At 39.7% G+C, this 144,179-nt stretch overlaps 1 protein-coding gene and 3 non-coding genes across 8 annotated transcripts; 2 read left to right on the forward strand and 2 right to left on the reverse strand.

The window, feature by feature from the left end:
- The first annotated feature begins 6,533 nt into the window (after nt 1-6,533).
- On the forward strand, nt 6,534-90,667 carry HIPK3 (homeodomain interacting protein kinase 3). Of its 5 annotated transcripts, none has more exons than XM_061151590.1 (17): nt 6,534-6,923; nt 32,355-33,453; nt 63,234-63,357; nt 73,315-73,434; nt 74,034-74,120; nt 74,606-74,790; nt 75,539-75,698; nt 76,210-76,333; nt 82,270-82,391; nt 82,628-82,755; nt 82,847-83,008; nt 83,167-83,229; nt 83,523-83,822; nt 84,533-84,673; nt 86,428-86,663; nt 86,946-87,073; nt 87,436-90,667. In XM_061151590.1, exons 2-17 carry the CDS (start codon nt 32,357-32,359, stop codon nt 87,910-87,912), a joined length of 3,654 nt encoding a protein of 1,217 aa, XP_061007573.1. In that variant the 5' UTR covers nt 6,534-6,923; nt 32,355-32,356; the 3' UTR covers nt 87,913-90,667. The 5 variants fall into 5 exon arrangements, with proteins under 5 accessions (XP_061007573.1, XP_061007591.1, XP_061007599.1 ...); XM_061151608.1 differs by having other exon boundaries at nt 82,631-82,755; XM_061151599.1 differs by lacking the exon at nt 6,534-6,923 and adding an exon at nt 7,672-7,803.
- Nucleotides 35,288-35,359, reverse strand: LOC133064923 (small nucleolar RNA U2-30). The gene has a single exon (XR_009694772.1). It is a non-coding gene; the product is annotated as a small nucleolar RNA U2-30 (small nucleolar RNA).
- On the reverse strand, nt 35,507-35,586 carry LOC133064928 (small nucleolar RNA U2-19). The gene has a single exon (XR_009694773.1). It is a non-coding gene; the product is annotated as a small nucleolar RNA U2-19 (small nucleolar RNA).
- Nucleotides 90,668-99,226: 8,559 nt separating the features above from the next.
- Nucleotides 99,227-99,299, forward strand: TRNAG-CCC (transfer RNA glycine (anticodon CCC)). Its single transcript has one exon. It is a non-coding gene; the product is annotated as a tRNA-Gly (tRNA).
- Nucleotides 99,300-144,179: the final 44,880 nt, after the last annotated feature.

The raw sequence follows: 144,179 nt of genomic DNA on the forward strand, positions 1-144,179 counted from the left end.
GTGTTTCACCTCTTAGAGCACTTAAGAATATTAATGACGATTATAAACTGTAGGCTTTTCCAGTTTCATCTTAAGATGGAGTCCAGGAATCATTGTTTGTTACAGCTCTTCTGTTAAATCTCGAATTTCTTCCTCCAGGATGAGGGACGCACCCATTCACCTGACACCAAAATGGCATCTACTTGATTGAAGAATCCTTAAAATCCATGGCACGTTATTTTCACAGGTTTTGCCATTATACATGAGGGCCAATTTTTATAATTTTCAAGGATGAATTTTATGAGATTTTTGTGCTGACTGTAGTACCAAACTCCTGAGTTAAGGTGAGATTTGTGAATTTCCAGATTAAGATAAGATTATTTTGATCTATAGTTAGTGGGAACCTTTTTTTTTTTTTTTTAAAGAAAGGAAACAGATCTCTAGGCTACAAAGAGTTACTCGAGTGCGCCCTTCAGTCAAGCAAATATAGGTAGTATTGAGACACTCCTGAACATTTTTTTCATCCCACCCACCCCTCCCTGAGGCCCAGGTGCACAAAGCTGATATCTAGAGGGAAAGCAGATTATTTGCATAAAGTGGCTGGGAGCTCCCGGGAGGGAGGAGACAGAGGCTCCCTGCTGCTGAACCTCTCTGCTCAGAGTCTACTTTCTGGTGGACTAAGTGCTCCTCCCCCGACATCCCACCAAGGCAGGACTGGAAACCTAGGGTCTGGAGGAAGTCAACAATAACAGCAACAAATCTCCAATTTCTTTGAGGAAGGGAATGTGGGTTGATGACCCCGGCTCTGACAGAATTCCAAGATTTTTCTTTTGGAGAAGTGTCAGCCTCATTCCCTAAGGCTGTTGGATTTCTCCATTTTGAAACCTAAAGGAGGTAAGTGAGGAAAAAGGGCAGTGATGAGCACAAGGTAAGTGGGAGGAGGACTGTTCTTTGTGTGTATGTTCGACTCTTTGGGACCCCATGGACTGTAGCCCACCAGGCTCCTCTGTCCATAGAGTTTTCCATGCAAGAATACTGGAGTGGGTTGCCATTTCCTCTTCCTGAGGCTCTTCCCCACCCAGGGATCGAAGCCATGTCTCCTGTGTCTCCTGCATTGCAGGCAGATTCTTTCTTTTTTTTTTTAATTTTTATTTTTTTGGCATGTGGGATCTTAGTTCCCTGACCAGGGATTGAACCTGTGCCCTCGGCGCTGGGAGCACCGAGTTCTAACCACCTGACTACCAGGGACGTCCCTGCAGGCAGATTCTTTATCCAATGCTGTGCCACCTGGGAAGGTTGTTCTTTTGATGAGTAATTTTGGGGTCTGGGGGTTGGGTAAAGACCTAAGATATAGAAAGAGAAAGGTCTTGGATTTCACATTTGGGTGTTTTGAACAACTGTGACAGCTGGCAGACTGAGTTTATGGAGCGTTTCATACTGCTTACATAGAAAACTCATTTGTTCATTTTACAGGTATCGATTGCATTACTTTTGTACGCCAGACAATGATCTAGGCTCTGGGAACAATGCAGCCAACAAAACAAACAAAAATTCTTGCCCTCAGGAAGCTTCCTGTCTAGATTGAGGTTCAGGGGGTGGGAGGTGGGAAGAGGCAGAAACCCTACAAAATAGTATCTTAGATGATGCTGAGACCTAAGGATAAAAATAAGGATAAAAATGGGGGGGGGGGGTATGTGTATAGATAGGTGGTTATTGTTGAGGGAGGTTTCACAGACAATGTAAATTTGACTAAGGATCTGAAAAGGAGGTGCGTGGTTAGACAGGGAGTGTTTTAGGCACAGAGAGTGATCCAGATAGCTGAGGAGGTACAGTGACTGGAGTCTTTGAGAAACGGGCTGGAGAGAGAGAAAGTGGGAGGTGAATTCCTTGTGAGCTTTATAGACCATTTTAGGTCCACTGCAAGGCTTTTTAGCTTTTAATCTGAATGAGACTGAAAGGAAAATTAGAAAAACACAGAAAAAAGCAAAGAAGTGAATGAAACAGATGGATTTGACATGGAGAGCCAATGGCTTCTTTGATCATGCTGAAAGTGAAAGTCACTCAGTCGTGTCTGACTCTTTGTGACCCCATGACCTATACAGTCCAGGGAATTCTCCAGGCCAGAACACTGGAGTGGGTAGCCTTTCCCTTCTCCAGGGGATCTTACCAACCCCAGGGATTGAACCCAGCTCTCCCGCATTGCAGGCAGATTCTTTACCAGCTGAGACACCAGGGAAGCCCAAGAATACTGGAGTGGGTAGCCTACCCCTTCTCCAGGGGATCTTCCCAGCCCAGGAATCGAACCGGGGTCCCCTGCATTGCAGGTGGATTCTTTACCAACCAAGTTTTCAGGGAAGGCCTTGGTGCTGAGCATACAATGGAGTATCAGAAAAAGATGTCCTCCCTACTTTTGCAGAGCTTTCATACTGGTGGAAGAGGTAGACATTAATCAAACAAATCAGAAAATAAACATAAAATAGCAATTGAGAAAAAAGCTACAGAGGAAGATATATGGAAATTTGGGTTAGTCAGAGAAGCCAGGAGATTCCCCGAGGAAGTAAGTATTTAGCTGAGTCCTGTGTGTTCAGTAACTCAGTTGTGCCTGACTCTTTGTAGCCTCATGGACTGTAGCCTGCGAGCCAGGCTCCTCTGTCCATGGAATCTTCCATGGCAAGAATACTGGGGTAGGTTGCCATTTCCTACTCCAGATCTTCCCTACCCAGGGATTGAACTCACATTTCTTGGGTCTCCTGCATGGGCTGGCAGATTCTTTAGCAACAGTGCCACTAAGTCCTGGAGGATAAGAAATGAACCAGACTTTCCATGGCTTCCCCCCTTCCCTACATTTGATTAGGTTCCTGTTCTGTCCCCTCTTTGTGCCCTGTACTTTTTGACTGCTAATACTAATTATTAGTATGATAGCCAACTTTATAGGGAGAATATAAGCTCATAAGATGTCTCATTTTTCACACTGTATTCTCAGATACAGTATATTCTCACTGTATTCTCAGCACAGCTCAGTCACTCAGTTGTGTTTGACTGTGACCCCACGGACTGCAGCACGCCAGGCTTCTCTGTCCTTCACTATATCCCAGAGTTTGCTCAAACTCATGTCCATTGAGTCGATGATGTCATCGAACCATCTCACTCTCCATCACCCCCCTTCTCCTCATGCCCTCAATCCTTCCCAGCATCAGGGTCTTTTCCGAGGAGTTGGCTCTTCGAGTGAGGTAGCCAAAGTATTGGAGCTTCAGCTTTAGTGTTAGTCCTTCCAATGAATATTCAGGACTGATTTCCTTTAGGATGGACTGGTTTAATCTCCTTGCTACACAAGGGACTCTCAAGAGTCTTCTCCAACACCACAATTCAAAAGTATCGATTCTTTGGTGATCAGCCTTTTTTATTGTCCAGCTTTCATATCTGTACATGACGGCTGGAAAAACCACAGCTTTGACTATATGACTGAGCAACTATCACTTGACTATACAGACCTTTGAAGGCAGAGTAACGTCTCTGCTTTTAAATATGCAGTCTAGGTTTGTCATTGCCTTTCTTCCAAGTAGCAAGCATCTTTTAATTTTATGGCTGCAGTCACCGTCCACAGTGATTTTGGAGCCCAAGAAAATAAAGCTTGTCACTATTTCCATTGTTTCCCCATCTATTTACCATAAAGTAATGGGACCTGATGCCATGATCTTCGTTTTTTGAATGTTGAGTTTTAGGCCATTTTTTTCACTCTCTTTCACCTTCTTCAAGAGGCTCTTCAGTTCCTCTTTGCTTTCTGCCTTAAGGGTGGTGTCATCTGCATATCTGAGCTTCTTGATATTTCTCCCTGCAATCTTGATTCCAACTTGTGCTTCATTCAGCCCAGCATTTCACATGATGTACTCTGCACAGAAGTTAAAGCAGCATACGGCCTTGACTTCTTTTCCAATTTTGAACCAGTCTGTTGTTCCATGTCCAGTTCTACTGTTGCTTCTTGTCCTGCATACAGGTTTCTCAGGAGGCAGGTAAGGTAGTCTGGTATTTCCATCTCTTTAAGAATAGCTGTGACTACATGGACCCTTGTTGGTAAATTGATGTCTCTGCTTTTTAATACGTTGTCTAGGTTTGTCACAGCTTATCTTCCAAAGAGCAAGCAATGTTTTTGAATGAAAATTTTTGGCAATATTTTTGAAAAAAAGATTATTTTTTGGCTATAAACTTTTTATGTATAAACTTTTTCATGTAGAATTTAGTAGTCTGCATTTTAAAAAGAACTTTAATTCTATGAGACATTTTCCATTTTCTAAAACAAATTTTATGAACTGGCTAAATCAGGGGCTTTGAAGAATTATCTGGAGGTTGGTGTTCTGAATGCATAAGAGAGGGAGTGACTGGAGGTAAAGAGATTAAGTTAAGAGACAATACATATAAACTAAGTGTTCATTTACTTATTCACCTACATTTATTAAGGACTTATTATAAATGGGCTTATAAAAAAGGGCTTCCCTGGTGGCTCAGAGGGTAAAGCGTTTGCCTACAATGTGGGAAACCCGGGTTCAATCCCTGGGTAGGGAAGATCCCCTGGAGAAGGAAATGGCAACCCACTCCAGTACTCTTGCCTGGAAAATCCCATGGACGGAGAAGCCTGCTAGGTTACAGTCCATGGGGTTGCAAAGGGTCGGACACGACTGAGTGACTTCTTTATTATAAATGAGCTAGTGTAACAGGCATTCACAAAACAGTCATTTTTTCTTTTTTAAATGACAGGATCCACTCCTTGAACTTACAGTGTACTGAGTATCAGCGACAGGGCTAGAAAGGAAAAAAAAAATCCTTCCCCTTTTCAGCTTCCTTCATAGATGTAGCAATGCTGTAATAGAATAGAAGCCTCCCATTAGCAGTGGCCCAGAGAAATGTTTGCAAGAATTCTGAAAGTTTGAAGTTCTAGTGGAATATTTTTCTTGTTTCACTGATAGATTTTTTCTATTATTGTAACTTTCTCCTTTGAGTCATGCTTTTATCCTTTTTTGGTTCTTTTGACTACTGCTTTTTTAAAAAAATCAAAAGTAACTAAATACTAAGTAAAAAGGAATGGCTAATATGCTGCTATCTGAGAGACGGTCAGTGTTTTGTTTTTCTATTTTGGAAACCTTTGCAACTGGTTATCCTCCCTAACTTGAAGAAAACTCTTTCCAAAACGTTATTTCCTACTGCCTCAGGGCATACTATCCTTTTCTCTTTTAAAGGCATCCTTCAACATACTCTTCTCCCAGTTGGAAAAGCAGCAGGGAGTCAAGGTTTGGAGTTAAATAGACAGCAAGTTGCCACTCCCCTTGCCCTGCCTCAGTTATTGCAAGTGTACACGTCTGGGGATAAATCCTTGTGTGGTAGAGTCAATCCTCGTAGTGAAGATTATGAAGGGAACAAAGAGAGGCCCCTTGCATGCCTCAGAGAAAGGTGTTCTCATAAAAAACTAATTCAGGATAAAAAGAAACAGAGGAAATGAATATTTAAAAAGATTAACTCTGAATGATACCTATAAGGTCAGTTGTTCAATAAAGAAAAGAGAGAGCGAGGGAGTACAGACCAGGATAATCTTGGGTAGGTCACCTAGACTTCTTTGAATCCCTGCCGTACTTAAAAAGAGTTTGGACCAAGGATCTCTTAAGGTTCTTTCATCTCTAAAATTCTATGGTTCTAGGATGGAACCATCCTAGAACGGCCATTCTGTTGATTTCCTAGTCTCCAAGAGGGAGATAACTAGTTTCTGGGAGAGGAACTGACAGCCTTGATGGAGAATTATCAACGCAGAGGTGGGTGAACTTCTTATTTACGGGGGACCGTAAATGCTCTTGGAGAATTTCCACGAGGGCCTTTTCATCGTTCTTTAAGCTGATTTTACAATTCTCTTGATGCTCTGGGATGGCCAAGCGGGAAGAACCTGGGATTCAGACTGGGATTGTTCACTTTAAGCATTTCCCCTTTCCTTATTATTAGATGTTTAAAAAAAAAAAAAAAAAAAAACAAACCAAAAACCCTCCAAGAAACAGATCCGAAAGGGGTGGCAGGGGAAACTTATGATTATGGGATGTCGAAAGGCCTGTAAAATGCGCTTCCGCATTTTCATCTTTTCTTTGGCATTAGGACCTTTTTAAGAAATAGATTTTTGGCGGAGTGGGCCCAGGAATGAGGTTCAGAACAGTAGAGGGGGTGCTGGCGTGGGGCAGCTCCGGATCGGACTCTAGCCGGCCGCCAGGCGGGCTAAAAGCTACAAGGGCGCGGCCGCGGGCGGGCGGGCCCCGGGGAGGGGCTTTGCGGAGGCGCCGCGGCCCGAGCCGAGCGGGGCCGCCGGGGCTCCGCGCGCAGAGCGGCCGGGCGGGCGGTGGCGCTGCGGAGGCGGCGACCGAGGCCGGCGGGCGCGGAGGAGGGGCCCGAGACTGGGGCGGCCGGCGGCAGCCGCCTCGGTGACGACTCCCGGCAGCGCGGCGACCAGAGGAGACCGAGCCGCGGGCCCCGCCGTCGCCGCCGCTCCGGGCTGTCTTCCGTCTCCTCCAGTCTCGGCGGGGGCGTCAGGAATGGGCCCCAACCGCCGCGGGCCCCGCACGCTGCGCCGTCCGTAGGCCCCCCAGCAATCGGAGGTCGGCCGGCCGGCCTCTCACCACCCCTCACCCCAGCCGAACCGTCCCCACCCCAAATCCCCGGGAAGGAAGATGAGGGAAACGGGCCCGGCGCTCAGCAGCCAGAGCAGCAGCAGCAGCGGTCGGGGGAGGGTGTTTCGCCGTTTCCTCTCAGCCGCCAGGACAAGATGGCAGCGGCCGCGGAGAGGGCCTGAGCCCGGGCTGGGTGGTGCCGCCTGCTGAAGCGCCTGGCTCCCTGTCCCCGGCGCGGCCCCGCACCCGCCCCGGACATGCTCAGGGCTGCGGCCGCCCGAAGAGGGGAGAGCGCAGGCCTCTAGGAAGGTAAGGGACTAGGGTAAGGGGGCGCCCCCACCCCGGGGCGGGGGTTGGCAGCGCGGGGTGGTGGTGGTGGTGGGGGGGGGGAAACGGCTCCACCGGCCGCGCCTGCGTTCGGAAGGCCAGCGGGCCCCTCCTCCAGACCCTCGCTGGGCCCGACGCCCCCTGAGCGGTCCGCACCCGTCGCGCGTTCCGCACCGGGGTCCGCATCTCCTGTGCGCTCGTGCTCCGCCTTTCCGCCTGGCCCCCTTGGGGTGGCGGATCCAGGCGTCTCCCTCGAGGCCGAGGCGCCCCAGGCCCGAGGCCGCCGAACGCGGGGGGCCGCGCGTGGTTCCTGCGCGCGGTGGCGCAGCCTCCGGGAAGCCGCGCTGGGGCTGGGCCGGGCGGCCCCCGCCGCCCCCTGCCAGGGTTGCGCAACGGCTCTTCCCAGCAACCGAAGTTGTGTTTAGTCCACTGGCGGGGCGGCGAGGGGGGGCTCTTCCCTCCCCGCAGCCTGGGCCGTCACTACGGAGACCGCTTGTCTTTCATTAAGGGGAACAAACACAAACACACGCACGCACGCAACTTGAGCGCCGCGGCCGATGGCTGCGTCCCTGGCTTTGTGGCCCCGTCCCCAGCGTCGTCGAGCGGCGGGTCCAGAGGGTGTCAACTCGAGGGACGTGAGTGCGTGTGATTGTTGGGGAGGAGAAATGTGAGCCGCCGCTCCGCGTCCCCCGCCGCGGCCGGAGGAAGGCGTGGCGGCCGCGCGGCGGGTCTGTTGCCGGCGTCTCTCGTTTCGGTGGCGGCCGCCCGCTTCCCTTCGCGGCGCTGGGAGAACTCGCGGAGAGGCTTAGGAGGAGAGAAATGTCTGTTTTCCTGTCAGGAGGGAGACGGCTGTTTTAACATGGTATGTAGCTCTCGGCGAAGCCTGTTGTTTCCCAATCTTATCTCTGCTTAAGGAATTGCGCTGAAGGGTGTGTGCGTAAATTACCTTGGACCTGTTACAGAGCAGTCACAACACGTTCAGTCCTTGAACCGTGTTTTCACAACCTCTTGCTGCCCTGTTAGAATTTATTTTTCCACCTGTCGGTCGCTGCTTCTCATTAAAAGGAGCTTCTGTTAGCAGCAGTTTTTCAGATTATCGTCCACTTTACAGGCAAAGCTCATGGTTGATTCCATTGTCAACTTTGATGTCTCTCTGGTCTAGGGCCAGAAAAGTTAGATGGTAAACCAGCTTGTGCCTCTGTTTAGTAGTTTGGTGATTATTATTATTTGTTTTTTCTATTTTAGGTATTTGCTTGTTAGCTGTAGCTTCTGAAGATGAAGGATTTATATTTAAACCGTTTCCGTTTATTTCCAAGTTTTAATTACTGGGCGCTTTAAAATTTTAAGAGGTTCTCTTAATCAGATTTTTGATGAGAACTTTTAAGCAGGATCGGTGAGTTTTGTTACCCAACTAAAAACATTTTAATCCTGCATTCTCAATTTTTCAGCAGCTAGGCAAGCCTCACCATATGTTTGATAAGTCTAAATTCTGCTTATGCTTGCAAGTACGGTGCTAATTTTATACAATGAGCCATGATAAGATTTTGATAGGTCATGATTAAACTTAGGATTTAAGTAAACAAAATAAGACTGACCCTTTTTGTTTTCTTTAAAAAAATAGTTTTTATAGTTTTGTTGGTTACCTCATGCCTTCATGCCACTTAAGAGTAATTGAGATGTACCAGCCAGGTAAATTAAAGTTCCGTACTTTTTAATCAACAAGCTATTCCTTGGTATATTTATGAGTGTATTAGTGAAGTATAGGGTACTCTTATTTATGAAATACAATGGTTGAGTTTTTCAGATTTTTGAAACGTTTTTAATTTGTGTAAAGGTAAAGATGTGCTGATATGTTTGATATTTTGGCTATTTCATTGTGTGCGGTTCTTTTTTTGTATTTATGGGGAAAATGGAATAATTTGTCCCTTAATTTTTTATACTCTAGGGACTATATTTAAAAAATTTTTGTGGAGAACCTTAGCTTAAAACTATGTTTTAGAAAGATAAAATGAGCTTGAACTCTAGAACAGAGCCAGCCATTAAATGTTTCAGATTTATATTTGGACTCTGCTGACTATAGTAGCTAAACATACATATTAGGCAAGCAGATCATAACCTGGTGAGCCAGTCTTAGTTTATTGTCATAATACCTTTTCCATTGAACTTGTCATTATCTTGATTATAAACCAGTCATTGGCTTCTGGGCATGGAGTTTTAGAGTCACATAAAAGTGGATGATTTTTATGGAATAATTCCTCATGTAAACATGCTTGAAAAGAAGCTTCAGATCATACTATTTTAATTTTTTGGATGTTCTGTCATGGGTATCATAAAACAAGGTGCAAATTACAGAGGTGGGTTTCTGTAGCTAGTAAGGCAGGGCACATAAGTATTTGTTGAATGCTGATTATTGAAAGCCCCACCCCCTTTTTTTTTCCCTTGCAACTTAAAATAGCAGCAGCTGTCAAGTGAACTTTTTCATTGAGCTTTGTTTTAAATATTTGATATATCAACATTGAGGGCATCTCTATGGAAGGGCAGATGAAGAAAATGTAAATTTCAGAGTGCTAAAATGCTGTTTCCCAATCCTGTGTCACATCCATTGAATGGAATACTTGTTTGAGTGTTAGTTTCCATTTGAATGTTAGAATGATTTATTCTGGTAACTTTCGAAGTTAATTTTCTTAGTATGATGATATGGTAGATTAGAATTGCATTATTGGTGGTTAGTTAATTCAAAGTCTTTAGAAAAATATAGTTTCCATTGTAACTTTACTTATGTTTGAATTTGGAGATGAAAATATCATGGCATTATTTAGATTTAAGGGTGTTTTAAGGACCTTTGAATTTTCCCACATTTAAAGTATCTGTCCAGAATTATTCTTGTTTCTTAACTATTAAAGGACATAAGATGATTTGTTGCATGATTATATTGTTGGTACCAAAAGAAATCTTCATGTGAAATTTCTGTGTTTGCAGCTGTCCTAGTTTCCTAAAGTCTGAAATTGAGACTCCCAGTGTGATATGTTCAACTTGGAAGTTACTTTTGATGACAAACCCTAGAACTTTGTAAAAATCAAGGAACCTATCAGTGTATTTTATTTTAAAAGAGCCCCTCCCTGCTCCCTCGTGCCCCCCCTCCCCTTCCACTTGCTGAAAGCTTTGTGGTGGGTATAACCTTTTCTGTGTAATATGAATGTAAGTCTAAATAAGTTATTTGAAATGTCCTTTCTGATTCTGGATTCAGCTGCTTAAAAAATTAATATACATACATACACATGCATATATATATATATATATATATTGTCTAATACATTAAAGCATACAATATAAGTTGAATATAGGGCTATAGATTTGGAATAGAAGTTTTGAATTAGTGGAGGATTTTAGGGTTAGCCAAAGTCCACCCCTTTTAGTTGGATTGGTATAATTAAGAGTGATTTGGGGAGGAACAGTTTAATATTAGTGTGCTGCTTCTGTAGCTTTGTCACAGCTGTCCTTTTTTTTTTTGAACTCTTAATCACTGTCAAGACAGAACAGATATTTGGAGGATGTATGTTACACATTTTACCCAAATATTTGTCAAATTAGACCTTGACCAATTTAGCCGATCAGGCTGTTCTCCACAGTTGCAACTTGGGCCATGTGTCACTACACAAAGGCAACATGTTGTCTGGATTCTGAAGCATGCCACTGAATGCTAGGGCGTTAGAGCTGCTGCTCTCACCGCTCCTGTGGAAATTGAAAGAACTGGATAAGTATTGGAAATACTGTATTTTTAGGGTGGCATTTATAGTTTGTGGACAGTTAAGACATTAAGCTGATTTACTTTGTCTTTCATATTTAGTAGTTAATGGCAAGAAAGCTGTCTTTTTTTTCTTTGAATGATGTCTTTTTCTAATGCAAAAGTTTTTAAAATGAAACAAACCAAGATAATATTTTTTTTACCTTAAGTGTATTTTATTTTGATCCAAGCAATTTGCCTAATTTTCTGAGTGAGCATTTTTCACTCCTAAGGGGGACTGAGTGGAAGGGAAGGTAGAGGGCAGATGCTTCAGAGAAAGCTGGGCTGTGGTGAGGGTTATGGTGAGGCGTAGGTTTCATTGGATTTGGGAGACTTAAGAAATCTGTTTTAAATGTTCAAGTTTCTAGAAACCAGAGTTCTCTTAGTTGTAAAATCAATGAAATATTGTGGTAGCTTGGAGGAAAGATTATGAATATGGCATTGACACCTGCTGAATGATCATTCTTGTGAAATAATATGTTTATCATCCTTGACCAGTTTTTAAATCCTCCCCAGCCCCTAATTTATTTTCCTTAAAGTATAATTTAGGGAAGATAAACTTTTTATACAATTAAAAAAAAAAAGAACATGTTACAGGCCTATCTTGAAATTAGAGGTGTGACGAGAACAGAACATATTGCCATTATGATGAGTTTGATTTATGGGAATAATACTTTTAGTTTTTGGAGATCCTTAAAAATAAAACTGAAGTGCACTTAATACGCGAATCTAGGTTTTTCAAAACACAGGCTTCTTTGTCACACAGTTCATTTTTACATTCTGAGAGGAACATCTCTTTTAAAGATTAGATTTCCAGATACTTTCTGCTGTTGCATTTTCTTTCTTGCTTTGTCTTTTTTTCTTTTTTAAATGAAAAGGTGGTTACACCTAAAAGAAGCAGAGGTTTGTGGAATAGGGAAAAATAGTACTTGGCTCCTCTGAACTGTACCTTTTCCTTGATCTAAGTGAAGTGAAGTCGCTCAGTCGTGTCTGATTCTGCGACGTCATGAACTGTACTCTGCCAGTCTCCTCCATCCATTGGATTTTCCAGGCAAGAATACTGGAGTGGGTTGCCATTTCCTTCTTCAGAGGGAATCGAACCTGGGTCTCCCGAAATGCAGGCAGTCTCTTTACCGTCTGAGCCACTAGGGAAGTGAGGATCTAAGTTGTGAAAAACTGGTTATTTAGTATAACTCTTTGGTCACGTTGAAAATAAGGGATTGCCAGGGGTGGTCAGATTTAGTTCTTTCTCGTGTAATTATTAATGCTGGAGTACCTTTCCTAATTGGAAAAAAAATTGTTTGAAGTTTGATAGATATTGAAATAATCAAATCAGCAGACTGAGTCACTCTCTCCTTCCTTTAAAATTTTGTAATCATTTATTATAAATTATATTTGGTTACATATGGATTACCAAGAAAATTGTCTTTAGGATTTGATAGAAAATATAAAGCTTGGCTGTATTTGACCAGCCAATTCATTTTAGAAATTTTAAAAAGTATTTGATTTACTAAAAAAAAAATTTATATTAACTTCAAACACTTCAACTTCCTGCTTTGTTGCATATTGTTCATAAATTAAAATGTGTTACAGTTTTTGAAAAACAGAATGTAAACTTTGCAGAAAGTAACTTGTTTAAAAAATGTTTCCTCCCCTATAAAGCAATTATTTTAAAGGCATAAAATTTCATTACCATATATATTGACTGTGTGTTATCTGTTTAATAATACATCAAGAGTCTTGTAGGTCTGGTAAACTATATTACTTTAGATAAATAATGCTCAGTCTTACATAGTTAATAAGTTAGATGGACTGATAACATTGAAAATTGAACCCGACTTTCTAGAGACTTTTTTTTTAAAGAGTATAATACTTCTGAGGACTTTAAATCTGTAACTTATTGTAACTTTTAATGAGATTAGATAGGGTTCAGTGACATAAAACCACCATGAAAATTAGAGGTTATGTGCTAGATAGCCTATAGCTCTGATGCTGTGTTTCACTACGTTCTCAAAACAAAGCATGTTCTGGGCCAGTTTCAGTGTGATAGTACAGGTATCTCTATAGTATATTAGCTATAGTTTTGTATTTTAAGTAGATAAGAGTAGTATTTGGTTCAAAAGTATTGGGTTTTTAATCCGGTTAGTATGCTTTAAATATTTTTTTGTAGCTGGATCATTGACTCTGACCACAAATAAATGAAATTTTATTATGATAGGTGAAACAAAGATAAATAAGTATATGAAAGTTATCTCGTACATTTGAGTGCCCATTAACTGCAAATTACTGTCTATGGATGAAGAATAAAACATGATAATCTCTGCTTTGAGGAAGTAGATTCTATGAATTTTATTTTTGTGATAATCTTTCCATCAAGTCTAGCCAATTTAGTAGTGTAATAGCCTTATATTTCCTAATAGAGATGTGTTGTGTTATTTAGTCACTAAGTCGTGTCCAACTATTTTGTGACCCCTGAACTGTAGCCTACCAGGTTTCTCTGTCCATGGATTTTCCAGGCAAGAATACAGGAGTGGGTTGTCATTTCCTTATTCAGGGAATCTTCCCAACCTAGGTATTAAACCTGCATCTCCTGCCTTGGCAGGGGGATTGTTTATCACTGAGCCACCGGGGAAGTGGCTGAGTAGTGTAATTGCCTTTATTGCCTTATGGAGATATACATATGTTAATTTAAATGAAGGAGAGGGTCATTTCTCAGATACGGTTAATCTCATTTGCTTATTTTCTAGTGTTTCCTTCTGGACTTGCCCAATTCTTGTATTGCCTGAGAAAGTTATTCTAGGATTGCCTCTTCTAATTATATTATTACTTTCTCAGTTTGGAGTTGCTGCTGCTGCTAAGTCGTTTCAGTCGTGTCTGACTCTGAGACCCCATAAACGGCAGCCCACCAGGCTCCCCCGTCCCTGGGATTCTCCAGGCAAGAACAGTGGAGTGGCTTGCCATTTCCATCTCCAAAGCGTGAAAGTGAAAAGTGAAAGTGAAATTGCTCAGTTGTGCCCGATTCTTAGCGACCCCATGGACTGCAGCCTACCAGGCTCCTCCGTCCATGGGATTTTCCAGGCAAGAGTACTGAAGTGAGCTGCCATTGCCTTCTCCGTAGGGCTCTCCAAATCTCATTCTTATGCCATCTGTGGGAAGAAAACAGGTGAAAACTGGGTATAGATAGAATTTCATTTTAAGGTGCTTTTAAAAAATATTGAAATTTCTGGCTATAACTCATTTTGAAACCACTCTTCAGAAGGGATATTATTTGTGTACTTAATTTGTGTAAATCAAGTCTGTCTTATGTTGAGGTCCTTAAAACAGTCATGCAAAAGGCCAGTGTTGTGTTTCTCCTATTACAATTGTGTATGATAAATTCTTAATGAACTTTGACAGTTTGGTAACATTTTGATATTTTATACATGTGTATTTAAAATGGAATTCTTTTTCTTTTTGTACTGTACATCTTGCAGGATCTTAGTTCCCCAATCAGGGATTGAACCCAGGCCCCAGCAGTGAAAGTTGGTAGTCCTAACCCCTGAACCACCAGGGAATTTCCTAAAATTGTATTCTGCATGGAAACCTACTCAGAGTGTTAGGGACTATAACATAATTGGTTTCCTAATAGCTTTTGAGTAGAAAATAGTTGGAATGCTTGCCTTGTCAGTTGCCCTAAGCCTAGTGTGACAGTGCTGGAAGTATTTCTAGTGGCTGCTTTGAAACTTGCAAAATCACTTTTAAAATATCTCATATCTGAATGTATATCTAGCCTGAAATTGTTTCCTATTAATCTGATTGGAGGAAAATGAAATACCTCAATTGGACATGGAACAACAGACTGGTTCCAAATAGAAAAAGGAGTACACCAAGGCTGTATATTGTCACCCTGCTTATTTAACTTATATGCAGAGTACATCATGAGAAACGCTGGGCTGGAGGAAGCTCAAGTTGGAATCAACATTGCCAGGAGAAATATCAATAACCTCAGATATGCAGATGACACCACCCTTATGGCAGAAAGTGAAGAACTAAAGAGCCTCTTGATGAAAGTGAAAGAGGAGAGTGAAAAAGTTGGCTTAAGGCTCAACATTCAGAAAACTAAGATCATGGCATCCGGTCCCATCACTTCATGGCAAATAGATGGGGAAACAGTGGAAACAGTGTCAGACTTTATTTTTTGGGGCTGCAAAATCACTGCAGATGGTGATTGCAGCCATGAAATTAAAAGATGCTTACTCCTTGGAAGAGAGGTTATGATCAACCTAGATAGCACATTGAAAAGCAGAGACATGCCTTTTCCAACAAAGGTCCATCTAGTCAAGGCTATGGTTTTTCCAGTGGTCAGGTATGAATGTGAGAGTTGGACTGTGAAGAAAGCTGAGTGCTGAAAATTGATGCTTTTGAACTGTGGTGTTGGAGAAGGCTCTTGAGAGTCCCTTGGACTGCAAGGACATCCAACCAGTCCATCCTAAAGGAGATCAGTCCTGGATGTTCCTTGGAAAGACTTACGCTGAGGCTGAAACTCCAATACTTTGGCCACCTCATGCGAAGAGTTGACTCATTGGAAAAGACTCTGATGCTAGGAGGGATTGGGGGCAGGAGGAGAAGGGGACAACAGAGGATGAGATGGCTGGATGGCATCACCGACTCAATGGACATGAGTTTGAGTAAGCTCCGGAGTTGGTGATGGACAGGGAGGCCTGGCGTGCTGCAATTCATGGGGTCGCAGAGTCGGACACGACTGAGCGACTAAACTGACTGACTGATAACCTAGTTTTATAAAATAACAATATATTCCATTGTAGGGCAAAGGTTACATTAAAAAAGTATAAAATCATATCTAAACTGTTCCTTGTTTGGTCAGAGACTATGTCTCAAAGTGGCCTGCTTGACATTGGGGAATCAAATATAATTATCACTGATAGTGTGATGGTGAAGTCGCTCAGTCATCTCTTGACTCTTTGCGACCCCATGGACTGTAGCCTACCAGGCTCCTCCATCCATGGGATTTTTCCAGGCAACAGTACTGGGATGGGTTGCCATTTCCTTCTCCAATAAAAGTAGTTATAAATCATAAAAGTACTCAAATACTGGCATACTTTATTGAGTAGCTTGATTGATACCTGACCAAGCAATTGTGAATGTATCAAAGACCCATTTGACTGCTCAAAACACTACTTTTCCCCTCACCTCCTTAATTCTAGCAAATGAGTCTGTTTCTTAGGTAGAGGTCAACTGATACCAACTTCCTCCAGATTTCCAACCCTTTTCTTCTGAGTATAACTTCTACCATTACCCATTTTGTGTTTCCACTACTCTCTCAAGAAAAGAAATACCTCTTTTCCTCCAAGACTACTCCCTATTCTCTTTTGTGGATTTTATCCTAAAATGTTTGTCAGCATCTTGAACCTATCCAGTAACTTCAGTTTCCCTCGTTTTCTTGACCCCTTTTCTTCAGCCTTAAACAGGCATCTTTTAATTGTGCCTCTGCAGGTCTGTGGACCTATCTTCCCTACTCTATTCCTTCCACATTTCTTCGTGTGTACTTTAGCCTTTACTTGACAATGCAGCAGCTCTCTGTCCATGCCACTCTAGTGATGTTACTCCCACTAAGCTCTCCAGTATTCTTTTATTCATGGTTTGTGTATTCCTCCAGGTGATTGAATCCAGTCACTATTCAGTTCTGAGCTGCTTCTAGCTCATCTTCTGAACTGTCTCCTGAACTCCCTATTTTTCCAGTGCAGGTAGCTCAAACTGAATTGATAATCTTACTTCCAAATTTGTTCCTTTTTCTGCATTTCCTTTTTGGTATTCTTATTCATTTTCTTTTGTGGTTTTAATGTTTGAAACTTTAAATCTTAAACTATTTTTTTTTTTCTGATGAGTGCATTAAAAAAATAATACTAAAAACAAGACAAACAGCCACAACTGTGCTTTGCAGAACAAAATCTTTCAGTTTTTATCAAGTCTCCTTTTTGGAGATCCATATTAAGAAAATAAAGTATGTATAAAAACTATATGAAAATATTATTTACAGCTTTATAAATGTGAAAAAACTGGGAAAAAAGCAGTTTAGCAACTTAGGATATGCATATGTGGTAGAATATTATGCTGCTGTTTAAAATAAGAGTAAAGATATCCTGTAAGAGAACAAACTGACATCAGGTTATACGTGTATTCTAAGCATGTGATAAAACATACATTAGAATGACTGAAGGAAATATTTTTGTGCAAAATGTTAAATTTCACAGATTAGTCCACTCATTCTAGCCATCTGATTTCAAGTAACGATAAGGCTTAGTGATAATTTTTACTCTTTGAATTTGCAAGGCTTCTATGAATAAATAACATTTAAGTCATAATGTTGTAATATGACCATTTTGGCATATTCATCATGTATAGTTAATATGTAATCATTAGTTTTACATCTGAGATTCTATCTAGCCTCTTCCTCAGTTGCCTGGAAAATGGCATGAGGTCAGTTTTGGCCAATGAGAACTTTTTAGCTATTATCTGGAGGATAAATTTCTCATCGGTAAGCTGTAACTACTTTGTGGCCATTTTCAGATGATTCAGTGTGTTTTTGTTTTATGCCGTGAAATCAGTAGCTAGCCTTAATTTTGAACTTAAAAATTAGGGGCTTTCCTGATGGCTCAGTGGTAAAGAATTCGTGCACCAATACAGGAGACTCAAGTTTGATCCCTGATCCAGGAAGATCCCACATGCAGCAGAGCAGCTCAGCCCCTTGGCCACAACTATTGAGCCTGTGCTCTCGAGCTTGGGAAACGCAACTTTTGAGCCCATGTGCTGCAGCCATGGAAGCCAGCTTTCCTTAAGCCTGTACTCCGCAGCAAAAGCCACTGCAAATAAGCCTGCCCAATGCAAAGGATAGCCCCTGCTGGCTTCAACACAGCCAAAAACAAATAAATAAATAAAATAAATTATTTAGGAAAAAATGTGTAGGATATTACAGGCAACTTCATTCTGAATGACTTTCTTTTTTAAAAACTTATTTTATTGAAGTATAGTTGATTAACAGTGTTGTGTTAATTTCTGATGTATAGCAAAATGATTTGTTTATACATATATATGCATATGGATATCATTTTTTCATATTTTCCATTATTATTTATTATATTGAATATAGATATTGAATATACTATATTCCCTGTGGTATATAGTAGGAGGACCTTTCTGTTTACCAATTCTATGTATAATAGTTTGCACTGCAGTCCCCACTCTCAATTCATTGCCCCTGCCCCCTTAACAACCACAAGTCTGTTATATTTGTGAGTCTGTTTCTTTGAATTAAACTTTCTTAATCATGTTTTTATCTTTTCATGCGTTGCTGTTGTTAAGAAAACTCTGAGTTTTTCTTTTTCCAAATGAACATGGGTTTATCTCAAGAAGCAAAAGGATAAACATGGTAAACAAAATAGTCTGAGCCTAAAGATCTTTCTTCACGGCTGCCGTTCATGGTGTCCTTATAAATAGCAGGTGAACAGATAAGATGCGACTTGGGCTTTATAATCAAAAGAAATACAAAATTTTCAGTTCTAGTGAATCTGGTTAATTCACATAACCATTAAAAGAGTGAGTTACAAACCCTTATCCAGTTATCAATTTAAGAAACAGTATTTTTGAATGAAGGAAGACTGGACTAACTTAAGCAAGGATAATCTAGTCAAATAGATAATTACTATGATTATCCCTCTAACCCTGCCCTAAATTGATCTGCATCTGTTGTTCCAAGTAACAGTGTGAATCATAAAGGAAGATATGGAGATTATGGACTTATTAGACACTTCTATGGTAAGTTTGCAAACCTAACATCGTCTGTTACTTACTTGGTTTAGTTACTAAGTCGTGTCCAACTCTTGTGATACCATGGACTGTAGCCCATCAGACTCCTCTGTCCATGGGATTTTCCAGGCAAGAATACTGGAGTGGGTTGCCATTTCCTTTTCCAGATGAGTTTTTCTTATCATCATAATTCTGATACATATAATTGTATGGTATCCTATATGACACTGTGGCTTTTTATACTGATATAACAGATTTTTTTCAATGTTTCTGTGAGCTTGATGTGGAAGAAATAAACGTTTATGTGACCCTTGCTGAATGGATATAAATCTGCAGTTTTAGCTCACAGCTTATTACATACAACCCAACAATGTGTCACTTTAAGAAGTTAATGGCTAGAGGTAGTCAGAGCCAAACAAGCAGTTGTAATAGTTTCTAAGAATTCAGCAGTCCTCTAAGTACTTTTTAGAAGCTGTTTGTTTTTCCTCTTTAGGGCTTTATGAATTGCTTTGTTCTTTAGTTTTCTTCTGGCTTTCTTAAGGATATCCATTTTAAATTTCTGCCCTGTCCTCTTCCTCAAATTTGTCATGAGAATAAGAGTGAGATCTTTGTTTTTCTTAATATAGTCTCATTTCTGTTCCTTCTATTGTTTCTCACTTGATACCATAGAGATTCCAGAAGCACAGGATTTCCTGATGCCATTGTGAAAGATCATCTTCACAAGATGTATATGACATTTGAAATTTGAAAGTAAAGTTTCTTTACTTAGAAAGGTTTTTGAAGGTACTTCACTAAATATCTCAAAAAAGACTTTTTGATAAAATGGCATATCTGGCAACCAGCTCTGAAGAGAGAGAACATAATTGTAGGGAGAAAAAAGACTATGAATTTAGCAGTGTAGGTCACATAAGGAACATACAGGGTCTTAACATAATTTGGAAAGAACAAGGAATTGACTTTTTTGTTCCAGTTTATTTTTTCAAGCCCTAAAATGTCTTTCATAAAGATTTTTCAAAACTAGAAGTACTAAAATCAAGCTTATGCCACTGTAAATATTTGTCTCTTCAGCTCTTAGAAATGCAAAGCTGTTATTAGTGTGTGCCCAAGTGGTGGTGGGCAGCTACTGCTTTCACTTGGCGCTAGTGTTTAGACTTTGAACTCTTGTAGTATGTGTGACTCTGGAGTCGTAGTACTCTTAGTTATGAATGAAGAACACTGTATAGAAGGAGAATCTTAAAATTGTTTATTTAGCATAGCCCATAATTTAGAAAATTTTTGTAGAACTTGACCTTTAATTCTATAAATGTTCATTTAGAACTTTGAACTCTTACCTCTTATAAAAATCTTGTCAGCATTTTTTTTTTCTTTATATTGCTTGATCAGCAGTAGATGTTTGATCAAATTATTAATCTATGATTCAGCTTCCTCTGAATTGTTTCAGAGGTGTTTTAGGTTAGGAGATATTCATGCTTTAACAGTTGGTTACATGGATTTTCATTTTAATAAGAAAAGTTTTGTAGTGATTCTTTTGGGACAGACTTTTCCTACAAAGTAGAAGGCAATTCATTTGGCTTTCTAGAAGGGAGTTATTCATAACCTAAAGATGTAAGGCTGTTTAATTTTTCTAATAATCCATTGGTAGGTTCTGGCATTGGTAGATACTGTGTGATGAATTTAAGGAAATTTTCTTTTGTACTTGTTTTATAAACTAGATTTGAATTATGAATCTTAAAGTTTATTTCAATAAAAAGAGTGCTTCAGAGGAACTTTTCATTTTTAGTCAACTTTTCAGTCAATATTTCCATTTCTGAGTTTTGATTTTTACATAGCTTCAAAAAAATCTAGGGAATTATATGCTTTAGGAAATGTAGTTCTTAAATACTGTTTTTCATTAACTCTCTTCTAGCCTTTCTAAAGACTTGTATTGGCAGGGTGGATTCTAGCAGCTTTAAAATGTCCAGCGGATCACTTTCTGTTCCAAAAGCTGGAATGCTTTGCTAAGTCAGATGAAGCTTGTATTTAACATGCTGATTTGTGTTACAGTCAACACATTCCCTAGATGCTTTGTTCACAATACTGCTGGAAAATACCCAAGACTTTAGTGTTTTCAAATAAATGTTTTGTAGGTACCAGAGACAGCAGGTTTATTTTATGAAGCTTTACAGTTTGAAGTGGTTCATGCATATGCGGTTTCTTACATGAAATATTTTCGTGTCAGTAATTTCCTGGATATAATAATTGATACAGTGACCTGTTTAATAATATAGTTATTAAAAATGGCCAGTGAAGACTTAAACTTACTATTCACACTAAAAACTTAACTTTCTGGCATACCCTGTCTTATTTCTAAGAAGACTTGCTGTTTTGTTTTTGTATAAATATGTACTTTAAACAAAGTAATTGAAAAATGAAAGCATGACTAGATACTACTTTTTATTGACTAAATATTGCTAATCATACAGTTTCATTTTCTAATTCCTGTTGTAGAACCTTGTTTAGACTAGTACTAGGGTTCTCTGTCTTTCAAGAATAAAAAGACTCTTTTATCGTCAATTTATTGGATCACATAGTGAAATACTAGTTTTAGTCTCTATTGATTGAAGAAATTACATAATGACCCAAAGCTTCAAAAGCAAGTGTGAATTAAATAATATATTTTAAGGAAAAGATTTCCTGTCATTGCTTATGAATACTTTTTTATTAATGGGGGCACATGATCCCAGGGACTTGCTCTGTGCCTGACAATTCTAGATTTAGGTGATCTAGGCCATACCTAAGATATTCAGCAGTTCATTCTCAAAGGAGTAATGCTTGAAGAGCAGCCTTGTGCAAGAAAAACATTTGTCACTTGACAAAAATTCAGACCTACAGAAAATTTGCAAGAATAGTACAAAGAACTCCTATGTATTTTTCACCTGGATGCTTCAAATGTTAACACTTTTACCCCATTTGCATTTACCTTTTCCTCTCTATATCTGTGTTTTCTTTCCTGAACTTTTTGAGAGTATGTTGCAGACTTGATGTCCATATGCCCCTGATTTCTCTTCCATAAAAGCGAAGGCTGTTTTGTTTTGTGTCTCTGTTTTCTGTAATCTGGAAGGTTTCTCAGTCTTTGTGTTGTTTCCTGATACTGACATTGTGACGAATACTGCTAGCTGTTTTACAGAATGGCCGTCAACTCGGATGTTTGTTTTCTTGTGCTCAGAAGCAGCAGAGTGAAATATATTCCTCTCAATAAGCATACCAGGAGTCACATGATAGCAATCTATCCCATTGCTAGAGAGTTTAACATTGATCACCCGGTTAATGTGACGTGTGCCCATGTCTTTTTTTTTTTTGATTAACATGTATCTTGTGGGAATGTACTTTGAAAATGTGTAATTGTCAAGAACTATGAAAGGTCTTGCAAACTAACAGATTATGAATGGCTGCTGCAGAAGACAGACTCTGAGGTAAGAGATAAAGGACTTCATTTCTTACTGAGCAACGGTAGTAGTCAGCGGGTCAGTGTTTCCTCTCTTTTCCCGGCTCAGTTCCCACAGGATGATGCAAACAGGGCCGGGTGCCTCACGCACTAGAGGAGCGGCACTGCAGGAGCAGCAGCCCAGGTTTGGAAAACGCAAATCCTTTGTAAGGGGCAGTGAGCCTGCCTGACATGCGCCCAGGAGGGAGTCATTATCTTTGTTATCCTGGGCATGAAGTAACCTGCCCTCTGCTCAGGAAGACGCTCTCTCTTCAGTATACAAATATCCTTGAGAAGAGACTCCAAAACAAAGGCATTCAGTGTCTCTGCTTGCAAGACACGGAGAAGCATGAGAGAGCCATGCCGTGGTGAATTGTCTCCCAACAATAATATCCTATTATTCTTGAAACTTTCACCGTTAAAAAAAATTTTTTTTATTGGAGTATAGTTGATTTACAACATGTGTTAGTTTAAGGTATACAGCACAGTGATTCAGTTATTCTTATATTCATTCTTTTTCTTACCCACTAGTTTTTGCACCCATTGATAATTCTTGTTGAGTCAGTTATTATGGTTGTTGCCAAGTAGTTTAATTTTTAATTCCATCATTCCTTTACATTTATTGCTTTTCCCTCTTTCCTGACTGTTATCCCACGTCACTTACTTGCGGCCCGTGGGATCGCTTCCTAAGTAAACTCCTCAAGTGAATGCGGGCCTTTTGTAAGAATCTGCGTTTAATAGGGCTCAGTTACAAGGTACCTCAAACTCAGCGTATCTAAAATTGAGTTCAATTTTTCCTCTCTCATTTCTACTTTAAAATAATTTTTTTGTTCACATTTGGTTATCATTTTTTCAAGTCAGAAGCATGATTGTGACCCTTCCTTCCTTCATTCCTCACCAAGTTCTGTGGCTCTATCGCCTAGTTACCTCTCACTGTTGGTAATCAGTACTCTCTCATTCCATTATTTCTGCCTTTGCTCAAGAGTCTGATCAGCTATTACCTGGATTATTAGGGTAGTCTTTCAACTGTTTCCATTGTTGTCTCTTTCTAGTTTATTGTTCACAAATTTTCCTGAGTTATCTTTCTAAAATACAAATAAGGTAAAAAAAAAAAAAAAACCACAAATATGATTATATTGATTTCCTATTTAAAACATTTCAGAGACACCTCATCGCCCATAGCTTCTTAGTATGGAAGATGAAGTTCTTTGTGATCTTTCTTTTTAAAGTTGTCTTTTTTCTTCTCAAGAGAATCTTTCTCTCCAGCTGCCCCTGGCAGTAAGTATGTTCTAGAGCAGAGGTTGGCAAATTTTCTTAAAGGGCTTGGTGGGAAATATTTTAGGCTTTGTAAGTGGCATATGATCCCTGTTGCGTACATTTCTTCTTTTTTTTTAAACCTTTAAAAATATAAAAGACATTCTTAGCTTGTGGGCCATACAAAAATAGTCGGGGTTGAATTTGGCTAACTGTAATTTGTGGGCCCCTGTTGTAGCCACACAAAGCCAATGTGTCATGTTTTTCATTAGTCTCTTTTCTTATACATGCTATTGGTTTGTGCTATTAGAATATCCTTCCTAAGTAGCAGACTTCTTTCCATCATCCTTCAAAATTTAGCTCACGTTAACTTCTTAGTGAATCCTGTGTTCTTTCAGGCATATGTTAATCATCCCCCTTTTTTTGCTATCTGTGTGCACCGTATATCCTTGTTACTGCCCTCATTAGAAATGTAGTTATATGTATATATGTGTTTGCCGTTTCCTAGAAGGAGCTCGTTGATGAAAAAACATGCTTCATTGATAAATCTTCCTCCTCCTAAATATTTTTACTTGATCTGAATTGAAAGAAAAATTTAAAAATTGAAAGAATGGGATGAAATAATAGTATGGCTGACTGAATAAGCTAATAAAATATATCTAAAATGGTTATATGTTTTCTAGCTCTTAAAATTAAAGAGGATATCCTCTTCTCTGGTATATTTTTTTCCTTCTATATTTAAAAATTAATGTAAATTTAGGCTATGAAAGTATAGAGAGTAAAAGAACCGGCTCCTTTGCAGCTGCCACCCTGGGTACAAAATAGTCCCTGTGGTTGAAGTCTCTTTCTCCCTTTCTTCTTGGCATGTTTATAATTTCTGTGCATGATTTTATGCTTTTGCCACATACTTAATGTATCTAAAAACACAATATAGGTTTATTGCTGTTGACTTTTAATAAATAATACATGTTCTTCTGTAACATGTTTCTTGTTTTACATTGTTCTGAGATTTAACCATGTTGATATGTATAATTTACATTAATTCACTTTGTTGCATGTCTTTAATTCTAACATGCACAATTTTCCCCATGTTTTAACATCTTTGAAATTGTGATAATATCTGAATTAGTGTCTTAACCTTATAATTGTTTTCTTTTTGTAGTACAGAAATATGTGATGATTGTGCTATAAGCCACAGTTGTGTGTTGTATGAAAAAGTCAAAACAACTGTATCCATTCCTTTTCTGACAATTAGGTTGCTTCAAAAGTTTGTTCCTGTGCAGCTGTGAACATTATTTTACCTGTTTTTTTTTGGTTTGTTTTTTTGGTTAGTGCTTTTACCTTCTTATTTTTTATTTTTTTAAAACACCAAGAATACTTTGTATTGGGGTATAGCTAGTTAACAATGTTGTGATAGTTTCAGGTGAACACTGAAGGATCTCAGCCATACATAGTCATGTGTCCATTCTCCCCCAGACTCCCTTCCCATCCAGGTTGGCACATAACATTGAGCAGAGTTCCATGCGCTAAACAATAGGTTTTTGTTGGTTATCCACTTTAAATGTAGCAGTGTGTACAGGACCTTCCCAGAGTCCTTAACTACCCCTTCCCACTGGCACCCATGAGTTACTTTCCTGTGAGTCTCTTTCTGTCTTGTAAGTAAGTTCATTTGTATCATTTCTTCTTAGATTCCACATACAAGGGATGAGATGTGATGTTTTTCCTTCTCTGTATGACTTATTCACTCAGTATGACACTCTCTGGATCCATCTGTGTTGCTGCAAATGGCCTTATTTCATTCTTTTTAATGACTGAGTAGTATTCCATTGTGTGTGTACGTATGTGTGTGCATATATGTACACCACGTCTTCTCTATCCATTCCTGTAAATGGATATTTAGCTTGTTTCCGTGTCTTGGCCATTGTAAACAGTGCTGCAATGAACACTGGGGTGCGTGTGTCTTTTTGGGCCATATTTTTCTCTGGATATATGTGAATTAATGAATCTATGTGAGTTTTTTAGACATTAAAAAACTCTCATAGATTATTAACTCATTTGTCATTTGAAATATATGTTGACAATTAGGTCAGTTAACAGGAATTCAAACTTCCACCCACATAATACAGTGTTTGGAAAAGGTTTTCATTTGTGGTATCATCATAATTATTTCAAGGGGTGATGTTTTAGAAAATCTATACAATAAACTAATATTAATTTTAAAGTTATGTTTATGAGCTAATCCAAGATACAATGGTTAAAGTGGCATTACAATAATAAATAGTTGTGCAGTTAATAACTTTTTTCAATCACTCTAAGTCAAGTAGTGTGGTACTTGTTTTTAGCATTCTTCTTGTCCTTCAGCTTTAAAGCTCTTAAGAATGTCCTTTTATCCCTCAATAAAATGATGGCAAATTCTCAGTCGAAATGGAAATGAAGTTCTGATATTGATTGCATGGTGTCCAGTTACAAATATCATAAAAATGATTCTGAATGAAACTTTATTGATGTCTTAATATTCTTTATGCCCCAAAATATTCATGTACCTGAAAAATATTTTAAAAATGGAAAAAAAATGGAAACCCTTTTTAAGTATATTTATGAAAACAAAATCTTTAAGTCTGTGGATAAACCAAACTGGAACAATTTATTATTTACATGAAACTAGATTAGAGATGGTAGATTGAAGACTTCTGTCTCCTTTGATCTGTCAGACCTTATGAATCAGTCATTTATACAAAAATTAGAGTTGTGATAAAACTATTGTTTGCAATATCATATAAAAAAATAAGTGAAAATATTTGACACTGTAGAACAGCTTGAGTCTTTATTTGTTTAACTCTGTGCTGGACTTTGTGAAGAATGCAGAAGTAGTTTGAGACTTTGATAACAAAGTCTTGCAGAGATGTTTGTACATCTGTGTTCACAGCAGCATTATTCACAGTAGTTGAAAGGTAGAAGCAACCCATGTATCTTTAGATGACTGAATGGATAAAAATATGGCATAAACATTCAGTGGGATCTTACTTAGCTTTAAAAAGAAAATTCTGACACATGCTGCAACGTGGATTAACCTCGAGGACATTATGCTAAGTAGAATAAGCCAGTCATAAAAGGATAAATGTATAACTAAACTTATATGAGGTACTTGGGGTAGTCAGAATTGTAGATGCAGAGTATAGAATGCTGGTTGCCAGGGGCTAGTGAGAGGGGACAATAGACAGTTGTTTAATGGGTAGAATTTTAGTTCAGAAGAGGGAAAAAAGTTCTGGATATGGACAATGGTGATGGTTGCACAATAGTAGGAATAACTTTAATGCCACTGGGCTGTACACTTAAAAATGGTAAAATTTATGTTATGTATGTATGTTTTACCACAGTTTAAGGAAATAAAAATTAAAATGAAGTTTGAACAAGTAGAAGAAAGTTGAGTAAGGAGAATGCAAGTCATTATTATCTTTATTAAATATATTTTTGGTATCACAGAATATTTTAAATAAGAACCTGATTACATAGTACCATGTTTAAGTTTGGCAGAAAATGATCCAGAATTTTCACATTGGCTCAGTGGGTAAAAATCCACCTGCAATGCAGGAGGCTCAGGAGACGTGCATTTGATTCCTGGGTCGGGAAGATCCCCTGGAGGAGGACATGGCAACCCACTCCAGTATTCTTACCTGGAGAATCCCATGGACAGAGGAGCCTAACGGGTACAGTCCATTGAGCTGTGAAGAGTCAGACATGACTGAAGTGGCATGAGCATGCAAAATAGTCAAAGTATTTCTATCTCTGCTCCCTCCCTCCCTTTTCAGAAGGTCCGATATTATATAAGAATCTTATTATTATATCATAATGTATTATTATAAGAAAAAAGAAACCATCTCTTTATGGTTAGTGGTGGTTTGGTTATCAACATTGGTTACATTGCTGTTTCAGTAATTGTAAAAGGATGTGAAGAATTTAGATAGAAATCAGATGAGTCTTAAAATTTTTTTTAGAGGAGTGGGAAAATAAGGCCTGTTAAAGTACCTGAGATTGTTAAACCTGAGGAATGGAAGCTTAATGGTTGCTCTACCAGGGGGCTTGACTGTCCTCGGAGTGACGGTACAGGTAGCTTTAGCTTTCAAATGGGTAGTATTTCAAAACTTCATTTCTTAGTTAGATGGTGAGAACAGATGACAGAGTTATGAAATACAGCTGCAGAGGTGTAACAGTATGTATTGCAATGAAAAATAATAGGAAATATATAGTAGTGAACTAAATCAGTGTTTGGAACTTAAGCAGCTTCTGGGAGTAACGACTATACTCAGTAAAATTCATGAACACCAAGGATAAGAGACTCCTCTCAGGTTATGAGTTAATGTGATGGTGGATGGGAGAAGGGAAAGACTTAATACCTGTGGCAGATAGTTACAGTAGCCAGTTTGATTAGTAATTTAGAGTTCCTTTCTTGTGGTCTGTTATAACAACTATCTCCAGCGTTACCCCCTCCCCCCTTTTTCTTATGTGCTGTGTAAATTATGTGACATTTCTACCTTGTGTTTTAGAAAGAATTCTCTAAAATTCTTTTTGAGATTGGTACCCCAGAGCACAGTGGTTGGTGAGAGGTAATTACTTTTTCTAAACTTTCTTTAGTTGGCCCTTGGATTAAGCTGATTGTTTGCCTTCTGGCTTGGCATGTTGGAAAAGGTAAAGTAGTGACAGCTGGATTCAGAAATTGCATTAGCTTCTTTAATATCTCCAGGTGATTTATCTGGCTTTCAGCTTTTGTCTGTGTTCAGTTCAGTTCAGTCGCTCAGTCGTGTCCAACTATTTGCGACCCCATGGACTGCAACACGCCAGGCTTCCCTGCTTCCCTGTCCATCACCAGCTCCCGGAGTTTGCTCAAACTCCATCGAGTCCACCGAGTCGGTGATGCCATCCAACCATCTCATCCTCTGTCGTCCCCTTCTCCTCCTGCCTTCAATCTTTCCCAGCATCAGGGTCTTTTCCAATGAGTCAGTTCTTCACATCAGGTGGCCAAAGTATTGGAGTTTCAGCTTCATCATCAGTCCTTCCAATGAGTATTCAGGACTGATTTCTTTTAGGATTGACTAGTTTGATCTCCTTGCAGTCCAAGGGATTCTCAAGAGTCTTCTCCAACACCACAGTTCAAAAGCATCAATTCTTTGGCGCTCAGCTTTTTTATAGTCCACCTCTCACATCCATAGATGACTACTGGAAAAATGACAACTTTGACTAGACAGACCTTTGTTGGCAAAGTAATATCTCTGCTTTTTAATATGCTGTCTTGGTTGGTCATAACTTTTCTTCCAAGGAGCAAGCGTCTTTTAATTTCATGGCTGCAGTAACCATCTGCAGTGATTTTGGAGCCCCCAAAAATAAAGTCTGTCACTGTTTCCATTGTTTCCCCATCTGTTTGCCATGAAGTGATGGGACTGGATGCCATGAGCTTAGTTTTCTGAATGTTGAGCGTTAAGCCAACTTTTTCACTCTCCTCTTTCACTTTCTTCAAAGAGGCTCTTTGGTTCTTCTTGGCTTTGCTCATCTCACATGTTAGCAAAGTAATGCTCAAAATTCTCCAAGCCAGACTTCAACAGTACGTGAACCGTGAACTTCCAGATGTTCAAGCTGGATTTAGAAAAGCCAGAGAAACCATAGATCAAATTGCCAACATCCGGTTGGATCATAGAAAAAGCAAGAGAGTTCCAGAGTTCCAAAGTTCTTCTTTATTGACTATGCCAAAGCCTTTGACTGTGTGGATCACAACAAACTGTGGAAAATTCTTAAAGAGATGGGAATACCAGACCACTTGACCTGCATCCTGAGAAATCTGTGTGCAGGTCAAGAAGCAACAGTTAGAACCGGACATGGAACAACAGACTGGTTCCAAATAGGAAAAGGAGTATGTCAAGGCTGTATATTGTCACCCTGCTTATTTAACTTACATGCAGAGTACATCATGAGAAACGCTAGGCTGGATGAAGCACAAGCTGGAATCAAGATTTCTGGGAGAACTATCAATAACCTCAGATATGCAGATGACACCACTCTTACGGCATAAAGTTGTCCATGTAACACCTTGGTTTAACATGGCATGGATTGGCCTAGGAGGGTATACCTTTTATTATCTAGAACTTCAACCTGATGTTTCAGACTTGAGGGCCCTGAATTGGTCAGACTTGAATTTGCCTAGGGTTTTGTACAGACTAGATCATTGAGTCTCAGATGTTAGTGTGAATCTAAATGGCCTTGGGAACTTGTACACATATAGATATTTGAACCTCATTGCAGACTTACTGAACAAGAATCTTTCTGGAATTTTAAAAATATTTTTATTGAAGTTGGTATTAAGGAAAAATGTAAGCATTCAAAAGGAGACAGGATAGTATGATGAACCCCTTTTTACTTACAATCAAACTCCTATGATAATTTATGGCTAATCTCATTTAATCTATATCCCCATCCACTTTCTCTTTATTGAAGCATATCCCAAGTATATTATTTCATGTTGAAATTTTTTATGTATATGTTTTATTAGGTTTCCAGATGATTAAAAAACTTTTTTGAACAGTTGATACATGTACAAAGTAAAAAATAAGGTGGTTAAAAGAGCATATAAAGTAAATCTTTCTCATTGCCCCCAGTAGTCTTACTATTCTCTAAGGCAAAGCAGCCTACAGCTTATTTATGTATGTACAGATACTAATATATGTGCAAAAATATAGATATATAATTCCCCCTTTAATTAAACATATATGGTAATATCTATTGTAAAGTACACGTTTTCCTAAATTTTGCCTTTTTCATATTACAATATTGGGAATCAGGTTGTAGCAGGTTAAATAGGTGGTTTTCATTCTTTTTCAAAAAGATTCTAGTTGGTCTGTGTATCAGAGCGTATCTAACTCGTGCCTTTTGCGTGGATGTTTTGGTTGTTTCCAGTGCTGTATCTCTTTGCACACAGTGCTCCATGAGTACCGTGTACCATATCTGAATTGTCTGAGTCTTGATCAGAGAACATGCATGTATGTGTGCTAAATCACTTCAGTCATGTCAGAGTCTTTGTGACCCAATGGACTGTAGCCCACCAGGCTCCTCTGGTCCATGGGATTAACCAGGCTCACTAGTTCCATTTTAAGAATTATTTTCATGTCTCTCCTGTTTGTTCATGCTGTTCTTTAGATCTATTAGTATATTTACAATTGCTATTTTAGGAATTTTGTTTATTGACTGCCGTTCTGTGTATATCTGGGATTGTGGGTTACAGAAGGGATTTGAAATAAGAATGGTCATGTTAAGTTATTGAAGATGAGGTTGGGGAGCTTCACAGTGTTAAGCAAGCTGGATATGTTTAAAAGGAGTTATTGATGTGGCTTTGCATCATTAAAAAGATGATAAATTGGTGGAGTTTGAAAAACTCCCCTGAGTAACAGCATAGAATAGATGCCAACAAGATTTTAAGAAAATGGATAAAAAGGTTTAGATAATAATCATAACTTAGGTAATAAGTTTTTGTAGCTGATTTCTTACCAAAGCCAGGTCAACTTAGGAAAGTGGTAGTTAGTAACAAACAAGAATTGTTTAGGAAGTTGAAAGAGGCATAAATTTATGCCTTTTACCTGAAGGGACAGTGTATCTTCCTATTCATTTTACTTCACCTTAGGTACATGACCTTGAATCAACTAACTCGTCCCTTTGGTCTTCCCAGGTGGCAATAGTGGTAAAGAACCCGCCTGCCGATGCGGGAGACATAAGAGATGTAGGTTCGATCCCTGTGTTGGGAGGATTCCCTGGAGGAGGGCATGGCAGCCCACTCCAGTATTTTTGCCTGGAGAATCCCATGGATAGAGGAGCTTGGTGGGCTACAGTCTGTAGGGTCGCAGAGAGTTGGACATGACTGAAGCAACTTAGCATGCATGCATTGAGCTTTAATTTTCTTAACAGCAAACTTGGAGTACATAAAATACTGCAAATAAAGCATTTGTCAAACTGTTGCATAGTAGGTGGTAGCTCTTATTATTTTAAGTATTGCATATATTACATATTGTAATGGCAATCTGTTGGTTATTTTATTTATTTATTTGACTGTGCTGGGTCTTAGTTGCCGCATACAGGATCTAGTTCTCCAACCAGGAGCCAACCCCACATCCCCTGCATTGGGAGCAAGGAGTCCTAACCACTGGACCACCAGGAAAGTCCCATTTTTTAGAAGAATGGAAATATTTTGAAATCAAACCCCAAACAACATTTATTAAAAACCAACTTTATATTCTGAGTACTTTGTTTTAGATCTAGTGAGAAAAAGACTGTTTTATACAGTGACTATTATAACCTAATGTCAGTCATGTCATATCATGCCTGGAGCATGAGCAGTGAGTGTATGTGTTCTAGGACAGGCTTCATCAGGAAGGTATTGTATTAGGAATTCCCTGGTGGTCCAGTGGTTAGGGCTCACTGGTTTCACTGTTTCACTGCTGAGGACTGGACCAAAAGAAGAAAAAGAAGGACAACCACTGTATCACTTTGAATGTAAAGGAATTTACTGTTAATACGTGTTCAGGGATGATGTGAAAAGGACTTCAAAGAGGACATCATGAAAATGACTCACATACTTATTTTTACAATTGATTTTTTCCCCCAAGGTAGTTCTTGAGCTTTAAGTTTAAGGAATATGACAACATTTGTGTAATATATATTTTCTGGTTTGATCATTGGTTCATAAATGATATATTGGTAATAGAATGCTTACTTTTGCCAGATGTATACAGCTTAAGGATCTGTACATTTTCTTTGGAGGGAAAATAGTTGGTACAGTTCCTTGGGCATATCTTAGCCATTGTGGCTTGTTAATAAATATTGATTGATTGAAGGTTCTCAACTATTTAGTCCCAACCTTTCATGCAGTGCACAAAGTATCTGAAACACTAATTAACTAAAATGGAGACCATGAAAATGTTTATCTTCTCCAAGGTGAAGAAAATCTTCGTGGAACTTAACTGTTTTTATAAATTATGGACTTGATTCGTTAAAAGTTTTCTTGGCAAGAGTTAAAAAATTGAACTTTTGTAGCTAATGTGATCCTTTTTTGTTTGTTGGTTTGTTTTTGTAGGTATGGCCTCACAAGTCTTGGTCTACCCACCGTATATTTATCAAACCCAGTCAAGTGCCTTTTGTAGTGTGAAGAAACTCAAAGTAGAGCCAAGCAGTTGTGTATTCCAGGAAAGAAACTATCCACGGACCTATGTGAATGGTAGAAACGTTGGAAATTCTCATCCTCCCACGAAGGGTAGTGCTTTTCAGACAAAGATACCATTTAACAGACCTCGGGGACACAACCTTTCATTGCAGACAAGTGCTGTTGTTATAAAAAACACTGCGGGTGCTACAAAGGTTATAGCAGCTCAGGCGCCGCAAACTCAAGTGGAGGCACCTCAGATTGGGGCGTGGCGGCACAGGTTCAGTTTCCTCGAAGGCCCCCAGCGATGTGGATTGAAGCGCAAGAGTGAGGAGCTGGATAATCATAGCAGCGCAATGCAGATTGTCGATGAGGTGTCCATACTTCCTGCAATGTTGCAAACCAACATGGGGAACCCAGTGACAGTTGTGACAGCCACCACAGGAACCAAGCAGAACTGTACCACTGGGGAAGGTGACTATCAGTTAGTACAACATGAAGTCTTGTGCTCCATGAAAAATACTTACGAAGTCCTTGATTTCCTTGGTCGAGGCACTTTTGGCCAGGTAGTCAAATGCTGGAAAAGAGGGACAAATGAAATTGTAGCAATCAAAATTTTGAAGAACCACCCTTCGTATGCACGTCAAGGTCAGATAGAAGTGAGCATATTAGCAAGGCTCAGTACTGAAAATGCTGATGAATATAACTTTGTACGCGCTTACGAATGCTTTCAGCACCGTAACCATACTTGTTTAGTCTTTGAGATGCTGGAACAAAACTTATATGACTTTCTGAAACAGAATAAGTTCAGTCCCCTGCCACTAAAAGTCATTCGACCCATTCTTCAGCAAGTGGCTACTGCACTGAAAAAACTGAAAAGTCTTGGATTAATTCACGCAGACCTCAAACCAGAGAATATTATGTTGGTGGATCCTGTTCGACAGCCATACAGGGTTAAAGTAATAGACTTTGGGTCAGCCAGTCACGTGTCAAAGACTGTTTGTTCAACATATCTGCAATCTCGGTACTACAGGTAGGTGATAATTATTTTTTGGTTATTTGATAAGTGTTGAATTTTTGCTGAACAAAATAATTTTGTGTGTGTATGTGGTAAAAAAGACTGCTTTGGATACATAGAGATCAAGATAAGTTCAATTTAGGTTTGAGGCTTTAAAAATTTAGGCATAAAATCTGCTCAAGCAGAATAGAAATTTCTACTGCAAATTTCTGTGCTTAAGACATCTGGTTATTTTTATTGTTAATGGAAGACCTGAAGGATTGATAGGTGGTTAATGATGATTAAATGGAAGTCTAAATATTGAGAAAGGGTTTATAGTAAATTTTGTACATTTCTTTGGGCATTTTTTTGGAGAAGGAAATGGCAACCCACTCCAGTAATCTTGCCTGGAGAATTCCATGGACAGAGGAGCCTGGTAGGCTACAGTCCATGGGGTTGCAAAGAGTCAGGCATGACTGAGCAGTAGTCACTTACTTGGGCATTTTTCAGTGCTTAAGAAAACTAGCTTTTTAAAGACACATCTGATATAACTGAACATTTAGAAAAGTTTTAAGAATATAGAAAGTCACTTTGATTAGTAATTTTAAGATTTAAACTCACTTCCATGGCTACCACAAATGTTCAAGCTGCTTTTTCGTAACAAGTTTGGTTATGTTCTTTACATACATGTTTTAGGTAATGCTATTTTGATGTTCGTACTATGGGTGGAATTTAAAGAAGAAAATAATTTCCGTGTACTGCAATGGCATGATTAATATAATGCTAGCCTGGAGTACAATAAATGGTCTTGAGGGTAGCTAATCATGACCAAGATTCAGAATATCTTAAGTTTGTAAATGTTTTAAAATTCATAGTCTTAACTGAGAAATTCTTTTCATTTCAGCTTAAATGAGTTTTATGGTCTTGGTGTATTCTGGAGCCCCACAAACCCCAACACAGTGGGCAAATAAAAGATCTGACAATATTGGCCATTATTAATAAGTTCGTAAATAGACAAAAACATGAAGTTTATTGTTGGAAATTGTTAGAACAGGAGGAAAGAAACCCACGTTATGTCACTTGGTTGATAATTAAGTTTACTAAAATATATATTAGAAATTAGAAGTATAGCCTAAATTACCCTTTATATTCCTAATGTTATAATTTTTAGTCTGAGAGTACTAGGTGCTGTTCTTAAAACCTTTTAGATGATTTAAAAGGTATTGTAGCAGTGTCATGAGTCTTAATTGATATCTCCTATAATTGGATTTATTTGACCCTCTGTGCTCCTGACCAAAAACAAATTTTTTTTCCCCAGTTTAATGTAACACAGAATTAACTTTTAGTTACTTTTTCTCTGGAAAAATTACTTTAATATCTGATTTAACAGCATGAGAGAAATAGTGTTTCCCCTTTTCCTTGTGTTCTGTGGATTCTGTCTTTTTATGAGTTTTGAGCAGTCAGCTCGCATATTATATAAACCCCCAGGCTCCAGCTGCTTGGGCTCTATATTTAGTTCACTTGTTAGTAAATGACTTCATTATATTTGGGTCCTGCATTATTCGGCCTATCAGATTTAGTTATGTGTAATACCTTGACTCCTTTTCTTTATTTGAAATATTTTCTTTTGGATGAGAGTAAAAAAAGAGCTTTATTTTTATACTTGAGATGATCTGTTTATTAAATGTTTCAAGAGAGTAAAAGAAATCCTTGAAAACGCAGTCTAAAATACTAAATATTTTATGATATTGGTTTTTAGCATTAGGCTTTTGCACAAATAGCCTCTTTTGGAAATGGAAAAATAAGGTGTGAATAATTTCTGAGTACAACTAGTAGTTTCTAATTTTTTTTTTTTTTTTTTCTTTTTTCTTGAGCTCAGATCAAGTGTAGAAACCTTCATAGTTATATAAAGTTCTGCAGTAAAAGCTTTTCATCATTGCTCAGAACTGATCAGCCTTTCATACATGTACACCCACAACCAACTCTCACTTACCCACCAATAAGCCCCTTAATTATCCAGTCACCTTTACACACACACCCCCAAACACACACACACACACACACACCCCTTATTTTAAATTATTCTGCTTCTCAGAACTACAGAGATCATGCATCAGGTACACTGGGTGGTCGTCTGATGCTCAGATTTGGCTACTTTCATCACTGATCCACTTTAGTAAGAGCAGATCTCAGAGAATCTAATTTGTTTTTATACATAAATTTCTAGTAAATAATTTACCTGAATTTCAGAAGCTATATAGGTGCTGGACTTAAAAGTTCTATGTTTAGAATTAAAAAAAAAAAAAAAAGTTTTTAATTGTAAAAAGTCTAGTGTTATTTAGCATTTTGGTTGCTGTTGCGTGGATAACAAAAATTTAAAAATGGAGTTTCTGTCAATTGGGTTCACAGGTCAAAAGAGTTAGGAAATATGGTAAATTGGTGAAAATGTCATGTAGTCCTTAATCAGGTACTGTTTTAATGTTTTGTATAATTTAGCATAAAAATAGCAGGTAACCATTATTTTTCAGCATTTGTGTGTACTTTATCAATTCTACCTTGGTTTGACTGAGTTTACTTATAAACCTGATGAGGCAATAAGGAAAAGTGTCTCATACTTGATTTTTTTACTCTTTGTTTAAAATATATTGTACTTAAAAAACGAAAGCAGAAGCAACCTAGATGCCCATCAGCAGATGAATGGATAAGGAAGCTGTGGTACATATACACCATGGAATATTACTCAGCCATTAAAAAGAATTCATTTGAACCAGTCCTAATGAGATGGATGAAGTTGGAGCCCATTATACAGAGTGAAGTAAGCCAGAAAGATAAAGAACATTACAGCATACTGACACATGTATATGGAATTTAGAAAGGTGATAACGATAACCCTATATGCAGAACAGAAAAAGAGACACAGAAATACAGAACAGACTTTTGAACTCTGTGGGAGAATGTGAGGGTGGGATATTTCAAAAGAACAGCATGTATACTATCTATGGTGAAACAGATCACCAGCCCAGGTGGGATGCACGAGACAAGTGCTCCGGCCTGGTGCACTGGGAAGACCCAGAGGAATCGGGTGGAGAGGGAGGTGGGAGGGGGGATCGGGATTGGGAATACATGTAAATCCATGGCTGATTCATATCAATGTATGACAAAACCCACTGGGAAAAAAAAAAAATAATAATAAAAAAAAAAAATAAATAAAATAATGAAAAAAAAAAAAAAAAAAAACGAAAGCAGGAAGTGGAAGCTTACCAAATTAAATATTTTTGAACTAATCACAGTGGAAACACGTAGCCCAAGTTCTAAAGTAAACGATTTGTGTTTAAACACAGGTTCATGTGTTACTGTTTCTCTGACCCGTGCAGCACAGAAACATAGTGGGGATATCTTAAAATAGACAGAGGGTGGTGGCCAGAAATTGTTGACTGCTATAGATGGTGAGGCTGTCTAGCTCTTGTAGTGATATAAGCCAGAAGTACATGCTAAGGGCATTGATTTGCTCAAGGTCAGCATGTTCTAAATTCAGCTGCTTGAGTATGGTTTCTGTCAAGAGCACGTAGGGCTCCTCAATGCATAAAAGGTTTTAGCAGCAGAAGGGGCTGTATTTATGAGGTGTGGTGGCAACATTCAGGTCATAAATATCTTTTTCTTCTTTTTTTAAATATAGAATTTTAGCCTGTGGTTCTGAGTCATTTCAGAACATAGAGACAGGAAAGTGGGCTGGAAAGTAACCTGTATAGCGGTTGTATTCTTTGCTACTTGACTGAATAATTTAGCATTAATTTTTAGCATTAGTGGTTGTTGAAGTAAATGCTGCTTTTTTTTGCATATAATAGTTGATAAAGAGACATGTAAAGTAAAAAAACAATTCGGGCTTACCAGCTTTTCTTTAGCTCATTCCCAACCCCTCATGCCTTTTTTAAACCCTAAGTATCAAAGACAGTTTCTGTAACAAAATTAAGACATACAGGATGACCTATTAATAAAATAACCAGTATTTTATATAGGGTACTTTTTTCAAGTGCTTCTACATAAAATTCCTAGTTTGTTTTTCCTATCTCAATTTCTGTGTTCTTAGATAAAACACTTGGTGGAATTCCTGTTTAAAAACTAGAAAACAGGCTTATACAAGTCAGACAGGTCCAAGTTTACAGTGCAGGTTTATCACAATTTTTGTTGAGCCCTTTCTGTATGCTGTGTTAGGTGCTAGGGATACAGAGGTGATAAAAACAGTTTCCTCATTTAATGGAGGAGAAAAATAGTTTGTCTCGAGAAGTTCTAGGGTAGAACCCTGTGTAGGGTGCTTTGGGAACCCAGAGGAGGGCACTGAGCCTAATCTGAGGGTTTAGAGAGGGGTCTGGGGAGAGATGACTCGACATGAATGAGCCTGGAAAGGAGAGAAGGGGTTAGTCATTTAGTCTTTTTTTCTTTCTGGCTTGTGGGATTTTACTTCCCTGACCAGGGACTGAACCTGGGCCGGAGCCGTGAAAGCGCCGAGTCTTGGGGAATGCCAAGGATGGACTCGTCTTAAGGAGTGTTCTCTGTCCCACAGCCACCCTTACCTAAAAGCTCAATATTGGCTGAAATTGCTGGTAGCTTTTTGTCTGTATCAGAGAACTTGCTTTTGTTTGGGAATCTTTATTAGACAAACATAAAGTTGTCAGTTGGGTTTAGTTTTAACAGACGTTTTAATAGACGATTTCCTAAGTCTATAATGTGATTTTCAATGCCATAGATTGTGGTCACAGACATAAATTCCTCCATATATCAGGCCTTCAAATAAAAATTTTGACAGAGCTCTTAAAAGGTTTTTTTTTTTTTTAAAAAACAGCTTTATTGAGGTATAATTTACATATTCTGAATTTTATCCATTTAAAGTGTACATTCGTCGTCCTTTAGTATATTCACAGTTGTGCATCATCACCACAGTTTTAGAACATTTTCTTTATCCCCTAAGAATCCCCATTCCTGCTCCCTAGCACGCTTTAGGCATCTTTCCCCGATCTTCCCACCCCTTTAGCCCTAGGCAACCAAAAATCTGCTTTCTGTCTCTACAAATTTGCATATTCTAAACATCTCATATGAATGTAATCATATAATATGTTGTTCTTTTTAACTGGCTCCCCCCCTCCCCGACTTAGCATAATGTTTTCAAGATTCATCTATGTTGTAGCAGGTATCAGCATTTCATTTTTTTATTGTTGACAAATAATTCCATTTATAGATATGCCACATTTTGTATATTCTCTCATCAGTTGATGGAGAGCTCAGTGAAAAGACAATGTGAATAGAAAACTCTAATCTGGCCCATGTTTAAGTCTTTCATTCAAAATACTTAGTGCCTGTAAAGTGTAAAGTATTGTGCTGGGTGCTGCTTATTCATTGAGGAGCAAAAATAAAGACCCTACCATCATGATGTTTACAATCTAATGTGTAGATATCCAGAAAAGTAAAGTATTCTAATGGGGAAAGAACAGGGAGAGAGACTAACAAGATAAACTTATTTTTTTGTTTTGTCTTAATTATTGTAGGCAATAAAAAGTTGCAGAAATAGTGCGAAGAATTTTTTTTTATGCCCTTGACCTAGATTCTCTAAGTGTTTCAAATTTACCACCGCTGTTTCATCCTCTTTCTCTTTCTATGTGTGTCATAATCAGATACACATGTACATTTGTTGTTGTTACATTGTTGTGAGAGCAAGTTTTAGATGTAAAACCCCTTTACCTCTAAATACTTAACTATATATAAGAGGTTGTGTGTGTTCCTAAACTTAAGGAGATCCTCTTGCATAACCCCAGTGCAATAATCAGAATCATTGTTGGTTGACATCAGTATTATTGATTTGATGAACTGAACTGCTCAATACTATTTGATTTAAGGGAATTAAAATCAATTCAGTACTAGTAGCTTATTTATAGACTTAATTCAGATTTTACCCAGTTGTCATGCTTTGCTGTATATACACAATGGAATACTACTTAGCCATGAAAAAGAATGAAACTTTGCCTTATGGATGTACTTGGAGGGTACAGTGCTAAGTGAAATAAATCAGTCAGAGAAAAACAAATACTGTATGATAACATATGAAATCTAAAAATAAACTAGTGAGCGTAACAAAAAAGAAACATAGATATAGAGAACAAACTAGTTCTCATTGGGGCGAGGAAAGAGGGGAGAGGAGAGGCAAGATAGCGGTAAGGAATTAAGAGGCACAAACTATTATGTATAAAATAAGATACAAGCATATATTGTAAAACACAGGGAATATAGCTAATATTCTATAACAACTGTAAATGGAGTATAACCTTTAAAAATTGTGAATCACTGTGTTGTACTTTTATATACTTGAAACATATACTACTGTACTTCAACTATGTGACGCTTTTGAAGAGTACAGACCAGTTATTTTGTACAGTGTGGTCAGTTTGAGTTTGATGTTTTCAGGTTAAGTATTTTAACTTACAGAAATGATGCTTTGTCCTCAAATATTGGGAGGCATATGCTGTCAATTTGTCTCGTTACTGGTAGTGTTAACTTGATCACTTGATTGAGGTGCTTGGTGACTGCCAGACTTTTCCACCATGAGGTTTATTTTTATATATTGTGGAGAGATTCTTCGAGACTATTCACAGATACTGTTTCTTATCTTATTTTCATAGACCAGTTTTAGCATCCATTGATGAATATGGCCTTTAACAGTTATTAACTTATGGGTTGCAAAATGATGATTTTCAAACTTTATCATTCCTCTATGTAAGGAATTCTCCTATGAGGAAGAGCTTTCTTTTACTCTGTTGTTGTGTAGACTTACAGGTTCATATGCAGTGGGTTGTAATTCATTCCTTGTCATTTGCTTTACTGCACAGTTGTCCTAAATTGTCTAGCAAGAGCCTTTTTATTTTATTATTACTATTATTATTTTTTCTTTTATTTTTAAATTTAATTCCTTTATTTATTTTTGGCTGTGCTGGGTCTTCGTTGCTGTGTGAGCTTTCTCTAGCTGGGGTGAGCGGGGGCTACTCCAGCGATGGTGCACAGGCTTCTCATTGCGGTGGCTTTTCTTGTCGCAGAGCGTGGGCTCGAGAGCACAGGTTCCATACTTGCAGCACACAGGCTTAGCTGCTCTGCGGCATGTGGGATCTTCCTGGATCAGGGATTGAACCCGTGTCTCCTGCATTGGCAGGCGGATTCTTTACCACTGAGCCACCGGGGAAGCCCTAGGAAGAGTAAGTTTGCTCTTGCCTTTGACATGGCGCCATCCTGCCTTGAGAGCTTACTTGCTGGCCTCACAAAGTGTTCAGGTTTACTTTGTACCTTTCTTGTTCCATGCTTCGTATTGGCTATTTTTCTAAAGTGCTCTGGTTCCTTTTATTGGAGATTATAGTAAAGCAATGAATTCATACTGATTATGTTTAGTTCCCTCACCTCAGAGTTCATTCTATCCTTCTTCCTTTATTTATGATCTCTTTTATCAAGAAACTTGGCTCTCATTATCCACAGTGTTACTTATTTGCTCAATTTCAGAATACACTTCAAGTAGTTTTGGAATTGCTAACCCATACCACTGCTAATTTACTAAAAAGAGTACACATTTATTTGTGCTTCTTTTGTTCTTAACCTTAGACTTGGAGAATGTGTTCAAAGTACTATATTCCAGAGTTACTTAGGTTAGTTCTTCCTCAACCCCCTTCCCCTATCTTCAGTGTGATTGTTTTTTTATTTGAAATATAATTAAGTTTGTTTCATTATATTCCATTTTGGGGTCTCTGTGTTCTTGTTTGTTTATTAGACTATATGAAATATTAAATAGTTAATGTCACTTAGTATATATGACTTGTGAGGATGCTACTTTATATATTTGCACATTAATAGGTTTTAAAAGTAAGTTTTATGATACTCTTGCTATATAGGTGTGATATTAGTTTATAAGATAACAATAAATAATACACGTGCTAAGTAATATAGTCAGGTGTAGGACAAAATTTTTTTGTAAAAGCTTGGTCACAGAGTGAGTTTGTTAATTCTGTTGATTATAGATGTAAAATATGTAATAAATATAATGCCATATAAACAGCTGATCAATATTTTATGTCAGATTGGAATGACTATATTCTAGAATTGCATATAACTGTTAGTTATTCACAGGTTAAAATGAAAACTTTTGTGATGATTTATAAAATTAAGTCGAATGAAAGTCTTTAACTTCTAAGGTTTTATTAGTTTTTCCTCTTGTGCTATATAGCTTTGTTTCAAAGGTGTATATAGTCTCTTGAATGTACTTGAATAGAATGTAATGACATCATGGATTAGATGTCAGTCCTGACCACACACACCTCAGGATGCATGTGCCTATTTGTTTCTGAGTCTTCAGCATTTTGCTGTGAATGGAATTCAGCTCCGGGGATGTTATTAGCAGAGTGCCTGCTGCCACAGAAGAGTGCCAGTTCAGTGGCCAGTGAATAATTTAGGCATCAGTTGGTGTGGCGAGATTGTGTTACTTAGGAGAGAATCTAATACATGTGCTAAACTTTGACATTAAAAAAAAAATGTGTTTTTTCTTTTTTTGAGAGAACAGTGAATTATAGAAAGTTTTAGATTTATTTATCTAAAACCAGTGTACTAATTAAAATTTTTTTGATTTAATGTTTTTAAAATTATATTAGTTGTGGATGCTCTCTGTCAGAAAAAAATTCAGTAATAGAGAAGGCCAAGAAGCAAAACAGGAACAATTTCCCCCTTTATTGCGACTCTGCCTTGTAATTTTTATAGTATGTTTTATACTTTATAAGCACTTCTCTGTGGTGTATGTTTCATTTGTTTTCTGATAATGCTATAGGGAACCTTCTTGTAAGTCCTTGGGCACTTGTAGTAGGTTCATTTCCACAACATGTCTAGAAGGAGACTTGTTGGGTCAAAGGATATGTACATTGTGCTACTGGGTGCGGCCAAATTTCCTTTCAGAAATGTTGTCTTGTTCCAGTTTATAGTCTTGCCAATAACGTGTGAAAGTGTCCTTTTCTTCACATTCTTGTCATCACAAGGGCATTTTTTTTTTATTGATAGCTGTAAACAGGCAAAAAGGAAAATCATTTAAATTTTATCTTCACTCTTCACTCCATTTTAAAAAGTTTTATGTGTCTTCTCTGTCATGTGTTACACTGATAGATACTCTTTTATATGGAGAATGAGAATGTCAAAATAAACAGTTCATATAAAAACAATATTTATTGATGACTTAGTACCAGCCGCTGTGCTGAAAACGTTTTACAATTGCCCTTTACCCTCGTAGCAATCATGGTAAGTGGTAGTGTTGTCTTTATTTGACAGACAGGGGATTTGAGATTCAGATATGTTAAGCAACGTGCCCAGTGCTACGCAGTTAACTGCAGAGCTGTGATCTGAGCTCAGTTCAGCCTATCTATTTACTGTGCTCCTTCTCCAGAGATTTCCCTTCATCTTCCTGAAACTCCTATGCTGAAGGACACTGATGACTTGTTAACCACCAAATTTGAGAGGTTTCTTTTTTTTTAGAAGTCCACATCTGGCTGGACCTCCTCTGTCTTTCAATGCTTTTAGTGCTTTATTTTATTGAAATGTTCTCTGCTAGTTTCCTAAACATCATAACCCTCAGATTCTTCTTTCACTTCTCTAGCTTTTTTGTTCTTTTTTGCACCTCTTAAATGAGCACACCCCCCAGGTGTACCCCACTTTCTCATTCAATATTCTTGCCTCTTGGAGACCTTACTCTCTCCCATGACTTGAGTTTGTTTGTTGTTGTGGTAAATTTTCAAATACCTTCTTGTAGCCCTGATCTCCCTTTGAACACCTAATTTGTTTCCAGTTATCTCCTTGGACAGTCTCTGGGTGTTACTAACTCATGTTCAAATGATTCGTCTTTATCCCAAGGCTTCTCATCTCCCTTATTACATATCAAAATTATTAAAAGAACCATTTCCATTGGTTGTTTCTGTCCTATGTATCTAATCATTTTATGACCAAATCCTATTGATTTTACCTATGAAATATCCTCATATGTTAATTTTGCCATGTTCTTCTCACTGCTTTGTTCTGGTCTGGACTTCGGTACTAGATTAGTCATTGATATTTTTAAACCCGTAGTCTCTGCCTTTTACTCTTCTTGTCCTGAATTGTTAGAGATGTGTTGTGGATTGGTTTGAGAGATCACAGGATTGTGTACACACAGATATGCTAGAAGACTTTTTTTTTTTTTAAACTGCTTTGCTCTTTTTTACTCCTTCAGTTCTGATCAGCAAATGTCACAAAATAGTGACCTTTTGGAAACCTAATTTCAGTGACATCAAGATTATGGCATGAATTTTCCTGGTAGAGTGGATAAGAATCTGCCTGCCAATGCAGGGAACCATGGGTTTGATCCCTGGTCCAGAAAGATCCCTGTGGAGCAATTAAACCTGTGCGCCACAACTGCTGGAGCCTGTGCACTCCGGGCCCCCGCGCCGCAGGTCCTGAAGCCTGTGCGCCCTGGAGGCCGCGCGTGGCTCCCGGCGTTGCAGAGCACGCGCTCTAGGGTGCCCGCCGCGGCCATGAGAGCCCCTGCTCGGCACGACCGGAGAAAGCCGTGCGCAGCAGTGAAGACCCTGTGCAGTACCCCCGCCAAAAAAAAGATTATGGTATACGTTTGGCCTTGAAATAGTTGTACACAATTGGATGAAACGGATAAAGTAATCAAAAAGGGATTAGACTACTTAAAAAATGTGTTAGTAGAATGTTGTGCTTAGGAAGCATTTGGTAACTTTCAGTAGGTTTCATAGTACACCCCCTGGTAACATGAGCCCTGTATCTCTTTTATGTCAGGAGTCTCTCTGTGGTAGGGAGCTGTTTCATATTGTAGCAGAATGCTCCCTGGGATTGTAAAGTAAATGTGGATTTTCCCCTTTCCTTCCTCTAAAGCTAAATCAATCATCAGTCGTTGCTAAAGATAAAAATATTTGTATTAAGATGTTGGATGTATAAGCAAATAGAGATGGAAACAGCTGTATAGACATTTAGTTTATCTTACTTTATAGAAGAGATCAGTGAAATCCAATATACCTAAATGAGAATTGTCATATCAACATTTGTAAATAACTGTATTATATGTATGTAATAGGGTTATATTTGATTTTGAGAAATAACGAAGTAATAGTAAATTATCCTTGTAAACAGTAAAACATAATGGTAGAAGTTGACAATCAGTGACTGCAAAAGCCATCTGAAAACAGGTATCATTTTCAAACCAAATATTCTTAGAAGTATTTAAAAGGAATAAACTCACTGAATAAACTCATTTGAATAATATGGTGGTGAAACTGTAATATGACAGAAATGAGTGTTTGAATCTTTTAAAGATTTTATTTGCTCTAACTTGCTTTTCATTGGCATAAGTCCTTCAAAGAGAATGTCATTGAAATAGTAACAAGATTCTAAACACGGTGTAGTATTTTAGATATGATGGTCTTTCTTTTTATTTGAGAAAATACTTTTTAGTGGTTCATATGAGGCATTAAAAGGGTGTTTCAAGGCATGACAGAATTTTAGTAAAAAAAAAAAAAAAACAAATGAAGCATTATATTTATGTCTGCTAAATAACGTCAAATTATTTATTCATAAGTTCCTAACTTCAGCTCTGCTACTTTATTGTATCACTTAGAGCAAGTTCTGAGCCTAGTTTACTCATATGTAAAATATTAGCTACGTCAAAGAGTCTTATGAAAGTTAAACTCCATAATGCGTGTAAAGCAGTACAGTCTTAGGACAATTTTATAAGTAGAAGCTACTTTTAAAAACAGCGTATGGTTTAAAGGAAAATTTGGAGTGCTATCAAGGTAATAAGGAGTCTCCCATAATTATCCCCTGTTGGCCTGCGTTGGGTATATGTACTGCGTTATTCTTTGGAGCAGAGCCTGTGAAATCTTAGAAAAAGTAGCTGAATTTGTGTTCATAATGGTTAATTCAGCCACTGTTTGGGATAGTGGGAAAATTAATGTACACTTTTCTCCACAAGGCTATCCCTTAAGTGAGCAACATTTATTATTCCACTGCATGGAAGGGGCAATTTTGTCACAAACCAGGTGACCTTATACGTGTGCATCTGTTTTTGGACTCATTGTTCTGTTCATTTGTCTTTTCTTATACCAGTATCATAGTATCACTACCATGATTGATAGTGTGTGTCCTCCTGCTTGTTCTTTAAGGATTCTAGATCAATTTTAGAATGTATCAATCCTACAGAAAATACTTTTCATTTTTGAAATACAGATATATTTCCTGGGAATGCTTGGGGAGTTATTTTCTTTCAGAACTTTAAAGATGTTATAATCTGGTGACCATTATTTCTATAGGGAATTGGCTCCTTTGATGATGGTATGTCCTTCTTTCACCTCTGGGTACACTTACGGTTTTTTCTTTGGTTTAAGCAATTGACGTGTGTGTGTGTGTGTGTGTGTAAGAAAGAGTGTAAGAAAGAGAAATTCTGCCTGGCCTTATTTAAATCCCCTTCCTTCCCCATATTTTACTGTTGATGATGGTATGTCCTTCTTTCACCTCTGGGTACACTTACGGTTTTTTCTTTGGTTTAAGCACTTGACGTACGTGTGTGTGTGTGTGTGTGTGTGTGTGTGTAAGAAAGAGAAATTCTGCCTGGCCTTATTTAAATCCCCTTCCTTCCCCATATTTTACTGTTAAAACTTTTCAGACTTACAAATAATGTGAAAGGGTTTACAGTGAACATGCATATACTCACTCAGTTCAGTTCAGTTGCTCTTTGTGACCGACTCTTTGTGACCCCATGAATCGCAGCACGCCAGGCCTCCCTGTCTATCACCAACTCCTGGGGTTTACTTACTACTTGGATTCTATAATTAAGATTTTGCTGCATAGCTTTATCACAGATATTCCCTCTGTCCGTTTATTATTCCATCCTTTTCTCATGAGACAATTCAAAGTTATAGATGTCAGCACACTGTACCATTACACACTTATGCATGCTACTCATAAAATAGCTCAGTATTTATTTGTGGTTCTTTTTTGGTAAGGAAATTTTATATATACTATAATGCATAAATCTAAGCATTATATCCCATTGAGTTTTGACAAATGCATGCACATGTGTAACCCAAATTCACGTGTGTCATCCTAGAAAGTTCTCTCATGTCTCTCTCCATTCATTCTCTGTCCCTCTATCTTGACTTTTCATTTTTTCACAACACATTAGTTTTTCTCTTCTAGAACTTCACGTCAGTGGAACACACACCTTTTGTCTAAAGTTTATTTTACTCAAGCATTTTGTGATTTTTGATATTTTTGCTTATATCAGTAGATCATTTCTTTTTATTGATAAGTCATTTTTCTGGCACAAGAAGTTTTCCAAGCCTCCCTTATACTTTGCCTCTCAGTTTTGGAATCAGCCATTTCTCTAAGGGTCCCTACTTCCTTTTAAGTATGGGAATGGTATTTAGACATCAAGAATTTGTTGTTTTAACAAGTAGATTCCAGGTGTTTTTTTTTTTTGGTGAAACTGTCTATCATTTAATTCATTCTCTTGAACATTTTTAATCATTAAAGTCCCTGTTATTATTTCAATAACTCGATAATTAGGGCTGCCTCTATTAATTTTTCCTCTTTTTGTTTCTTTGCATTTGATTATGGTTCCTATTAGGCTGGTAACTGTTTGTTTGTTTGCTTGTTTCTTTAGCACTGGACCTTGGGTATTATTAAGTGTTAGATAGCATCACTTTTGTGGTATTCCTGCTGAAAATAGATAACTTGAACCTCCTTGTGAGGAAACATTAACTGTAGTCTACAAAATACCTAGTTTGTATTCTTAAAAATGACAGTCTCATGAGGACCACAGAAATGCTGAGGAACTATGCCAGGTAAAGGGAACTAAAGAGACACGGGTCTAGGATTTATTTTTAAAAATTGTTTATTGTGAAAGAAGGCATTATTGAGACAGATGGCAAAATCTGAATGGTAGTATCACATTAATATTAATTTCATGGTTTTGACAGGAGTTATGTGCTGTGACTATGTAAGAGACTTTCCTTGTTTTTAGGAGGTAAACACTGAATGAAGCATTTAAGGGTAAAGGGTTTCAGTCTTTGCATCTTAACTGTCAAATGATTTATAAAAATCATATTTGTATGTGTATATAAAAGATAATACAAATCTGATAAAATGTTAATGTTTAGAAATCTGATGGCGAGTGTATAAGAATTCTTTGTATTTGTAACTTTTCCCTAAATCTAAAAGTATGTCAACTTAAAAAGTTATAATGGAAAAAATATGAGAAAAATAGTGATATATTTGCTGAGTTAAGTGGAATTTAAGAATTTCACCTTTAAGAAATGTGCCATCAGGTTAAGAGATCGCTCACTTGGTGAATCAGTATCTAATCTTCTACCTGCTTGTTACTGCATGGTCTTATGATTGAATAATGCATTTGCAGTAGCTCACACAGTAAAATGATCTATCTAATGGTGTTGAGGAACTTGGATTTTCACTGAGACTGCGTGGTCTCAGTGATGTTTATAATATAAGCCTTCCTACTTACTTAGAGAACTTGGAAAGTTACTTCTGTGCTTTAGTTTCCTCATGGCTACGATGGGATAATACAGTGCCCACTTCAGAGGATTTTGTTAGAATTTAATGAGATAATCATAAAACATTTAGTACAAAATCTGATGACTCATTAGAGCTCAGTAAACATATTTTTGTTATTTTCAGTATTTCTGAAAAATTGCAAATTAAATAATTGCAATTAAATAACTTTTGTTGTCTGATTTAAACACACCATATAGATTATGAACTTCTGTTGGCATCCACTATGATACATTATAATTTTAAATATATCTCATAGTCAGATAAATTTGAGAAATTCTGGATTGCTTTGTACTTCCCTCCTCATCACCTGTAGTATAGAGATGACATTTGTCTTACTACCTCATAAAACAAAATATTTGAAAGGGTTGTAAAATACAAATGCAGTATAGACTTAAGATGTTAATAACCATTTATATGATCTGTGATAATTGGACATTGATTTTTCTGTATCCAGTAACATATAAACCAACATATAAAGAATACGTTCAACCTAGGTTGCTGACATGTTTTTCCTTTATTTTCCACAGCTACTTTTCATATTCCCCTACCAACTCAGCTCCTTAGCTTCCTCTCTTGGTATATATTAACAACAGTGTTCTCAGTTTTCTCTTCAGTAAAATGGAATTTTGAGATGTTGCCTACTGTTCTGTTCTTGATAGGTAAAACAAAAAACATGGACTTTCCTGGTGGTCCAGCATTGGGACTCCCATGTTTCCACTGCAAGGGGCTCAGGTTCAATCCCTGGTCGGGAATTTAAGATCCCATTCATTCCTCAAGGTGCTGCCAAAGAGTTAAAAAACAAACAGGAAAAAAAAAAAAAAAAACCATGAAAAATAGTACTGTCTGTAAATGAAATAAATTTCTGACTCTACTTTTATAAAATATTAGCTCTTGATCAGTCATAGGTTTGCAAATCATTGATGTATACATCTTTTTGGACATTGGGCTCTAAGTGATATATTTGGTATATTGGTTATGGCTATTAAATCTTTGCTGTCTCCTATCCTCTACCTCTGAGGTTTTGCATTTAATATATTTTGAAGATATTTATTATTACTGCAGTCCTTTGTACTTGGCGCTTTCATTGGTAGCATTGTGCAGCATACTTAAAAGATTAAGTGCCCTTGCAATAAGGATATTTTTAATTGTGGTATTTTTAGCCTACGACTCAAGCTACATTTGAATGAGTGTCTATTCTAAGACCTTGTACTTTGATTACATTTCATCATGTTATTGAATAGTTGTAGTTACAATCATTAAAGCAATCTGTGTGAATATCCAGTATTCTCTAGCCTTGTTATTGCCTATAGCAACAAGTTTTTTATGGTAAACATTCGTGACTTCAAAAAGAAAATATTTCTAGAAGTGATTGATTGGTTCTTTTAAAACTTATTTGCCTTTCTGACAGTGTTGAGGTGTTTTGTTGGTGGTTTTTTTTTTTTTTAAAGCACCATTCTGCAGAATATTGAATCGAGTGCTGATTAAGCTAGAAACAAGCTCCCTAATACATTTTAAGTGTTCTTTCTGTTAAAGATCTGGTTGTACAAATGTTCTTTCATATTTTCATAAATTTTAGTTGCGTTATGATTTGAAAGATTCTTGGAAGTCTTCCAGTTCCCCTGTTGTACTTAGAGGCATCTTCTCCATGGTGTCCCCTGCAGACGGTATAGAGCCTCTCAGGGCCATCTCCAGTGTTCCTCCCTCCCGAGACTGTGCATTCCCAGCTTCAGAGAGTCACACTTGGAAGTTATTCCTGATAATAAAAGGAAATAAAAAAACTGGCTTAACACTGGTTATGTAGTCTACTTTGATGATAGTAATGTTAGAAGAAAACACGAAATTCCTATAAAATTTAGCTGACTGACAATTTTTAAACATTAGTCTTTTATTGTATAGTGGGAGACGCTTGTTTTAGAAACCAGTGTTGTGGAAATGTGTACTTCTGTCTCCTTTCCAGGTTGATTCGTGAAAGATAACTGCTGTTAAAACTTGGGGTTTATCCTTTGCTAGATTTGTTGTGTTTGTATAAATACATGTTTATTAGTACCGGTATAACCACTTCAGGTCTTTGCTGTCTTTTGCTAAGTATAAGACTTTGCCTGTTGAGTGCATGATGTTATATTTATTAGTAATCACACCTACTGGATGATCACGTCTATAATACTATTGAGCTCATTTCCTAATAGCTTTTGTAAAAGGTTGTTGTAGTCATCTTTTGGAACACAGCATCTGCCAAAATACGAGCCTTATTTTAACTTGAGAAGTGTCCTGCAGATATCTATGTATTTAACATGGAAGATTATTTGTGGATAAGATGAGCAAATGCTTAAAGATCAGGAAGAGGACTTAGTAAAATGTCAACTGTAGTTCTTTTCACATAAGTATATATCTCACATTTCCCAGTTAGTCTAAAAATCAAAGGTGACATGTTGAAAGAGAAAAAAGAACACATTAATGATAAGTATAGCATCTGAGTGGGAAGACTTTGAGCACGATAAAAGTCTGATAGTTTTAGTAATCTTGGGAATTATTTATTTTAACATGCAGCACTTATGGATCAAAGCCATAAAACCTGGCTTTGAATTCTGGCTACACTTCAAAATAGCTGTATGACCCTTAGGCAAGTTCCTTATGCTTGTGTCTGTTTCTTTGTCTGTTCAAAGAATTGGCATGACTATCAAATGGGCTAATACTCCTAACGGGCTTAGAGCATTGCCTGGTTCTTAGTGCCAAGGACCTGTTTGATGTTCAGTCCGTTCAGTTGCTCAGTCGTGTCCAACTCTTTGCGACCCCATGGACTGCAACACGCCAGGCTTCCCTGTCCTTCACCAATTCCTGGAGTTTACTCAAACTCATGTCCATTGAGTCAGTGATGCCATCCAACCATCTCATCCTCTGTCATCCCCTTCTCCTCCTGCCTTCAATCTTCCCCAGGATCAGGGTCTTTTCCAGTGAGTCAGTTCTTCACATCAGGTAGCCAAAGTATGGAGTTTCCACTTCAGCATCAGTCCTTCCAATGAATATTCAGGACTGATTTCCTTTAGGATGGATTGCTTGAATCTCCTTGCTGCCCAAGGGACTCTCAAGGAACTCTCCAACACCACAGTTCAAAAGCATCAATTCTTCGGTGCTCAGCTTTCTTTACAATCCAACTCTCACATCCATATGCGACTACTGGAAAGACCAAAGCTTTGACTAGACAGATCTTTGTTGGCAAAGTAACGTCTCTGCTTTTTAATATGCTGAATAGGTTGGTCATAGCTTTTCTTCGAAGGAGCAAGTGTCTTTTAATTTCATGGCTGCAGTCATCATCTGCAGTGATTTTGGAGCCCCCCAAAATAAAATCTGTCACTGTTTCCATTGTTTCCCATCTATTTGCCATGAAGTGATGAGACCAGAGGCCATAATCTTTGTTTTCTAAATGTTGAGTTTTAAGCCAAATTTTTCACTCTCCTTTTTCACTTTCATCAAGAGGCTGTTTAGTTTTTCTTTGCTTTCTGCCATAAGTGTGTTATGTCTGCATATCTGCAGACATACCTGCATATCTGAGGTTATTGATATTTCTCATCTCCATATCTGAGGTTATTGGTATTTCTGAGGTTTTTGATATCTGAGGTTATTGATATTTCTCCCAGCAATCTTGATTCCAGCTTGTGCATCATCCAGCCCAGCATTTCTCATGATGTACTCTGCATATAAGTTAATTAGCAGGGTGACAATATACAGCCTTGACTTACTCCTTTCCTGATTTGGAACCAGTCTGTTGTTCCATGTCCAGTTCTAACTGTTTACTTCTTGACATGCATACAGATTTCTCAGGAGGCAGATCAGGTAGTTTGGTATTCCCATCTCTTTCAGAATTTTCCACAGTTTGTTGTGATCCACACAGTCAAAGGCTTTGGCATAGTCAATAAAGCAGAAGTAGATGTTTTTCACTTTTTTGATGATTCAGTGGATGTTGCCGATTTGATCTCTGGTGCCTCTGCCTTTTCTAAATCCAGCTTGAACATCTGAAAGTTCATGGTTCACTTAATGTTGAAGCCTGGCTTGAAGAATTAGGAGCATTACTTTGCTAGCGTGTGAGATGAGAGCAATGGTGTGGTAGTTTGAGCATTCTTTGGCATTGCCTTTCTTTGGGATTGGAATGAAAACTGACCTTTTCCAGTCCTCTGGCCACTGCTGAGTTTTCCAAGTTTGCTGGCATATTGAGTGTAGCACTTTCACAGCATCACCTTTTAGGATATGAAATAACTCAACTGGAATTCCATCACCTCCACCAGCTTTGTTCGTGGTGATGCTTCCTAAGGCTCACTTGACTTCGCATTCCAGGATGTCTGGCTCTAGGTGAGTGATCACAGCATCGTGATTATCTGGGTCGTGAAGATCTTTTTTGTATAGTTTTTCTGGGTATTCCTGCCACCTCTTCTTAATACCTTCTGCTTCTGTTAGGTCCATACAATTTCTGTACTTTACTGTGCCCATCTTTGCATGAAATGTTCCCTTGGTATCTCTAATTTTCTTGAAGAGATCTCTAATCTCCCATTCTATTGTTTTCCTCTATTTCTTTGCATTGATCACTGAGGAAGGCTTTCTTATCTCTCCTTGCTATTCTTTGGAACTCTGCATTCAAATGGGAAATCTGCATTCACCTGATGCGAAGAACTGACTCATTGGAAGAGACCCTGATGCTGAGAAAGATTGAAGGCGGGAGGAGAAGGGGGTGGCAGAGGATGAGATGGTTGGATGGCATCACTGATTCAATGGACATGAGTTTTAGTAAACTCCAGGAGTTGGTGATGGACAGGGAGGCCTGGCGTGCTGCAGTCCATGGGGTCACAAAGAGTCAGGCACAATGACTGAACTGTCCTGTACTGTCCTTTTTTCCTTTGCCTTTCGCTTCTCTTCTTTTCACAGCTTTTATAAGGCCTTCTCAGACAACCATTTTGTCTTTTTGCATTTCTCTTTCTTCAGGATGGTCTTGATCACTGCCTCCTGTACACTGTCATGAACCTCCATCCATAGTTCTTCAGGCACGCTCTATCAGATCTAATCCCTTGAATCTATTTATCACTTCCACTATATAATCCTAAAGGATTTGATTTAGGTCATACCTGAATGGTCTAGTGGTTTTCCCTACTTTGTTCAATTAAAGTCTGAATTTGGCAATAAGGAGTTCATGATCTGAGCCACAATCAACTCCCAGTCTTGTTTTTGCTTGATGTTACTGCTGTCCTTATATGTATTTTAAAGGATTTACACTGTTTAAAGGATTTATACTGAATGAAAAGAGGGCTTAGAAAATGGCAGTGTAGTACTTCTTAAATTTGATTGTCCTAGAAAGCTAAAGACTAATCAAAAAAGGCATAGAACTGTTAGAAAATATAGGTCAGTTAGTATATTCTTAGAAAGACAGTGAAGTCGCTCAGTTGTGTCTGACTTTTTGCGACCCCATGGCCTTAGCCTGCCAGGCTCCTCCATCCATGGGATTTTCCAGGCAAGAGTACTGGAGTGGTTTGCCATTTCCTTCTCCAGGCGATATTCCTGACCCAGGGATCAAACCTGGGTCTCCTGAATTGCAGGCAGACCTTTTACCTTCTGAGCCACCAGGGAGTCCTAGTATCTTCTTATTCTGTGGAAAATAAAGCTAGAACATAACTTCAGCTGAATTGTTAAAAGTAACTTTGGTGTCTGTTTCTAGGTTTCCTGTTTGTTTGGCTTTCTGTGTTTCAGTCACAAAATTTTATCTTTGAGATGGTATAGTGTAGAGAAATAAGGCATTTGAAGCCTCAATTCCATCACTTTATGGGTAACTTTGGGTACTGTATCAGTTATCTGTTTCTGGGTGACGACTCCAAAACTTAATTGCTTCAAAAACGATTTATTATTTCTCATGATCCTGTGGACTGACTGTACTCAGTTGAGGGGTTCTTTTATTTTATGTGGAACATTTTGTTTACCTCATTTTTTATCTCGAAACAGAAGAACAAGGCAGAAATCTATTTTTAGAACATCTTCTTTAAGTGAGCTAATGTGTTAAAACGCTGTTAAAGCTCAGTAAGTGGTGTTGACTTTTATTTTATAATCAAAACATTTCAGTTGTCCCCAATGTGAAGTGGCTAGCATGGCCAAGTCTCTTGGTTGATACCTGTTTGGCTCATGTATTTAGTAAAGATATTTATAACAGACTGCTAACAGCTTCTACTGTTTGATCAATTAATTCATTGAACAAACGGATGAGTGAATACCTACTATATGCCAGGCAGTATTCTCAGTGCTGGGAATATAGCATTGAAAGAATTAAAGCTTTCCCTCATGGTTTTATATTCTAGTAGGGGAGGGGAAAACATAATAAGGAAGCCTATCAGTTGGTGGCAGGTGCTATAGAGAACAGTAAAGCAAGATAAAGGAGGAGAGGTGAGTATAAGTGCTGGCAGGGGCTTACTCTTCTGTTTAAGGTGGTAAAGAAAAGCCTATCTATCAGATCTTTGGACAGAAACACAAAGTAAGAGTGAAGGGATCACGTTCTGCTTTTCCCTCTGCCAGGAACCTTCTCCTAGATAAATGTAAAGGTTTTGAGGCAGCAACTATGATCAGAAGCAGTAGGAGGCCAGTGCAGGTGGATCAGAGCAAACAATGGGATAATGGTAGGAAATGTTAAGTAGATTTCCTGAGGGCAGAATCACGTCTGACCTTGTATAGACCATTGTGAAGAATTTGACCTAACTGTGAGGCAGGAAGAAGCTGCTAGGAGGTTTTGAGGCAAAGAGTGACGTGGTAGGACTTGTGTACCAGGTGGATTATTCTGGCTGCTAAGTTGAGAGTAGATGGTAGAGGACAGGGCAGAAGCAAGAACAGTTAGGAAGCTTGCAGCAAGAGATGATGGTGGCGTGGGTTGTGGTTTTTAGCAGGAAAGGTGGGGCAAAATGGTCAAATTCTGAATCTGTTTTGAAGATAAAGTCAATGGGATTTGCTGATAGTTGTGAAAAGTGAGAGTTAGATTTGATTCTCACACCAGTTATGTGCCTGAGAAATTAGGAGGATAGAGTTGTCATTTCCTGAGGTTGGGAAGGCTGGAGGAAGAGTGGGTTGGAGGGAATTGCGAAGATGTTTTGAACATGTTCAGTTTGAGATATCTAATAATTGACAGTAAGAGATACTGAGTAGACAGTTGGATAGGAAAGTCTAGAGTTGGGGGAGAGAGGTCTGGTTTGGAGATGCACATTTGGGTTTAAGAATACAGGTGATAATTAAAACCATGTGATTGTATGAGATCACCTAAGGGAAGTGAATGTAGGTAGAGAAGACAGGTATCTAAAGACAGCCTTGGGACACCCCAGAATTTAAAGGTTGTGGAAATGAGATGGAACTGGAAAGGAATCTGAGAAGGGAGTGCTGGTGAGGTAAAGAGAGCAGAGTGGTGTCCTGGCAGATTGCAGACTGTTTAATGCAGGAGAGCACAGTCAACTGTGTCAACTGCTGCAAGCCAAATAAATCAAGGATGTGGCAATGCAGTGGCTGATGGTGACTTTGACAAGAGCTATTTTGGTGGAATGATGGGGTAATGAAAGCCTGATTAGAGCTGAGTTCAAGACAGGGGCAGAATTGGAGGCAGCTTTTCTTAACAGTGCTTTTAAGAAGGCCTGGTTTAAGGGGGAACAAAGAAATGGATGATGGCTGAAGGAGAGTATGTAAACAAGAACGCTTTTTTCTTTTTTCTCAAAATGGGAGATGTGGAACAGTTGTATCCTGTTGTTAGGTTTTCCACTCACTTGACTTTATGATTGTCTACTACTAGTAAAAGCAGCATTGCCAAATAATCTCTAATTTTCCACTAAAAATAATAATGAAATGATGTTAAGCTTCTCAAAAGTTTTAGGTTAAACCTATTGTTAGATTAATTTTTAATGTGTTTGTTGTTTTCCTTTATCTGGAATGTGGCAGTAGCTTTTTTACTTTTAACCCTCTTTAATCTTTACTCAATTCAGTGACTTAAGGTTTGAGAGCTAAACACTGGGATTTTTGGGTAACAGACTGACAGTTTTGTTGTTTGCAATAAATTATAATCGGCATTGTACATAGAAAGGATATGGCTACCTTTTGTTAAATCTGCACTTTCTAAATATCAAAAAAAAAAAGGGAAATGGAGTATAAATCAATTTTTGTATAACCTGTTTGAAACCTGAGTTTTATTTGCTTAATAATAGGGCTTTGCCCCTTTTTCTGTAAGGGGAGAAGGGAGGGAGGGAGAGACTGGTGATGAGAGAGACTGGGAAATTGGTGGAATGATGTCCTTCAGTGAGTGAGCATCGCTGCCTTAGATAAAAGTACTGGCAGATGTAAGTGGGCTAGTAGATGTGGTGGTGAGAATGTAGAAGTTTCTTTCAGATATCCCCCCACCCCCGCCAAATAAAGTTGGATGCAAGGACAACAGTCAGGAATGAGAATGGGGGAGGAGGTGATGGTTTGAGAAGAGAGGAGGTGTGAATTAGGACAGTGGGAGTATGAATAAATTTGAAAAATGTATATGCTGTTTTAAATTTTACAGATTCTTTTACCTAGTCCTTTAGATAATTTTCAGAGTATGCTGCATCAGTAAAACCCATTTCAAAAATGAAAATACTAAGGCTTGGGTAAATTACTTGGTGGGATTGCTAGGTGTCTAAAGTGTTTAAAATCTAGCTCTCTCTAGATGATTTTCATTGTTTGAAGCCATGCATCCTTACCAGACTCAGATTTGTCTTCCCAGAACTTTCTGCATAGTAGCACTATAGCAAAACATTCTAATGAAATATACCCTTAAATTTACCCATGACCCCATGCTCTTTTTATATTGGATTCCCAGTAGATGGTCAAGAAGTTGTTATTGTTATTATTTTTTAGTGCCCTAGAGGTTTGAAAAAGAGGTGTAGCACAGGATTAGCTCAATTGTAAGGCCTGCTGCATTGAAAAATCAGTAGTTTTTTTTTTAACACTAGCACCCTGTTTTCCCTTTTGGATATATATTTCATCAAAGGCATTTTCTTCCTGTACCAATCGGTACTCTGAGGAAGTAAGTGATTGTTTTTGGAGTATAGGTTTTCTACTCTGACCTTCTTCAACCCTGGGGTATATTCTTGCTCAATAGCCTGGTGAGGTGGCATGGCCTTTCCTGGTTAACTTTTCAGTTTTCATATATCCAGAAAGTGGAAACAACCCAAATATCCATCATCTGATGAATGGATAAGTAAGTTTGGTATACCCATACAATGGAACATCATTCTGCAATAAAAAATAATTGAAGTGCTGGTACATGTTGCAACATGGTTGAACCTCAAATGAAAGAAGCTTGCCGTAAGAGCACATGTTGTACCATTCCATTTGTATATGTCCAGAACAGGCAGATCTAAAGAGACAAAGGAGATTTGTGGTGGTCTAGGGATGGAGAAGTTTGGAAAAAATGGGGAGTGACTGGTAATGGATAAAGGACTTCTTTTCATGGTGATGAAAATGTTCTAAAATTGATTGGGGTTGTATAATTCTGTGAATATACTAAAAGCCATTGAATTGTACCATTTGAACAGATAAACTATATGGTATGTGAATTATGTCTTAATAAAGCTTATTTTTAGAAATATCTTCTGTATCACCTACCTCAAGGAAGACTGTTCTAATTTTATTATTTTTATCTTTATTGAGTTTACCATTTATTTACCTTTTCCAAGTTTGTGCTGCTTTTCTCTGGTGTCTTCCTATTGTCAAAAGTAGAGCGAAGCATGTAGCTGTACATTTGTATATAGAGGAAATGGCAATCCACTCCAGTATTATTGCCTGGAAAATCCCACGGACAGAGGAGCCTGGCAGACTACAGTCCATGGGGTTGCAAGAGTCGGACATGACTTAGTGACTAAACCACCACCACCAGAGGAGTTTCATCAAGAGAAGCCTGGATAGCTGTAGCTCTCATTTTTATTGAGTGACATCCCCGACAGAATCATCAGAATCTGGCCCTTAGTTTTGTCATTTCAGAAATTACTTGATCAGTGTCCTGAACTTAACGAGACCTGGGTTGTTCCTGTCACTAAACTCTCAAGAAACTGAAATATATCAACATTATGCTAGTTTTTTTAAATTAACTTTAGTGAGAAATATTAGGCAGGCTAAAGAATCAAGTTGGCCTAACTGTTGTATTATCTGTATTTGAAAAAATAGGTTAGGAGCCGTATCATGGTCACCACTTTCTTGATGGCCTTGAAATCATCGCATGATCATAGCCCAATGGCATTTGCCAGGATAACTCAGGGCATCTTTCTCTTATAAGAATATATAACTGTTCCTCGAACTTGACATATTGAGTTCCTGAACTGAGACATCCTTTTTCCCAACAGGGCTAGGTTTCTCTGCCAGTAGTTGAATTTTCAACTTAAAGTAAATAAAAATGAAATAAAGTAAAATGTTCAATTAATAGTCATCTTTTCTGAGTGACAGTATGTCACCATGTTCTTATTTGAACTATCTACTGCTAACATTCTTTTTGAGTTCTCTAGCAAAAGACCCACAGACCATTCAGAGTTTAGTTTACCCACTGAAAAACATTTTTTTTTTTTAGCTTACCCACTTTACCTAGATTTTATATCAGTATTTCAAGGCTTTAGAAAAGTAAAAAGGAAAAAAAAAAAAAAAGAAAAGTAAAAAGGACTTGGTTTTAATGAATATTGATGTTTTATTAGTCACATAGCAAAAAAGGAAACATGGCATTTTATGCATAGCCTTTCTTACCGTATAACCTAAAATTTTGAGTTTGTTTGTGGATTTGACACTTGCCTTCTAATTGTGTTAGTATTTATAGAGTGGTGAAGTGGTTTAGTTACACTCTCCACCCAGTGGACGTGTTTAATGTGTGCCTTGCCTGTCTACAGAAGTACACATGATGTCTGTTCCCTGCTATATCCTTAGCACACCACTCACATTACAGATGCTCAGAAGGGAGTTAAGGTGGATAAGAAAAGAAGTGGAAGAATTTCCTTTAGGTGTAGAACACAAGGTTTATTTTGAGAGTCATCCATAAATGAGACTTTCTGCTGTGGTCATTTATATTCAAAAGTATATTTAGCCCAGAGAAATAATTTGAGGGCCAGTTAAGATATATTCAGAAAACTAAGCTTTATTCATTAAGTGACAGATGGATATATTATTCTTTGGTGAACAGTTTGATTTTTAAAGTTTATTGTATAGTAAGACTGGCTGGCCGAGCTCTGATATCTCTGACAGTTTCATCTAGATTGTAAATGCTTGAAGGTGTTGCTTCCTCACTTTTTCACATCTAATGATACATATAGAAAATGTAACATTTTGTGGTATGCCCTGGTAAACTGGAGAGAATTTGAGTACATTTGACTCAGACTTGGTGAAGAAATGTATTGCATTTTCTTTATGATATTTATGTTTTACAAAGTAAAATACAAAAGCTTTCGGGAAGATGGCTGTGGCAGCCTTGGAATTGTGCCATTCGGATCCACTTCAAGAGAACCTGCTGTGAAGAGCAGTTAACTGACAACCTCCACCTGTTGTGCCTTTTAGATAACGTGTCAGTGCTGGGCAGAGGCCCATTCTTCTGGGCTGCTCCCAGCCAATGACCAAACATACTGGGGGCCTTAGAGCTACGCTGCTCTAGTTTGATGGGGACCTACTCTAGCAGATGATTTTTGCTTAGAGACTCCCCACTGACCTGCCAAGACTTCTTTTAACAGCACTGCCATCGAGTAGAAGTTCTAATTCTTCCTTTGCCCCCTTTCACAGCTGTCAGGAACCGCTCGAGGTCTGAGGCTCTGTTCACCTACTCCTGCTTCATCTCTCTCTGTATCCTTCAGAGACATTTTCTCCCCAAGAAATTTTTTGCACATCTCATCTGCTTCTCAGGATTTTAAACTGATGCAGTAATACATAATGAGTTTGTATAAAACTTGCAATTAAAATTCTTGTTTAAAAATGAGACATTTGAGTTTGCTTCCCTAAATATAACTCTTTTGAATCTTAGATTTTGTGTTTGAAGTGGTTTATTACAATTTGTAATCAAGATTTTTAAAAGATAACTCTGTATTCTTAGCACGGTCAAAGTGGCTCACTCACTAAATGGTAGTAAATGGCAGAAAGAATTCATCACTCTTTGTCCAGTTGACAGAACTCTTTTCTTAATTGTTGACCAAATTTCAAGAAATTTTTGTCTCTTTAAGTTGTACATCCTAAATACTATCATTTTGTTAGTTTTCTTGCATTACCAAATACAATGTTGAAATTTTCTACAGTCGTCCATTTCAAGTCCTGTGAATTTTTTGTATTAATTATTTCAAAATAACCATGAAGCCCTTACACACAGCTATAGCTCTATTAGTCTTACTGGCAAGTCTTTAGGATTCAGATTAATATATGATTAACTATTACTAGTGAATCTCATTTACTCCGTACTTTTTGAAACTAGCTGCCTTTTGCTTTGAACCTTTTGAAGTATAGGTTAGTATATACTTTATAAACTCTTGTGCTCTTTTCTCTTTCTGCCTAGACTTTTATTCTTCTGATGCCTAGTTCATATCCACATTTCACACTGATGCTTTGTTTCCTTTGTGTGAATCAACCTGTGTTGGCATGACTTACTTAAGAAATGTTTATTGAGTGCATATCTTCTGCTATGTTCTGTGTATAAAATAGTGAACAAAAAAGGATAAAATCTTGTGAATATGATAATAAATATAGTTTAAGGTAAGCCTTTTCTTTCTGTAGTACAGTTTAGCATTTGATTATATAATTTACGTGTATACATCTACACAGTTAGAGTTAAGTAGTCAAAAGAGTGAAGGCTTTTTATAACTATGTTTTAAGGTTCTTTTATTCCTCTTAGCATCTCCCCATGACACTTACTTGTTTTTAACAAGTACTGTAGATTAAGAATGTACTGAATCTTAAATATTAATTATAGCAGAGATACTCAGGAGTAGAGTCAATAGATTCCAAATCTATGGTAGCGAACAATTTATTATCTTTATTATCCTCCCTACAGAAGAACTGTAGGGAGGAGATGGAATCGTCTTTCCATTGGGTTTAACTGTTGAGTCTAGGGCTTTGGTTCTCGACTTTTGTCATGTATTAGAATCAGCTGGAGAGGTTTAAAAACCACTGATGCCTTTGTCCCATCCTCAGAGTTTCTGATTTAATTGGTATGGGTGTGGCCAGCACAAAAATTGTAATGTGCAGCCAAGATTGAGAACCACTGCATTAGGAGATACGACAATCAGCACTCTTAAGTTTAAAAAAAAAAATTGGCAGAAGGATTTTTGTAACTGTATTAAGTAAGCATACTGAGAGATCCCGGGAACAGTGCCACCTCAGTAGTCATGAGGACCCATGTTGTTCATCGAAGGAGTCCCGGCTGGTCAAGTCTGGGAAACTTAGCACATCAGAGTAAGTCATTACAGTCATGAACTGTAACCCAGTGAGTAAAACAGGAATTCATTATACTTACATAGGTAAATAAATGGATAAATTGAAATTGGATTCCAGCCTGAAAGTGAAGCCCCACAAAAAACTTCATTACAAAGGGGAAAGAAGAAACTTGATAGCGAAGAAATCTGTCAGATACCATGTTAATCAAGTAATCAAAGTGAATATTATCAATAGTGCTGCAAATCAGTTTTGTACCACCTGATAGCATATAATGAGGAAGAAAAACCATCACTTAAAACATTTCTCCCAAAGATTTAGAACCTGGATCTAATGATAAGATGATGTCAGATAGACCCATACTAAGGGATATTCTACAGATAACTGGCCTGTAATATCTTATGCCAGGGTCATAGAAATAGAGGAAACACTTGAGGGATTCTTCCATATTGGAAAAGACTTAAAGAGATATGACAGCTAAATGCAGTACATGATTCAGAATTGGGTTCTTTTGCCATGAAGGACATTACCTGTGCAATTGGCCCAACTTGCCATCTAAGGCTTAGCTGGTGAAAGTGTGTCACTATTTGTTTCCTGACTTTGATGATTGTATTGTGATTATTAGAGTAATATTGTATGTGGACAGGGAGGCATGGCGTGCTGCGATTCATGGGGTTGCAAAGAGTCGGACATGACTGAGCGACTGAACTGAACTGAATCTTGTATGTAGGAAATACAAAGCATGCCATTATTTGGCAAATTACTCTCAAGTGGACTAGGAAAAAGTATGTATTGTACTGTTTTTATAACTTCTCTGTACCATTGAAATTGTTCAGGATAACCATGATTGTATGACTTTGGAATTAGAGAACTGTATGTGAAACTTTGTCTTAGAATGTCAGTTTTCTTATGGGAAAGTCATGGAAGTAGCAATATAATTTATCTGAGAATTGTTATCTTTCATGGAATACATTTTCCAGATAATCAAAGCTCTTTATGTGCTAAAATGCGTTTTAACTTTTTGATGTTCTCTGTATTTTTCTGCCCTTTAAGGCAGAATACAGTGAACTTGGTCGTGTCTGTTTTGGAGAACAGATAACCCAGTTTTATTATGATCTTCTGAAGTAGTACCTTGGTCTAGATCCATGGTTAGTCTTTGGGGCTTTGTTTTGTTTGGTTTGAGTCTTATCTTTCACTGTCTGGTTTTCAGTTCTGCTGATGTCATGGTATTTAATGTGTGTATTTAATAATCTGTCAGTTCTCTTTCTAGTGTGTTACTTCTGCTGTAGTCTCAAAAAACAAGATCTGTGCTTTTCCTTTTTTTTTTTTTTTTTACAGTCATGTTAATAAAACTTAGATTAAGTGTAGTTATTTCATCATAGCAATGTTGTACTCCTGTTGTTTAGTTGCTAAGTTGTGTCCAACTCTTTGTGACCCATGGACTGTAGCCTGCCAGGCTCCTCTGTCCATGGGATTTTCTAGGCAAGAATACTGGAGTGGGTTGCCATTTCCTTTTCCAGGGGATCTTCCCTACTCAGGGATCAAACCTGGATCTCCTTCAGGCAAGTTCTTTACTGCTGAGCCACCAAGGAAGCTCCCCATTGTACTCATAGCATCCCTTTAAGTTTAATTCAGGATTATTGTTAGGTTTGAAAGAGTTCTGAAAAATGATGAATTACTGTGAATAGATGATTTCTCTCTGATTTTATGAGCTTTTCTTTGAATATCAGATGAATTGGATAATTTTACAATCATTTTTTAAATTTTTTGAATTTCAGAGCTCCAGAGATTATATTGGGGTTGCCGTTTTGTGAAGCCATAGACATGTGGTCACTGGGATGCGTGATTGCAGAGTTATTCCTTGGATGGCCTCTCTACCCGGGAGCCTTGGAGTATGACCAGGTAACAACAGAACTGTTACATAATCCAGTGGAGTTGGTAGAATGTAAAGAAAGACAGTAGACTTATAGGAATGCATTTCCCCAGGCATACAATACATGTGAAGTTCTTGTTAGAATAAAATGGCAAAACCTGGGATCTTACGGAATTGAAATTCAAGATCTCAAAACAGGATTTGATTTTTAAAGTGTTTTCATAAACAAAGTTGTAATTTCATAAACAAAGTTGTAATCCACATACCTGAAAACCAGTTTTGTAAACCTCTTGGGAGAATGTTTTTTAGTCCCAATTTTTATATTGTAGGTATATACACAAAGGGCTGGACTGTGTCCATTTAAATAATAGTGCTTTGCCTGGGTGACAGATTTTGGTGATGGATGAAATGTCAGCCTGTCCCAAGAAATAAAAGGCATCATAACTACTGGTCTTGAGCCAGCACCTTTTGTTGATCTTAAATAACTCAGTCACCTGACCCCTCTTTAGTATTTTTCACTGTTCTTGATGGTGCTAAAAGTCTAGCTTAAGATTATTTGAAATGATTCTCCATAGAATCTAGCGAGTCACCTCATTACACACTTTTCATGGTGGTTTTCAGGTATGTTCATTAGTCTTTCTAAGCTACTAGACAATATTGTTTGCTATTCTCTTGGTTTTTATTACCAGGATTGTCGTTTGAAGTACTTGTCTTCTTCACTTTTTGAAAAGGTTTTATAGCATGCCTCCCTTATTAGAGAGAGATATATACTTAACTCATATTTTAGTGAAAAATATTAGTCAGAATTAACAAGGGTTACATAAATTTTGTTTGGCTTATATTTTTATTTAAATGATATACTATTTAACTTTTAGATATGAAAAAATAGGAAGGTAGAACATTTTAAAAGCACGTATAGATACTGTAGCAAGATATCTGATTTCTAGGGTTTAGCTTTCTACGTAAAAGGGGATATGAGAGGTAGTTAATTTAGTGACTTAAATGTTGCTGAGATGACTCAAAAAATCATTTAATATTAATTATTAGATGTTATTGTTAACTTTAATCTCATCCTCTTTCAAAGACTTTCTACCCATGAAACTTCTTTTAGGCCAGGTTTTTTTTTTTTTTTTTTTTTAATACTCTTACTTTCCCTCTCCCTGTTCAACATACCTCTTAAAAGACCATTTCTGTAAAAATTTCCATAGATTTTTACCTTCCTTCATCTTTTAACCCAATCATTAACTTTGATTCAGATGCCAAGCTAACTAGTTTTGAAAGAATTAATGATCTGGTTGAAAAGTCCCATAATGCCTTAGCTGCTGAAGTACTGAGGAACCTGTCAAATGCTGGAAATACACCTTTGGCTTTGTGGACCAATTTATGGCATGCATGCTACTCTGGAACAGGACACCATCTAGTGGAAGTACAAAGGTCGATTTGCTATTTTACTCCGAATTTGGACCTTATAGTTAGTCTTGGACAACTCATGTTGATACTGAAAAGGAACCTATAAATTCAGTTTTTCTAAAATCTATAATAAAGTAAAAAAAACCAAAAGTGAGAAAAAAATTGTTATCTGATCCAGATTAACAATATTTTCAGAATGTGTATCATTTTAATTCCAAAAGGTCATAATAATTGAAAAAAGTTATTAGCATACAGCATCAATAGTTACACAGTTTTCAACCCAGTATTTTAAAAGTTATTTTCCAAAATAAATGTATGCAAACCAATAGGAATGATGATTTTGTTGTTGTTGTTCCAGTCTTAGACTTCATACTCATTTTCAAATATGATGCTTGCTTGGTTTTGATAAATGTCTGTTTTTAGGGCTATCCTGAAATATAAGGGCTATCCCTTGTCTTCCTAATTTGAAGTTTTATTTTTTATTCATTTTTTATCCTAAATTGGTTTTGGACTCTGAAATGCATTTTTGCATTAAAATGTTCACGTGAGTGGCATTTTTTTGTTTTTTGGTTGTTTTTTTTACTTTATTTATGTGGTTGAATTTCATAAAATTTCCTCAGTTCCCTGGATTATGATCATCTGATCAGGATGTTGAAAGGGCATGTCTCTCTCTGTTACCTGTTTCGTGTTCTAGGCATCAGCTACTGTGATATACTTGGATACCCAATTGGGGCATTGTTGCTATTTTATTTTTTTAACTTATTTTTTGCCTTTCAGTGGCAGTGCAGTGGGCAGTAGTAGTGACATTACTGATTAATACTTGCTGAATTCTTTTATGTGCCAGAAACTGTCAACACTTTAACTCATTTAATATTTACAACAACCCTATGAAGTTTTATAGATGAGGAAGCCAAGGAGTGGGGAAGGTTAATGACTTGCAGGTCTGATAACAGGTAGTCTGAGTCCAGCAGCTGTGCTGTTAGCGGTAGACTGCCTCTGCACTGCGTCGTGGGTAATGATACTTCGAAGGCAGTGAGAGGCCAGCGGACCCTGCTGCAGTCTGCCCTCACTCCCTGGCACCGGCCCTCTTCCAGACTCCACCTCCACCCTCACTGCCAATCTGTTCTCACTCAAAGAGGGTTTTCACGGTCTTTATATTAGTTTCTCAAATTCGTCAACCTCCACTGGTATTCTGTCTCCAGGTTTGAGTTCCAGGGAAGGAGCCAGCAGCCTCTGCTGGTTTATCATTTTTCCTTGTGATAACATTTTGTACAAATATTTCTCTTTCAAATTGTATGTTGTACTAGATATTCTTCTTCTGTTTTGCTTTTAATAATAACATTGCTTTTAACAACAGGAGTGTTCTTATATCACAAATATATCAGTATTTATTATAAAGAGCAGAAGCCCAGCCAATTAATTTGGAAATGCAATTCATCACAAACACAGAAATTCTATATTTTATATCCCTTGCAACAGCTTCAAAATATTATAAATCAAAGTTGATAGAACCAAAAAAAGGGAAACAAAACCATAATCATAAGTAGAGATTTACAGTGCATTTCTTTCTGTAATTGATAGAGAAAGTAGATAGAAAAAAAATCGGTAAGAATATGAATGATTTGAACACATGATTAACCAAGCTGATCTACTGATACAGGCATAGAGCACTACGCCCAATACTGCATGCAAAAGTGCAGGTTACATTTATTTTAAGTGCATGTGAAACATTTAGAAAAATAAAAACTTCTATGAAAAGTGTTGTAATATCTGTTTCTTAACCCTTGTTGATATGTCTTTCATGTAATCTTTATTTAACATTCTAACCGATAGTTTTTTTCCAGAAGAGGTGAAAGAGAGTTAACAGTATACCTATAGTTATATACATCAAGGCCAAATTTGAGTCACTAGGAAAAACTATTCAGATTATTTTAATTCTTTATTATGAACTTTCTGTTCTGTTCCTTTGATCATCTGTGTCATCTCGTAAAGTCTTTCCAAGGCAATTACTTCTTTGAATTTTGGATTCTACAACTTGCTACTGACCATGTTGAGAATTTTTTGCATTATATTTTTCTCATATGCCTTTATTTCTGTTCGTACACAATTGTATATACTGTGTTTGTATAGAGATGGCTGCCTCATGAATTGGTACTGTGCTTTGGAATCTTCCCTGTCTTTATTGTAGGCATACTGTCTCACTGGTGCTATATGTACTGAGTTTGACTTACATTTACTGGGAAAATGTCAGTATCGTTCAGGAAATTAAATAATGTTTTTATGGATGAATGGCAGTATTTACTTGATAAATGTTGATTGGTCTTGCAGAATGTTTGTTAGAGTTTAGATAGAACCATATCCATAATGGCTAAAAGCCTGGATTTATATTCAAATTTTATTATACTTGGTAATATCAAATTATATCTTACGTAAGAAAAATAGAGCTCCCTATTTCCATTCCAGGGTGGGGTGAGAATCTTTAAGGAATTCTATTTCGTCAAGCTATTCAGGTCTCAAAGAGGCTTTCTCAAGTAGGCTCAAATAAGAGTTCATTTATTTATGTGTGGTGGTGGTTTAGTCACTAAGTTGTGTCCGACTCTTGTGACCCCATGGACTACAGCTGCCAGGCTCCTCTGTCCATGGGATTCTCCAGGCAAGAATACTGGATTGGTTTGATATTTCCTTCTCCAGGGGATCTTCTCAACCAGGGATTGAACCCTAGTCTCCTGCATTGCAGGAGAGTTCTTTACCAGCTGAGTTGTGAGGGAAGCCCCATTTATGTGTGGACTATCACATAAATTCAAGAATGAGCTTTACTCTGCCTGGATTTTGTGAAGTCTGGAGTTGAAGGTGGTTTTGGATTCACGGCAACACTTAGAAGAATTAGTAGGCATTGGTAGAATTTCTCTTTGGTGCTAGATCATGAGTCTAATTTAGCTGCTCTGTAAGTGCTTTTATCTGTTCTGATTCTAACTTGCTACTCAGATTTTTTGCTTACTCTGGTTATGTTAGCATAGGCATCAGACTCTAGCTCTGCTTTTTGCCCTTCAGCTCATCCTTCAATGGTGTCTGGAGTTTCTTAGTTTATGTTTCTGACATTGTAAATCTGATTTGCTTAGCTTAATTCTAGTTGAGTTCACAAGGCAAACTGCTTCTAAGTCTATCCCTGCCCTTCATCCGCTGCGGATGGGAGGGGCAGATGGGTGGGACAAGTTCTCGCTGAAAATGACTGGCAGGCATTAGGACCAGAAATTAACTTGCAGGTTCATTTGCTGTTTTTTCAGTGCTCTCTCTACTTCTAAGGTGTGTTAACTGCTCTATTGGGTTCTTTTAGCACTTTGTTTTCCTCTTTATAATGGCACTTCCTAGTTTAATTGCAGATTATGGGCTTAACTATTTATCTATTTTACTGAATTAATGCTGTTGAAGAGTGACACCATATTTTACTAATCTGCATGTCTTTATCATAGTAAATGCCCTGTGTATGTTTGTTGAAATTGATATGTTGACCACCTTCCCTACTTTGAGAGACTCTGATGCAGCATCTGGGTACTTTTCATTTTCTCTTTCTATAAAACACGGAACTCAGGCACTTGGAATGCTGAGTGAGGGAAAGGCACTGCACTTTAATGAAGTGAAACTAATTTGTAAGGTGAAGATTTTAATGATCATTTCATGTAAAATTGGGGATACAAATATACATGAACATAGACTGTTGTCAGGAGGCACATATTTTAGCAGGGAAAACTGACATGTAAAAATAATTGTTTCGTATTTATAAATGCATTAAAATTGCTATATTCCAGGTGTGGTGGTAGCACAGAAGAAGACGATTGCCTGTGTTTCGTTAGGGATAGCTTTACAAAGGACAATTTCTTGAATTGAGTCTTGAAGAAGGAACAGTAAAAGATTAGCACATTGGCTTAGTGAAGTGGCTTGGCAGTGAAGAGGGAGAGGGACAGGGTCGTGATAAGTAGGAGTTAGAGAGCAATCTCAGCAAGACAAACTGGAGCATGCCAGGTTCAGCAGGTGCTGGAGGAGGTTGGAATAACGGAATGTGTGAAGAGCTGGGAAGAGATAAAGCGGGGCGGGGGGACTTGTATGCCGATTAGAGATTTGGAATCCAACCTGTAGGCAATAAAGTAATTTTATACCGGGGAGTAACAGTCAGATTTATATTTTACCAAAATGGCTGTTAGCAATTTCTTGTTCTTGGCAATGTGAATAATGAATCGGGGGTGAGTGGATGGGGTTGGGGACTGCATGGACTGTAGCCCACCAGGCTTCTCTGTCCATAGGATTCTCCAGGCAAGAATACTGGAGTGGGTTGCCCTTTCCTTCTCCAGGGGATCTTCCCGACCCAGGGATCCAGCGTGTGTCTCCTGCATTGGCAGGCAGATTCTCTACCACTGAGCCACCAGAGAAGCCCATTAGGGAAGCATGTAGACTAATTAGGAGGCTGTAGACTGTGAGACTGTATAACTAGAATTGAAGAAGACCTGAAGAGGAATGGAGAGGAGGGAGAGTTATGAAAAATACAAATGAGATAAAATTGTTAAGAGTTTTGGTTGTTGGGAAGAGGGTGATGTGGGAGAGGTACTTGTCAGGCATCAATTTCAGGTTTCTGATTCAGGCATTGTGATAGTGATCATCAAAGGGGAAATACCTGAGGTTTTAAGAGGTTTAAGAAAAATCCATTTAGGATGTATTCACTTTGAGGTACTGTGAAGGGCCTTCCAGATGGAGAGTTTCACTTAAGCAGTTAGGTCTCCAGAGCTAGAGATAAATATTTAGACATAGAATTAGAGATAAAGCTATGGAGGAAGGCAACTAAAGAGTGCCAAAAAGTAAGAAGACAACTAGAAAAGAATAATGTGGAAATGAAAGGAACAGTTTTTTAAGTGAAAAGATAATAGCTAATAGTGTTAAAGTAAGAAGGTTTAATATTCAACTACTAAATGTTCAGTTAATGACAGGACATCACTTACCTTCATATCGTTTTGTGAGAGTGATAGATTTCCAATTGATGTGTGTTGAGCTTAGAATGAAAAGGAAACTATAGATTATTATTTTAAGACTTACTCAATTAAATGTTTCAAGTAGTTAGAATTTTTTTGTTTTTAGGCTGGAAGATATTAAACATTTTTGTAGGTTGAGGGCAAAAATCTCGTAGAGAAGAAGAAATAGAAGATGCAGGAGAGGATAGAGTAGTTGTCTTCTAGGTTTAAAGAAAGAACCCTATGTTTTCAAACACAATTTCAAGGGCTTAGGCCTCTGTTTATTTCCTGTGCTGCCCAGTTGTTGAGTTGGGGAACAGATATTTGAGGGGGAACAGTTATTTTAGGGCCAACTATGCAGAGTTGCAAAGAATGGCAAGGGGAGATAAGAAAGCCTTCCTCAGCGATCAATGCAAAGAAATAGAGGAAAACAACAGAATGGGAAAGGCTAGAGACCTCTTCAAGAAAATTAGAGGTACCAAGGGAACATTTCAGGCAAAGATGGGTTCGATAAGGAACAGAAATGGTATGGACCTAACAGAAGCAGAAGATACTAAGAAGAGGTGGCAAGAATACACAGAAGAACTGTACAAAAAAGATCTTCATGACCCAGATAATCACGATGGTGTGATCACTCTCCTAGAGCCAGACATCCTGGAATGTGAAGTCAGGGGGGCCTTAGAAAGCATCACTACGAACAAAGCTAGGGGAGGTGATGGAATTCCAGTTGAGCTATTTCAAATCCTGAAAGATGATGCTGTGAAAGTGCTGCACCCAATATGCCAGCAAATTTGGAAAACTCAGCAGTGGCCACAGGACTGGAAAAGGTCAGTTTTTATTCCCATCCCAAAGAAAGGCAATGCCAAAGAATGCTCAAACTACTGCACAAGTGTACTCATCTCACACGCTAGCAAAGTAATGTTCAAAATTCTCCAAGCCAGGCTTCAGCAATACGTGAGCTGTGAACTTCCAGATGTTCAAACCGGTTTTAGAAAAGGCAGAGGAACCAGAGATCAAATTGCCAACATCCGCTGGATCATTGAAAAAGCAAGAGAGTTCCAGAAAAACTTTGGCTTTATTGACTAAGCCAAAGCCTTTGACTGTGTGGATCACAATAACCTGTGGAAAATTCTGAAAGAGATGGGAATACCAGACCACCTGACCCACCTCTTGAGAAACCTATATGCAGGTCAGGAAGCAACAGTTAGAACTGGACATGGACCAACAGACTGGTTCCAAATAGGAAAAAGAGTACGTCAAGGCTGTATATTGTCACCCTGCTTATTTAGCTTATATGCAGAGTACATCATGAGAAACGCTGGGCTGGAAGAAGCACAAGCTGGAATCAAGATTGCCAGGAGAAATATCAATAACCTCAGATAAGCAGATGACACCACCCTTATGGCAGAAAGTGAAGAGGAACTAAAAATCCTCTTGATGAAAGTGAAAGAGGAGAGTGAAAAAGTTGGCTTAAAGCTCAACATTCAGAAAACTAAGATCATGGCATCTGGTCCCATCACTTCATGGGAAATAGATGGGGAAATAGTGGAAGCAGTGTCAGACTTTATTTTTTGGTCTCCAAAACCACTGCAGATGGTGATTGCAGCCATGAAATTAAAAGACACTAGCTCCTTGGAAGGAAAGTTATGACCAACCTAGATAGCATATTAAAAAATAGAGACATTACTTTGCCAGCAAAGGTCCGTCTAGTCAAGGCTGTGGTTTTTCCAGTAGTCATGTATGGATGTGAGAGTTGGACTAAAAAGAAAGCTGAACACTGAAAAATTGATGCTTTTGAACTGTGGTGCTGGAGAAGACTCTTGAGAGTCCCTTGGACTGCAAGGAGATCCAACCAGTCCATCCTAAAGGAGATCAGTTCTGAATATTCATTGGAAGGACTGATTCTGAAGCTGAAACTCCGGTAGTTTGGCCACCTCATGCGAAGAGTTGACTCACTGGAAAAGACCCTGATGCTGGGAGGAATTGGGGGCAGGAGGAGAAGGGGACGACAGAGGATGAGATGGCTGGATGGCATAACCGACTCGATGGACATGAGTTTGAGTAAACTCCGGGAGTTGGTGATGGACAGGGAGGCCTGTCATGCTGCGATTCATGGGGTCGCAAAGAGTCGGACACGACCGAATGACTGAACTGAAAGGAATGATGTACCAGACACTGTCATGGGTGTATATGTAAGGAAACAGAACAAAGTCCTTCCTACTTCTACTGCAGAATTGATAAGGAAATACAAGGTAAATGTGCAGAATGTCAGATGGTAAAAAGCACTGTGGAGAAAAATAACAACAGAGAAGGGGAGGTAGGGGTACTGAAGAGGGGACAGATTGTCCTTATTTATTGGTGGGTCATGGAAGGCCTCATGAATGAAGAGGTGACATTTGAGCTGAGAGCTGAAGGTAGTGAAACACAGCCATACAGGTGCATGGGGGAAGAGTGTTCAAACAGAATGATGTTAACTTCAGAGGCCCTGAGGCTGGGGCTTTTCAGTGTCCTCCTGAGAGAGCTCATCCGTGCTTGTGTCTCTTTCCCTACTGACCCAAGCATACGTATGTCATGAGGTAGACGCATGCGTGCCCTCCAGTGTTCCCATAGTCCTGATTTACCCAGTCAGGTTAACTTGTCACTGAGTCAAGTAGCTGTCAATTTCCTGTGTAGATTTCTTCACTTTCTCCAGTGGTTTCCCAGTATTACCTCTCAGATTAAAATCCAAACTTCTTAACCCATCGATAAAGCCCTTTGCCTACTAGATCACTTTCGTCTCTTGCCATTTCGCCCTTAGTGAACCTCAGTCTCTCAATGTGTGGATATATTCTTTTTATTTTCCATATTATAACCTTGAAAGTGTTACTTGGTCAGTTGTGTCTGACTCTTTGGGATCCTATGGACTATAGCTGCCAGTCTCCTCTATGAGATTTCCCAGGCAAGAATACTGGAGTGGGTTGCCATTTCCTTCTCCAGGGTATCATTCTGACCCAGGAATTGAACCCACATCTCCTGCATTAGCAGCTGGTCTCTTTGCTGTCTGAGCCACCGGGGAAGGCTTATATCAGAATAGATCACATTTTTCCACTCCTTCAGGGCTAACAGACTATTTTTTCTTTACTACCTGATTTGAGCATCACCTCTTCTGGAACTTTATATGACTACTGTTATTTTATGTGTGTCTTCTTTGCCTTCTCATACGGCATGCCTTTATTATACCTGTATTACATATATTACACTGCTTTATAATCGCTTACTTGTTATCTTCTCCACTAGAGTAAGAGACATGGGTTTGATTCCTGGGTCGGGAAGATCCCCTGGAGGAGGGCAAGGCAGCCTACTCCAGTATTCTTGCCTGGAGAATCCCCGTGGACAGGGGAGCCTGGCAGGCTACAGTCCATGGGGTCACATGACTGAAGTAACTTAGCATACATGCAAACTGATTTCTTAGGGCACACACACTACATCATTTAATTCTTGACCTAACATCTAGCTTAGTGTCTGATATATTATAGCTATTCAATTAATGTCTTAATGCAATAAAAGAATAACTTTTCTCTTTTGTATATTATCTTTCAGATTCGATACATTTCTCAGACTCAAGGTTTACCAGGAGAACAGTTGTTAAATGTGGGTACAAAATCCACAAGATTTTTTTGCAGAGAAACAGATCTCTCCCATTCTGGTTGGAGATTAAAGGTAACTCACTTAAAAAAATATTTAGAAAAACAGTTTTCTAAGATGCCTTACATTCATGGATAATACTCTCTGTGCCTATTTTTATTTTATTACATTTGTTTCTTTTTTGCCATCCCCCAATCCCGCTTTTAATAAGGAGAGTCTTTTCTGAATAGCTTAGCTCATTCTCTAACCTGGCAACACAATTAGTAATGCGTTTTAAACAGTTTAAAAAATTTTATGTGTATCATTTTGAGTTCTTCCCTACCCAGCTCTACATTTATCAAGCTTTATGGGACAGGGTTGAACCTAACCACTTACTGTGTAACCCAAGTATGTAATTTATTCCCAGGATCAGTAAATCTTTAATGATTAACTTTAGTAATTTTGTTAGGGAATTTATCTATGTGTGTGATTTTTATCTATATATTTTTTGACCTGAACCTGAATGTCTCATTTTCTATATACTTTTAAACTTATATTTTGATAGTTATTCTTTTGAAACTTCTACTTGCCTTAGAATAGTCAATATATTAGACTAAATGTGCCAGAATTGAAGAAATAAAGAATTTATAAATGGTAGTAATAAGATATTTTCCTTCTCTGATATATTCAATAAGACACTGGAAGAACATGAGGCAGAGACAGGAATGAAGTCTAAAGAAGCCAGAAAGTACATATTCAACAGTCTGGATGATATAGTGCATGTGAGTACCGCAGTCACATTTGTCAATTTTTCATGCATATAAATTGGTGGACTTGAATGCCAAGAATGCCAAAATATGTTAGTAATTTTCTATATGACAGAGTGCTTGCTGTTTTTAAGCTCGTCAAATGAAATTGATTCTAATGTTTCAGAAACTAAATTTCATTCATCTTTCTCAAATCTTTGATTTGTATTATCCTGTTCTTCAGTATTTTCTTTAAAAAGGAAGACCCTAGCAAACATATTTCTTTTACTTACATCTCTCTAGAATTGAATGTTTGTTTAGTTAAAGCAGTTTTTTCCCCGTTTTGAATGCTTTTTGATACCTCAAAATATTTTTGAGATGTTCTTTCTTATTTGAAAATAATTGTATTTTTTTGTTCTTTCCTGTGTTGAGTTTTTTTTTTTTTTTAATTGTGAGACTTTAACGTATACTATGTTGTTTGGTTTATTTTCATTTGATGTCTTGAAATTTTGATTTTGCAGGTGAACACAGTGATGGATTTGGAAGGAAGTGATCTTTTGGCTGAGAAAGCTGATAGAAGAGAGTTTGTTGGTCTGTTGAAAAAAATGTTGCTGATTGACGCAGATTTAAGAATTACTCCAGCTGAGACTTTGAACCATGCTTTTGTTAATATGAAGCATCTTCTTGATTTCCCTCATAGCAACCAGTATGTTACTTTAAAATCTTTTAAAATGATTCTGAAGAAATGATAATGCTGTCTATAGTAAACCAGTTTGTTAGAAAAATGATTGAGTTTCTTCATTAAATATAAGTAAACTGAGTCAAAAGAGGTTAAGCTAACTTGACCAAGTTTACATAGACAGTAAATTGCAGAGTAGAACTAGAATGCAAATCTAAATCACAGTCCAGTGTTCTTTTTCCAAAATAGCATATTGAAAATGACTGAGTGATAGCACTTTTACATAATATTCTTACCTTAATGACTGGACATATTTATAATTAAAGAAAGTGTTAAGTTTTTCCTCCTTCAATTTTGAGTCCTGCAAACTGCAAATTGAAAAACTCCCCTTTTCAGTTTCCCTTTACCATTTGCTCTTTTCCTCCATTCCCCCGCCCCCCTTTCCTCTCTTCCTTGTGGAAGGAGGTTTTTTAATGGGTTGGTGGAGAAGAATATATGCCCGAAATGAAATGGAGGTCACAAATTATAGTGTGCTCACCAAAATGTGCTCACTGTTGCTTTACTGTCTCAAGAAAATGTTTCAGATAGAAGCATCTGCTGCTGCTTGCTTCAAACTTCCATCCTATAGGATTTCCTGGTAGACATAGTATTGGAAATCTGCAAATTAAGTGCAAGCCATCGACTTTTTTTTCTTTTAAAAATAATTTTTAATCTTAAACTATTCTAAACATTTAAAAAAGAATATGACCATTACTGTTTACTTTTTATTTTGCAGTGTAAAGTCCTGTTTTCATATTATGGATATTTGTAAGTCCCATCCAAATTCATGTGATGCAAATAATCACAATAAAACTTCACTTTTAAGACCAGTTGCTCCAAGCAGTACTACTAATCTGGCAGCAAATTTTACTAAAATTGGCACATTAAGAAGTCAGGTAAGACCAAACAGTATTTGGTCATTTTTGCTTCTCTTTTCTTTAACAGTTAATCATTTTGCTTTTGAAATATGCATAAATTTCCATATTAGCACTTCCAGTGCTGATGAGGTCTTACTGTGCTGTTCTATTAAATCTCTAATATTTTAGGGTAACAGTTGGAACATACCTACTCAAATTTATTTTTTTTCCTTCACCTTTTATTCTTTCAATACAATCTATCGGCTCTTCTGTGTCTCAAATCTATAAGAAGTAGACTTCAGTAAGATCAATTTCTGAGTCCGTCTTTATCACAGAATTATGGTTTTTTATTTTTTATTTTTTTGTGTAATAAAGTTTTATTAAAGTATAAAGGAGATAGAGAAAGCTTCTGCATAGGCATCAGAAGGGGGCAAAAGAGTACCCCTATGGTTTTTTAAAATACATTTTATTTCTACTTATAAAGCATGTGTACGCAATTATTAGAAGCCTACTCTGTATAATGAATGCCGTGTCCATAAATTGTTTGCAGGCATTAACCACATCTGCTCATTCAGTTGTACACCACGGGATTCCTCTGCAGGCTGGAACCGCTCATTTTGGTTGTGGTGATGCTTTTCAGCAGACACTGATTATCTGTCCCCCAGCTATTCAAGGTATTCTTTATTTAAATTACACTTTGAGTTTTGGCATGCATTATTTTAAAATAAGTTTAGGCATCTATTCATTAGATATACTGAATGGGTTTTGTTACATTTAATGCTTGAATTAATTAATTCTTGAATTAATACTTGAATTTAAGTTGGTCAGTAGCCTTTAAACCACTGATACTCATTAATTGACTGGAGTTCCATTGTAGTCATCATTAACAAAGTGGATCATATGACAGTTGTATTTCCTGTAGAGTCTAGCATGATAAAATACTTTAGTAGGAATTAATGAACTGGGAAAGCTGTGGATTGTTCTATGCTGGGTAAAACTGCTCCAGATATTCAGGTTAAATACTTAATATCTGCATGTCATCTCTAGACATTACCGTGACTGAAAGCTCAGATATTTATGTTTTGGTCAAAGGATTTCTTTCCTAAAATATTGTAGTCTTGTTTTTTACCCATAGCTTAGTTTTTTGTTTTCTAAATATTGACTTTTATCAAATTGCCTTTATTTAGTTAAAAAATATCAAATCCTCAAATGAGATAATGACAGAATGCCTTTGAAGAGGCATTAATTCTCACACTGAGGAACTTCTTTGTGGTAGGAGAGTAATAGCAGTGAACTTTTTGGCTGGAATAGCTAGAATGAAGTCCTCTTTCCTAGGTCCTGTACTAGCATCTTGTCCTTGCTAGGCTGTAACATCTAAATCTTAAAATCGAGAGATTTCACACGGGCCTGAAAGGACTGTTTGGCGTGTTGTCATGCTGTTAGTAATAAGTGAGAGCTCTTGGTGCTAAGTCAGGATGCCTGGGGCCTAGTTCTTGTTTCTTCTGTTTGCTCTGCCGTCCCAGACAAGTTTGTTAACTTGCTTCAGCCTTAGTCAAAGAAGATAGATGGAATGGCTACTCTCTTGATCATTTCCAGCTCTAATATTTCTGGGTTCTGAAGGTGATATTTTAAATGTTTATTTAAGGATATGAGCAACTTTTTGAAGTTTTTATTTTAATCTCCTGCACAGTATCTAAAAAGCACCAAGAGTGTGTTGACTTGCTTGACTAGTCATGAGAGATGTGAAAACATGGCAGCTCTTCAGCCACTTTGGTTCTGCCCAGGGTAGCTTTGGTCTGTTATCTGTGACGGTGACCCACGGCTTATCTGGTAATAAAAATACCTATAGCATATTGTCAACACTCTTAAAGATGCTGTTGTGTTTCTTTGTTTTTCTTCAACTGTTGTTATAAAAATTTTGAGCATCTAGAGAAATTCAAATAATAGTAATGCCTTCTACTCTAGATTCAACAAGTATTAACATGTTATATTTATCCTCTCTATTACACATACACACACTGTTAATAGTAAGTCATAGATGTTTTACTTCTAAATACTTGAGCACACAAAACTGATGCTTTTTTTTTTCTTTCAATCAGTTACTACTTAAGTGGTATCTTGACAAATACATTTTCATATAGATGTGTTTAATCTGTGCTAATAGGTTGTTTTCTCCTTGGTGACTCAGTGGTAAAGGATCTCCTGCAGTGCAGGAGACATGGGTTTGATCCCTAGATTGGGAAGACCCCCTGGAGGAGGAAATGGCAGATCACCCCAGTATTCTTGCCTGGGAAATCCATGGACAGAGGAGCCTGATGGGCTACAGTCAGACAGGACTTAGTGACTAAACAACAAAAAATGCATTGTTAGGTTCTGTCTCTTTCTTCCATGTGCCAAAATTAATTTGGGGATTGCCTTCTACGTACAGTGTGGTGTATTTCATCACGATCTGGAGTAGCAGGAAATTCCCTGGGGGTTCCTGGTTAGAATTCTGGGCTTTTGCTTCTTGGGGGCCCTGGTTTGATCCTTGGTGGGTAAATTAAGATCCTGCAAGCCATATAACAGCTGTGAGTGGTTCATACAAGGATAACAGAAGGAAAAGGAGATATTCTCAGAGTCGTTAACTGATCAGATGTCAAGAACAATGGTTTTGGAATTAATAATAAGACAAAGCAAAATATTTGTTCGCTTATTGAACTAATAGGTGTGGTTGCAGCAGCATAACAGGCAGGCTTTATAATATGTTGTCTCATTATTTCTTATCTTAGTATAGTGGCTGCTTAGAAAGGAAAGTTTTCCCTCTAATCCATTTTGGCGTTTCTGTAGAAAATCCCAGTGTTGGTCTTCCTACCCCTTTATCTCATAATGTGCCAGTCTATTTTGAAGATACGAGCACAGTTTTACAGTCGTTTGAACATTCTTTGGCATTGCCTTCCTTTGGGATTGGAATGAAAACTGACCTTTTCCAGTCCTGTGGCCACTGTTGAGTTTTCCAAATTTTCTTATGTATTGAGTGCAGCACTTTAACAGCATCATCTTTTAGGATTTTAGATAGTTCAGTTGGAATTCCGTCACCTCTGCTAGCTTTGTTCATATTAATGCTTCTCAAGGTCCACTTGACTTCACACTCCAAGATGTCTGGCTTTAGGTGAGTGACCACACCACTGTGGTTATCACAGTCATTAAGATCTTTTTTGTATAGTTCTCTGTATTCTTGCCATCTCTTCTTAATATCCTCAGCTTCTGTTAGGTCCTTGCTATTTCTGTCCTTTATTGTGCCCATCTCTGCATGAAATGTTCCCTTGATATCTCCAATTTTCTTGAAGAGATCTCTAGTCTTTCCCATTCTATTGTTTTCCTCTATGTCTTTGTGCTCATTTCACATGCTAGCAAGGTAATGCTCAAAATCCTTCAAGCTAGGCTTCAGCAGTATGTGAACGAAGAACTTCCAGGTGGATAAGCTGGATTTTAAAAAGGCAGAGGAACCAAAGATCAAATTGCCAGTATCGTTTGGATCATAAAGAAAGCAAGAGAATTCCAGAAAATCATCTATATGTGCTTCATTGACTACGTGAAAGCCTTTGATTGTGTGGCTCACAACAGACTATGGAAAATTCTTAAAGAGATGGGAATACCAGACCACTTATCTCCTGAGAAACTTGTATGCAGGTCAAGAAGCAACAGTTGGAACAGGACATGGAACGACAGACTGGTTCAAAATTGGGAAAGGCTGTAGCTTATTTAACTTCTTTACGGAGTACATCATGCAAAATGCCAGGCTGGGTGAATCAAAAGCTGGAATCAAGATTACCAAGAGAAATTTTGACAACCTCGGATATGCAGATGATACCATGCTATTGGCAGAAAGGGAAGAGGAACTAAAGAGTTTCTTGATGAGGCGGAAAAGGAGAGTTAAAAAGCTATCTTAAAACACAATATTTAAAAAATTAAGCCTTTTAAAAATTTAAAAAATTAAAAAATATCCTCGTAGCATCAGAGGTCCCATCACATCAGGGCAAGTAAATGGGGAAAATGTGAAAGCAGTGACAGATTTTATTTTCTTGGGCTCCAAAATCACCATTTATGGTGACTGCAACCATGAAATTAAAAGACACTTGCTCCTTGAAAGGAAAGCTATGACAAACCTAGACAATGTATTAAAAAGCAGAGTTATCACTTTGTCAACAAAGGTCCATATAGTCAAAGCTGTGGTTTTTCCAGTAGTCATGTACAGATGTGAGAATTGGACCATAAAGAAAGCTGAATGTCGAAGACTGATTGATGCTTTTGAATTGTGGTGCTGGGGAAGACTCTTGAGAAGTCGCTTGGACAGTAAGGAGGTAAAACCAGTCAATCCTAAAGGAAATCAACCCTGAATATGCATCGGAAGGACTGATGCTGAAGCTGAAGCGCCAATTCTTTGGCCACCTGATGTGAAGAGCTGGAAAAGATTCTGGACACTGGGAAAGATTGAAGGCAGGAGGAGAAGGGGATGACAGTGAATGAGATGGTTGGATGGCATCACCATCATGATGGACGTGAGTTTGAGCAAACTCTGGGAGATAGTGAAGGTCGGGGAAGTCTGGTGTGCTGCAGCCCATGGGGTCGGAAAGAGTCGGATGTGACTTTATGACTGAGTGACAACAACATTTCGATGAAACATTTTAAAATGATTATTGAGTAGCAGTTATGGTACCATTATAGTTTGTATTTTAAAATAAAATTTATGTTTGTTGTACTTCACTTTTTATTTTTTTACTATGGAGCTATATTGTTTAAGCATGCATTTCATGTATTTTAGATACTACAGATATAATATGTAGGTATAGCTAAATAGGTACCACATCCCTAATATTGTGCTGTTTTTATGTACAGAAGACTTAGACAGGCTTTTACTTAACGTATCTGAGTATAGGTTGTATATAGTGAACAAGCATTTCTGAAAAGCTAGTTAATTCATCCCTTCTGGATGAAAACTGCTTCGGAATCAAATACATTCCAGCAAAATTCTCCTCTGTTGTACTAGAATAGACTTTGAGCTCTTTGTGTCATGCTTTCCAGATATCAAGCAAATCTAATCATTAAAGTTTTAGCTTATAACCATACAGAAAATTGGAATTTTAACCTCCTTTTGAATTTGATTTTAAAAAAAGACTCAACTTCTTGAGAGATTGTAAGAGAATTCTTCTCATCTTAAGGCTTTGATTATGAGGAGAATTTAAGAGCAACCTGAATATGGGGGGATGGGATTTAAGAATCCGCTCTGTGATTTCATCCATATCGAAGTGAATTCTGCTTTTTTCTCTGATGAGATTCTCTATTGCTGCAATATATCTGCACAGCCTGGGTGTACTTATATTCCATTTCTTGGAGAATTTGCTGTTCAACACATGCTTTTTGGAAAGGGTAAGAAGGTCAGTTTTAAAAAATAACTCATAGATCTTTGTTAAACTTAATTCACATTGAGCTCTTTAGGTGGAGCTCAAGAGGGTAGAGCACCCTTCGCAGTAGGATAAAAGGCTCTGGAGAAAATAAACACAATAAAATTAACTTCCTTAGAATTACCAGTTACTGTGTATTCATGCAATAAATAATGTCAGGTTATTTTTCAGTAGGAAAAGAAAACAATTTTTTTTTTTAATGGCTGATCACCCAAGATCACTTTTATCCAAAAACTAATTATCTTTAAACAATCTGCCAGCCCATATTGAAAGTAAATGCTGCAATAGACTGGAATTATGAAATAGTGAATTTATTTTAGTAACTGAGCTTTCTGATCTTAGGAGGTATCCCTACTACCTTGTTAGTTAAAGTTCTTAGTTGAGTAACACTCTTTTACTCTTTAAAGTTTAGTACTGTGGGTCGTAATGTTTGCAGGTGCTCTTGCAATGTATGGCAGACATACTAACATTAACAGTATTAGCCTGGGTAGTAATCCTGCCTGTAATTTTCCTAGGGGGTAAGCAAAATGGCATGTGTTTCTCTTGGAGTTCCAATAGCTCTCCACTAGAAATAATAGTAAATTAAATCACAATGATCAAAGCTCAGTTGCATCATCATATTAGGCAGAAAAGTTTACTTTTTGTTTCTCCTTAGGAGATTGAAATGAGTGTGCCATCCTGAATTTTATTGACTCCTGTAGACTGTCATGGTCATTGAAGCTGTGGCACAGTCCCCCTTTGGTGACTCAGGTGTAAGATCCTATTACAGTTTTAAAGAAGAGAATAGCAAGCACAGCGTGACGTTTGTAAAAAGATGAACATTTACCTGCTAGAGGATAAGGATTTTGAGTCAGGTTCATCTTTTTGTGTCTTATCAATATGGCAGAACTTCTAAAAAAAGAAAAATAAAGTATAATAGCAAACTTTAAAAGGAATGAGAAATTTCAAAAACGATAAATGATTCAACTTTATGTATTGTAAAATAGAAAGAGTAGCTTTATAACAACTTTTGGAATGATGTACCACAAGGTACATAGAGTATTATGCAGGGGATTTTTTTTATAATCCTAACAAGAATTTTAGCAGTTCATAAATTTATAAGAGTTTTGTAAGATAACTCAGAGAAAAGTTTTTCTTTTATTTGAAAACTATTCTTTTCTATTTCATAGGTATTCCTGCGACACATGGTAAACCCACTAGTTATTCCATAAGGGTAGATAATGCTGTTCCCCTTGTAACTCAGGCCCCAGCTGTGCAGCCACTGCAGATCCGACCAGGAGTTCTTTCTCAGGTTGGTGATAATAATTCGTTATTTTTGCATATGTGCTGTCCTTCTCATACTCAAGTGGAGGCCTTAATCCATCGGTAATACATGGGCTTGTGCTGTTGGAAATAATGAAAATGACCTAGACAGGAATTCTTTCCTTAAAGATTATTGAATTTAACTTTTGTAATTTTTAGTTACTTTGAGTTACTTGTGACATACTAGTTTTGCTTTTGCTTTTGGTTTTGTTGTTTTTGCTGCAGCAGACATGGTCTGGTAGGACACAGCAGATGTTGATACCTGCCTGGCAACAGGTAACACCCCTGGCTCCTGCTACCACTGCATTGTCTTCTGAGGGTGTGGCTGGGTCACAGAGGCTCGGAGACTGGGGGTAAGTTAAAAACAAAAATACTTCTTTGTGAGTCGTTTGCAAAATACTTATGGTAACATAAGGATTCAATTTTTCTAAATTTTCTCCATAGGAAAATGATTTCACACAGCAATCATTATAGCTCAGTGATGCCACAACCTCTTCTAACTAATCAGATCACTTTATCGGCCCCTCAGCCAATTAGTGTGGGCATTGCACATGTTGTTTGGCCTCAGCCAGCCACTACCAAGAAAAATAAACTGTGCCAGAACAGGTTAGTATTGATATTTTAACTTTTTCTCTGCATTTTGAAAATGAATCATTAAAATAAATTTTGCATGCACACCAAAGGGTCACCCTGTTGTATTCAAAATGACCTCTTTGATAGATTTGCTACAAATACTAAGCCAAGCTCCCTTCTCAATTTCTCAGAGGTATTTTGGTAAAACTAATGGAATGGGAGCCAGGAAGAGAGGAAATAAATGCTTTCAGTTGGTAAGATTGTCTTTATTGCCCTTTTGATTTATTATCTACCTATAATGTTAGACAATTCTAGACACTCAGAATCACATTTACCAAAAAAAAGACCATTAGAGTATAAGTAAATGCATCTACACTTGTTCCTAGAGATTTTATGTATCACAGACTCATGATCTGTGTCTTAGTGCGTCACATACATAATCTTGAACAAGTGAAGGTTCGTATTGTTACTTACAACATGGTATTTTGGGAAAATGTCATGTATATATTTTGATTATAGAAATGACACATTATTCCTTTGATTGCAGGAGTAATTCATTGCAGAATACCAATATCCCACAATCAGCATTTATTTCCCCAAAGACAGTAGCTGGGAAAGATGTCGAGGAAGTAAGTTGTATAGAAACACAGGACAATCGTAACTCAGAAGGAGAGGCAAGAAATTGTTGTGACACATCCATCAGGCAGGACTCTGATTCATCAGTTTCAGATAAACAGCGACAAACCATCATCATTGCTGACTCCCCGAGTCCTGCAGTGAGCGTGATCACCATCAGCAGCGACACCGACGAGGAAGAGACGTCCTCGCAGAGACATTCACTCCGAGAGTAAGTGCCGAAAGCAGATTCGTGCAGTTTTGCAACATTCTTAAATTTTGCAACTTCCCTGATGGCTCAGACGGTAAAAGCGCCTGCCTACCATGTGGGAGACCCAGGTTCGATCCCTTGAGTGGGGAAGATCCCTGGAGACGGAAATGGCAACCCACTCCAGTACTCTTGCCTGGAAAATCCCATGGACAGAGGAGCCTGATAGGCTACAGTCTATGGGGTCATGAAGAGTCGGACACGACTGAGCGACTTCACTTCACTTCACTTCTTAAATAACGATGATGGCATCCTCTGCTGTGGTGGAAAAAAAACTTTGTGATTTATTATCGTCTCTTAATGTCCTTCAGAGTAAACTTCCTGAATAGTATTTAGCATGATTGAAAGCAAAAGTCGCTTAGTCGTGTCCGACTCTTTGCAACCCCGTGGACTATACAGTCCATGGAATTCTCCAGGCCAGAATACTGGAGTGGGTAGCCTATCCCTTCTCCAGGGGATCTTCCCGACCCAGGAGTCAAACTGGGGTCTCCTGCATTGCAGGTGGATTCTTTACCAACTGAACTATCAGGGAAGCCCATTTAGCATGATTACTGTAGCATTTTTCCTGTATTTACAAGCTTTAGATTTTTATCCATGTAGGTCTTTCTTAACTGTTTCATATCTGGGGAGTAGGTTCTCATTTTTGACCTGTTTTCACCTTCCCTCTTCACTAGATGTAAAGGTAATCTGGACTGTGAAGCTTGCCAGAGCACTTTGAACATCGATCGGATGTGTTCATTAAGTAGTCCAGATAGTACTCTGAGCACCAGCTCCTCGGGGCAGTCCAGTCCATCTCCTTGCAAGAGACCGAACAGGTAAAGGAATTTTAATGGCAGTGTATTATAAACATGAAGTCTGCTAAAAAGCCTCTGCTTTCTTTCGTTGTTGTTTAAATTAGTACCTGCCAGTTTACCACAGTGGCTCTCTCTTGTTCATAAGTTTTGAACTAGATCACCTTTTATAAACTCAGGTGTTAAGTAGGAATTTTCTTTATTATTACAGAACAGATCTAAATGAAAAATTGAGGTTCTAATAAATGGATTTTAAAAAATCATTTGTTTTTGAAAGGGTAAAAAAGTCACATCCTCAGCTCCAGCTCCACAGACTACTATTGTAACTTAAATTTAGAATAAGAACATTTACTTTAGCAATACAAAAAGGAATGTTTTACATTATAAAGTAATGACCCACTGTCAGAGTATTTGCTGTGATTTTTTTCTCTCTTGTGATTGATTTGCCTGGTTTTATCTGTATTTCCTTTCGGCCAGGAATATGCATTGCCACTGAAGTAGTGAACGACTCCTAACCTGCATGATGTACTGTCTCATTAAGAGATGAGCTGTAAAAATTTCAGTGAAATACGTTTGATTTCCGCTCGACATTCTTTTTATAGTGGAAAAATTTTTCAGTCATTATTTTATTCTTTTTTTTCCCTTAGTCCGGAAATATGGTTTTTAATACTTATAGCCAAAGCTCTGTGGAAATCTAAAATAGTATTAACATATCTTCTTATAAATTGTTTATAATGTGATTTGCAAGTTGATGCTATGCATTTGTTGTTGTTTAGTTGCTAAGTCGTGTCCCAACTCTTTTTGTGACCCCCATGGACTATATAGCCCACCAGGCTTCTCTGTCCATGGCGTTTCCCAGGCAAGAATACTGGAGTGGGTTTCCATTTTCTTCTCCAGGGGATATTCCTGACCCAGGGATCGAACTTGCATCTCCTGCTTTGGCAGGCCGATTCTTTACCACCGAGCCACCTGGGAAGCCCCGTGATGTGTGTGTGTGTGTGTGTGTGTGTGTGTGTGTGTGTGTGTGTGCGCGCGCACGCGCGCACACACATCTCACACACACACACACACGTAAGATATAAAAATATATATACATAAAATATACATATAAAAAGATACACTTCAAATTTTAAGTATGAAATGAGTGGTTAAAACAGAATAAATGCAATAAAAATCCCAAGGTGGCCGGGGGGCCCCAAGGATTAGGATGAGAAGAGAAATCTGGGCTCTGGGTGGTTAGACTTTCAGAGAGCTAGGAAAGGCCTTTCGAATAACTGGTTAGTTAAAAGGACCCAAATTATCACTCAATTATTAGTGATAATTCTAATATTAAATATTATTAATAATTCTAATTTATTAGAATTTGATCTCAGATATCCAGGTTGCCTGTTTTGTTTGTACATTTCATTTCAGTTGTCTGGAACAGTACTTTTTTTTGTAGTATCTTGATGAAATCTTCTTTAGTTTATAATATGGGATTTTATGAACTGCTACTGAGGATCTAGTGAAAAGAGGAGGGAAAATTAAATGCCAAGAGGGTGTTCCTAAACAGACAGAATTAGCGTTAGCAGTCCAAATAGAGAATTAATGTGAGAGTCTAGGGAATCTATGAAAAATATGTTTGGGGTAAGGAAAAAGTTATAATTAGGTATGAAATAATTTAATAAGATCTTATGAATTTGGTGGAGTTTGGAAATTATTTAGATTTAAGGAAATTATTTAGATTTAAAACTTTAGATTTAAGGTTGAAAAACATTGGTACAAATATTTTCTTTTAGTATGTCAGATGAAGAACAAGAAAGTGGCTGTGATACTGTGGATGGCTCTCCAACATCAGACTCTTCAGGACATGACAGTCCATTTGCAGAGAGCAGTTTTGTGGAGGACACGCATCAAAACGCAGAATTGGTAACTTCTGCTGACACAGAAACCAAACCAGCTGTTTGTACTGTTGTGGTGCCACCAGTGGGACTAGAAAATGGATTAAATGCCGATGAGCATATGGCAAACACAGGTAAACTGAGTCCCCTCTATTTTCCTGATTGTCCCTTTAAAGGTCTTAATTTGGAAACATTAGAACCAAAAGTCATCTCTGAATTTCTGAGTTGTCCCTGCCAAATCTGTTGTACAAAAGAAATACTTTCTAATTATCCAGCGCTTGGAAACTAGGAGATCTTTACTTTTTATTTAATTTTAAGGTTCTCAGATCACTGTTGTGCAAAATATCTAAAGACCTTTCATAATTTTTATATGAGAAGGAAAAAGTACCTACTCTCTAATATTTTGTTGTTGCCAGATTCTATATGCCAGCCATTAATAAAAGGACGATCTGCCCCTGGAAGATTAAACCAGCCTTCCACAGTTGGTAATCGTCAGCAGAAATTGACATCAGCATTCCAACAACAGCATTTGAATTTTAGTCAGGTATGTTTGTGAATTTATGAGTCTTTGGGATTCAAATTCAGCAGTTTTTTAATTGGGAGAAAAAGATTCTCAAACTGTGTAAAATCTTAATAAACACTTCCATTTTCATTATTCCAAGTGACTGAAAAGTAATTGGCTTAATAATAGGATAATTATCAGGTTATCCATGGAACTTGAATTCTTTCCAAAGATTAGCTTCTTAGGTTTTCTTTAGAGAACCTGAGAGAATTCTTCTCTATCCTTAATGTAAGCTAAGATCTGAGAGATCCCCTATAGATTTTTAGTCACAGTATCTTTTAATTTCCCTTTTTCTCTTCTTTGTGACTTATAAAACATGTAATTCGTCTTTTGTTTTTGAATAGGTTCAGCACTTTGGGTCTGGGCATCAGGAGTGGAATGGAAACTTCGGACACCGAAGGCAGCAAGCTTATATCCCTACTAGCGTTACCAGTAATCCTTTCACTCTTTCTCATGGAAGTCCTAATCACACAGCTGTGCACGCCCATCTGGCTGCAAGTACGCACCTCGGAGGACAGCCTACTCTACTTCCATACCCATCATCAGCTGCCCTCAGTAGTGCTGCACCAGTGGCCCACCTCTTAGCCTCTCCATGTACCTCAAGGCCTATGTTACAGCATCCGACTTACAATATCTCCCATCCCAGTGGCATAGTTCACCAAGTCCCAGTGGGCATAAACCCCCGTCTGTTACCATCCCCAACCATTCATCAGACTCAGTACAAACCAATCTTCCCGCCACATTCTTACATTGCAGCGTCACCTGCGTATACTGGATTTCCATTGAGTCCAACCAAACTCAGCCAGTATCCATATATGTGAAAACTCACAAGAGTATATTGAGGAAGCTCAATGATATAAACATTTGATTAAAAATAAAACATGGTATTTAATAAATATTAGCCATGGCACAAGAAAATTATTTTTGAATCATGTAGACTTGGGTGCAATTTAAACAACTTTGAGCTTTAAAAAAAAACTCACTTTTAATGTGTTTTGCACATTTGGTATAACTTGTCTTTGGTCATGTTATCTTCTTATGTTGTAACTCTAGACAGGTGACTTATGGGAGCAGAAGTCCAGTTTTTGCTCCTGCTATTTTTTATAAAATTGCCTTCTAACTAGTGCAAGACACGTCCATATTTGGGAAGCCATTCTGTGTACAGACTTAGAGCAACAGATGCACATACGTCAGAATCACAGCATACAAGTGAATTGTATTATCTGTGTCTTAGTGTGTAAATGTTGGGTCACTTACCTAAGAAATTGAGCTATTGTTCTTTACATTTGCATGTGTCTTTGCATGGGCAAAATGTTGCCTAGACTTTGCTCTTAAATGTTGTTCTAATAATCTCAGCTGCATTGTAAACCGTTCCCACACATAGTGCCTTAAATATTTGAGGTTGTTAATGTTATTACTATATATAAATGTTGAGGACTGCAGCACTTAAAAATTCAGACTTACTCTTTAGTTTCCTTTGATAGAGTAATGTTCATTTTTGGTTTTGTGTGGTATGATTTCAGGTTGTAGCTATTTTTCCTTACTAAGAGGGCAGCATGTTTGCAATAGCTGAATTCTGCTGTCTGACTTTTTCAGAATGATCTAGCTTCAAGAAAAGCAAGCAGGTAGTAGTGCTTAAGAAAAATTGATTCAGTATCTAATGAATAGTTGATATCTGTCACAACACAGCATTTTATATACTGTTAAGTGAAACTGCAATACAATCTAAGTATATTTTGGGAGTGTTTGCTGTATAATTGGATTTAATAAAATGTTTAGAGATGCAGTAGGCATGACTTTGAGTAGATAATGAAAGAAAATGCAAAATGCTCATTGATTCATGATGTGGTTTCATCCTAGCTTGGGCAAACCATGCAGTATTTAATAAATAGTAGCAGAATATTTACTATTGAAGCTTGAAAAGATGTGAGTTCTTTGTGTGCAATTTTTCATTTATGCATGTGAGAGGGTTTTTTTTTTTTTTTTTTTTTTTAGTATTTTTACATTGTAGTACTTGTTTTGCTTGTTGGTGGTGTTTGCTTATTTAATACATTCCGTCAGGGACAGAAATTACATGCTTTTTTTTCCTAGGAAGTATGTCTTGGGTTTTTCCCTCTTTATTCTTTACTTTTTTTTTGGTGGTGGTGGTGGTTATGTTTAAATGAAGTTGCTTTTACAGCACCAAAGACTTAATCATCCATTTCCTATATAAAAGGTAGCTACTTTTTGCATAGACCTCAAGTATATTGTAGTGTAGAGGTGGAATTTAAAGGAAGGTATTAAACAGGCTGTGTTTTAGCTTATGGGCAAGTAATAAATTGTATCATTTATCTTGAATGTATCATAGATAAGCTGCTATATAACGATTGCCACTTCAGATAGCTGTGAAATTAGGTGATTAACTAGTTGTTATTTAGCCTTCTAATTTCTGTATAAGTCTAATTACATGAAATAGAAGTTGGGGTTTTGATTTTTTACTTTGCTTTTCTGTTTGGAGTGTCATTGTAACTACTGTATTGTAAATGATGGAAAATAATTGCGTATGTTATTTTGGGGTGTGTTATTTGCATCAGTATTTTATCTCTATTAATGTTTGTGCTCATCACTGCATATAAAAAAACTTGGATGTATCAATGTAACTTAATTTTTTATTTTCATACTGGCATTGTAGACACTTGAGAAAGCTGTATCTTGCAGGCTTGACTTAACTTTTTTTCCTTAAAAATCTGGAATATAATCTTATACCATTTACTGGAAGAAACAGGACAAAGCATTTGAGTGTAAAACTCTCCAAATGTTTTGGATTTACAGCATTTCTTTGATAAATGAACTGCATACCACTAGTACAGATCTAGTACAGCGTTGACAATAAGCTAATAATGGATAAACTTTTCTTTACTCCATTAATACAAGCAGTGTTTTATTTAATAATCATCGATGAAATAAATGTGCCTGATATTAATTTTAAAAATTACAGTATTAGATCATAAAATAAAAACCAGCAGTACATTTTTAGTCACACTGAAAATGAAGGACTTAATTTTCCCCACAAGTTTCAGTGTTTTTAGTAATCAATTCTATGCATTTTATATAAATAGAAATATATATATATTACACATAAAAAGGAATAGCCTAAGATTAATTTAAAAGATTATTTACAGATGGCAAATTTATGGAGTCACTATTTAAGTAAACTTGCTGCCCTCCACAGCCTTCTAATTTTATTTATCTGGTCCAGCAGTTTACTGGTATCTGCTTGCTTGTTGGAGAAGAATCAGTGCTGGCAGCGCATGTTTAAGAAACACCAAGGGCAAAAGATTGATGTTTGTACCAGGTACAAAACTGGCACAGTTTTTTTTGTTCAGGGCTGTGTTTAGTACCCTGAAATGTCGTATTTTCTGTATTTCAGTTCCAAGACTGTGATGTCTTGTTAAATTGACAGTAAATGATAAACTTCAGTGTTTTCATAATATAATAGTCCTTTTTGATAAAGGCGTACCCGAGTTAAATACACTGCTCTTAGCTGATTCTAATCATGGACTTTTTAAAAAGAAAAAAAAAAAAAAAATTCCAAGATCCTGCTAAAGTCTAAATTTAGCATACTGACAAAAGAATATGGATTTGTACCCTCTTTAAAACCTTTTTTTTTTTTACCAGTTTTCTTTAGTGTTAATGCTCTCTTAAATAAAACACTGCATGAATTCCAAGTTGCATATTTGCATACTGTTTTAATTTACAAATTGTTTTTTAATCAAATATCCTGGTATTTTGTTTCTTTTTCCTTCAGGGTGTTTAAGTATGTTACTGTAGTAGCAAAACTTTTTCATTAAAAAAATCTCTACTACTAATTCTAAAGTTGGTTTGTGTTAAGTAAAAGTTAAATCATACACTGCAAGGTGTAGGAAGATTTGTTTTAAAGAACCCAATGATATAGGTTTGATTACTAAGTTTGAGCTATTAACTGTTTAACAATTTTAGACTTGTGGCTTTCTTTCTTTGGTTTGTTTGTTTTTGCTTTTACTTCTATGCTACACTAGTTTGCCATGTAGCAATTGCACTGTGCAATATTACAATAAGGACTGGGAAAATTTTTATGGATGTAATGTCTATTACGGTTTGCGATAGTATTTCTCTCTAGTTCTCAGTGATTTAAATGTGACCAAGCCTTCTGTACTTTGTCACAAAAAGCGGGTTTTCCAGGTGACTATTTTGGTGAGTGTCAAAATAAGAATTTATGGTGTATTACTGTCGATTCACTTTGAATTAAAATATATATATTGCAGCAAACAGCTTGTTGACTTTTTTTCCACCCCAGTACTACTTCCAGAGTAGGGAAGGAAGAGGTTAGGAAGATTGAGTTACCCAACTTACATCATTTCACTTAATTTTCAAGTCCACCTGTGAGACAGATATACAATTACCTTTATTATGTTAATGAAGAAATAGGCTCCAAATATCTAGGTAAGTTGCCCAAAGCCCAAGCGCTAATGATTGGTGAATCTGAGATGTGAACAGGCTGCCTAACCCCTAACCGTAACCAAACTACCAAACTACTGTCCGGCAGTTCGTTTAAATTCTGAGGTAGTGTACCAGAGTGCTGTAACCACAGGATACTGTGTTAGTCACTCAGTCGTGTCTGACTCTTTGCAACCCCACAGACTATAGCCCACCAGGCTCCTCTATCCATAGAATTCTCCAGGCAAGAATACGAGCAGGTAGCCATTCCCTTCTCCAGGGAATCTTCCTGACTCAGGAATCGAACTCGGGTCTCCTGCACTGCAGGCAGATTTTTTTTTTTTTTTTTTTTTTTTACTCTCTGAGCCACCAGGGAAGCCCAAATCACAAGATAACCGGGGCCCATTTTCCTTGAATATTTTTTGAGGTAAATATTTCTGTTCAGTGTGCATGAGTGAAGAATATGGAACTCACATGTGTTTTTAAGATATAAAACATGAGACTTCAAAGGGATGTGGTTGTAGTAAGCCAGTTTAGGTTGCCTTCAAACACCATCTTACACTTAAAAGTTTAGGTTTAGAGAAACATCGGTAGGAAAGTTTCTTGAGGAGCGCCCCACCAGCACACACCGGTGAGAATACATACTGTCAATCTTAGTGAACTTTACTTGGCATATATAAGATATACACACTTTGTTATATATTTGGTGTCTGGCTTCCTTTCATTTAACATTTTATTTCTAAGATTCATCCATGTTTATGTAGTTATGAATCGTTTATCCCCATTACTAAGTAGTATTCATCTGTGTGCGTATATAATCATTTATCTGTTCTGTTGATGGACATTTGTGTTGTTTTTACTTTTTGACTATTAGGACTAGTGCTGCTACAAACATTTTTCTTCACATCTTTGGTGAACATGTATGCATTTCCTTTGAGCATACATGTAGGTGTGGAATTCCCGGGTCACAGGGTGTACAGATGTTTTCCATAATTAGATACTGCCAACAGTATTTCAAAGTGATTAATTTACACCCAACAGCAGTATATGAGTAGTAGTTACTTTACATCCTCACACACTGTATATAGTTTTTCTTTCAATTTAGTCATTCTTATGGCCATGAATTGTTAAAAATTACGTGAACATTCCGATCCTACATGTAGGTAAAATCCAGATCTTGCAATTCACTTGAAGGTAAATTGGCTTCTTGAGAGTTAGGAAATATTCAGCCTTTTAAATGGATTCATGTATGGATGTGAGAGTTGGACTATAAAGAAAGCTGAGTGCAGAAGAATTGATGCTTTTGAACTGTGGTGGTGGGGAAGACTTGAGAGTCCCTTGGACTACAAGGAGATCAGTCCTGGGTGTTCATTGGAAGGACTAATGTTGAAGCTGAAACTCCAATATTTTGGCCACCTAATGCGAAGAGCTGACTCATTTGAAAAGACCCTGATGCTGGGAAAGATTGAAGGTGGGAGGAGAAGGGGACAACAGAGGAGATGGTTGGATGGCATTACGGACTCAATGGACACGAGTTTGGGTAGGCTCTGGGAGTTGGTGATGGACAGGGAGGCCTGGCATGCTACGGTCCATGGGATCGCAAAGTCAGACATGACTGAATGACTGAATTGAAATGAGAATTATAAAATATTCCTAAAGAGATTTAAAAATTCTTTGAGCAACACCTGTAAAGCATTCAGCCAGTACCTAGCATATAGCAGTGCCTGTCACATGGCAGGTGTGTCGTGAGTCATTCAGTAATAATCTATGAAGCGTCTACCATTTCCCAGCATTCTATGCTAGGGATATGTCAGTGGACAAAGCAGAAGATTCTTTTGCTCTTAGAGATCTTCCCTTTTTGTGGGAGGGAAAAATTTAAAGTAAGTAAGTTAGGCTAAGCAGAATGAAGAAAATAGAGTAACCTGGTTAAGTGACTAGAGGGTGTGTGTCAGGGAATGCCTCAGTGAGAAGATGGCATTTGAATTGTGGCAAGAAGAATGCTAGTCAGTCACGCGAGGGAAAAGTTTCTGGCGGAGAGACCAGCAAGTACAAAGGCGCTAAGTGGGAATGAGACTTAATACGGGCAGAATAGGAAAGTGGCCTGTGAGGTCCAAGTTCAGTGTAAGCGGAGTGGGAGCTAGAGGACAGCCAGAGGGGTGGGAATGCAGGCCTTTTGCCAAAGGTCTGGATTTTATCGTTTATGTTCATGGAAAGCAGACACCATTGAACTGACTTGTAGTGAACAGTTGTGTGGCCAGAGCACTGAAGACCAGAGAAGAGGTTTGGAAGTAGCCCTTGACCCCTAAATACTTAGGCAAGCAAGCATCGCTTTCTAAGAATAACATTGTTCAACTAATCACAAAACTATAACACCTGGCAAAATTAGTTGTTAAATCTAGTTTCCATCCATATTCAAAATTTCCCAAATGTTTCAAGAATGTCTTTTATAGCCATCTCCCCATTCCCCCTGTCTAGGTGCCAGCCAAGATTGACTCATCGAATTTGGTTATGATGGCTCAGACTGTTAAGTGTCTGCCTACAATGCGGGAGACCCAGGTTCAATCCCTCGGTTGGAAAAATCTCCTGGAAAAGGAAATGGCAACCCACTCCAGTATTCTTGCCTGGAAAATCCCATGGACGGAGGAGCCTGGTAGGCTACAGTCCATTGGGTCGAAAAGAGTCAGACACGACAGTGGCTTCACTTTTCTCTATTTTAGATTCAGAACAGTCTTTTTTTAATGATGTAGCTTTTGTTTTTTTTTGAAGAGTTCAGGCTAGAATAGCCTTCATTCTCCCTCTGATTGTTTCTTCATGCTAATTGTAGCATGAATTTCTGTTAAGTACAAGTTGGGGCTAGTGGCTTGATTAGACTCTGCTCCTTTGCAAGAACTGTAGGAGTAGTTGTGGCTTATTACGTCACATTAAGGGGCCCACGCGTAATGTCAGGTTGTCCATTATCAGCTATGACACTAAGATAAAGAGATTCTTAGCATATTTCTCCTTTTGTCATCTGTGGGGTTGGTACTGTGGCAGTATCAGTAATATTTTGCTCACTGGCTTTAGAGTCCATTCATGATCGTTGTCAGAATCAATTATTACACTGAGGGTTGCAAGAGGGTGGTTTTTCAGTTCCATCATTCCTTCTCCATTCTTTCCCTGGCATCATTTTCTTCTATAAAGGCTTTCTGCCTTTCTCCCTGTGCTCCCTCCAGCTTCTTTCTCTGTCTCTGTCTCTCTCACCATTGTGGATTCACGGATCAAGACTGGAATTTGTTGACATTACCACATTAGTCTCTGAATGTTTCCTCGCCTTCTGGCCTCATATGGTGTCTTAGGCTCACCTTGTATTTTTTCTGCCTTGGATCTGGAATTAGTCATTTCTCCCATGTTTCACAGGATCCAGCTGAGTAATGTTTACGATACAGAGGTAGTTCCTTTGTCTTCTGTAGTGCCATCCACTTACGGTGTCATGGTGTCATGGGTGTTGTTGACAGATCTTTCCTCTTAGTTTAGTTTTAATCCTGCATCCCCATTACTCAAGCTCATTCTGGTTCTTTTTTTTTTTTTTTAATACTTAAAAAATTTAAATAAATAAAAATTTAAAATTAAAAGTTATTTTTGGCTGCACTGGGTCTTCCTTGCGGCATGTGGGCTTTCTCTAGTTGCTTTGCACCAGGCTTCGTTGCCCCTGACCAGGGATCGAACCCGGTCCTCTGCTTTAGGAGTCTTAATCACCGGACTGCCAGGGACGTCCCTGACTCCTGTTTTTGCAGAGAAATACTTGCCCAGCGACTACTACTCACCTTCTTTAACCCATCTTCTGGCTCTCAGTCTCACACACTGATTGCAGTTGACCAGGGAGAAGGATGAGGGCGTGCCTGGGAAAATTCATCTAATAAATGCAAGTTTACTGCTGTTTCTCCATTGTTCAGCAGTTGTATCCAATGAATGTCGAATAAATGAGCCTAGGGTTTGGGGACATTATTTAGTAAATCATAGAAATAATTGTGTTATATTATGATGATGATTAACTTAAAGGAGGTGATGAAGTGAGAACAGGAACTCTGCTCCAGCCTTACTATTGTAGTCCCCATATTCTTTCATCATTTTTATCATATTTCTTGTAATTATCTTGTCTGCTTTTCCCACTAACTAAAACTCTGAATGCAAAGGACATTTTTATCTTGTATGTACCATTTCTTTGGATCTATGTGCCTGGCCCTAGCAGGCACTAAAACATTGGTTAAATAAATGAATGAGATCAATAAAAATCTGTTGATCAGGATTTAGGAAGCACAATTTTATTATCTACTTTGCTACTAATCTAGGTGGTCGTTTTCAAGCAAGTTTGGGCTTCCTTGGTAATAGTTTGGGGTTGCAAATTTTCAAAAGCAGCGAGGGCTGGGCAGACGACAACGTAAGTAGAGAAGATTGAGTGGGAACTGTGGCCAAGTGGGGTGTTAGGTCCGAAGGGAGTAGGACACACATTTAGGATGGCATACCCAGTGACTGCCAACTTCTAGTTTTCTGAGAAAACGAGTATGGATGTCAGTAAAGTATTGGCAACTAATTAAATTTTTTGTTTCAAATATTGTGTAAGCCAAACACAAGTCATGTGCAGGCCAGAGTTGGTTTGTGGGTAGCCAGTTTGCTGGAATAATTATTCTTTTTTGAGTTTCCTTTCAGTTTTCACATTTGATCATTCCCTTAATTTCATTATTGCTATATTGTAGTGCGGCCAGCAGGGGGAGTAAGAGTTCTCTAGTAATTTTTCTTTCTGGTTTCATCCCATGCCAACACTAAAGAACATTAGAGGTGAGACAGTGTAGACCATGTCCCCATGAACACTGATAATATAAAGTGAGATGTTTCTGACTTTTGCAAATAGAGTTAGAAAAAGTGAGAAAGGATTTCCAGTCTCGATGAATCCTTGAGTTATTAGATGGGTTGGTTTATCATGGAATCAGAAGATATCCATTCATCCATCCATTCCTCTGCTGCCTTGTATACCTGCCATGTGGTCCAAAAATGTGTGAATTACTTCATATCCAGCAAAGTAAATCAGCCTTGGAGGATTTGCAACCAGAAGGGGAAGGAAATGATAACAGCACAAAGCAAGAGTTGCTCAGTATCTGGTTTGTACCAAAGCTTTTTAATGTTCATTGTCTTCTTCATGACCACCCTTTCCTGTGCCAAAATCCCTCTGTTTTTTACTGTTTTTCAGAAGAAGGAAAAGGCTTGGAGTGGCTCAGTAACTTACTTATAAAGCAACACAGAAAGAAACAGAAACAGTGCTGAAATGCAAGTCCCTGTTTGACTCCAAAGCTGTGGATGTTTCACCTCATTACTTTGACTAAACAGTGTTGGTAAATATTTAACAGCTGCCTGTGGTAGGAGGCAGGGTGTAGGGATTGTGTGTATATGTACATATATAAGTTTGTTATAAACTTTATAATATAAAGAATATGCAGCACATAACTGACAAGTGATAAAATACACAATGAAAGTGAAAATGCTAGTCACTCAGTCATGTCCAAACTTATGACTCCATGGACTCTAGCCCACCTGACTCTTCTGTCCATGGTATTCTCCAGGCAAGAATACTGGAGTGGGTTGCCATTTCCTATCCCAGGGGATATTCCCAACCCAGGGATCAAATCCATGTCTCCTGCATTTGTAGGCAGATTCTTTATCATCTGAGCCACCAGGGAAGCCCAAATATACAATCATTTTTATTATAAATTTCATTTAGTCTGTTGATTCTTACAGAAAGCTTTCATTGAGTTTTGCCAGACTCTCATATGGTTATAATTTCAGCCTCAATTTGACAAAATCAGGCTATGAATAAATATATTACTACTAACTGATTTAGCAAAGAATTCCTTATATTATTGATGAACAAGGCAGTTCTGACCTGAATGTTCATTGCTACTTTCTTTTACATTTAAGACCAAAGTGAAATAAAAAAGATAAATGTTGGAATTTCACTTATTCCTCAACAATGTGAGTGAATTCTTTGCCCAGTCTGATGATAGTTTTCTAGTAGTAATACATGGAAGAATATGCTTTCCCTCAGTTTTTTGGCGCTATTTATAATGTATAGTTACACACATGATATACTTTTAACTGCAGTAACATTTTCTTCATCACTTAAGTCTTGGAAGTCAACAAAACAATAAAAAGTCTAATTTTTAGTGTTTGCAAGTTTCCATGGTATAAATACTCCCATCATAGCATTTCAAGCTATTTACATGAATGATGTCATAATGTTGGGAAGAGATGTGCACCATTGGCTAGTACATCCATCAAATGGTTACAACAGATGTAAATTCAATAGACCTAAATAACTTCAAGAACACAGATAATAGTAAAATGTAGTGAAATAATTAGAGGTAAGTTTTGAAGACAAGCAGTTCTCCTTTTGGACAGTGGTGGGGGATCGTAAAAATGACCATGCAAGTTGAAACCATGCAAAGTGATCTTAATACTCAATGGGAAGAATTATAATTGTTACCTGATCTTGAGTATCTTTTGGTAAAGCATTAAAAATGCTCTTGCTGTTGGTTATACATGTACCTAGGGAAAGGAAAAAATAGTAAGGCTAATATTTATAGTACCAAGGGTAATATTTATACTAGTACACTAATTTAAGACATTAGAAGGGTTGAAAATTAGAGTTTTAAAGTTTTATTTCTTTGTAAAAAACTAAAACGTTTAAATGGTGCTTGCATTCTTCTCACTGTAGAACGTATGATGCATCCTTCCTATATCTTGGTGAATTCACCCTCCTTTCTAATTTTAGATTAGCTTCTACATTTTATCCTTTGTGCTTTGAATGTCATGAAATATCTCTGAGAAGTCCTCTAATGTGAATTCTTTCGCTGGCATCACTTCCTCTCTGGGACATCTTCATGTTTTTTGTCACGACCACTTTGCTGTTTGTGTTGATGAGTTTGTTTTCACTAAGTTCCTCTGGCTGTGTGTGCAGTCTCTCAAACAGAAGCATGTCAGCCTTCTCACAATTAGCTTTCTCTTCTGTGACTCCATTTACATTTGAGTCAGATTTGACTTTTAGTATTGCCATTTTTCATATCTCTGCTACGCTTTCCTCTTTTTTTTTGGCCAATTCCCTCTTTCCCTCTTTCCATTATCCATTTTTATAAAATGTCACATGGGCTTATTACAGGAAGACAAGAAGCTAACACAACCACATACTCTGCTGTTGGCATGAACTGATGAACAGATGAGCAGTGGTCAATTACCAACAGTCTTTGGAAGGGGCAGTGTGATTGGTCACTGGTCATGAAGCGCATTCATTATTAACCTAGTGATTATGGACGGAGCCGCCATCGGTGAAGTTTGTACTTTACACAATCACTCATAGCAAATATACTGTGGTAACTAAAATTCAAACACGTTGTTGACGGACTGGTGTTATTTAACTAAACTGTCGTAACTGAAATTTGTGTGTATTGGAACTGCTTATGTTATTTGTGCATATGAGAGCTGCTTATGTTATTACTTTTGTTTTAAATATCATGTAACTACAACTTTATCAAATTCAATTTTTAGTATAATGAATGTATTTAACAACTGGTTCACAAAATAGCTGCAACTTTCAGAGTTGACTCTTGTACAAACCAGATCCAGCACATCACTACAAGATCCCATAAAGGGACTTCCCTGGTGGTCCAGTGGCTAAGACTCTGGACTCCCAATGCAGGGGGCCCAGGTTCAATCCCTGATCAGGGAACTAGATCCCACACGCCTTAAGTAAGACATAGTACATTGGTAAAGAATGTAAAGAATCCGCCTGCAATGCAGGAAGGAGACCCCGGTTGATTCCTGGGTCGGGAAGATGTGCTGGAGAAGGGATAGGCTACTCACTCCAGTACTCTTGGGCTTTCCTTGTGGCTCAGCTGGTAAAGAATCTGCCTGCAATGTGGGAGACCTGGGTTTGACCCCTGGGTATCCTGGCCTGGAGAATTCCATGGACTGTATAGTCCATGGGGTTGCAAAGAGTTGGACGCTACTGAGTGACTTTCACTTTCACTTTTCACAGCCAAATAAGTAAATAAATATTTATAAAACCCTACAAAGCATTTAGTACTTCTGCTTCCCTCATTTGTATGAACCAGCTGAGTGGCTATTACTTGTTCCAGTTTACAGGCAAAATGACACATCCAAGACTGATATTCTTTAAACGCTTCTGACGACTTGCATTCATATAATCTCAAGTGTTACTATAAGCCTCCAACCTCGTTATATGTCTTCTTGGTATCCATAAAGAAGATATCTAAGAAAGTTTAATAATTAAAAAAGTGGAATATTTATTTTAGCTATTCTATTTCCTTCCTAGCCTTGTATTTGTCATTAATAGCAGAGAGACTCTATTATTAGTCAACTTTCACTAGGTTATACTGCAGTAACAAATGACCCCCAAACCTCAGTAGCTAAGAGCAACACAGCCTCATCTCTTGCTCTTATTTTATGCTGGTCCCAGACTGGTGGCAGCTCTGCTCCCAGCCACAGGCTCTGTATAGTCCATGCATTTTCTTCATTTTTGTATCTGGACTGAAGGAGTAGTGAATATTGGGCATGCTCTTTTAATGGAAGAGGGAAAAGATGCAGAGTTGCACCTTGCAGTTGCTCCTAAAGCTTATGAATGGAGCTGGTGCACTCATTACTGCCATATGCCATTAACCAAAGAAGTCATATGGCCAAGCCTCATATCAGTGGGGAGGGAAAAGTGGTCAGGACAGGAAAGAAAGTGAAAGTGAAAGTGCTAGTTGCTCAGCCCTGTTTGTCTCTTTGGCACCCCATGGACTGCAGCCCTCCAGGCTTCTCTGTCCATGGAATTCTTCAGGCAAGAATACTGGAGTGGGTAGCCATTCCCTTCTCCAGGGAATCTTCTGGACCCAGGGATCAAACCTGGGTCTCCCTCACTACAGACAGATTCTTTACCGCCTAAGCCACCAGGGAAGCCCATAAGACGCTGCAAGTCACATAGTAATGGATGGGGAGGTATAATCTTCTTACATGGAAGTAAAGCAGTGAAACAAAGCTGGTTTTTGTTTTAACTGATGGGAAGGTGGAATATTTTCTCAAAAACTACCAAAGATCAGGAATTTGTTTTCTAAAAATTCATTTGTTGGGATAGGATATAAGCTCTGTGTTCAATGACCTAATGTTCTGTTAAGTGTGATCTGTTGATTAGGATGAGCATCACTTCGGAGGGTTTTAGAAATGCAGGGACTTCCCTGGTGGTATAGTGGTTAAGACTTTGCTTTCCAAAGAAAGGGGTGTGGGTTCAATCCCTGGTTAGTGAGCTAAGATACCACGTGACCTGTGGCCAAAAAAAGATATAAAACAGAGGCAATATTTTAACAAATTAAATAAAAACTTTAAAAATGATCCACATTTAAAAAAAAAAAAAGAAATTCAGACTCTTGGGTGGCCTCAGATCTAGTTAATCAAAATCTTTATAATAGGATCTATAAATTTATGTACCCATTAAAATGTGTGAAAATTGGGCCTGATGGGCATCTCTATCTAGATGCCCTTTCTAGCTCTTGTTTTCTAACCCCCCTCCCCACTCCAAACCTCCTTTTCTGATATTCCCAGATCTTGGTTAATGAAATCTCCTTTCACTCCAGTCCAAAAACTGAATGTTTTCTTCCGTTTCTACTGCCCTCCTCCTCCTATCATTAGTTACTCCATTAATTCTACTTCAACCTAGTGTTAGACACTCGGTCGTGTGACTCTTTTCAAGTCCATGGACTGTAGTCTGCCAGACTCCTCTGTTTATGGAATTCTCCAGGCAAGAATACTGGAGTCAGTTGCCATTTCCTACTCCAGGGGATCTTCATGACCCAGGGATCGAACTTAGGTCTCTGCATTGGCAGGAGGACTCTTTACCATCTGAGCCACCAGGGAAGCCCAAGGAACTTATCTAAGCTAACGCTCTTATCTGACTTCCTTGGCTCCAGCTCACCTTCCTCTCTCAACTCCAGCCAACCTCCTTATTACTTGCTGTGTGGTCTTATTAAAATTCAATTCTAAGATTAAGACAGCAGCAGTGGAGATGACAAGGAGATGCTTGGGGCAAGGGAGGAGTGCAAGTAAATACCAATCTAACAACACAATGAAAAGGAACTATTCTCCAGTCAAAGGGGCAAAGTTCTGAAAGCAGAGTTTTGCCCATCAAATACAAGTTCAGGTCAAGCCCTTGACTATTTCCCCACAAGCTCCTCACGTGGAAACCTTGGATTTGCCTTTGGATGCTAGCCTGCTTTAAAACTGTGATGATCACTTTCGGGATAATGTCCAAGTCTCTTAGGAGGAGATTCTCTGTGATATATCCTTTGTCTGCCTCACCAATAGAATCCCTCGGCTTTCCTTCTCATGCTAAGCAGCCGTATCAGCAGATTGGTCTTGTGGGAAGGTACCTGTTGGCTTATAATTCCATACTTCAGCATGGCTCAGATGCCCTCTCTCTTACTCCATTCTTGTCTACCAGATGTGTCCCAGCTCAAGTGTCATTTCTCTGTCAGCCTTCCTCAACTCAGGAAGAGATTTCATATATCCTACTTTATGTCATTTTCACTTATGGCATAAATGTTTTGTAATTTAATTTATCCGTTGCTGTATCCTGAGACCTTGAGGGCAAGGGATTCTTACTCATTTTCATAGTCCCAGTGAGCATCATGTTGGACACATAGTAGACCTCAATAAAGATTTATTGAATGAATAGAGAAGTGAAGAAAAAATGGAGGCTTACATCAGAGATTGTAAAGAATGTTAGATGTGATTTTGTTAACATACAGAAAGTATCCGCTCTCAGTCCTGTAATAGGTACTCAGGAATGGGAGATGTTATTATTGTGCATATCGCCTCTATTATTATTATTGTTTGGCCTCGATGTGCAGCGTGTGGGATCTTAGTTCCCCTAACCAGGAATTGAACCTATGCCCCCTGCCATGGAAGCACAGAGTCCTAACCACTGGATTGCCATGGAATTCCCACATATTGCCTCTAAAGGAGTGCTGGTGTCACCTGGTCTGAAGATACACTTGATTGGAATTTCTGATAAAATAGATGTGCTTTTGGCAAAAAAACACAGTAGTTGGTTGGAGGAGCTGGCATTTATTGCTAGTAGGCTAATATCCTGGTTAGAATATGTACTGTTTATATTACACTTCTTATAGACCTTTCAAAACTGATAGGACTTTAAAGTGAAATTTGAAATATAAATATTCTTTCCATTATATGCATTGAGAAAGACTTTATATATAAAAATAACATCAAAGATTTATTGAGTACTTTGTGCCAAGCTTAGTCTTTTTTTTAAACAGCTTTATTGAGATATGACTTATATAACATAAAATGCACTAGTTTTAAGTGTACAAGTTAATGAATTTTGGTATATTTACAGAGTTTTATCAGAGCAGGCAATGGCAACCCACTCCAGTACTCTTGCCTGGAAAATCCCATGGACGGAGGAGCCTGGTAGGCTGCAGTCCATGGGGTCGCTGAGTCGGACATGACTGAGCGGCTTCACTTTCACTTTTCACTTTCATGCATTGGAGAAGGAAATGGCAACCCACTCCAGTGTTCTTGCCTGGAGAATCCCAGGGACGGAGGAACCTGGTGGGCTGCCGTCTCTGGGGTCGCACAGAGTCGGACACAACTGAAGCAACTCAGCAGCAGCAGCGGTGGCACAGAGTTATACATCCATCACTGTGATCCAATTTTAGAACATTTCTATCATCAAAGAAAGTTGTGCCCTTTGCAATTAGTCACTCCCCATGTTTCACCCCTCAGCCCTGGGTAACCACTGTGCTACTTTCTGTCTCTTTGAATTTGCCTTTTCTGGACATTACATACATGGAATCACACAATGTGTGGCCCTTTATGACTGACTCCTTTCATTTAGCATCACATGTGCAAGGTTCATCCATGCTGTAGTATGTTTCAGAACTTTGTTCCTTTATTTTATTTCATTTTATTATTGGGGTATAGTTGCTTTACAATGCTGCATTAGTTTCTGGTCTACAACAAAGTGAATCAGCTATAGTGCATGCATGCTTAGTCGTGTCCACCTCTTTGCGACCCTGTGGACTGCAGCCATGTAGCCCACTGGGCTTTTCTGCCCATGGAATTTTAATAGGCAAGAATAGTGGAGCTGGTTACCATTTCCTACTCCAGAGGATCCTCCCAGCACAGGGATCAAGCCCGTGTCTCTTGTGTCTCCTGCTTGGAGGCAGGTTCTTTACCCCTGTGCCACCTGGCTATATATATACATGTATCCCTTCCCTCTTGAGCCTCCCTCCCACCCAATCCCTCCATCCCTTTTTATTGATGAACAGCAGGTTTTTGGAGCACATTTTTTTAATCCGTTCACCAATTCATAGAGATTTCAGTGGTTTCCTCTTCTTGGCTACTGTGAATAATGCTGCTATAAATACTGGTATTTGTGTGGACATGGTTTTATTTATGTTGGATAGATACCTTGATATCTTGTGTAGATATCTCCAATTTTCTAAAAAAGGAATGCTGAGGCACAGAGAGTTTAAAATTTTTTCCCTAGGTCACCAGTTATTAGGTGATAGAGTTAGGACTGAAACCCAGGTTGTGAATCAGTGAGATTATCAATGACCAACCCCAGTTCCCACCCCATGGTGCTGGAGAAAAGGGCTCAACATAGCTAAGCTGAAACATGAAGGCAAAGTGTGCGGTGAAAATGAGCCGGCCTCCAGAGCCAGTGCCTGGAAAGGCTCCCTGCTCTGTGATTGGATGAGCCCCATAAGCAAGAGGAATACTAACAAGATGAATTAACCTTTGATGGTTAAAAAACTACTTTTCCCTTCCCACTGGAGGACTTGGAGAAGCATTAGCCAGAACCTGGGGAGTTGAAATATCATTAATGGGAAACTGGGTCAGATCAACAAACACTGAATCTCCAGGCTGCTGTTAGGGGCCATATCGAGGACCACGATCAGCCTCCCCAACCTGGGCACCTGGGCTGGTGCTAATGGGTGCTGGGTCCACCTTGTTGGGCCTGTTGTGTTGGGCCTTAGAGTGAACTTTGGGAACTTCTTTTAGAAAAATAGGTTGAGAGATGAACAAAAGGGGAAACTGAGATGATCCATATTTCTGCAACAGCCTCCTTCCCAGTGGCCCTTTCTCTCTTGTCTCATCCTCCTCTAGTCCATTCTACCAGGTTATTCCTTTCTCAGCTCCCTTCTGTGTGTGCCCACAACACCCACCCTGTCTGACAGCACTTGCTAGGCAAGGCAGAATTGTTTTAAGACTTGACTGCTTCACTCGAGGGCGGGGGCAGGGCCTTGCACAATGCAGGGACTCTAGGACTTACTACAGTTTTGTGCACATGAAAGAAGGACTTCAGTGCAGACCTGGGCTTTGTACCAGCAGGGAGTGTCAGTAACAGAGAGTTGAATGAGAGGAGAAATATCTGTTTGTTGCAAAAAAAAATGAACGAGGCCCAGGCATTACCCTCCATAGCAATGGTGGAAATGTCAAGTTGAGGGCCTAAAACCACCACCAGAGATTGATTCCCCACCCCTCCCCACCATCTTGCTTTGTAAATACTTTGCACGAAAGATACTGACTTTATAAAGCCATGTAGCAATACATACACACATAAAGAAAGTCTCAAAGCCCTGTTTAAATAGATGAAAATTAACAAAAGGGTTTATGGTTTAAGAAGGTTGCAGTTGTCATATGATTTTGAAATATGGTGCTGGAGAAGACTCTTGAGAGTCCCTTGAGCAGCAAGGAGATCAAACCTGTCAGTCCTAAAGGGAATCAACTCTGAATACTCATCACCAGAAGGACTGGTGCTGAAGTTGAACCTCCAATACTTTGGCCACCTGATTCGAAGAGCTGACTCATTAGAAAAGGCCCTAATGCTGGGAAAGATTGAAGGCAGGAGGAGAAAGGGACCACAGAGGATGAGGTGGGTGGATGGCATCACTGACTCAATGGACATGAGTTTGAGCAAACTCCAGGAGATAGTGAAGAATAGGGAAGCCTGGTGTGCTGTGGTTCATGGGGTTGCAAAGAGTTGGACATGAACAGTTGTTGTTCAGCCACTAAGTCATGTCCAACAACTATATATATATAGTTGTTGTTCAGCCACTAAGTCACACTTTGCCCAGTAAGAGTGATTGCTTATTGTATATAACTATACGTCTAAATGCTTGGCATGTATCACCTTGATTCTTAAAAGTAGATAGGTACTACCAACCCAAAGAGGTAGGTACTCTTACTATTTCCAGTGTTATACATGAGATCTACAGAGATTATAGTTTTCCCAGTAGTCATGTATGGATGTGAGAGTTGGACTATACAGAAAGCTGAGTGCCAAAGAATTGATGCTTTTGAATTGTGGTGTTGAAGAAGACTCTTGAGAGTCCCTTGGACTGCAAGGAGATCCAACCAGTCCATCTAAAGGAAATCAGTCCTGAATATTCATTAGAAGGACTGATGCTGAAGCCCAAACATCAGTACTTTGGCCACCTGATGCGAAGAACTGACTCACTGGAAAAGACCCTGATGCTGGGAAAGATTGAAGGCAGGAGGAGAAGGGGATGACAGAGAATGAGATGGTTGGATGGCATCACTGACTCAATGGACATGAGTTTGAGCAAGCTCTGGGAGTTGGTGATGGACAGGGAAGCCTGGCATGCTGCAGTCTATGGGGTCGCAAACAGTCGGGACATGACTGAGCAACTGAATTGACTGACTGACAGAGATTATATGATTTGCCTCAGGTTATACAGCTAGTAAAATGGTACAGCAGATTTTTTTTTTTATTTAAAACAATTTTTAAACTGATTTTTACTATGGCTTCCTAGGGGATCCTTTAAGTTCATGGCTTTATTTATTTATGGCAGCATTCTTCGTTGCCTTTCCTGGGCTTTCTCTAGCTGTGGCGAGTGGGGGCTACTCTTGGTTGTGGTGCATAGCCCTCACTGTGGTGACTTCTCTTGTTGGGGAGCACAGGCTCGAGGGTGTGCAGACTCTTCACGCCTGTGGCTCACAGGCTCAACAATGCGGGCCCAGGAGCTGTGGCGCTTGGGCTGACCTGCTCCATGGCATGTGGAATCTTCCCAGACCAGGAATCAAACTACATCCCCTGCATCGGCAGGTGGATTCATATCCATTGTGCCACCAAGGAAGTTCTAGAGCAGAATTTAAATCTAAGAAGTCAAGGGTCAGTCTGCACCCTCAATCAAGGACGGGGATCTCATCAACCTTCCGGTGCCAGCGGCAAGCCTTTCTGGAGTTGTTCCTACTGGGTGAGGAAAAGGTAGAAACCCAGCCTCCCTACATCTGCCTCCAGCTTAGGTCTCCTGCCTCGAAGCGGGATCTCCCGAGGTCCCTTCTGTGCCATCCTCAGTAGATGCTTTACCCTCCCTTGCAAAATACTGCAGACCCTCCCTGCCTTTCTAGGTTGCCTTTTGTGGTGCTCGCAAATGCCACCTTTCCCTTTTTTCACCTCTCCTGTCTCTCCTCTTCCTCCAGGCAGAAATAGCCAGCCGTCCCCCACATGCCCACATCACAGGTGTTGTGCATACATGCCTCTAGTGCACATTTGCTGCATCTCTCTGAAGCTAACGCTTTATGTGTTACCCTTTCCCACTAGACTCTAGACCGTGGGGTTTTGTTTTTTTGTTGTTATTGTTGTTGTTTTTGGCATGCAGGTCCTTAGTTCCCCACCCAGGAATGGAATCTGTGCTCCCTGTAGTGAAAGCTCAGAGTCTTAACCACTGGATTGCCAGCGAAGAGCCTTAACTGTGGGCTTCTGGAGGGCAGGATTGTGTCTGCTCTCAAGGCCAGCATCATCAGGGAGAAAAATTCAATAAAACTCCAATCTAACCACCAAAACCACTGCCACGTAATTGATACCTTGTCCAACTCTGGTAAATATTGTTGAAAGGAAAATTCCATGTACAACACAGAAAATATACTTTGCTATCTCTCAACCCAAATCTCTGTTCCCCAAATCTCCCCACTGTCTCTCAATGCTTGTGGAGAACCAGCTTTGGTTGGGTCTTGCCTTTCTTGTCTCATAGCCTCTTCCTTTCTGGATCTTTTCTGTCTCAGGCCAAAAACGTTTTGTACCTTTCCATGTGAATTCAGTCAGCCCCTTAAGCTTCCTCAGTTTATAATAAAGGATTGGTGGTAGAGCAGCTGAGGTTATGACTACTAAAGGGTTTATATTTCCCCCCATAGCTCAGTTGGTAAAAAATTCGACTGCAATGCAGGAGACCCCAGTTCGATTCCTGGGTTAGGAAGATCCCCTGGAGAAGGGACAGGCTACCCACTCCAGTATTCTTGGGCTTCCCTTGTGGCTCATCTGGTAAAGAATCCGCCTGCAATGCAGGAGACCTGGGTTTGATTCCTGGGTTGGGAAGATCCCCTGGAGAAGGGCTAGGCTACCCACTCCAGTATTCTGGCCTGGAGAATTCCATGGACTACAGTCCATGGGGTCGCAAAGAGTCAGACACAACTGAGCAACTTTTACTTTCACCACCACACTGGTTTTTATGTCCTTAGCTACTCACTGAGAGCCTGGCACATGACCTGTGCTTCTGTGAGTGACTCCCCCCTTTCCTCCCTCTCTCTTTGGAGAAAAGCCCAAATGTGTCTGAAGTCTTCCACTAATTGGTCTGCATATTTCTTTCCCCCTCTATCTCCCGCTTCTCCCTATTAGAGTTCTTTGCATCAAATAAGTGGCCCCAGGACTCCACGTATGCATATTTCTACTTCCCAACTTTGCTCTCTTTTCTCTCTTTTCCCTCCAGACTCCCTGCTTCTCAACACCTCTGCTGCTCCAAACCTTGGTATCTTTCTGTCCAAATCTGCCTGGACTGCCTACACCATCTCCCCCACCTCCTATCCCTGGGATCACCCCTTGTGGCCAGCACTATGCCTCCTATCTTGTGTTGTCTGAATCATGGCTTTCTCATTAGTGGCTCAAATTGATTTTTGGAGTCGTTTTATTGCCTCATGGAATGAAATGCTCAGTTACTTAGTCGTGTCCGACCCTTCGTGACCCCATGGACTGTAGCCAGCCAGCTTTCTCTGTCCATGGAATTTCCCAGGCAAGAATATTGGGGTGGGTTGCCATTTCCTACTCCAGTGGATCTTCCTGATCCAGGGATCCAACCTATGTCTTGTGTATCCTGCATTGACAGGCAGATTCTTTACCACTGCCACCTGAGAAGCCCTTTATTGCCTCAATTAGACTGCAACTTTAAAAAAAAAACAGAACTGATTTAATTGAAAAGCAACCTTAAATAATAATAATACCAAGAAGGTATTACTGTATTTCAGCATATCTTAGGTGCATGATAAGATGTATCCAACTTCTGAAAAGATAATATGTGAAAAAATGTGAGTCTCCGATGAAATATGATGTGATTTCTATCCTACAGATGCACAGTAAGTGAGAGTTAACACTTTCCAGGCCTTGGGTTCCCCCAGCTGGCGCTGCCCCTGGTTTTTACCCTTGCCAAAATCTTTGTGTGAATCACAACAAACTGTGGAAAATTCTTAAAGAGATGGGAATACCAAACCATCTGACCTGCCTCCTGAGAAATCTGTATGCAGGTCAAGAAGCAACAGAACTGTACGTGGAACAACAGACTGGTTCCAAATCAGGAAAGAAGTATGTCAAAGCTGTATATTGTCACTCTGCTTATTTAACTTATATGCAGAGTACATCATGAGAAATGCTGGGCTGTATGAAGCACAAGCTGGAATCTAGATTGCCGGGAGAAATATCAACAACCTCAGATATGTGGATGAGACCATCTTTATGGCAGAAAGAGAAGAACTGAAGAGCCTCATGATGAAAGTGAAAGAGGAGAGTGAAAAAGTTGGCTTAAAACTCAACATTTAGAAAACTAAGATCATGGCATCCGGTCCCATCACTTCATGGCAAATAGATGGGGAAACAATGGAAACAGTGAGAGACTTTGTTTTCTTGGTCTCCAAAATCACTGCAGATGGTGACTACAGCCATGAAATGAAAAGACACTTGCTCCTTGGAAGTAAAGCTATGACCAACCTAGACAGCATATTAAAAAACAGAGACATTACTTTGCCAAACAAAGGTCCATCTAGTCAAAGCTATGGTTATACCAGTAGTCATGTATGGATGTGAGAGTTGGACTATACAGAAAGCTGAGTGCCGAAGAATTGATACTTTTGAACTGGGGTGCTGGAGAAGACTCTTGAGAGTCCCTTGGACTGCAAGGAGATCCAACCAGTCAATCCTAAAGGAAATCAGTCCTGAATATTCATTAGAAGGACTGATGCTGAAGCTGAAACTTCAGTACTTTGGCCACCTGATGCAAAGAATTGACTCATTTGAAAAGACCCTGATGCTGGGAAAGATTGAAGGCAGGAGGAGAAGGGGACAACAGAGGATGAGATGACTGGATGGCATCACCAACCCGATGGACATGAGTTTGAGCAAGCTCTGGGAGTTGGTGATGGACAGGGAGACCTGGCAGTGCTGCTGTCCATGGGATGCGAAAGAGTCGGGCACGACTGAGCGGCTGAACTGAACTGAACAGCCCCCTGTTCCTGTAATGCTCTTCTTGCCAAGCTTATTCCCTCACCTCCTTCAGATCTTTGCTCAGATGTCAGCGTCTTGGTGAGGCCTCCCTCCCCCTCACAGGCTGACATCTTGCCTACTACTTGTTTGATTATTGCCAGTGTACTTCCACTAGAATGTCAGCCCTAAGAGGGCAGGCATTTTGCTGGCGGCTGTTGTCCTCAGTGTCTAGAACAGTGCCTGACACATAGCAGGCAGTCAGGAAGAACCGTTGAATGAAGGGGTGGAACTTCTTCACATCAGGGGCTGTGTTTCTGCTCACCACTTAGATCTCCGGTGTCTCGCACAGTAACTAACTAATTGTCCTATTTTCAGGAAGGGACTTTTAGGAAGAGACTTTCCCCTGGTCTTTCCAATGCGCATGGCTTTGCACATAGTGTGGCTGCTATAAACATTTGTGATGCGTTTTAACCCAGCGTGTTGCAACTAGGCCACGGGCTCTTCAGTTCCTCGGCAGTGAAACAGGCATGCGGATGTTCCAGGGCCCCTTGGAGAAGTAGTGAACAAACAGCACAAAGCCCCCTTCTAAAGGAGTTTTCAAAACCCAGGCTGAAGAGCTTTCTGACCTCTTCAGCACGTTAACCACAACTATTTACTCCCCCACCCCCTTTTCTGGCCGGTGCGGATGTCCCCTCCTCTGGCCGAGGGATAGCGAAGAAAAGAACCCCCCGCCCTGCCCTAGTGCGGACATCCGCGGTGCCTGAATTGCCGCGAGGGGTCCTCCTCCCCAGCCCGGAGCCCGGCGGGGCGCGCGAGTGCGGGGGGCGCGCGGTGGCTCCGCGCGGGGATGCGCGCGCGCGCCTGCCTCGCCTCCCTCGCCCGCTCGGGTGGCTACGTGCTTTCTTTGTCAATGAGGCGCCGCTCTGAGCTGCAGTAACACTCTCGGCCCGGGAGCCGGAGCCGGAGCCGGAGCCGGAGCTGGAGCCCGAGCCCGAGCAAGCGAGCGAGGAGAGCGGGGCGGAGAGGCAGCAGCCGGAGGGAGGGTCCCGAGCGCGCCCAGCAGCCGCCGGCCCCCGCGGCTCGCAGCCTCACCCACTCAGTCTGCGGAAGCCCTCCCGGGGGTGGGGGCTCCGGGCGGCGCCCGTTCCACCCTCGCTGCCCGGGGCGCGCCGGCGCGCGGAGACAGGCGCCGTGGGAACCCCGGCCCGCTCCCGCCGCGGCTCCATGCGGCCCCGGTCGCTGCAGGGGTGAAGCCGCGGCTCCGCGGAGCCCGCTCCGGGCACGGCAGCACGAGCTAGCGAGTCGCACCTCCCGGCGCCCCCGCCCTCCGGCGCCCGGGCCGGAGATGCCCGGTGAGGACCGGGGTGCCAAAGGCTGGGCTCCCCAGAGCGGTGCGGAGCGAGGCAGCGGCCTGGATGTGTGAAGCGTCCCTATGGCTCGGCAGGAGGCGAAGCCCCAGGGCCCGAGGGAAGGTGGGCCGGCGGCGCGGGGTCGCAGGGGCCGGCTCCGGGCGCACGGGCTCAACCGGGCCGCCGGGAGAGCTGCGCGCTTCCCGGGCGTGAGGGGCTCGCGTGCCGCGTCCCAGGATGCGCCGCCGCTGCTGCTGGGACTCCTGCTGCTGGCGGCCCTCCCCGAGCACTGCCTGGCCGACCCGGGTAAGCACTTGGCGGCTGCTTTGCGCCCGCGGAGGTTTCTGGAGGAGCGGGACGGCCCATCCAGGCCGGTACCTGATCCGGGTGGCGGTGGATGGGGAGATCTTTGCAGCACCGGCGCTAGGATTTTCCCCGCCCTTTGCTGCTGCAACAGCAGGGCGAACTGTCAGAAATCTGTCTCCCGGGATGGCAGGCACCGTTGGGCGGGGAAGTAAAAAGAAGTGCATTCGCGTCTTCCTTCTGGACAAGTTGCGGATCCTTCCTAGTGGTCCCATAGGCACGCTTCATTTAGATAAAAAACACGCTGTGTTTAGCACACCTGAAAAGGGATGTGTTTTAGTAGGACACATTTCAGGGTGGGGACGTCCACTATGATTTGGGCTCCCTGATGGGTGGGCACTGTGTTTTGACTGCACGGAATGGCCCAGAGAGTTTTAGGCAATTCCCACGTCGGCGTTTTCCTCTCTATTTTGACAGGAGACTCCTTTACTTTGGGGATAGAGGTACCTAAAATAATTTCAATCTTGCAAAGGGTTCGAGTATATAATTCACTGTTTGCAGGAACGTTAGTTAAAACTAACCACACTTGACTCTTTGACTCCCAAGAATCCTCGGGAAATAGATTTCTGTAATTTCTTGGACTGATTTGAAAAATCTGTTGTAACTGTTTAGGGGAGATTATTCTGCTAATGTTCTTCAAAACTTACTCTGCTGTCAGCAGTTGCCTTTGAAATAAGAATGATTACTATGGCACTTGTAAAGGGCAGGCTTTTGTGATAAAATTCTGGGCTCTTGGTACATTTCGTTTATCAAGGAATATAGCCTTCGTTTCAGCCAATATGATCCTGTAGTTCTGTGGATTTTAGCACTGTTTTTATCCCCCAGTGTGTCCCATCCCCCAAGTTAAATTAAATCTCCTTATTATGAAGGCGCTCACACTGTTTTAGGTTTCAGGTTAAAAATATCTCCTGTCTACAATAGCTTAATTCAAAGCCCATTTTCCTTTGATTCACTTAAAGGGTCACTGACATAAGGTGTCTCTGTGTGCAAGTTGCTGTCCAGGAATTGTCTGTTGTGATTATAGTGGTTAGAAAGTTCAGTAATCTTTGGCTGTGTGCCCAAGACCTGGAAAAAGCTTCTGAAGAACTTCAGCCCCCAGTTTTTACGCCTCTTGTAGTTTTCAATGATGTGTATTTGGTGTAATGATTAAAAGGTAAGTTCTGAGTCAGACACATATAAATACCTTAGTATTCATTGGATCAGAAACATGCTTTGAGTTTTTATTTTAAATGAATCAAAATTTTAATAGTTTTGTGAACAGTTTATGATATGCCAACTTTTGGATATTCTTCATTTGAGTGCAGATATCAAAAACTGCTCAACCAATTTGTAGTATTTGAAATTTAGACTTTTATGTATTGATCCTATTTGCCCTGATATGTCAGATGATTTCCTTTGATCAGTTTGGAATTTCTGATCTCTCTTCTGACCTTTGTACATTGCCCCTTCTGAACCTCTGACTTTTCTTGGCTATTCTTTCAGACTGCCAGAGCCTGACTTAGGGAACTTCGGGTCTGTATCTTTTGGCTTTAGCCTGGGAATCCTTTTCCTTTATTCTCGTAGTGTGGTGATCCTGGGGATCACTAGGAAAGATGCTTTGATTTAAATGATGGTAAAAATCAGTAAGGGCTTCCCAGGTGGTTCAGTGGTAAAGAATCCTCCTGCCAGTGCAGGAGCCATGAGTTTGATCCTGGGTTGGGAAGATCCCCTGGAGAAGGAAATGGCAACTCACTCCAGTATTCTTGCCTGGGAAATCCCATGGACAGAGAAGCCTGGTGGGCTACAGTCCATGGGGTCCCAAAGAGTCAGACAGGACTTAGCGACTAAACAACAACAACAAAAATCAGTAAAGTTGATGTTGTGCCCCATAGTTCTCTGTCTTTTCTCACTGGAGTGACTCGTTTCATCTGTGTTTTCTGGGTGTCCTTTCTGCTGACACCCTTGATGACCAGTTCCTCGTGGTGCAGCTCACCTGTGGATCCCAAGTCTACCGCCGGGCTTCAGGGTTTTCTGTGTGTTTGCCGCTCATTCAGCGTCATGACTTGTCTCTCTCTCACCGGACGCTCATTCGGCGTCGTGGCTTGTCTCTCTCTCACCGGACGCTCATTCGGCGTCGTGACTTGGTTCTCTCTCACCGGACGCTCATTCGGCGTCGTGGCTTGTCTCTCTCTCACCGGACGCTCATTCGGCGTCGTGACTTGTCTCTCTCTCACCGGACGCTCATTCGGCGTCGTGACTTGGTTCTCTCTCACCGGACGCTCATTCGGCGTCGTGGCCTGTCTCTCTCTCGCCGGACGCTCATTCGGCGTCGTGGCCTGTCTCTCTCTCGCCGGACGCTCATTCGGCGTCGTGGCCTGTCTCCCTCTCGCCGGACGCTCATTCGGCGTCGTGGCCTGTCTCCCTCTCGCCGGACGCTCATTCGGCGTCGTGGCCTGTCTCCCTCTCGCCGGACGCTCATTCGGCGTCGTGGCCTGTCTCTCTCTCACCGGACGCTCATTCGGCGTCGTGACTTGGTTCTCTCTCACCGGACGCTCATTCGGCGTCGTGGCCTGTCTCTCTCTCGCCGGACGCTCATTCGGCGTCGTGGCCTGTCTCTCTCTCGCCGGACGCTCATTCGGCGTCGTGGCCTGTCTCCCTCTCGCCGGACGCTCATTCGGCGTCGTGGCCTGTCTCCCTCTCGCCGGACGCTCATTCGGCGTCGTGGCCTGTCTCTCTCTCACCGGACGCTCATTCGGCGTCGTGACTTGGTTCTCTCTCACCGGACGCTCATTCGGCGTCGTGGCCTGTCTCTCTCTCGCCGGACGCTCATTCGGCGTCGTGGCCTGTCTCCCTCTCGCCGGACGCTCATTCGGCGTCGTGGCCTGTCTCCCTCTCGCCGGACGCTCATTCGGCGTCGTGGCCTGTCTCTCTCTCACCGGACGCTCATTCGGCGTCGTGACTTGGTTCTCTCTCACCGGACGCTCATTCGGCGTCGTGGCTTGTCTCTCTCTCACCGGACGCTCATTCGGCGTCGTGACTTGTCTCTCTCTCACCGGACGCTCATTCGGCGTCGTGACTTGGTTCTCTCTCACCGGACGCTCATTCGGCGTCGTGGCCTGTCTCTCTCTCACCGGACGCTCATTCGGCGTCGTGGCCTGTCTCCCTCTCGCCGGACGCTCATTCGGCGTCGTGGCCTGTCTCTCTCTCGCCGGACGCTCATTCGGCGTCGTGGCTTGGTTCTCTCTCGCCGGACGCTCATTCGGCGTCATGGCTTGTCTCTCTCTCACCGGACGAGTTAAGCACCGGGCTCCCTGTTTTGCCTCCTGCTTGCGTTCGTTTGTTTTCTGATTTCTACCTGAGGAGCTTTACTGCAGGGTGAGTGTGTCTTGGACCCAAGGCAGGGAGTCCCGTGGGATTTGTGGAGGAAGCAGTGTCAGGAGAGAGACAGGAGAACCAGTGACAGTTTCCTGAGACCTTTCGTTTTCAACAGACTCCCTGGTTTTGGACTTTTTCTGAGTTGGAGCTGTGACTTGGTGCTGCCATTGACTGCAGAGTGGGTCTGAGACCGAGTTGCCTGAGAAGCCAAACCCATGACACTTGGATCCTCCTGAGGGTGCTAGCCTGCTCCAGTCGTGCTATTTGCATGGTTGCTCACCTTGTTGCTAAGCAAGGCTAAGCCAGACCTTCGTCTTGCCTGACAAGTGGGTAAAAATAGATGTTTCTGGACAAGGCTACAGGCCCTTTGTGTCCTGGAGCCCCTGCAGTGTGTTCCAGGCCACCTCCACCCACTCTGCCCCAAAGTGTTTTGCTTTAATATTCCTGAGGAACTGGGGTACCGTCTCCAGACTGTTGTCTGGAGTTTCTTCTCTCCGACTTTCTCTCCTAACTTCCACCCCCAGGGAACCCTTGCTCCCAGGCAGTTTCTTCTGTTTTGCCTGTGGGAGGCTGGTGTGGGAAAGATGGTTCTTTATAGCAGCAACCTCTGACACCTCCCCATTCTCTTTTGCCCTCCAGTGCTCTGGGAAGATTGGTAAAGTTCAAATTTGACTCCCCGATCTTTTTAACTGCTGATCTTCCATTGAACTGATGTTAGTAAACATTTCCTGTGTGTCTTTTCATGCAGGTACCATGGTCATTCCTTTGCCTGGCTTCTCTGGACCTCAGTTCTCTTGTCTGTAAAATGGGGCTAATAATAGCTCCAGTCTCGCCGGGTTGTTGTGAAGATTCAATGAGTTAATAGAGCTGAAGTATTTAAAATAGTGTTTGGTACACAGTAAATGCTCAGTGAATGCCAACTATTCTCATAAAACAACAGAAACCAACTGAATATTCACTCTGTCTAGGTACTACACTGGGGCAGGGGATACAGACATGAATCAGAGTAATACAGTTTGTAGAAGCCCCTCTTGAACAGGGTGATATGGGTCCTTGAACTGTGATACGGTGTGGTCAGAGCTAATGAAATGAAGGCACAGTTAATTCTGAATGGCTGGGAGCTTTGGAGAATGAGTAGATGTTGACAGAGTTGATGATGGCATTTCATGCAGAGGAGAACGGTTCTTTGTGACCAGAGCACAGGATGCTATAGGGAGGAATACCCTGGACTCTCTCCCTGCCCTGGAGCCTTCCCAAGTCCCCCTCACAGGCATTCCACCCTCCTGCCCCTCCCCTGAAGGGTGCTCTGCCTCTCCCACCAGCTTATAAGTTCCTGATTTATCTCTGTTTCCCTCTGGCCTGTTATAATGTGCAGCACAGCCGAGGCACTTACTGACGTTTCAGCATTCTTTCACTCCTGTTCCCTCAATTTGGCTGATTCTGTTAAATGTTAGAATAATTATCTCATTTAAGTAATCCACAGCAAGTTGTGAATGACTGCTTTATTCAGGGAATGTATTTGCATTTTGAAAGAAGGGTTTGCTGATACCAGGGCATCTCTAATTGAGTGCAATACATGGGGGGTAATTTTGGCCTAGGAGGTCTTTTTTGCCCCTCTCCAACCTTCTGCACATCATCAGCTTGGAGTCCCATTTGAAACAAGTGCAACAGTTCATTCATTCATTCAGTGTATCTGGAGTGCCTCAGCTTTCTGAGGTTACAATAATGAATGAAATCAAACTCCCATTCTCATGGCAATAAGGAAGTAGCCCAGTGCTTTCCAGATTTTACTGTGCATTTGAATCACTTGAAGATCCTGTTGCAGCTTCTGACACGGTAGGTCTGGAATAAGGCTTATGTGCTGTGCTTATTTGCTCAGTCGTATCTGACTCTTTGTGACCCCATGGACTGTAGCCTGCCAGGCTCCTCCATCCAGGGGATTTTTCAGGCAAGAATACTGGAGTGGGTTGTCATTTCATCCTCCAGGGGATCTTCCCGATTCAGGGATTGAACCCGTGTCTTTTGTGTCTTCTGCATTGCAGGCGGATTCTTTACCTTCTGAGCCATCAGGGAAGCCTGGTTCTGCATTTCTAACAATGCTCCAGGGTGATATTGATGCTGGTGGTTTGTTGACCCCACCAAAGGCAGCAAGTGAATATAAACAAATAAATGTAGGTTGGATGGTGGTAAGAAAAATAAACCAGGGTAAGAGGATAATAAGAGCTTAATGCCTACATGTGTGTGTGCCCTCACACATGTGCTCAGTTACCCAGAGTGATGGGGGAAGGCCCCATGATGAGGTGACAGTTGAGTAGATACCTAAAAGTGAATATCTGGGAAGAGATATTCAGGCGACTGCAAAGGCCTTGAGGAGAATCTCTCCTCAAGGAGGGAGGCCACATGGAATTGAGTGAATAGTAGGAGGGTGGTAAGAAATGATGTTGAAGGGGAAATGTTTAACATGCCATATCACGTAAAACATTTTGGCAAAGTAAAGACTCTGTGTTTTACTTTGGATGAGATTAAGCAAGGGATGAGATAATCTGACTCAGTTTTAGAAAAAAATCCCTAGCTATTTTGGGAACAAAAGACTTTAAAGTCAAGGGTGGAAATGGGGAGACCAGGTAGGATGGCTTAGACAGTGGGGAGAAGTGGTTAGATTTTGGACAGATTAAAAAAATATTTTGATCATTCTGAATGGCTTGTGAGATCTTAGTTCCCCGCTTAGGGATTGAACCTACACCCCTTGCAGGGGAAGCTCAGAGTCTTAACCACTGGACTGCCAGTGAAGTCCTGACATCTTTTGAAGATGGAGCTGATAAAATTTTCTCATGGAAAAAAAATAAAATAAAAAAATAAAAAATAAAAAATTTTCTCATGGATTAGAGGCGGAGTGGGAAATAAAGAGAGGACCAATATGGCTCCAGGGTTTTTGGCTCAAGCAACTGAAAGGGTGAAGTTGCCATTGAAATGGGGAAGGTTACAGGAGGCTTAGGTTTGGGATAGTAAATAAAGAGTTGGGTTTGGGTATGTTAAGCATGAAATGTTTATTAAACATCCAAGGGAGATGACAAATAGCTCGTTGAACAAAGTAGTCTGGAATTCCAGGCAGATATTGGGTCCAGAGATACATATTTGGGAGCCATCAGCATGGAACTAAGTAAGAAAGTATAGAGAAGGGGGGAGGTATCAGCAATGAGCTCTAGGATACTTCAGCATTTAGGGGTTCAGGGAGAAGGGGGGACCAGCCAGAGAGACTGAAGATGGCTAAATAGTGGACGTTGGGCTTGAAGGTGTGGAGGTGTTTGTAGGCCCTGAGAGCGGAGGGGACAAAAGTCTTACTGCAACAGGTTCAAGAAAGAAGGGAAGGATTGGAGGACAGTTGCTTTACGATGTTGTGTTAGTTTCTGCTCTACATCAGTGTGATCAACTCTGTGTGTACATGTATCGCCTCCCTCTTGAGCCTGCCTCCCACCCTCGCCTCCCACCCTCGCATCCCATCCCTCGAGGTCATCACAGATCACCGAACTTAGCTCCCTGTGCTACACAGTGGCTTCCGACTAGCTTGATATTTTACACACGGCAGGCTATATATGTCATTGCTACTCTATCAATTCATCCCACCCTATCCTCCCCACTGTGTTCGCAAGTCAGTTCTAAAAAACAAGGCAAACAATAAAAAGTTATTCAGTATACACTTCATATTTTTGGTTTTGCTGAACTTCAAATTTCGGTAAGTATCATTTCATTAAGTGCACATAATTGTTCAGCATTGATGATTGCGAAAATGCATTAGTATACAGACATTCTCTCAATAATTAAACAATAACAAAATTTAAAGAAAAAGAAATGAAGAAGGGGAATCAGACAGTGAAAAATAAGTCTTTTATTCTTTTCTATAAAGAGAGGCAGAGTCATAGTGGAGGTGGGTCAAAAGAGGATTTAGTTAGGATATAATTACATTATACTGTACTTTTTTCACTTTTTAGACAATCCAATAAATAATATTTGGACTTTTTCACTCTCAGTATTAATTATTAGTGCTTCAAGGATACTTCTAAAAGTATCCCAAACTTGCCTCCCCTTTCTCCCCCATCTCACAATGTAAAGATTTGAGGACCAATGAGTCTGTGATTTTAATACTGACATCAAACAGAACTCAAATGTCCCTTCCCTGCTCCATACTCTTCCTAAAGACGAACATCACTTTGGAAACTGAGATACTGAAGTCCTTCTGAGAGAACCTCTCAGAAGCCTATTTATCGCAAGTCTTAAATTACCAGAATGTGATCTGAGAATATTCAGAATGAATGTACATGCTTCCTTTTTCATTTTCATCAACCTTCCAGCCTGTATTGTGGTTTTCTTTCTTTTCTTCCTCCTCTTCTTTTTTTTTAAACAAACAACAGCTCCACTCTTCTCCAGACAAAAATGAATAGTTGGAATGACCCTAAAACATTTTTGTTGCTTGACAACACATTACAGGGGATTTCTAAACGCACAGAGGGACACATTATTCTAGATCACGGGATGGCTGCCTTGGATGATGGCTCCCTGTGGGGACTCCAGGACCAAAGGAACAGCTAGCAACCGGGGTATTAGAAATGTCAGTTATTGTCACTGATGGGATGGTAGCATGTGAGTCACATTGATTTGGTGATATTTATCAAGCACCAGGCGTATGCCATGTCAAACACTTCCCTAAATACTGGAGGTCGAGTGGAGACCAAGCCAGACCTGGCCCCTACCCTGTAGCCCAGGACAAGAAACCCTTACTTAGTGGGTGGAGCGGAAGATGGGTAAAGTACCTCTATGAGTGGGTCAGGAGGAAGGATATGGCAAGACAGAAAGTACCTGCTTTGTTCAAAGAGGTTGTCTTTAACCAGCTGCAATGAGGCTGAGGGTGCCAGAGTTCTGACTTCTAGAGAAAAACTGGATCTTTATTTCAACTCTTGTTTTCAAATGTCACCAACCAGTTCAGAGTTTTGAAATGTCATGCTGTACAGAAAGCACGCCCATGAGCCACCACTCTTCGTTTTTAAAGTCAAGTTTAATTAAGGTGTAATTTACATACAGTAAAATTCACCCTTTTTAGATGTTCTGCATGGTGGGTTTTGACAGAAAAATACACTCATGGATCTACAACCACAATCCAGTTATAGGCCATTTCTGTATTCTCCAAAAATTCCCTCCTGTTCCTTGGTAATTTTCTCCCCACCCCACACACCCCATTCCCATTAGGCAGATCTATTCTCTGTATGTATAATTTTGCCTTTAACTGAGAGTCATATTAATGGAATCATACAGTATATAGTGTTTTGTTTCTGGCTTCGCTCATTGAATATAATACTCCTGAGAATCATATGCCATTGCACCACTAGTCCTATCCTTTTTATTGTCATGTAGTATTTCACTGTACCACAATTGGCTATCCATTCACCAGTTGATAAACATTTGAGTTGTTTCCAGTTTGGGGCATAAAAGTCTTTGTGTGGGCAGTTTTCACTCTTTTGGGTAAATACCTAGGAGTGAGGTTTCTGGCCATGTGTGAGGTATGTGTTTACCCTTATAAGAAATTGCCAAGTCTTTTCCCAAAGTGACTGTATAATTTTGTATTCCTATCTATGTGAGTTTTAGTTGATCCGCTGCATCTTTACTAGCACTTCGATTTTAACTTTTTAAACATTTAAATTTCAGCTATTCCAGTAGTTTTTAGTGGTACCTCATGATAATTTTAGTTTGAACTTCTCTAATTACTAATGATGCTATTGTTGCATATCTTTACATCTTTTACATGCCATTTATATATCTACTTTGAAGCACCTATTTTAAAAAATAGGTGTTTTGCCTATTTAAAAAAGTTGATTGTGTGTTTTAAGTCCTTTATCAGATATGGTTTTTTGCAAATATTTTCTTCCAGTCTGTGTGGTTTTTCTTTTCATTTTATCAACAGTGTTTTCCAAAGAACAGAAGTTTTAAATTTTGAATAGTTCCAGTTTATCAACTTTTAAATTTAAGGTTTGTGGTTTTTTTGTGTGCTAGGATAGAAGTATTTGTCTAACCCAAGTTTTCAAACACTCACAATTTCTTCTAGAAGTTTTATAGTTTTCAGTCTATGGTCTGTTTTCATATTAATTTTTGTATATGGTGCAAGGAAAGTGTTGAAGTTAATGTTTTATTCATATGGATGTTTTATTGTTCCAGCACCATTTATTGAAAAGATTATCCTTGCTCCATTGAATTGCCTTGGTACCATATATTGTGGGTTTATTTCTGCATTCTAGTCTGTTCCACCGATCTATACTTGTCTATTTATTCCAATACAACACCGTCTTGATTTCTGTAGCTCAGAGTTTCTTAACTTTGGCACTATTGATGTTTTGGGTTGGATAATTCTTTGCTGTGGGGACTGTCCTGTGCAATGTAGGATATTTGCAGCATACCTGGTCTCTGATAGCTACCCCCACCCTCCACCTCAGTGTGACAACCAAAATGTCTTCAGTTCAGTTCAGTTGCTCAGTTGTGTCCGACTCTTTGCAACCCCATGAACCGCAGCGTGCCAGGCCTCCCTGTCCATCACCAACTCCCAGAGTCTACCCAAACTCATGTCCATGAGTTGGTGATGCCATCTAACCATCTCATCCTCTGTCTTCCCTTTCTCCTTTCCAAGGAGCAAGTGTCTTTTAATTTCATGGCTGCAATCACCATCTGCAGTGATTTTGGAGCCCCAAAAATAAAGTCAGCCACTGTTTTCCCATCTATTTCCCATGAAGTGATGGAACCGGATGCCACGATCTTAGTTTTCTGAATGTTGAGCTTTAAGCCAACTTTTTCACTCTCCTCTTTCGCTTTCATCAAGAGGCTTTTTAGTTCCTCTTCACTTTCTGCCATAAGGGTGGTGTCATCTGCATATCTGAGGTTATTAATATTTCTCCCGGCAATCTTGATTCCAGCTTGTGCTTCTTCCAGCCCAGCGTTTCTCATGATGTACTCTGCATATAAGTTAAATAAGCAGGGTGACAATATACAGCCTTGATGTGCTCCTTTTCCTGTTTGGAACCAGTCTGTTGTACCATATCCAGTTCTAACTGTTGCTTCCTGACCTGCATACAGGTTTCTCAAGACGCAGGTCAGGTGGTCTGGTATTTCCATCTCTTTCAGAATTTTCCACAGTTTGTTGTGATCCACACAGTCAAAGGCTTTGGCATAGTCAATAAAGCAGAAATAGATGCTTTTCTGGAACTGTCTTGCTTTTTCAGTGATCCAGCAGATGTTGGCAATTTGATCTCTGGTTCCTCTGCCTTTTCTAAAACCAGTTTAAACATCTGGAAGTTCATGGTTCACATATTGCTGAAGCCTGGCTTGGAGAATTTTGAACATTTCAGACATTGCTAAATGTTCCCTTCAGGGTAAAATTTCCCCTCATTGAGTTCTACTGTTCAAGCTTTGTGATAAATCTTGAAATCGGGTAGTATGAACTGTCTAACTTTCTTCATTTTCAAAATCTTTTTGGATGCTCTAGGGTTTATGCGTTTCCATATAGATTTTAGTATCTTCTTGTCAATCTCCATAAAAAAGAGTTTGCGTGAATTTTGATTGGGATTTCACTGAATCTAGATCAACTGGAGAAGATTGATATCTCAACAATATTGAATTTTTTGATCCATGAATATCTTCCTCTTTTTATTTAGGTATTCTTTCTTTCATTAATGTTTTGTAGCTTTCAGCATATGCATTTTGTACATAGGTACTTCATGTTTTTCAATGTTTTGGTAAATAGTATTTTAAAATTTCTTTGTTAGTATATAGAAAAATGATTTTAAAATATTAATCTTGTGGGAATTCCTTGGCAGGCCAGTGATTAGCACTCTGCACTCTCACTACCAAGAGCCTGGGTTCCATTCCTGGTCAGGGAATTGAGATCCCACAAACTGTGCAGCATGCCAAAAAGGAAAAAAAAAATTAATCTTGTGTCACGTGACCCTTCTAAATGCACTTTAGTTCTAGTAGCTTTTTACAGACTCTTTGGGATTTTTCTAAATACAAAATCATGTTACCTATGAATAGATAGTCTTATTTCCTTCTATCAAATCTATGTGCCTTTTATTTCTTTTTCTTGCTTTATTGCACTTGCTAGAATGTCAAGTACATTGTTGAATAGGAATGGGGAGAGTGGGCATCCTTGCCCTGATCTCAGTCTTGGAGGGAAAACATTTCAGTCTTTTACTACTATGGTATTAACTGTAGTTTGGTTTTTGTTTTTTTGTAGAGGCCCTTTATCAGGTTGAGGAAGCTTACTTCTATTCCTAATTTGCTATAAATTTTTTTTTTATCATGAATGAATATTAAATTTTGTCAAGTTTTTTCTCTCTTGAAATCACCACAAAGTTTTTCTTTTTTAGCCTGTCTTTCTTTTTAGTCTGATTTTAGGATATTGAACCAATCTTGTATTCCTGGGATAAACTCCAGCTTAGTCATGATGTTTGTTCCAGTTGGGTCTAATTTTCTAATCTTTTCATTAGGAATTGTTAAAGCCTTATGTTCCTGAAGGATATTGGTCTGTAGTTTTGTTTTCCTGAAATGTTTGTCTGGTTTTGGAACAAAGATAATGCTGTTCTATAAAATAGTAGGGAAATGTTTTCTGTTCTCTTTTATCAAAGTGTTTGTGTAGAATTAGTATTATTTTTCTCTTTAGGCCTATGGTCTTAAAAATGAGAAGATCCCTCAAGGATTTCTTTAGTAAAATAAAAAGGATCAGGTATCTGTGGTGTATTTGCTCATTTTCAGGGCTGCCAGTGGACACTTAGACATTAGGATAGAGGTTGGTTTCAGGTCTAGAATGATCTGAGTGAGGGGAAATTGTGTTGAATGAGTTTAGGAAATGGGTCAGATTGTTTGCTGTTTATCAAGTCACTTTCTGGGGCCTTAGTTACCCCATCTGTGAACAAAAGCCTTAGGATCTTCACATCTTCCTTCATTCCCCTTGTTGTGTGTTTGTGAGCCCTAAGCAGATGTTTTTGTGGGTTAGACCAATTCATTTCTTACCTCTTCCTACATTAGTGGCAAGCCCAGTCAAGGACTCTCATTCTAAAAAGGGGAGAGATTTCCCATGGTTTTCTGTCAGGGTTCCAACCTGAAGCTCAGACAAATGCTGGCTTATCTTTAATCTTCATCTAAAAATTGTAAAAGTAATACATACAGTACTTTATTAAATTCAAGTAATGCACAGTATATGCAGCAAAATGAAAAAGGCCCTGATGGCTCAATTGCTGTTTGGTAGAGTTCTGTTGTTAAGCAAGTATAATAGGTCCTTCCAATCTTTTTTCATACAAAAATTTATATACGTATTCTCACTTAATTTTTCTAAGATATCAAGGGTGTAATATTTACCTTTCTCTTTTCATTTACCATTGTATTGTTGCTCTCTTTCCATATGAAAGAATAAATTTTGTCATAAGAGAATTTGAACTTCTCCCAGAAATATAGAAAAGCCTTTATTATAAAAGGCAACAAATTTAAAACCATTGGATTCAATAAAATATCATCCTTAGACCATTCTTCCTCTTTTCTCTACTCTTTGCCTTCCTTCCCTGGAAAATATTTCCACGCATGTTTAAGAAAGATCATGGGCCCTTTTAAACACCAAATAGAACAGGGATAAACATTGTATATAAACCAACTAATGCAGTTGTAAATAGGGCCAAGGCGCTGCCTCAAGCTTTAGCCCAAGGTCATTGCCGCATCTGCCATCTGTCTACTCAGGCGAGACTTTGGCTAATGCATCCTAACCACGAGAGGGGAATTTAATTTTGATTTATATATGTTAAATCTATTCTTAGCTTGAAAGAAAACCTCCTGACATCAGAAACACAAAATGACTTTGGTATTTATGCAGTGCCAGTAAATAGGAAGGCCTAGGATATTTCTCACTTTACTCTCAACGTGAAATATGGAATTGAGTGCTAGAGTGGAACCAGGGCTCCCGGCCCGGCCCCTCCTCTTCTGCCTCTGGTAGTGAATGTTGCTCCTCTGCCACTTGTCTTTTATTTACCAAACGCCAAGAGTGAACCAAGGGAGCCTGGAGACAAATGTGCCTGAGAAGAAAGCGTGTTGAAATTAATAGTACAGCTTCTGAGTCCTTACTGAAAAGAGCTGAGCCAAAATCTCTCTACACCTACAGATGGCATTATCAATTATGAGTCTTTGTTTTGAAAAGAATAGGAGGGCCTGGGTTATGAGCATTTTGGGAATATAATTAAACTGGATGGAAGTATATTAAAAAATCACTGCCATAGAGCTATCTTTGGCAGTTTCCTCTTATTATCTTATTAATACTGGAGGTGAACACATGAATCAACCTGGTGAATCCCAGGGAAACTAAACCTTTTTTTCCAGTGGTATGGAGTATGAGTTCTTGCTCTAGTCCAGCAATATAATGACATTTGAAATGAGGGTTTTCCCACTGTTATGGTTAATGTGATATATTTACTTTTCCTTAAGGGGATACTTGTCCTCAGAGTTTGGCAGAGCACTTCACAATTGTAGAAGTTTTCATGGTCTTGTTTGAAAATCATATCACTCCTAGAAGGGGGTTGAGAAAGTAATTAGCTAAAAGTCACAGTGGTCCTGGGATTTTTACATTATTCTGTGATTCAAGGAACAGATTACCTACTACTCAACTAAAACTAGCTCAAGTAGGGGGCCCCAGGCCACAGGGAAATCTCATGTGACAGATTTGGAATGGCAATGAAATATAATGGGGCCACGTAGACAATATAACTAATTGATAGAAATCATAGCTAACATTTTTGAGCATGTACTCCTGTATCAACTCATTTGATTTTCAACAGCCCTGTGACACAGGTTCTGTTATGACCCCCAGGTTTCAGGTGTGGGAACTGAGGCAAAGAGCAGTTTAACAGTAATGTATTCACTTGTCACACAGGTAAGTGTCAAGGATGGGATTTGAACCTAGGCAGTTTGATTCCACAGCTCTCAATCTACTTTTGCTGGTGCCTTTCTTGACACTGAAAGGCTGAGGTTACTGGATTTGTGTCTCACCGACCAGGGGGCCTCTGGTCTGTCTTTTCCTGCAGGCTGGGTCTGTCCATCTGCCTCTTTCTGCAGGCTGGCTTTCTCTGCTTACCTGTAGCTTCTGGGTTCTCCCGTGACAAGGGGGCCTTGCTTGCTGTGGTGCTCACTGCAGCCAGAGTTGGCAGGACTTTTCCATTTATGTGTCCACCCTCCAGTCTCAGTCCCAGTCCTATATTTCCCAAGAGGGAACATCAGGCTGTCATAGTCTAGCCCCAAAAGTAAGGATTTGACCCCTCATCTGATCAGCAGAGGCCAGAGGTAAAGGGGCACGTGGTTCAAAAATACCTTCCTAGGCTGACCCCTCCTTTGGCCATAGCCCTGGGGAGAGTACAGTTTTAAATGAGGTGGTACGGATCGGGCAGACTTCCCCAAATGTGTCTCCTCCCTCATCACAGTAAAAACAAGCTCATGTGCTCATTTTGTGAAAAAGGACGACGACCAGTAGCCTGATTTATAGACTTGGCCAATTTCCATGGTATAAATACTGTCACCATGGCTGATTTTAAGCTACCGATGTGACAATGGAATTGGGAAGAGATGCACACGTTTGGCTGAGCACCAAGATGATCCTATCCATCTTCCGACTGGACGCAGGGCCACTTACACAGTAAGTGCAGGATGTTTCCACGGAGTGTGAAGTCTAGGCTAACCAAGTAGGCGGGTTTATAATTATGTAAAAGGGAAGAAGAGTTCAAAGAAGAGAGGGTGGAAGTTAGATTTGGCTCACGCAGCCTAAAATAACTTGTCCTGAGTGTGCCATCCTACGGGCAGGTGGAGATGCTTTCTAAAAAAAAAAATGCAACTTCTTTTACCTGTAGTACCTCACTTGTGACACATAATTAACCCTTTCACTGATTTTAAGATGCCAGGCCTCATTTTCTTGGAGGGGCATTGCCCTGGGGTTTTTTTTTTTTTTTTTTTTTTAATGTATTTCACTTTTGGGCTGTGCTGGGTCTTCGTTGCTGTGCCTGGGCTTTCTCTAGTTGCAGCGAGTGGGATTGCTCTCTAGTTGTGGTGCTTGGGCTTCATGGTGGTGGCTTCTTGTTCTGGAGCGTGGGCTCTAGAGCACAGGCTTAGTTGTCCCACACCATGTGGAATTCTGCTGAACCAGGGGTTGAACCCATGTCCCCTGTATTGGCAGGCGGATTCCCAACCACTGGACCACCAAGGAAGTCCCAATGGGATGGTTTTTCCTTGCTTCTCACAGTCAGCACGTCCCCCTCCTTTGCTGATGTCATTAAGGAACTCCTTTCTTCCACCTTCCTAACCTAGAGATGCTGGGTCCCTGCGGTGGCCTCTGAGACATTTTTCAGCTGCACACACACTATTAGTTTTGATTGGAGGCTTTTATTTATGATCAAAAGGCCATTTCTCAGGTCATGTAATTATGCTAAAAGCCAAGACCGTCTGGTGACTACAACCTCTGAGAGCATGTCAAACGCCATCATGATTTCACGGCCTGTCTGGGTGACTCTTGCCCTTGCACATCTGGAGAGGGGGTTGGGAGCCTTGGCTTCGGTGCATTACTTACAATTCCTCCATCTTTCTGCCTGATGCGGCTCTGTTGTTAACCCTGACCGGCTCTCAACAAAGGATGGAGGTGAACCTTGGGAAATGAGTGATGGGGTGTGGACAGCGTAGATCTCTCCTCAGACATGGAGTTCCAAGTGTCCTACTGATTGATGGAAGGTCAGCATCTTTACCTATAAAAATAGTACAATTAATTTATTTTAATTTCCCTGGGGATGTAGCAAGGGAGAAATCTTACAAATCTCACTTCTTTTATGTCTCATTGGAGGTTTGCCCTAGTTTGTGGGTATGTTGACTTCTGAATATGAGGACAAACATTTATGAAACAGCTACTACTTGTTAGTTGCTGGCAAGAGTTTTGTAGAATTGAACCCCACAGTGACACTGAGAGATAGTTCCTGTCCATTTTGCTTGGGGGAAACTAAGACTGAGAAGACATTTATGAACCTGACTTGCCTAAGGGCACTGTTGCTTGGAAGTGTTGGGAATGGGATTTAAAACCAGATTTGACTACAATGTCAATATATTTTTATCTTTACTCTGCAGGCCTCCCCCCACCTCCTGCCCTGCCCCATTTTATTAAATTTGCAAGCATACAAAAGAGTTGAAAGTACTGTACAGTGAGCAGCCATGTACCTACCACTTAGATGGTAGGTACTTTGCTGTATTTGCTTTATCATATATATGTGTTTATTCTATCAGTCCCTCTATCAATTCATCTTATTTCTTGATGTGTTCAAAGTAAGTTGCAGACATTAGTACAGTTCACCTAAATGTTTCAGCATGCGTACCAGATTAGAGTTCAATATTTGTTTATGGTTCCTTTTTTTTGAGGTAAACTTTACATACAGAGAAATACAGAAATCCCAAGTCTTGACAAATGCACACACCTGTGTAACTTAAATCCTTGTCAGGATATAGGACATGATCATCACCTCAGGAATAAGTCCCCTCTTGCCCCTCTCCAGGCATCATGGTTTGATTTTTTGCTTCCCCAGTGGCTCGGCTGGTAATCCACCTGCAATGCGGGAGACCTGGTTTCGATCCCTGAGTTGGGAAGATCCCCTGGAGAAGGGAAAGGCTACCCACTCCAGTACTCTGGCCTGGAGAATTCCATGGACTGTATAATCTGTGGGGTCACAAAGAGTCGGACATGACTGAGTCACTTTCACTTTGACTTTAGTTTCTATATTGTGCAGTCTTAAATAATGTCGCTTGTTTTCAGATCGACTTTTCCTTGTGTTATTGATTCAAGGCAGTATTTACTGAGGTATGTGACAGGCACAGTGCTGGGTGCGGGGAGAACTGGAGGGAAGGAAAAAGACATTGGCTCTCGTGGAGAGAGAGACGTTAGTCAGCTCATCAGAGGAAGGAGTATCCCGTTACCAGCAGAGGTGAGAGCTGAAGGGGGAGCGCAGGGTGCTGGGGGAGGCTTGGTGAGTGAGGAGGACGATGGTCAGGGAAGACCGGTCCAGTGTTCTCATGTGGCAATGACTGGCTAAAATTGAGTAGTGGCAGCTCCTTTAGACGGAGAGGCAGCATCTGTCACAGCCTCTGCCTGTCCCACTTCAGTCATGTCTTGGCTGAGATGGATTTACTGTGGTGACAACCCAGCCTCCAAGTCTGTAATGGCTTAAAGCCCTGGAGTTTATTTCTCACTCACATAGAGACCAACAAGTGCTCCTACCTGGCCGGGAGCTTGCTACCACGTGGTGTTTTCAAGGACCCAGGGTCCTGTCTTTGCAGTCTCTCCATCGTCAATCTGTGGCTTCCAAGGCTGCTGTGCTTATCTGCATTGAGCAGATAGAAGCGGAGAGAGAGTGGGGATCAGATCTGAAAGGGCGGTGCACCATCCTGCCCGCTTTCCATGGATTAGGGCTCGGTAGCTTGGCTGTGTCTGCCTGCAGAGAGAAGCCTGGAAACATGGGGTGAACCCGAAAGAAAAGAGAACAGGTTTGATGAACAGCTAGCCAGTAATCTGATCCAACACATTCATTTTACCTGCATGGCCTCTTTAGGCATTTGAATGTGCTTAAAACTGATTTAACAGCTATGGGCTTTGGAGATAAGGAAACCTGGGTTCAAATCACTGGAACATCAGTTCCAGCAGGTCAGTGGCTTAATCTGTTTTGGTCACTGCTATGTATTCAGTGCCTGGTATACAGTAGGTGTTCAATAAGCTTTTGTTGAACTTGTGTACAGAATTCTCAAAATTCGAGAAGGAAATCAACAACCGTAAAATGGGTAAAAGACCTGAATGTGCATGTGTGCTCAGTTGCTCAGTTGTGTCCGACTCTTTGCAACCCCATGGACTGTAGCCCGCCAGGCTCCTCTGTCGATGGGATTTTCCAGGCAAGAATACTGGAGAGGGTTGCCATTTCATTCTTCAGGGAATCTTCCTGACCCAGGGGTTGAACCTGTGTCTCCTGAGTCTCCTGCATTGGCAGGCAAATTCTTTACCGCCAAGCTACCTGGGAAGGCTTGAATATTCTTCAGCAAAGGATAAATTAAAAGTAAGCACATGAAAAGATGCTCAACATTATTAGTCACTAGGGAAATATAAATTATTACAAGATACCACTTCATTCTAAAATAATGGGTAATATTTTGTAAAAATTTAAAATTACCAGTGCCAATTGTAGTTGAAGTTGGAGCAGTCAAACTTGTATATTGCTGATTGGAATGAGATGTGTATAACCATTTAAGAAATGATTTCTTTTAAAGTTAAATATACATTTACTTTGTTACCCAGTAATTCCACTCCCAGGCATTTATGCTAATAATAATGAAATAAATGAAAACTTATGTTCATGTAAAAATTTGAATATTTATAACAATGTTATTCATAAGCACCCAAAGTTAGCAACCCAGATGTCCTTCATCATGTAAATCGATAAACAGACTATGATACATCCATATAGATTAATGGTATATAAGTTTTTTAATAATAAAAAATATACCCCTTTGAAAACAAACCTTTGTTGGTTAGATGAATGAATTCCCCTTCTGTCCTGGGCAATGATAATAGCCACTATTTACTTAGTGCTTATCACGTACTTCTGTTAGTAGGCTGGGAATTGTCTCAGAAAAAAGGTGCTTAGATTTGGACATGGATAGTGGCCACAGGATTAGAAAGAAGAGTAAATGTCTAAATTTCTTTTTCTCTTGTCTCCCACTTTCAGTATTTTTCTGAAAATACTGGCGCTCCCTTTCATCTGTATACTGATGAGGAAATTTAATGTATTTTCTTATTGGCTCACTGCTAGGGTAAAAAAAAAAATCAGCTATTTTCAACCTCTGTAGTTTTGGAAGACAGATGGTTGCTCCTTAAAGTGAGATTTTCCTTCCTGTGTGTAAAACAAATTCTGATTATATTATACTCATTTGTACTTCAGATGGATGGTGGTCTTTTGTTTGTCAAAAAAGTTTGTGTGCTTTTCAAAGTTATCCTGATGTCTTTTAGTGGAATATAGCATGGAGGCCAGAAGCTCTGATAGTTTTCCTATGGTTTGAGTTTTTGATTGTGGCACTTTTAAAGTAATTTTTTGTTGTTATTGTTGTGACTCATTTCTTGGAGAGTACGTAGGTTTGAGGCTAACTGGAAGGAGTTGATTGTATTTTTTCTTTTTCCATAGGAATACAATACTTTTTCCATATCTTATTACCCCTGGCACTGCATCTTTGCTAGTTATTATGGGCCTATGCAGGCTGAAGACCTCAGCTAGAGCAATTGAAGGTGGTAACCCAGCATTCTGGGCAGCAGGACGTGTAACTACCTTTGTGTGAAGAACACCCTAACCGGTGACCATCAGGGCATTGGAAACCCACCATTCCACTCATTGAAGGGAGCTGCTGATGGTCCAACATGACTGACTTAGCAGCAGCTGATGGTCCGGCAGCTTAGTTTCAAGTCTCTGTTTCCCCAGACTCTAGTCTTTTGTCAGAAAACTATCCATGAGAAGATGGAAGGATGAAATAAACAGAGATGTATAAGTGAGGTCACTCAGTCGTGTCCGACTCTGTGACCCCATGGACTGTAGCCTACCAGGCTCCTCCATCCATGAGATTTTCTAGGCAAGAGTACTGGAGTGGGCTGCCATTTCCTTCTCCAGAGGATCTTCCCAACCCAGGGATCGAACCTGGGTGTCCCGCATTGTAGGCAGATGCTTTACCATCTGAGCCACCAGGGAAGTTGAGACGATGGAAGGAGGAAATAAACAGAGATGTATAAACACGTAACCAAAAGAAATAGATTGTTAAGATACTGTGTGTACAGTAGGTCCTTGTTAGTTATCCATTTCAAATATAGCAGTGTATATAGCACAGGGAACTCTGCTCAATATTTTATAACAATCTATTGTGAAAATAATTTGGAAAAAAATAGACACACGTATATGTATAATGGAATCACTTAGTTGTACAACTGAAACTGACACAACATGGGTAATCAACTGTACTCCAATATATTAAGTTGGTGCAAAAGTAATTGCAGTTTTGCATTGTTGAACTTTGCTGTTTGATACTGGAATATACTCTTAAATAAATGTGTTTATGTTATATATCAGTTTATTTTTTTATTTTTATTTTTTATATATATCAGTTTAATGTACATTTCTCGCCTTATGATTTTTTTGCTAATGACATTACTTGCTGTTTATTTTATATTTATTTTAGACTATAGAAATGATGTTAGACAAAAAGCAAATTCAAGCAATTTTTAAAATTCAAATTCAAAATGGGTTGTAAAGCAGTGGAGACAACTTGCAACATCAACAACGCATTTGGCCCAGGAACTGCTAACGAACATACAGTGCAGTGGTGGTTCAAGAAGTTTTGCAAAGGAGATGAAAGTCTTGAAGATGAGGATTACAGTGGCTGGCCATTGGAAGTTGACATTGACTAATTGAGAGCAATCATTGAAGCTGATCCTTTTACAACTACACGAGAAGTTGCTGAAGAACTCAACGTTGATCATTCAATATGGTCATTTGGCATCTGAAGTGAATTGGAAAGGTGAAAAAGCTTGAAAAGTGGGTGCCTTATGAGCTGACTGAAAATAAAAAAATTGTCATTTTGAAGTGTCGTCTTTTCTTATTCTATGCAACAATGAAATATTTCTTGATTAGATATGATGTGCGAAGAAAGGTAGATTTTATATGACAACTGGCAACAACCAGCTCAGTGGTAGGACTGAGAAGAAGCTCCAAAGCACTTCCCAAAGCCAAACTTGCACCAAAAAAGAGGTCATGGTCACTCTTTGGTGGTCTGCTGCCTGTCTAATCCACTATAGCTTTCTGAATCCCAGCAAAACCATTACATTTGAGAAGTATGCTCAGCAAATTGATGTGATGCACTGAAAAGTGCAATGCCTGCAGCTGGCACTGGTCAACAGAAAGGGCCCAGTTCCCCATGGCAACACCCACTTGCACGTCACACAAACCCAACACTTTAAAAGTTGAATGAATTGGGCTACAAAGTTTTGCCTCATACGCCATATTCAGCTGACCTCTTGCCAACCAACTACCACTTCTTCAAGCATTTTGACAAGTTTTTGCAGGGAAAATGCTTCCGCAATCAGCAGAAGGCAGAAGATGCTTTCCAAGAGTTCATCGAATCCAGAAGCATGGATTTTTCCATTACAGGAATAAACAAGCTTATTTCTCGTTGGCAAAAAAGTGTTGATTGTAATGTACCTATTTTGATTAATAAAGATATATTTGAGCCAAGTTATAATGATTTAAAATCCACAGTCTGAAACTGCAATTATGTTTGCACCAACCTAATAAAAAGTTGAAGAAAAGATACTATATTTACGGAAGTGCTATGAGAAGAGAGGATTAATGTGAGAGAATTAATGTGGTGGAGTATCTGAATTGGGTTAATCTGATGGAGGACTTTGAATCAATGTTGAAAGGAGTTTTGGGTGATTCCTAGTCCCACTGGGCCCCTCAGATGCATGAGAGTGAACGAAGGGGACTCAGTCAAATGCACCCATTCTTTTGCTCTCTTTAACATATCAGTATTACTCATTTTCTTTTTTCTTTAGAAAACTTCAAGTAATGAATTAAGATTTGTTTTTAGGTCTTCTCCCTTTTCCTGAATTTCATCATGATTTCTTTAAAAGTTAAAAAACATTTCCCTCCTATTTAAAAAATATATTGAAAGGAAATCTTAAAACAGGAAAATTTGGAAAGGAGGAGAAATCACTCATAAAGTCTCTCTGTTAATGCCTCAGCCATATAGATTTTTATCTGGTTGGAACATTCAGAGTTCCAGTATGGTGATGTGTTATTCAGTAGTAATTGCCAGGCCCGCATCCTCTCTGCACCTCTGTTATTGGTCCACACTGCTTTTCACCAGTCTGTGGCAAGATATGTACAGGCACTAAAAGTATAGAGACTTTTATAGCAAATTAGACATTGTTGGGACACCCAGGGGACTTGTGCCATAGAATAGGAAGTAGGCCAGTTTGAGTGAAATTGAACCAATATGGTGAGACCCAGATGGCTTAAACTGGAGAACCACAAATTGGTAGGGGATGGATTGGAAGGTCAAAACAAAGAAACAAAGAACTAGTCTGTGGCTGTGGATAACACTCTGCACTGCTTGCCGTTGTGTTATCATTCATTCTTCCAATCATAGCCAAGGGAGAGGAAGAAGAAAAATTCACCCATCAGCCCAACAATCTGACAGAGCTCTTCTTAGGATTAGTGTCTTTCCTTTCACCCTTTGTGTTTGTGTGCACATGCCTTTTACAAATATAATTGTAACTGCAATCCATCATGGTTTCTACATCTTTAGAATCAGGCTCCTAGTTGCCTTATTATGGGCAAATTTTGTTTATCTATAGTCTGAGTTAAACATTTATTAATCAGTTTTGTATCCTAACTGTCACTCTTTTTAAAGAAATTTTCAGCTCCTTCAGCTCCAGTTAGTGTTTATAATATCCTAAGAGGTTTTTTTTGTTTGTTTGTTTGTTTGTTTTTTTGGTGGGAGAAGGCGGGGAGGGGGTATTTTCTTCTAAATATTATTGATTTCTTGTCATGCAAAGAACTGCTAGAAAATAATTTAAATGTCTTTACCTTTCTAGTATTCTATTCTCATCCATCCCAAGGGTATAGAAGATGTACTTTTTAACCTCTGTTAGTTTTCTCTGTTCAGGTGAGGCAAAATTCTCTCAAGTCACCAAGCTTACCTGGTGGTTGAGACTCCAGGTGGTGAGCCGGCCATCTGGTGAAATGGACATCACCTCCTACAAATAGGCATCTCCCATGGAGGAATGCCATCCAGAGGGCCATCATTCCGAATCCCCCTGGCTCCATCCACTGCCCACCGGCCATCTGTTTTCCCCCATCCCCAGGGTTTATTTTGGCTTTGCATGCTGTTGTATGAGATCTCTTCTGAGGCACCTGTGCCCACCTTGGTCTTATTATGATTCTTTAAAATCTCTTCCTAAACCCTGGAAATGGTTCCAGGTTGTATTCACCTGATTTTGTGAATTCAGAATGACAAAAGATAAAGAAGCAAGGAGGACGTGGCCATGTTTTGATCATGGGCTGTGGTATCTCAGCTCCTCTTATGACTTATGCGCCTGTGGACTCAGCTTTTTGGCTCACAGCATCATAAAGCTGGCCCTTGCTGAAAGAGCCAGCCCCACTCACACTGATTGGAAGCTGACATTTAACTCCTTTCTCAAGCCATCTTGAAAAAGAATGCTTAATAATCTGTTCTGAATTTTATATTAATAGGAAATTAATTTCTGTGACTTAGACATAATACCATATATTTAAACAATAATTCTGACAGTCTTATTGGTTTCTGGCCTTTATGAGCCAAAGCTATTTTCAAATATGAAATGTTTACAAATAGAAATCAACCAATCTGGTATTATCAAGCCAGTGCTTGGGGAGGTTTCCAAAATGGTACTGAGAGTGACTTTAAGGAATATTCACAAAGACACAATTGCATGAAAATAGTTAATTGAATATGGAAGATAAAGTATCTGGGTGTGAAATAAGCAGTGCAAGGAATAAATGTTAAAAGAATTTAACCATTTTCATTCCTCAAGGACTGTGCTTTGATCTCAGCACCTACTTTGCTCCGGGTAGGAAATGGGCTGGTGGGCCATTAATGCTGAGAACCTGTCTGAAATAGTGGTTGCTGAGTGCCTGTGATCTGGAGCCCTGTGGTCTGGGATGATGCTGGAGGTCCTCTGGGAACTTCCGAAGTGTTGATTTTTACCAGAGCAAGTCTTAGAGACTTACACAGAGTAACAGAATCTTTAAAAGAGAAGCTGGCACTTTGCTTCTGAAATATATTCTTGCCATAGACAGTGGGAATTGTGGAATAAAATTGTCTCTATAATGTTCACACTTAAATTACCTTTAAATGGAGACGTGTAAGTTACGGTGAAAGTAATAGTTTTCACTTATACTGTCAGTACTTACCATGTTCCTGACACTGTGCTGGGTACCCGACACGCTTTTTGTGGCATTTAATCTTCACAGTTATTTTATGAGATGTAAACTGTAATTATTCCCATTTTACAGATGGAGAAGCTGAGGCTGAGAAAGACGAGGTAACTTGCCCAGGACCACAGAGCATGATGATGTTGGATCTGTCCCTCCAAACCTACGTCTGTGCTTTGCTACTTTGCTCAGTGTCTCTGTGACCATATCAGTGTTTGTTCCTCCTCTGCTCAGCGAGCTATACCCCAATCCTGAGGATGAGATAAAGCAGTTTTAGTTGACAGGCACATCCTGTGTGCTTTCAGAGGCCTTTCACATCTGCCATCTCTGCCATAAAGAAGGTTTGTGGCCCTTCCTTTCAGATTTCAGATATACACTAAATGATATTTATCTCCAGGCTCGTACTGTTGGAGATAATGAGCACTGACTAGATTGTGTTCTGACCCCCACAGTGCTTGAAATTCAAGTATACTTGCAAGAATTCTAAAGAACTTTATAGAAACCTTAAAAACTCACACAGGTAGATTAAATCAATTGTGCTTTTGGTCTCATTTGAGCCCTTAAAAAATGCACAAGTCTGAGTAACACTGTGGTTACATCTAAATAAAATTTAGATGCCATGGGATATGGTTCTGCATTTGCCCTGTGAGTTTGGTGAATTATGGATTTATCTTGGAGACTTACCATTTTCCCTGCCCTCAGTGCTGCTGCATTTCTCCTGCCAGCAATATTGAAAAGAATGTTTATATTTCCAGCTATCTTTTGTGGAATTCACTTACATTTATACTAGACAACTGGATCTGAAACAGACATTGAGAATTTCCTGCATGTGTATACTCAGTTAAAACTATTCAAATGGTAGTGGTGGCTTAGTCGTGTTTGACTCTTTGCAACCCCATGAGCTGTAGCCCAAAGGTTCCTCTGTCCATGAGCTTTCCCAAGCAAAAATACTGGAGTGGGTTGCAGTTTCCTTCTCCAAGGGATTTTCTTGACCCAGGGACCGAACCCATGTCTCCAGCATTGCAGGTGGATTCTTTACTGACTGAGCCACCAGAGAAACCCCCTCGCCAAAAAATGTTCCAATACTTTTCTTGTATCATTCATCTATTCAACAGTAACTATTGAGTGCCTCATTTCAGTTCAGTTCAGTCGCTCAGTCGTGTCCGACTCTTTGCGACCCCATGAATCGCAGCACGCCAGGCCTCCCTGTCCATCACCAACTCCCAGAGTTTACTCAAAGTCATGTCCATCGAGTCGGTGATGCCATCCAACCATCTCATCCTCTGTCATCCCCTTCTCCTCCTGCCCCCAGTCCCTCCCAGCATCAGGGTCTTTTCCAGTGATTCAGCTCTTCGCATGAGGTGGCCAAAGTATTGGAGCTTCAGCTTCAGCATTATTCCTTCCAGTGAACACCAGGACTGATCTCCTTTAGGATGGACTGGTTGGATCTCCTTGCAGTCCAAGGGACTCTCAAGAGTCTTCTCCAGCACCACAGTTCAAAAGCATCAATTCTTTGGTGCACAGCTTTCTTCACAGTCCAACTCTCACATCCATACATGACCACTGGAAAAACCATAGCCTTGACCAGACGGACCTTTGTTGGCAAAGTAATGTCTCTGCTTTTTAATGTGCTATCTAGGTTGGTCATAACTTTCCTCCCAAGGAGTAAGCGTCTTTTAATTTCACGGCTGCAGTCACCATCTGCAGTGATTTTGGAGCCCAGAAAAATAAAGTCTGACACTATTTCCACTGTTTCCCCATCTATTTCCCATGAAGTTATGGGATCAGATGCCATGATCTTAGTTTTCTGAATGTTGAGCTTTAAGCCAACTTTTTCACTCTCCTCTTTCACTTTCATCAAGAGGCTTTTTAGTTCCTCTTCACTTTCTGCCATAAGGGTGGTGTCACCCACATATCTGAGGTTATTGATATTTCTCCCGGCAATCTTGATTCTAGCTTATGCTTCTTGCAGCCCAGTGTTACTCATGATGTACTCTGCATATAAGTTAAATAAGCAGGGTGACAATATACAGCCTTGACGTACTAGTACCTTTTGCTATTTGGAACCAGTCTGTTGGTCCATGTCCAGTTCTAACTGTTGCTTCCTGACCTGCATACAGGTTTCTCAAGAGGCAGGTCAGGTGGTCTGGTATTCTCATCTCTTTCAGAATTTTCCACAGTTTGTTGTGATCCACACAGTCAATGGCTTTGGCATAGTCAATAAAGCAGAAATAGATGTTTTTCTGGAATTCTCTTGCTTTTTCAATGATCCAGCAGATGTTGTCAATTTGATCTCTGGTTTCTCTGCCTTTTCTAAAACCAGCTTGAACATCCAGAAGTTCACGGTTCATGTATTGCTGAAGCCTGGCTTGGAGAATTTTGAGCATTACTTTACTAGCGTGTGAGATGAGTGCAATTGTGTGATAGTTTGAGCATTCTTTGGGATTGCCTTTCTTTGGGATTGGAATGAAAACTGACCTTTTCCAGTCCTGTGGCCACTGCTGAGTTTTCCAAATTTGCTGGCATATTGGGTGCAGCACTTTCACAGCATCATCTTTCAGGATTTGAAATAGCTCAACTGGAATTCCATCACCTCCACTAGCTTTGTTCGTAGTGATTGAGTGCCTACTGCATACCATATTCTGTGCACTCCTTGACTTTGAAATCTCACCATTGTCCTTGTTCAGCTCATCTCATCTCTCACAGTAGCTGCTAACTACATCTGAGTGACCTTCAGCACTCACCTGTTCACCAAACATTTGTTGAAAGCCAGTTACCTGTAGAGATTGTTGGGTATGACCATAAATGCCTGTGATATAGTAGGCTGAGGCTGAGGGAATCTCAGTTAAAGAAATGCCACTAGGAATTGGAGCACAGGGGAAATCCTTGGAAATAAACAAAATAAATGCTAGGTAGACAGGTAACAATCATTTCATCCATCTCTCTCACTTTATAGATATATATTGAGCCCAGAGAAGAGTCATTTGGTCAAATTAAGTAACCAGTAATATTGAAGTTTCATTTTAGGATTTGGCAACCTCCTTAGCTTTAAACTCCCCAAGTAGGATTAAGGAATAGAATTGTCCTTTAAAACATTTTCCAGGGACTTTCCCGGTGGTCCAGTGGCTAAGACTCTGTGCTCCCAATGTAGGGTACCCAAGTTTAATCCTTGGTCAGAGAAATAGATCGTACATGCCGAAACAAAGATCAAAGATCCTAAGTGCCTCAACTAAGACCCGGTGCAGCCAAATAAATAAATATTAAACACCACATTCCTGCTTTGACTCTCACGTTTTCTAAAAACCAGCCAGGGTGAAGGGACCGATCGTCATGATGAATACCCGTTTTTTTTTTTTTAGATGAGTAACGTCAGGCATGGGCTTCCCAGGTGGCTCAGTGGTAAAGAATCTGCCTGCCAAGTAGGAGACATTGGTTCGATCCCTTGAAGAAGGAAATGGCAACCCACTCCAGTATCCTTGCCTGGGAAATCCCATGGACAGAGGAGCCTGGTGGGCTACAATCCATGGGGTCACAAAGAGTCAGACATGACTTGGCAACTGAACATCAATAAAACGTGAGGCACACAGACTAAGTGACCTGCTTGTGGTCACTCAGCTGGTTAATGACAGTCAGACCCAGAGCCCGGGGGCCCTGGCTGGAGAGGCCTGTGCACTGGGAATAGGCAGGGGGAAGCGAAAGGGGCAGAATAGAGTGAGTGAATGGGAGGAATGTCCAGGCTGGGCAAGCTAGGTATTTTCTGTTCTGCAAAGAACTTGCTTGTTCTCTGGCACTACCTGCATCGTGTGGGTGGGAGGCTGTCTTGAATTGATATGCATTTCTGTTACCTTTATTTTATTCACCCTCATACAAAGATTCCTCTTGTGTTGAGATTCCTGCCTTCCTCCTCCTTGTTGCTCTCACCTTCTGACTTTATGGGCACCTGACTCCTCATTTATTGAAGCTTTCAAGCTTCTCAGAGTCTTAGCATTCTAAATCCTGCCATCAGTGCCCCCCACATCAGGGTCCATAAGAATAACCCACCTATGGATGTCTCAATTGGAACCATTTTTATTTTCATTTTGGTTCAGCCACCCTCCCCTACAAACATACCCTGGCCCGTCCACAGGAGCTTGTGCCTCAGACTCTAGTTTTCACCTGTCCACCACCTCTTAATGCTCTGGGGCTCACTCTCTCGTTCCCATTCTCTCTATTCTTTGGCTTCTCTGAGGCTTCAGCCCCCGCCACCTCTGACTTTCATCTTAGTCCACCTCCCCTATCATGCTTCTTTTTTCTTATCCATCTCCCCATCAAGCCCCATGCATGTCTCAGCCCCCTTGTCCTTCTGCCTTTTTCAACCTGCATGCCCTCTGCCTTGGGATAGTTCAGGCATTCACTGCCTCTGCTTTGACCCACAGGCAGCTGGATTTGTTTCCAGTATCCCTGTAGTCAGCTGGTCCAGCACAGCTCATCTCAGCAAGGTCTTCCACCCTACTTGCAGTCCCTTCTTGGATTCCTCATCAATTCCATTTATCATTCCCCACAATTCTCCTGGAACCTTGTAACATGCTTCCAGCCTCAATCCACCTTCTCCATAGGTGACTTTTGCGGTACTGTCTACATTTGTTCGTCCCTTAAACGTAGATTGCCAAGGTTCTGCCCTAGCCTTCCTATCTTCCAGCTTTGCTAATGTCTAGGTGGAAACCACTCACGTGACACACCTCCAGCATAGTTTTTGCAGCACACCAGCCCTCTTCTCACCTACGGATACTTCCGGTTAGATGCCGGTCACCTTGCACTCAGCTGTCTCCCAGCCTGAGCCGCTAAGCTGGTCCTTCTGCTGTGTTGCCAGTCCTGCTGAGTGGAGCCTCTGCTTAGCCACACAAGCTGGAAGCCAGTCACCCTAGACTCTTTCCTCTCAGCTCGCTCATCTTAGGTCCTGTTAGTTCTGTCTCCTTAATATTTCCTGTGTCCACCCCCTTCTCCTACAACCTTTACTCGAGCCCCTGTGACCTTCCATCTGGATGATTTCTGTAGCTTCCTATCTGGTGTCCTTCCCCTCTCCCACCTCAATCCATCCTCCATAGATCTTTTAAATCATAGAAGAAATCATATCTCCTTCCTCAGCCTAAGGCTGAAAACAGCCCACAGATCTGTTTTATTTGACTGATAGTGTAAGCCTGCACCATATTTAAAAACAATTTTCTTTTGGCTTTTCTTGTCTATATGAAATATTAGAAAACTTCCCCAGAGATCTCCAGGTTTCTGGCTTATCTTTGAAAAACAGAAGCCCTGGACTTCTGGTTCCTGCATTTCCCAAGGGCCCGCTGGCTGGACAGCAGGACAGCCATGCCTCGTAGACAGGGGTGTGCTCTCAGCCGTGAGTCACAGACTCACCTTCCCAGTTGTGTTTCACTCACTCATGTCACCCCCCTGGCTCCTGCATCCTTGAGCTGGTGGCCTTTGGTTTGTGGACTGAATTTGGGTCTCCTCTAGCTGCAAGAGCCCCATTGCAGTTCTTGTCGTCTGCACCCATGGAGCCTTATTTCTTCAGTTCAATGGCAACCCAGTCCAGTATTCTTGCCTTGAGAATCCCATGGATGGAGGAGCCTGGTAGGCCAGAGCCCACGGGGTCGCAAAGAGTTGGACACGACTGAGCGACTTCACTTTCTTTCTTTCAGTTCAGTTCAGTTGCTCAGTTGTGTCCGACTCTTTGCGACCACATGAACCGCAGCACGCCAGGCCTCCCTGTCCATCACCAACTGCCGGAGTTCACCCAAACACATGTCCATTGAGTCGGTGATGCCATCCAACCATCTCATCCTCTGTCATCCCCTTCTCCTTCTGCCCTCAATCTTTCCCAGCATCAGGGTCTTTTCCAGTGAGTCAGCTCTCTGCATCAGGTGGCCAAAGTATTGGAGCTTCAGCTTCAACATCAGTCCATCCAATGAACACCCAGGACTTATCTCCTTTAAGATGGACTGGTTAGATCTCCTTGCAGTCCAAGGGACTCTCAAGAGTCTTCTCCAACACCACAGTTCAAAAGCATCAATTCTTTGGTGCTCAGCTTTCTTTATAGTCCAACTCTCACATCCATACATGACTACTGGAGAAACCATAGCCTTGACTAGACAGACCTTTGTTGACAATGTAATGTCTCTGCTTTTTAATATGCTGTATAAATTGGTCATAACTCCTTCCAAGGAGCAAGTGTCTTTTAATTTCATGGCTGCAATCACCATCTGCAGTGATTTTGGAGCCCAGAAAAATAAAATCAGCCACTGTTTCCACTGTTTCCCCATCTATTTCCCATGAAGTGATGGAACTGGATGCCATGATCTTAGTTTTCTGAATGTTGAGCCTTAAGCCAACTTTTTCACTCTCCTCTTTCTCTTTCATCAAGAGGCTCTTTAGTTCTTCTTCACTTTCTGCCATAAGGGTGGTGTCATCTGCATATCTGAGGTTATTGATATTTCTCCCGGCAATCTTAATTCCAGCTTGTGCTTCATCCAGCCCAGCGTTTCTCATGATGTACTCTGCATATAAGTTAAATAAGCAGGGTGACAATATACAGCCTTGATGTACTCCTTTTCCTATTTGGAACCAGTCTGTTGTTCCACGTCCAGTTCTAACTGTTGCTTCCTGACCTGCATACAGGTTTCTCAAGAGGCAGGTCAGGTGGTCTGGTATTCCCATCTTAAACTTGGGATTTTGTTTCATAACTCTGTCTTGGCACGTATCCCTCTTCTGGTTAAAAAATCACACGAGAGGTAAAAATCTTTTCTGAGGGTCTTGGCAACCAAGTAAGATGGCAGTTTCACCCTTGATAATTTGGACGGGGGTCCATGAATCTATGAACCCCTAGAGTGTTTTCTAAATTCAAATACACACACACACACACACACACACTCTTTCTTCTTTTCCCTTTTCCTTTTCTTTCTCTCATTTCCCTTCCTTCTCCTTTTCTTCCTTTTCCTTCCAAGCTGGTCATGACCCCCAAAGCTGACTTCATATTCCGCTAATGGTTCACAGCCTATATGTTGAAAAACACTGCCTTGGAGGGGTGATGTCTATAAATCCTTAAAATTATATGTTTAAAATTACCTTTGTTTTTCTGGAAGAGAGGGGAGCTGCCTTAGCACTCAGCTTTCCAAGGGGCCTGAGGAAACATTTCATAACTGCTGATTTAGATATTTTATTTTCAATGGGACTAGACATTGCCACTTTCATATACCCAAGCATAGAAGTTAGTGATCTATATTCTGAATGTGGGCCCTTTGTGTTAGCTTTCCGACATGTCCTGTATTGTTCCTTGTTAAATGAAGTTAATATTTGCAGACTCTCAGGGAGGGTAGAATGGGTCCTTTAAATCTCTTATACACATGGGAAGGTGAAAAGCTGGGCAGGGCACCATAAAATTCCTTGATGAAGGAAGTTTAATAAAACCATAGTTTAAAGTCAGCTAAAATATTTAATAATAACCCAGAATTTTTTTTTTTTTGGTTGATATCAAGTCATTTATTCAACAACTGCCCTTGGTAATGAAAATGAAGAAAACAGTAGTGAACAGAATAAATATTCTTGCTCTCATGGATATTTCAATCCAGAAAACAAGAATGAGAAATAAAAATAGGATATCAATAAAGCATTGAAGTAAATAGAATAAATATCATAAATGCATTGATGCCAAAATATATAATAGAAAAACCTAAGTTTGTGGAAGGGGTTTTGTAGGGAGGTAACAGAAAAGAGATTACAAGATAACCAAAATTATTTTGAGCTACGAAATTATTAATATTTAAACAGTGCTTCTGAGTAGCAATTTAAATGAAACTGCCATAATAAATTTTAAAAAATCCATATTAAATATCCTCTAGTAATGTCTT

This window comes from Dama dama, chromosome 1 (assembly GCF_033118175.1).
Source record: "Dama dama isolate Ldn47 chromosome 1, ASM3311817v1, whole genome shotgun sequence".
Taxonomy (NCBI): Eukaryota; Metazoa; Chordata; class Mammalia; order Artiodactyla; family Cervidae; genus Dama; species Dama dama.

Bases quoted from the DNA above. Each gene is read 5' to 3' on its own strand.
- HIPK3 (XM_061151590.1), top strand. From the start codon at position 32,357: ATGGCCTCACAAGTCTTGGTCTACCCACCGTATATTTATCAAACCCAG. The intron at 74,121-74,605 runs GTGAGTACCGCA...TTGATTTTGCAG, and splicing joins GTCTGGATGATATAGTGCAT to GTGAACACAGTGATGGATTT. The intron at 76,334-82,269 runs GTATTCTTTATT...TCTATTTCATAG, and splicing joins CTGTCCCCCAGCTATTCAAG to GTATTCCTGCGACACATGGT.